The 144,179-nt window shown below is 40.2% G+C and overlaps 2 protein-coding genes across 3 annotated transcripts; one reads left to right on the plus strand and one right to left on the minus strand.

Annotated features, from left to right (window-relative positions):
- Positions 1-4,396: 4,396 nt before the first annotated feature.
- WRNIP1 (WRN helicase interacting protein 1) lies at positions 4,397-29,417 on the minus strand. The gene is made up of 7 exons (XM_056485734.1): positions 28,859-29,417; positions 19,904-20,095; positions 18,652-18,896; positions 11,774-12,003; positions 6,516-6,671; positions 5,627-5,706; positions 4,397-5,169 (listed from the first exon to the last, which is right to left on the minus strand). Exons 1-7 carry the CDS (start codon positions 29,360-29,362, stop codon positions 4,894-4,896), a joined length of 1,683 nt encoding a protein of 560 aa, XP_056341709.1. The 5' UTR covers positions 29,363-29,417; the 3' UTR covers positions 4,397-4,893.
- On the plus strand, positions 18,875-98,177 carry MYLK4 (myosin light chain kinase family member 4). 2 transcript variants are annotated; one of them, XM_056485733.1, is made up of 15 exons: positions 18,875-18,958; positions 32,692-32,950; positions 76,854-76,920; positions 77,364-77,838; positions 78,635-78,654; positions 81,405-81,510; positions 82,400-82,493; positions 83,515-83,624; positions 84,721-84,862; positions 87,179-87,249; positions 87,999-88,127; positions 88,648-88,800; positions 89,140-89,212; positions 90,737-90,812; positions 93,116-98,177. In XM_056485733.1, the coding sequence occupies exons 1-14, from the start codon at positions 18,903-18,905 to the stop codon at positions 90,782-90,784; spliced, it is 1,803 nt and encodes a 600-aa protein (XP_056341708.1). In that variant the 5' UTR covers positions 18,875-18,902; the 3' UTR covers positions 90,785-90,812; positions 93,116-98,177. The 2 variants fall into 2 exon arrangements, with proteins under 2 accessions (XP_056341708.1, XP_056341707.1); XM_056485732.1 differs by lacking the exons at positions 18,875-18,958; positions 32,692-32,950 and adding an exon at positions 65,514-66,185.
- Positions 98,178-144,179: the final 46,002 nt, after the last annotated feature.

Genomic DNA, 144,179 nt, shown 5'->3' on the forward strand with positions numbered 1-144,179 from the left:
CTGAGCTGCTCACCCCCACAGGGAACAGGGTGGGTCATGGTTTTATGAAAGGGCACAAGCACTCGGTCTGCAGCACCTGGTTGCAAAGGCTCTGCTAGGTTTGCAAAGGAGAGTGTGTATTGCAGCCTGCAGATGTGAATGCAATCCTCTCTGCACCCAGTGCTTTGAAAACCCAGTGCCTTGCAAACAAAAAGTACTAGCACAAAACCCGTGCAAAAATTTGGAACGCTTTGATGTTGTATTTGTTCTGAGTTTCCAGACCTTGTTTCAGCATTTTAGCAAAAAGAAACTGCTGCCACCGTAGACAGCATTTGCCAAAGCAAGGGTCAAAAACTCCATTTTAATTACCTTCTTATCTTTATTTGCACAAACCCAGTCAATGAGTGCAAGATAATGAAGGCTTTTAGGGCAGCAATTAACACGAAATCAGAAGAAAGATAAAACCTTGCATAACTGTACAAATCAGCGCAGCTTCAGGAGGCTGATGAGTGTCTGTATTTACTGTGTTGGTATCAGCATTCAGTACTGAACTGTAACTCAATTACATTGAGACAAGTTTGGTTTTCACAGACAGGGTGCACAAAACAAAGTATCAGCAATAAGAATCTCAATAAAATCAGCTTCATATTCAGCCATTTAAAAAAAACCCCAGCAACCCTACTGGCCAATATTCCCCTCCCATAATTTATGTCCCACAATAAGATGATTGTGTTTTTCCGTAATACTCCTTGCTTTTTTCCTGTGCTCTTGTCAGAACAAATGACTGACAAGGGCTGACTCCAACAGAGAAAAGTGGCATGCTATCCATATTCACATTTCTAAATAATAATATGCTGCTTCAACTACTTCTTGAGAAGGATTTTGTTTGTAGAACTACTGAATGAACACAGGCCTCACAAAGTTCAAAGCAGGGTAATTTTGTGTACAAGATGTTTTAACTGAGGAAAATGGTAGAAAATACAATTTAAATGAGTTAAAGAGATACGCGATGAGAGACTGAAACATCAGAAGTCTCAATATAAAATCGGGAGCTTAGCCTTAATCTTAGTAAAGTAGCAGTCATAAATCCACACCCACAGCATAAAAAATACTGCTTGCAAAATCTTTGGTTTATATTAACCCTTAGGAATGCAATGTTAAAAAGTCAGCCTGACTGCAGTTAAACTTTCTGTTCAAAACCAATTTGCACTGCTGGTTTGAGTAGACAACATGTGAGTTTCTTCCAGTGGAACAGAGGATTAGAGTAGCTGGATTTCTCCCTCCACTTTGGCCTCTTCTAAGCAGACCAACCTTATTATATAACAAGATAAAACTCAGAGAAATATTTGTTCACTGTGCTGTGATGAGTAATCCAGTCTGCTACTAATAGACTTCCTAGGAAAGCCCTTTGGTTTTGCAATTTAAACAGAAAAACCACCACCACCCACCACCAATTGCCTGCTTTTTATCTGATTCATGCAGTTGAAATTGCTCATCCTAGGAAGTACCTGCCATAGTGAGGATAAGGAAGACAGTTGTCTCTGCATTTTACGTCACCTTGTACTAGAGATAAATTTACTAGAGATAAATTTACACAGATGAGTTAACCCAGAGTATGTGTAGCTATATTTCTGCTGTTAAATGTTTGTATGTGTCTGCATATGATCAAAATCCTCGTAAAGTACGTAAACCTGATCAAGTTTTGGAGATGGATGTTTGTCTTGATTTACTATGGTGTATTACAGAAATAAGGCCAGTCCAATTTTCTTGCACCTACTGATATAAAAAGGCACAACTGAAATTAGAACCTTGCTTTGGTTTGGGTTTCCTTTTATATTTTTGTTAAGTTTACTTTTATACTTTTTTTGTTAAGTTTTTGTTGCTAGTGCTGTTTTTGGTGGTGTTGTTTTTTTTTAACTGTAGTGAACCATTAGTTCTGTCATATTATCTTGTGGTACCATCTAAATGCATGTTGTTAGCCAAATTCATTAAGAGGCCTACGCAATCCCAGACTACTTAGCAACAATAAAAGATAAAAACCACAGCCAAAATCCTGGAGAGTGCAGCCTGTCTGGAAACATGCTGAACGTGCAGGGTAGCTTCTGGCAATTCAGACAATGAGCTCATCACAGCAGCCAGAAAATGTATCTTCAGGATAGAGAGCAATTCAAACAATCAGCTCATATAAACATTCCCATTTTTAAGTGATACAATGGAAAATGGTATGCAGTAATTTTGGTCAAGCACTTTTCTCTCAACATGAGAGCTGATGTTCACAGAAGAGGGAAAAAAATGCAGTCCAGAGGTTAAGTAGCAGTCACAAACTCTTTGTGCATGGAAAACAGGACAAGAAAAATAAAATTCAAGTAATGATTTCACATAAATATTTAGTATAAAAGCCCAGACAACTCCTTGCCAGCTGTAGCATCCAAATTTTTGCTAAGAGTCAAACAAGCTAAATGATGGAAACAATATTCATTAGGTAATTTTCTAAAAAACATCCTGCAATGGAACTCATTTGGGGCATTATTTAATTGATACTTCTGTTGTGGCTATCCATATCTTTCATGGGTGTGTTACTAATGGAAGAAACAGCATCAGTACAATTTGTTTCTCAAAGTATTGAATTCCCCAACATGGAATGGCTATGGTATGGCCTTTCTCATGATCTGTATTATTTCTTAGAGGGACAACTTATGTAAGAGAAAAAGAGACCGTGGCGTGGTGGATTTTGATGGTGTTCCTTACAGCAGAAGCAATAGTTACCTGATGGGATCCAAATTTTCTAGTGACTGCAATATTTGGTATTTCCTTAAAGCTCTACACTCTGAAGAGTAAACAAACACACCACTATACCAGCATGCAATTCATAACCATTTTTGCTCTTCAGAGAGCTTCTCAGGGTCAATTCCCGGTGGTCAAAAGCCAGAAAACACAGAAATGTGCTCTGTGATTTTTTAATTTCACTCTTTCATCTTATGCTTTTGAAGCAGCTTCACTAGGGCATAGGCTTCTGCTTGTTGAAAGCAGCATTGCCAGTCCTGTATGGAGACTGCCTAAATTGCATTGAGAGGAAATGGATGGTTTTACCTCGGATCCGTTTGGAGGAATGGGGGGTGGTGTGGGGTGAAATGTTCACCTCTGAGTGCATCTGGTCCTGATGGACTTCATAATGGAGTAAGGAGCTCTTCAAACAGAGGAGATGACCCTCTCTCTGTAAGGGGATATAAAAGAGAGGCACATCAGCAGCAGGGAGAGAGCAGGAAGCAGCCACTCTCCAGTGCTGCTAATTACCACAGGGAGGAAGGGAAAAGGTAAATAATACTTGGCTTGGAGAGGAGCCATGAGCACGATGGCTTTGAAACATTCACTTCTTGTTACCAATATTCTGGTAGCCCATTAGACAGCAAGGTCTGATGGATCTGACCTGAGGGACACAATTTCTGCCTCCATCAGAGGCTGAGGAATGAAGCACCACCTCTGAACCCTTTGCCAACCTGTGCTGCCCTCTGAAGGTGAGCACATGCTGGTCAGATTTACTCCAGCACTGGAAAAGACCACACCTTGCTTTATTCCTCCAAAGGCATTTCAGAGGACCATCAAGATAAAAACACTAAACAAATTAATTACCCCCTTAATTCATGCAACAAGAAAATTCCAACCAACCAAAAACAAAAAAGTGAATTGTGTTAAAAACATGCAAATGTATGTAAACTAAGCTTGTTTAAATACTTGCTTGTCTTTAGAACAACACTTTGCTCAAAGCATTCAAAAACTACTTATTTAAGGTAGGAGAATACAGAAATGTTTAAAGAATATGATTCAAACCCTCTAACAGTACAGAGTCATGCAGGTTCAATTTGTGAAACATTTCAGTTACACCATGATCTTTGGCTTGAGCCCTACATCATGTATGAAAGGAGTCTCACAACAAAATTAATCTCCAATACAAATCACAGAACTCTGGAGGCTGTATATCCAAAACTTTTGATCAAGGCCAAGGGTCAGCAATCTGTCTTGTGAACTAAGAGCAATAAGCAGAATAAAGTTGACTTCTGCACTTGGCACTGCATCCTCAGCCCACACACCTCCTGGCTTGTGAAAGTTACTCTGAATGAACTCCAGATGCACAGCTGTGGCAACCTCTCTGATCTAAGCCCCACACAGCACCAAATAACTCTGCTGTCAAGAAATACCCACCTGCAACTGGTGTGTTCCAGACAGCTGACTCACAGGTGGCTGGGTCATACCACAGCTGGAGAGAGGTGCAAAGAGCTCGGTAGCACTCCAGTGGCCACTTTCATGACCATTCTACTTACAGAATGAATTAAACTTGCTCTGGAAAGTAGGGATCATAAAATTAAAGAGATATCAAAACAACACTGCTGTCATAGGAGTATTTAAACAAATGCATAGACACTATTTGTAACAGCTTTATTGGTTAAATGACTGTTATACAAAATTGGTCTCTGAAACATTGTAAGAGCAAAAATTACTCTGCAATTATATTTTGTACAGTATTTTAGCAGAGAGGGTACAATTTTCTATTTTTCTGGAACATAACGTTCTCAAAATCTGAAATAGACACTGATTTTAAAAAGCAGCACAGTAATATTTCTTGTCTCACAGCAAGAGCCAGAAATACAAGTCTCTTGGGTTTTTTTTTGTTTCATTTAAACCAGTGACAGCACTATATGGACGAAGCTCATTTTTGCATTTCTACACTGCCTAACAGAAATTCATTACAAAATACCTTCTGATCAACAGCAATAAAAGCAGAAGGATAAAAAAGAATAAAAGGGTTGGTGGCTTAATCCTTTCAACCATGGTAACAGGCAGCTGACACTGTAAGGGGAATTTTTATCCATACAAATGTACGAGTCATAAAATCAAAACCCATTCTGAGCACAGCAGTCACATTTCTCGTCCCTTGAAGAAATCTCTTCCTTTCAACTCTTCTGGTAGATAGTCCTGCTCCACAGGTTCCTTGTACATGGGGTTGTATTTGTAGCCTTTTCCATAGCCCAAGTTCTTCATGAGCCTTGTTGGGGCGTTTCTCAGGTGCAGAGGAACAGGGGGCAGGGGTCCCGTGTGTGTCCTCAGGCATTCCTTGACATTGCCATATGCCTTGTACACCTCTATAGACTTTGGGGCTCTGGCAAAGTACACTACACACTGTGCTAGAATCACCTGCAAACAAACAGAGGGAAAATGTTAAACGACTTCTTTTAAGCTCTTTGGGAAAAGGTCTGCTATTCTGGCTGTTTGTCCAGCACAGCAGGGATTGTTTTTAAACTAACCTCTGCCTGCTACTGTAATATGAATACTATTATTTAACAACACCATAGCTCCATGGTTTTATTACTAGAAAGTAATAACTACTTCATCTATCATAGAAAAAAAAAACAGACAGAGAAAAATTACATATGTTCATGTATCACATTTTAACAATAAATACGCAGTGACTTTTATTTTAAACTACAGCATCTATTTTAAGAGCTACAATGTTCTCTTGTCAAAGAAGGGGCATGCAGAATGAACAAGTTACTAAGTATGCCCTGTCTTTACAATCTGCTTCTTTTTATAGTTACAGATAGGTTTTACAAATTGCAGAACTTCCAAATCAGTGAATTAATGAAGCCTTTACCTCACATTCGGGCATTCCAATGAAGTGACAGCCTTGATAAGCAGCAACTGCTTGAGTTAAAGCCAGGGGATCTGCCAGTCCTACAGAAAGGGATCAGATAAAAGCAGGCTAATGTCTTTTTTTCTTTAACTTTACATCTTTTTTTTTTTTTAATTCTATTTTTTCCTCTCCTGTAAGGTATCCATGCACATTTCAGAGAAACCTTCCACAAGCTTTAGCTTTCCTCTGCCCCCCGAGGGGGGGGGGGGAGGAAATAAATTTTGCTGTGGGTATGATTTACAGACTATCTGCTGCCACACAGTGGCAGCCTGAGCAGTAGCTGACCATATATGATTCTCATACTTTCTAAAAGTAACAAAGAAATAGGGAAGTATTTCTATATAGACATAACTTCCCCAGATCTCCTAACTCGTCAGTCCTCACATATGTACTAAAAGAGTTGCTGGATCTGCAGCTTTGGGTAAGTAAATTAAGATGCCTTACAGCTAGGGAGCCAGCTATCAAACCTGAGGTTTGCAGGTCAAGATAGGCATTCATGTGCCAGACTCATTAGAAAATCAGACCTCCCCGAAATATACACTCTCTGTGACACAAGTTTACTGGTGTTCTACAACCAAGAGTTTAAAAGAATCCATATTAATACACAACAACCCTGACCTCAAAAACATTTGTCTTTCCTGAAATAGGTAATTATCACAATGACACCTCATGTGGGTCACTGCCTGCATATACAAACTTTTTGTTTGAACATGTGGAATACTTCAGTATTTTGTACTTATTTTGCATGTAACTGTTTTAGGGTTGTTTTTCAAAACCCAACTTTTAGAAACCAGAGAAGCAGATCTTCATTCAATGTGCTATTCCAATGTGAAATCCTTAAGATACTGACCTATATCTTCACTTGCAAACCTCACCAGCCTCCTTGCCACATAGAGTGGATCCTCACCGCCCTCAAGCATTCGAGCAAGCCAGTAAAGGGAGGCGTTTGCATCGGAGCCTCTCATAGACTTGTGCAGGGCAGAGATGCAGTTGTAATGTTCTTCTCCTGTTTAGGAAGGGGGACAAGCAGCACACAAAGCTGTTAGGAGGAAATAAACTGAAATGCATTTAAGGGAACAGATGCATTTTACTAGATTGCATCAGTAAACATAAGCTGCTTTTTCAAGTTCTCTTTCCGGGTATGTGGTTACAGCATTCACTGATGTTTTCAATGCCTTCACAGTTTCCCATGTGAATCACGCCCTAACTACATAAGCAAACAGAGCAACTGTTGATGAAAAGCAAATTGTTGTTTTTTTCAACACTGGTAGGCAAACAGTTTAGGTTTTGTAACCTAAAGGCCTTCCCTTCAAAAAAACAAAAAAAAAACCAACCCAAAAAAAAGAGAACCCCAGATATTTTAAGCAGTTAGGAAGAAAACTCTACATAAATAGCTTATAATTGCCAAAAAGTAAAGTACAAGCACATACAAACAAAAGACCATTGTTTCTGGACACACACAGAGCTCTGAGAAGGCAACAAAAGAATCAGAGAAATCCAGTGCTATATGGTAGTGATATTTTAGAAAAAAGACATTTCACATAATCTAAAACTCGAAAATAAAGCATGCAGTAAAACAAGAGTTTGATGTGCTATATAGGGGTGAGAACAAAGGAAATGCCATGGATATACAATGATGGAACATCAATGGATACAATTTGGAAAAAACAGAATTGCAGTGTACAACCCTAACAAACCCCTAAGAAATGCTGAATTCAACTGTGGACACCTGCACTACTGCAACAACATTTGAAATGCTAGACTCCTAAATAAAATGTGGGAAGACTGAAAGAATTACAAGGAACTTTTTTTTATATTAAAATTTAATATATTAACAGATTTGGACTCCAAGGAGAAACAAAGCTATTCCACAGATCTTCTAGGGCTACACTTAAAAATAGGGAGTCGGTATTACAAACACTGGATGAGACCCTTCCTACTTACAATTTTGCTCTGTGCAACTGGCTTTGATTCTTATGCATATCTTTTAATCAAACCCATGAAAGTATTTTGCTGCAAGTTGTTAAACTTTCCATGTTATCTGTCTTTTTAATTTTTTCAAGTGCCTGGCATTCCTTGGCTCACAGCTAAGCGTGTATTTTAAAGGCAACTGGCTGCATGCATAGCCATCTGTTAATATTCTTCTTCTTCCTAAGGCTAAAAGGATTTACAGCCTGAGGGCCACATCAGAACACACCAGTCACTTGTAGGCCCTGAAAAAGAAAAGGGCTGCCTGAGTGAGTTTGGGAACCAAAATCACCATGCTGCTGCAGTTGCTCCTTTTGCAGCCAGCAAGACCTCCACCTCCCAGGTCCATTCCCACCTCTGCTCCTGCTGGAGTGTCATTCTGTGGGGAATTCAACACTCTGCAGGCGAGTACAGGCAGTCAGACAGCTATTTTTGCTAGGACTCCACACAAAGAGCCCTGGCATGCAGCCCTCACTCGAGCCAACACAAACAGCACGTCCGTGCTCCACTGTAACACTTGAGTCAGGAGCAATAAACCCAAGCAGCTGAACTCGCATCATCCTCTTGCAAGAGGCGTCTCTTGGTCTCTTAAAAGTAAGGAAGATGGCCTTTAAATATCTCCAGAGGTTGCACTCACCCAGATTTTTCTGTTGGAGACTTTTGTATGCTGTTTGGGCTACTGTAAAGTGCCATATGTGGGGATACCTGCTGGAGAGGCAGAAGGAATCCTGCAGATAGGTTTGGTCTAGATATATATACCTGCAGGGAACTTCAGACTTCAGGATGAGAAGGGAATTAGTTTTCTCCTTTTACTTCCTTCCTTACAAAGTTAGTGCTGGTGACAGAGCTACAATGACAATACTTATACATCAGCATTGCATTATCAATTAAAGACAAAATATAGTGACATGCAGTGGAGAGAGGTCTTACATTTCTGTCTAAAAACACAGTTTATAGATAGCCTGAGATATCAAAAGCAGTTAAAACAAAATTAGAACTTTTAGTAGACTTTTATTTATTAGCCTCATGCTGGTTAGTTAACATACAAGTTTGGGCCTTATCAATTCAGTTGACAGACACACACATACCAATTTATCTGTCTCTGCTGTATCCTAGATGCCTCTTGAAACTGAAACTATGAAGAGTTTTTGGAATCAAAATACATTTTCTCTATTCAGTTCCCACAAAGGCAAATACTTTTCTGAAACAAGACACTACACAAGAGGCTTTCTGGAAGAGAGGGCTTTCTAGTGTCTAATATATACAGATGCATAAATCTTGTTGACACACACCCACAGATTGCTTTATGTACTTATGAGGAGTTTTCAGGCTACTTTAAGATGCCAATTTATCCATAGTCATATTTGTAGAAGATAGGGAAAAGGTCTTGTTCACCAACCACAGTTAATATTTGAGCTTCTTAAACAATTCCTACTCACAAGGTAGTGGGCAAAACTAAAATCAGTCCTCATCTTAAATTATTTTCTATCCTAGCCAAAGGTAAACATCAAACTGCTCATTGATAAAGGACAGAAGAAAGCCTTGGAAGTAAGACTAGAGCAAGAGCATGAATAAAAGGACTTCTAATTCTGATCCAGCAGAAGAAAACTGAGCTGGGAAAAAACATTATGGTGTGAGTGTGGTGGTTTAACACCAGTTGGGAATTCAACTCCAAATAAGCCACTCCCCTATTCCAGCAATGATGTGCATGGTATGGAATAGCAACTTAGCCCTGACCACAAGGCTCTCAACTCTGCCACGACAGCAAACCTGAGACAGTGAGACACCTTCTCTCTTCTCCTCCAGAGAAGGGAAAGGAAAAACTGTGTCCAGATTGCAGAATAAATTAACTTCAGCACAACATATTCCCAGTCTTTATCACAGATGAAATTATGTCACCACACAGACAGTAAAATTACTGACATTTATCTTATTAAATCAGTGGTAGCAGAGTGACACAATACGTAAAAGGAAGGGGCAACAATACAACTCTATTCAAGAAATCTAGTCACTGCAACATGCAGGAAAACTTTAATGAATTTGGTTGCTACATCATTTTCTAAAAGGATCAAAATTTTAACAACTGTAACTAAAAGCTGAAATACAACAGAATAATTTTTGTTTCCCCAACACTGCAAGGGCTTGAGGCAACTGCTGGCAGTGAAATTTGATTAAAGTTATTTCTTTGTCCTTCCAGCTAAAAAACGCATCAAATATCTGCACAAAGACCTTTTCTTTACATGTCTGCATATAGATCAGAACAACAGCCTAACAACTGCATTATGAATTATTTCTTTCCTAGATTACTTGAAAATGCAGAAGAGAATGCCCAACTACATGTATTAGGGAAATTTTTCAGAAGGTAACAAAAAATAATGCAAATAAAAAGTCCATATTTACAAAACTCTGAACACTAATCAATTATTTGGTGTTTTCTACATGAACATGCAACACTCAAATGTATGTTGCTGCTATCATGATTATACTCTCCACTTGAAAAGCCTGAAGCATTTCATTTTAGAGGATTGCAGATCCCACCACCATCTGTGATTCAAAATGTATTAGCTAAAATATACTACCAAAAAAATAGTATTTGTTTATGCAGTAGCAGCTATCTGGAAGTCCTTTGTATTTAAAAGGACAAACAGCTATTTCTACTATGGACAAAAGTGGTCAACCTGGAGTCAACAGTCAGTGGTGAACACAGACTATTCCACAGATGAGAGAAATTCTGTAAGGGCATGTACTCAAGCAACCTGCTACTGTGACAATATTTGTGTGAGGCTTTTTGGCATTTATACAGTCCAGAAAAAGAGAGTTTTCACTGCCCTCACCACTGAAAATCTCTGGCCAAAAAGCCCCACAATAAATGACAACAAAGATTTCTGCAGCACAGAAGAGCCTGACACATTCTACCCAGATGAGATGCAAGCCTCAGGGAGAGGCATTCTGTGCCATCTCTACCAGACTAAGAAGGTGTAGGAGGGCTGGGAGCAATGGACACAGCCAAGAGTTCTGTGTGACAGTGGCCACAAGGCGACAGCAAACACACAAGGGACCTACACAGTGCAAGAGACTTGCACCAGTGAACTGCTCAGATTTTCTGCTTCCTTCATGACCTCTTCCTGCCAAAGACCCCATAAAATTTTTCTTTTCCCTCCCCCTGCCTACCCTCGACTTCTCAGCTGCCATTAGATCAGTATCTGCCCAGCTGCCTTTTTTCTGACAGTGAGTCATCATTACTGCTGTGTAGCAAGAAGGCTGCAAGAGGGCATATGTTACAACCACCCTCAAGAAACCTCTCATCAGAGGTTTTGAACAGTGGCAGTTAATGCAGCATATCAGAAACAGTGGACAAAAAAAAAGAAAAAAGAAAAGTAAAGAAATCAGTTCTTCAAATACTGCTTGGCATAATAATTTCATACTATTCTGCACAGTCATTCAAATGCTGCTGAAGAACTAGCAAATGCATTCAAGAGGATTCATCCAATCACTGAAACTCACTGATTTTTAACACTCTAACACAAATCGGTTTAGTGGCCAACTACTGTGATGCCTAAGATTGCCAAGTCACAAATTTAGCAAGAGTGGTTATCATACTAGGAAGCATTAAGTTCAATGAGATTTATGTGGCCTGCCCTAAGCAAGCTACAGAATTCATTACCTTAAAAAGCAACTCTAAAAATAAAGCGAACTGCTCAGGTTTTGACATAACATATTACCGTGAGTGTGGGCACTTCCAAGACTTTCAAAGGAGCAGAAGGGCAATGGAAGATATCCAACCCTTTAAGAAAAATGTCCTCATCAAATTCTTCTGCCTCTGTACACTGAAACTCTCACAGAAGACAATAAAACCTAAAACAACATATAACTTCACCATGTTTTAATGGTGAATTTAATTTCACCAAATATTCATGTTTTCAGGACAGCAAATAGGCTCTTCAGCTAATCTATACTTCCTGGTTGAGAAGGAATTTCCAGCTGAACTACATCGTACAGAAAAAGTAACTTTTAGGACAAACTTCAGTACAACCACTGTTTCAGTAGAGCAACTGGTAGGGAAAACGCAGAACAAAGAGAAATTAGAGAGGCTATCACATCTTGAGAACACTGTATTTTAGAAATGCATCAGTTACTCACCTGCTCGGTCATACAGGATGTGAGATCGCTGGAGTCCCTCCTTTACATGCTCTTCTGTTATCAGAATGCCATCTGAAGCACCACCTTTGGCAGTGTTCAAAGGAGTGGTGCTTCCTGCTGCTATTCTGGCTTGAACTGCCAACTGGAGTCCGTTCAGTCCAGTCCTGGCATCCCCATCGCAAAGATAGGCAAGTGTGTTCAGCGCTTTCTCCTCTATGTACACTGGGAATCTGCAACAGAATAACCACACACCCTTAGCCCCCACCACACTCCTCTCCTTGCCTGTTGTGCTGCAGATGACTTTTCTTTACAAAGCTTCTTGATACAAAGCTAGGTTTCAGATTTATCTTAACTCATCCTGCAGAGTCAGGGGCCGACCTCTCCTCCTGCTCCAATGCCTGCTAAATACAATTGCACATGAAAAATGTAGGGCAGGAGCTTTCATCTATTTAATCCCCTAATTTTTCCTCACCTCATTAAATTAAAAAAAAACTAGATTAAAGTTTTTGCCACAGCCCAATTCTGATACAACCAGCTGAACTTTACAAGCTCTTATTCCATCAGCATTTCACTGCTAGCACTTCAAATTTCTTGGTGGAAGAACACTGAAAAGGTAGGAAGCTATCCAAATGCAGGTGAGAGAATATAGTGAGTTACAAAGTAATTAGCATAAGGTTTTGAACTATTAACAACATCAAGAGGTACTATCACTTATTCTTCAAAAAACAACAACTGGAAAGATTGTTTACAATGTGAAACACATGCATCCTACTTTTACAACTTAGTCACTGGGGTACAAAAAAAAAAATCTTACTAGAAAGAAGCAGCATCCGAATACATGTTCATCACTCTTCTTGCCATCTACTGATCAAAGTGTGCCAGAACTATAAAAACACATGAAAAAGGCCAAATTCCGATAAAATCACAATCTAAGTGAATTGGTCACTGAGATTAGCTCAGTTTATTGGAGCATGGTGTTGATAGCATTAAGGGTTCGATCCCTGTATGGTCCATTCACTTAAGAGTTGGACTTGATACTCTTGTGAGTCCCCTCCAGCTCAGAATATTCAGTGATTCTAAGAAGATGGGAACAACTGGAGAAATGCAGCAGCAGGATCTCCTGAGATTTCCTAGTGAGTCCATGAAAAACCTATGAGAACAACAAAGTCCTCAAGTTTTGTCTTTAGGTTCTCATCTGCTGGGCCGCAGTCCTCACTGTTGGGGCACATCCAAACCAGCTCACCTCTGCATGTTTCACAGGCAACCTGTTGAGGATTTAACCCTCAAGCCTCAGTTATGTAGACAGGGTAACATCTAAGGAGTTGTCAGGCAGAGGGTGTAACTGATTTGGAGACAGCAGCTAATGGAGTTAAAACATGGCATGAATGGCCCTAACTGATCCACATCTAGTAGCTGGACTGTAAATCAAGAGTGACAGGTATCAGTAAGGATTAGCACATAGGGCTTGGTGTGAGAGGCCATTTCTTAGGAAGCTCTTGTGTGTCACATAATTAAGGATTCACAACAGCCCTGCACTTTATTTACCAAAAGATGTCTTACTATTACCACCAGTGATGCACAAAAAGGCAGCGTCAGGGTTCCCAGACAGATGTGTCCACTGATTTTCCTTACTTGCCTTCTCTTTCTCCTTGCAAACCTACTTTCCACTTGTCACATAAATGAAAAATAGGTTCCAGGAAAATTTTAGCAGTTAATATTTGAGCCATCTCATGGCCGCACATAAAAATGAAAAACTATTAGATCTTAATCAACCACTTCAAGTGAAAGCTGACAAATGTCCTCTAGGGGCAAAACCCATGCTGCAGAGAGTAGACAGTAGGAATCAGGCCCTGGCAAAAAGAGATACATCACATGCATCTAATCATGACTTTTTTTCCATGTCCTTATTTCTCAAGTATTTGATGAATCTAGAAAAAATAAATAAATTAACACACACACAGTGGCACTGTGACACAGGATTTTCAAACATCATCTTTGAAAAAGGAAGCAGAACAATACAACTGCACAGGGACTTATTCAGTCAATTATCTCAAGCATCAAATTCCTTGAAAATCAGGAAGCAATGTTTACCTCTCAGCACTACAGACAAGCACCAGATCTTTCATAAGCAATTAAAAAAGCCAGCAGAGAAAGCAAAAGCTCTTTTTAAAAAAACCAGCAGGTACTACACACAAACATCCTGCTGCTAATACCTCCTTCAACGGAAATGACCCCATATATACAACATGCCAAGCCAACACTTCTCACACATCAGCAGGGTGTATTTGAGAGGTTTCACTTCCAAGGACTAAGCTCTTTGCCTGCTGCTTGCAGAGAAGCACACCCTGTGCTTGAGGCCTCCTCACATTGATACCATAACTGCAGGCAGTGACTGCAAGTACAGGGGAAGCACTGAGACCACTAAAAGGCAGGTACTACCTTGGAAGAATCTAAGTACAGTCTTTCCCAAAAAAGGCTGAGGCCTCAGAGCATTTCTGCCATTCATCTGCTAATTTCAAGCTGAGTTGTATTCCTGCCTCTTGTTTCACTACAGGACTCTAATTGCCCTGCTGACTCAACATAAGTAATTTACATTACAGAAAGTGAAACAAATACGCACAAGAAAGTATAAAAAAATCTGCTTACAAGCAATGGCCTTGTCCATTTCCATGGTGAAATTTCGGTTGTAACATAAGGGTAGCAGCAATTCCAATCCAAATAATGTATTATGTATTGGCTGATCCAGTCCATGCCTACAATAGCATGACATGCAGGATGTGATAAAGAACAAGAATAAATGGAGAAAACTTCCACATACAAGCTGTTTGCACAGCACATTGATGAGAATTACTGATTGTAAATAACATGTTGCTTTCCTGTTGCATAATCTCAGCTCCGCTCAGTATTTCAAAATAATAAAATATTCTATTCAAAATAACTGAATTAAGATTTTTTTTCTGAGCAATCACAACCTCAGAAAATTCAATTTTCTGATGATTTTATTTCACTAGTCAGAAGTCTAATTTCAAAATCAGGATGGCAATTATTTCAATACCTTGACTTCAAAAACCACCTGCTATGTTTTACATTTTTAAGCCCATGCTGTCTTCAGAAGCTCAAGTGCCCTACTCCTGCCTACCTTACCCAACTTCTGCACTCATCAGAACCACAAGGCAGAATAACTCCCATGCTTCCTGACTTCTTTCCAAGCTCCCAATACTCTTGCAGATGGGCAACCCCATATTTTATTCAACTTCCAAAATTAACACCGAACATCCACTGGACGCCAATGGCCAATGTTGGTACCTTGTAACCAACGATACTTGGAGACAAAAACATAAACAAGTCAAAAGGGACGTGCTGGGATCCATTGCTCACTGGGCTGAAGGTGATACACTAGCTCAAGGAATGGAAAACTACCACTACAGGATAATAAATCCTTCTTCCAGTTCCTCTTTATCGCCATACCCTCGAAACAGGTTGTGCCAAGAACCAACATGAAATGCATGATGAACTACCCATTAAACCCACACAGCAGCACAGCATTTGAGCCAATGACAGGAGAGCATAAGTAGTATCAGGGAGCAAATATAAGGAAGCCCAAGCAAGGAGAACCTATATGATCAAAGATTAAAACAATTACTGAGCAAAATATGAGACAAAGCACCCACAGCTTCTTTGCCATATAAATCAGTACTTTGTTACTTTCTCAGTGCAACTAGTCTCACTATATTCACTCCTTGGCAGAAATTGCAACAGTTTTAGAGGCAAACACAGCTCTTCAACTGAACTACTGCAGTGTGATATGCATTGCTCACTGCCTTAGAGCATTGTCTTCTGGTGTTTCCTCTCACCTCAGCAACTCATTTCCTGCAAAGAAATTGAATGGGTATTCCAATTAAGGAATAATTTTCAAGAAAGTATTGAACACTGAAGATCCAAAGGAATTTCACCTTCAGTGTTGTGAGTTACGAACCAGTGAATTCAAAACACGCCAGAACTTGTAATACAGCCAGTAACACGCTGAACTGCATGATGTCTGGGCTTGCCAACAGGAAACTGGGGTTCCTTCCATTTCCCTCAGCTGTGTGCCTTCTGTGCTATCTAGCTTCAAATACATCAATCAACCATCCAGTTTACTGTCTGACTTCAGTTAGAGATACCATTCTGAGGGCAGCACTTGAATGATGAAAATAAAAGCCAAGAGAAGAATTTGCTTTCTTCCACCACTGACCCAGTAAAGGTAATTTATCAGTGCACACCTGGAACAGCTTGTGCCATTACTGACACAGCATAAACTGCAGAAAGCACGAGCAGTTGCAGCAATAAAAAACATCTTTAACATTGACTTGTTTTCTTCATCCATGTTTCTCTATCTTCCTGTTTCTCTATCTTTCAGCCTGATTTACTGAAGACTTTAGAGTTTGATGCCAGTAATGCTGATGAAAATATAACAAAAAGTACATATTATCCTAAAGAAACCCAGTAATTAACATAAAAGCTACGAAAGATCCTTTGTGAGCCATGATGACACAACAAACAGAAAGATATCCAAGAAGTAACACCTACTGCTAGTTGCTCCAGCTCTAGAGCAAGAAAAGGCCATGGTGGAGCGAAAGAGAACCCAAATGATCTAACTTTATCAGAAACCAGAAGCAGTGGTGGAAGCAAGATATGAAAAATCCACAAAGGAAACCTAAGGAAAGAGATTTGGGTAGAGCACACTTTCCTTGTGGAATGCAGATGACGAAATCCATTGAATCACTTGGGGATGGCTGCATTCTTGCTGAGCATGGAAGATGCCTGTGAAGATGCCTGTAAGGAAGATTCACCCTCACCTTATTCCTCAAGGAAATATGAGAGATCACAAACAATCATCCTCTCCTTCAAAATCTCTTTTAAGTAAACCATCCTGTCTGACAAGTGATGTGATATTGAAACCATCTGATTAACTGAGGCCAAGCAGCACATGCAGTCCCTCATATTACACTGCTGTAGCTGGCAAAGGTAGACATGGGAAATGAAACCCAAAATTCCACATACATTCTCTTGTGCCTTCTGGCCAGATCTCTGCAGCATTTTCAAAGCAGGTACACCCCACTGTTTGGGGATGTGCTGCCTTACAGATCCTTCTCTCACTCTGGAATAAAGGTGAGCACCATTAAAAACCAAATCAATTGTAATAGGTGATTTCAATTTATTCCTCAGGACAGCATGAACAGTTACCTGTCTGCATCTAATGACAGTCCTGTTCCATAGGGGCAAGGGGGTAAAAAGCTGAGACAGCTGATCTTGCAGAGCAGTGGAAAGGAAATAAAGAAGCAAAAATGGTATGGACACTGAAGCAAGAAGCAGAAATCAATGAGGAATCCAAACCATAACCACAGTAAGGGACAGGATGGCTTATAAAAATCTGAACAGAATGTAGGAGCTGTATCCCAGCACCAGATTTCATCATGAAAGATAAGAAAGACCTGACACACAACTGCAACAAACCCTCCTCAATTCAAAACCCTATCTTTATTTTTAAATGCTTGGCTCCCATGACTGCCTTTGGAGTGTGGCCCTCTCTCCCCATGGAGAGATTTCTGAAACTGGGTTAGTTAGTGCCTGCCAGACTTCTTTCAGTTTGATGAAGCACCTTGTGTTTAAATCATCCGTAGCTATCAGAAGGTTACATGCATGGAGAGTGCAGCGAAACCCAAACCCAAACAACTGCAGCTGAAACTATGCCTTGTACTTTAATCCTGTACAGAAAAGAAAGCCTCTGAACCCCAGTCAGGGTGTAGTCACAACCACAGCTGTGCCGTTACATTAATGCTGACATGCAGTACTGCCTTCTCTTCTAAAATTCACATTACTACAACACAGAAAAGCTACAAATGAGTAAACTGTGAGGCAGGGTAACCTAAAAATAAAAAAAAGGAATACCTTTTCTTACTTGTCCTGACCTCAGCATTCAGGTTGGCAATTCTCTGTGCTTATATTCTGTCATAAGGCTCAACTGGATTCCTGCTCATTTGTTTCATACAGTCTGTCAATCACCTCCATGTCAATGCACTGTAAATTACTAGGAGTGCAGCCAAGAACCAATAAGAAGGAAGTGTAATAGCTTGGATGTGAGTACCACAATACTTTGCATTACTCTTACTTGACAGCCTCCTGTTTCAGAAGGCAGATAACAACTTTTGTAGATAAATCTGGATGTTGATTTTTCCAAAACTTTTTAAAGTGTTTAATATGAGTTTATCTGTCTGGATATCAAAGTGCAGAGAAAAACAAAGTCTCTCTTAAAACAATCTATTAACATGTCACAGCAACAGCCTCCTCTTGTCACAGGATATCCTAAAACACAGCACAGTACTTATCCTGAAACTGAAGAACAGAAGCAGCAGCACCTTCCCTGATATTAAAACAAAAAATCTTGGAAAACAACAAACTTCTGGTAGGCCCTTCCAAATTAAGAGGAGATACCCCATCCAGCACTTAACGGTAACGTGATGCTTTTACAACCAGTAGCAAGAAGTAACACATATTAGGACATGACAAAGTCCCAGTTACAGGCTTCCACAGCAAATCCTCAGCAGCAGAACAGATTTAAATATCCTGAGAGGGTGAGTCAGGAGTTACAGATCCAAGTATAAAATTCTCTCCTAATCCAGACGGTGAGATTATGTTTTGGATGGAGAGAGCCAATGCTTTGAATTCTCTCTCTCCTGTCACCCCCGCCCCCGCCATATGCTGCCACTTCTTTTCTTTACTATCAGAAGTGGCTAGGGTTTCTCTTCCCACCCCCCAACTGCTTCATTCTCTCCCTGGCAGGCAGTCAGCTCCTCAGGCTGTGCACGTTAACAGCCTGCAGCCCATAAAGTACTCACTCCGAGCTCTTGCTGCTGCTGCCAGTCGCAGGGGTGCCGTGCTGGTCGCCCTGGCCCAAAACCTGGAGCCCTAAGAACCTGACGGCCCTCATCAGAATCGCCTCCATCGCTTGAACAGAGAGCTTCTCCAGGACAATCACCCGGCACCGGCTCAGCAGAGCGGCGTTGACTTGGAAGGAAGGGTTTTCCGTGGTCGCTCCTATCAGGGTCACCGTTCCGCACTCGACGTGAGGAAGGAAAGTGTCCTGAGCATGGGAGGGAAGCAGAAAAAGCTCATCTCCATCAATGACAACCTGAAACATCCCATGTGAGTAGGCTACATTTTTTTTGCTTCTTGTGAGACTTTGGGTTCACTGTTGATATGACAAATAACCACACCAACAAGGCAGTTCATCTGCAAAGATGTGGAAATAATTTAATTTCATGAACCCAACACCTTAATAACAAATGACTGCTCTGAGAATGACCCTACCAGCTGAAAAGAAATAGGGTAAAGAAATCTGCAAATTTTGGGTTTGTGTGATTTTGGTCTACTGCATGGCGACATAGGAAATAATGAAATTGCCTCATCAAGTATAACAAATAGTGAGGCTACTAAATATGCTTTGAGTCAACCTTTAGGGCTACCTACTAGGGCTGCCTAGTTCTGCAGTCAGAAAACTACAGGAAGATTACAGCATAGTTAAATTTAAGAACTGCAACCTGTGGTATAGAATTCAAGCTTTCCATGGAATAACTGAAAAAAACCTTATACTTAGGAAAGGATTAAGAATAAAAAGTCCCAAGTGACGGCTGCGATGTTATCCTGAAGTACCATGCCATGACTTGCTTCTTCTCACACAGAAGAGAGGACAACATTAAAATATTCACCTTTGGCACATTCACATTCCAGACTTTTGTAAAGGTAATACAGAATGCTACCCCCCAGATGGAGACTGAAATGAAGATGTGTGCAGCAAACACTGCTAATATGACTTTTCAAAAATAAAATTTCAGAACAATGTCATTTAAAGACTGGCACAAAAGTCATCTATAACTCAGCCTTTTATTTAAATCTTTGAATCACAATAATTAAATGTTGGTTGGAAATTAGCTAAGGAATTTAATTTTTATGTTTCTCCCAAATTAATCTACTAAAAGTATTAACATTGAAATCAAAAGCCCAGAGAAAGGCATCACCTTAAGGCAAAGTGGGAGATTTTAGAGAAGTGCTGACAAAGGGTCTTTTAAAAACAGCAGCGTAGTACAATACCTGCTGAGATTTATTGAAACGATGGATCTCATCAATAAAGAGGATAGTTTTTCTCTTGAAGAGTCTTTTTTCATTCTGGGCTTGGCTGATGACATCTCGAACATCATTTGTCTTGGCACTTGTGGCCGACAGTGTCACAAACCTCATGCCATTCTTTTTGCTGCTGTTGGCTATGATGTGTGCCAGTGTAGTCTGAAACAGCAATAGGAGAAAGCTTTGTAAAATCATTTCAGACACAGAAATTTAAAGGAAATATGTAAAGAACAGAACTATATATTTTGGACATAGGATCAGTGTTGACAGTTTACAGAGTAAAGGCATTTTAGCTCACATTATTCTAGGGCACAGAAGACTTAAAAACTTCCTCACAGAGGTAGCTGCCAATTCCTCTGCTGCATTTCTAATGCCTGCACTTTTATGTATCAGACCCAGTGAGCCTCAGTATGAAAAGGACAGCCCTAACAGCTGTCTCCTTTGTCACAGAAGAAGTGCTCTCTGCCAAATACATTTCTGTCATAGAAGACGGGCTGACTGCAATTCCCCGTGCAGTTATTTTGTGGAGTATGTTAATGGATAAAGAGCTGGACTATCCCAAGACACCTGCCGAAGAGTTTGCAGCACAACTGCATGTGAGAAATAAAAAGCTACAATGTTATTAACTAAACTCTTTTATGTTTCAAATACACATAAAAATGTAATTCATCAGACAGCAGTTTCTACAAAAGCATGAGAACATTAGTGTTAAAAAATTACATGCATACTTAAGAAAATGTAACTCTTAAATCTAAATAGTCAACAGTAATCAAATGCTGGCCCAGGGAAGCAAAAGGCAGCTTTTTTAGTAAGCAGCTATGTTATTTTTCTGTCCTTATGAACAGCCTCTTCAAACCCAAATGTATTCATAGATAACTTCACTTAGCCTACCAAAGCACAGAAGCAACCTCCACCAACCTCCTGGTAGATTTGCTATACTTGAACATATCACAGATATAATTTTGAGACTTTCCTTCACAACCCTTAGTAAACACAGATGTATGCCCCAAAGAGAGTGCATCTCTATTTGGAAGTACTGCTAGAGAGAACAGGTGATTCTTCCATCAAGCTCACTATTCTATCAGAGAGGGATCTAAAGGAGACTGAAGACAGGAGAGCCTCAGCAGATGAGGCGTGGGACAGGTGCCCACAAAACCACCTCAGAAGATATTCCAAGTGCTGAGGTTAAAGCAGCAGGTGGTGTCAACCTGATCCTCTTGCAGGGAGGCTGCAGAAACAAGTACCTACCACTTGGCTACCAATGGTGTTGCAGTACCCTGTTCAGTCCCTTTAATGGATCTCCTTGTCCCTAAAACTACAATCAGCCCAAGTTAGAAAACAGGAGGCTAAGGAGAAGAATGTATTGTTATTTATTCTTGCTTTAGTTTTAGTAAGGGCTTCCTGATTGCCTTCAGAAGTGGTGTCATTTCAGGTCCTGATACAAGACTCACATCCCATGTCAAATCCTTCCTCGCTTCTTGGAGCTCAATCCACCCATCCCCAAGTTGTATCACTGCACGGGACAAGACTGGAAAGACACTTGGACAGTGTTTTCAGCAAAGCTTATAGAGATTAGGAAGATTTGAGAAAATAAACAAATAAGCAAATTCTACCCCCGCCCCACCAAAACCAAAAGAAAACTATCTTTGATACTGAGCTACCAAATTAAAACCAATGTTCATTTTTCCTTACAAAAGGGCCTTGATTCAGAATGTAACTTCAGAGGATATACCCATGCCTTAAAAAATCTCTGAAAGCACAGAGATTATACATCAATACATCAAAGACACCCAATACATCAAATTTGAGGATGAAAAAGTGGCAGTAGTGAGAGGACAAAGGAAAAAAATAAAGTAACTATTCTTCCTGTAGCTCCACCTGGACTGGTAGCTCACCTTGTACCCTGGCTGTTACTCAGAGAGCTTTTTTATTTACAGAAAAACAGTAAGGACTTTGCTTTAAACACATGGACAGGAGTCCGTATTTCTAACTCTTAATTTAGGAAAAAAAAATCAAAGAGTTTTGTTTGAAAGCTACTGTTAGACCAATAATCTACTTGAAATCTGCTGCACAGATCTCAGCCAGCAGATACCTCTCCCTCTCTGCCAACTTATGGGTCACCAAAGGTTGCAATAAGAATAACATACATTGCCTTTCAAATGCAATGCTTGACAAGGACAGGCATGTTCACAGCCTCTTCCTTCTGTTCTGCACAATCAATCATTCAGCAAGTCAAACTGCCTATCACACAGATGTAAAACTTTCCCTGGTGCTCTGAAAGACTTCCTATTAGTTCAGGTTTTTTATGCTGCTTTTTGTCCTACCATCTCAAGCAAAAGTCAGTAAGAAGCTACAGTTTTCTCCCTCTTTGTTACTTCAGGTTACAACCTAAAGGGACACATAATCTAGTGGAGAATTCACATAAGCAAAGTAGTTTAAGTATGAAAGCGTTAGCACAGAACAACTGTACTTCATATGCTAGACTTCTAGTTTCCCTCAGGGGCAATGTATTTAAGGGACAAGAAGAAAACTAGAAATCTGATATTAAATAAGGCAGAAGAAAACATGCTGATTATCCTTCGTTATCTAAAATAAATTTCAAAGTTTGATTCTTACACTGGAAAATCTTTTAAAATAGTGACACTGATGCAATTTACTATGAGTGAGTACCCCTGAATCAGAATCTACATAACAGGCAACAAAAAGGAAATCCAAAGAAGTTGATAATGTGTTTCTTTTAAAATACAAGTGTTTCTTATTTAGCTCATGTTTTTTTTCCTTATGGGCAGGAACAGGAATATTGTTTCCCGTAAATTAAAAATCAGAGTGATCCAGTGATCCTGAGAACTAACCTTTTGTTAACTTCACTAAAAATTACACCTTACAAAGCTCACAGTGCTTTATATCCTTGCCCCTTCCAGAAACCATTCTTAGTTATCTTCTAATGTGACGCCAAACTATTCAAACTCATACCTGTTATCTCAACTTCTATGCTGAATAATGAGACCTTACTGACCACCTGTTAAGACAAGCTAAAGTAGTGACATCATAAAATGCTGTTTTGAAACAGAAACATATTCACCAAGAAACTTCTGAACCATTATTCACTAATGAATAACACTTAACTTCAGCCTGTGGTCACTTATTTGCAGACCCATTACACACAGAACAAACACTTAACTACTGAAACTCTCCTTCACCATACTGTACCTATTACTTTGTGTAAACTCAGCCCAAATGAGAATACCCCACAGCTCCCATTGTCAGAGCAGAAAAGTCAATCAGATTTGCTGTTTGGTAAGCTGGGTGTTTGTACTAGGAGACAAGAATTTTCTGTATACACAGAAGTTTCCTCGACTGGGCAACACTCTTTAGGTATGAACTATTTCCCTCCTCTCTGCACTGCCACTAGTCAATGCTACCTCATCCATGGTGGGAAGAAAACAGTCAAAAGATCATACAAGTTAAGCCAATCTTACTGATGCTAATGTTCAATGACTACATTACCTACTCGGAAGCAAGGTGGTCTTTCTGATTTTTGCAGCCCTGTACCAGGCTATTAAACTATGCTTATCACATTAGCTCACCAAAGCTCCTTACAGGAATGACGAGTGGTGCTGCCTAGCTCACTTCAGAAACTGGAATTGGAAAAAACTGAGGAGGGATTAGCACATAGGGTTATATCATATCAAGAATACTGTGGAACCTTCCAAGGTCGTTCCAATGTACATGGTTCCCCCAGAAAGTCTGGAAGCTGTAGGCTCTGCCAAGCCACATCTAGGTGACCAAAGCAGATCTGGCACAGACTGGCACAAGTGCAGCACAGCATGGATTACTCTTGAGGAGGGATAATCTAGCTGGCATGTAGGTTTCCCCAAAAAAAGATTCTGCTGGTTTGTTCCAGAGCAAACCACAGTGTGAACTATGCTTGTGGCAGGGATGAAAAGAGACTGCTAAGCCTAGTGCAAAACACAGCAGGCTAGTTACACCGACAAACTCGCAGGGTCTAAGCTATGTTATCAGAGTGCTGAACTAGCACCCTGATTTTCTTTGCTGCTGTTTGACCATGACTTTCTGTCTATTTTTTGCTCTTCATTTATTCTGGCCAGGATTTCCAAATCTCTGTTTACATGGTGTTGCCATCAATGGCCTCCCCTCACCCTCAACCCTCCCTTTGCTGGCAGCAGGGCCATACTGTGGCTGCCAAGCAATCAGGAAAGGCCGTGCTCTGTTTCACTGCCTGGAGGGAAACACCAACAGCATCCTTGGATGCCACATAGGGCAGCAGTTCTATGGGATGTAGCTCTGTGGATGTTCTCTGTACCACACTGCGTCACAGCAGATAAGCCAGGCTGTGTCTAAAGGAAATTGGCAGCAGAGCAGGTGAATATGCCCTGGGGACACTGTCTATACAGATAAACACAATCAAAAGTAGCAGCAGTTGGCATTTATGTAAGGGCAGATGCTATTCTTACCCATCTTGTTTGGTTCTTCAAACCCCAAATAGCCCACTGAGATACTACTGGAGGAGTAAGTGTCACTGAACAAGAGACACAGAATGTGCTTTACAGCACTTCCAGAATCCAAGCCCAACCAAGCATAAACAGATGCAAGGTCGTTGCATAATGTTTGTTGAAATGGAGCTGTATCTCCTATTTGCTGTGTCCTGATTTGTATACTTACATTCCAACTGTTTTATGAATACAATCGTATTTTCTCTTCCAGTGTTCTCTTCCTAGAGAGCTATTCCAGGTTATTCCTGATTTAGATTGGCATAACCAAAACCAAGCACACTGCATTACAACACTGCTCCCAGGCAACTGCAAAGACAAACTCATTTTTCAGAGCTGTCCTGAACTTTCAGGTTACAGTACTGTAAAAGACATGATGCATTTCCAGTTTAAAATTTCATGCTAATCGATTGGAAGAACTCATTACTTCTAATGGCTCAAATCAGTCCCCAAGTTGTACAACTAAGAGAAGATGAAATACACTATCAAACAGCCTGGTAACCAATTGTATTAGCAAAATAGAAAGTGTTGGAAGGAAGGGGTGATAAATATGTGGGTATCAAAATAGGTGCTGAACTTGCTGTCCTGTGTTTGAATGTGTCATTTATTGAATGCAAACAGAAAAGAAATACAAGGAAATTCTAGAAAGAAAATATAATGTCAAAGAAGATTTGACAGAAACTTCAAAGACCACTAACTGGGGTTTTTAATGTCTTGCACTCATACCAACATTGCACATTTTATCTTATTACTATAGGGTGCAGTAATGAACCTCAGAATATTATGCATGAATGCTCTTTGTGTTATCTTCTATAAGGAGTGGGTTCATGCCACTTGCTACCTATTTTTTTCATGTTAAGCAGCAGACATAAGAGGGAATGTTTACTGTATTTAAATACAGAATGTTCAGGTTTATAAGGCTTAAACTTCATCTGTGGCAGCAAAATTATTCGGTGCTCAAGTTACACTGTGTCCCCCCACTAACTCTTTACTAAAATTGGTGCCCCAATGGCAGACATGCAAAAATCTAAATCCCTGTATTAAGCTGCTATAAATCACAGTACATCTTACTCACATTACATTCGGATTCATACAGGCTTTTAAAAATTTGCATAGTCAGGATGAACAAGCTAACTGTTCCTAAGTTAATAACCACAACATCTCTTTGAGGCAGGGCTTCTTCTGGTCAGCTTCTTGGAAGAAGAAAATAGGCTCTTGTATTAAACACTTCAGACTGACAAAAGTGCAAACAAAAAGTCAAAGTCTCTTCACCTAGAGCACCTTGGTCTCCTAAGAAATTAAGATGACAGATCCAAGGTACAAAGATCATGTTCCCTTAAAGTAAGAGGACTCGGTACAGATGGAAACTCAAAAGAAAAGAGAAACACAACAGAAATACCCCAATTTTGTCTTTTCAATTTTGAGGGCGTTCCCTTGAATATTCAAACGCAGCTGAGGCCAAAATTGACTTGGGCAGAGCAGTTACATAACTTATACATTTTTACTCCAGTACCTAGCTTTATTGTTCTCATGATAAAAATTATCTAAAAATACTTTCGACCTGCAATATGAAATATTGCATTTACAGCACTTAAACAGGCAAGATTATTTTCTTCTTGCTTAGAAGAAGTCTTTGAACTACTATTTTTCGTAAAAGTCCAGACTGAAAAATAATACATAAATTGATTTGAAATTTGGCCCTGATAATCTATTCCATGTTCAGGTTTTTTTTTTTAACTTAGTCCTGCTCTTCCCTTTTCAAAAGTATCAGTTAGCATGGCATTTGGCTGTGGAAATGGAAGAAGGCATAGATGGGCTGCAATAACCAGATTCCATGGGTAGCAAGAGCCTGAAGAGGTTTAAGAAATGTATGACAGTCTTACACAGCACTTCCGAATTTAGACCAACATATCTAATTATGCTGCTATTTTAGATCTTTGATGGGCAGAGCTTAGCATATGGCCTTGTTACATATGAAACTACATAACATGCAGTTATTTCTTAGTATTTTGCCTGCTGAAAAGGACTGTATTTAATGGAAGAAGTTTTTGTTGATCAGCCAACCAGGTCCTGAGGCAGTGAGAATACTTACTTTTGCTCCACATGATCATTCAAGTTTTCAAGCACTAAGTTGCTTTCTCATGAAATGTTTCCTTAGACATATTATATACATACAACTCAAACAGTAAGTGAGGGGGATAGGCAATTAAGAACAGATCTTCTCTTCCTTCTTTAGGTGGACTACTTTGCTTGCATGTTAAATTTGTTAGGAGAGGAATTCTATAAGGATGTATCTAAGAAAACAATAGAACATTCAGATATTTAACTCAAACAGACAATATGATTTATGGGGAAGAAGGCCTGAGACAAAACTATACTCTAGCACCACCCTAGAAATGTTGACAAACGTGAGTGAAGGGGCAAAGTTCAACTTTTTGCAGAAGGAATTTCTGGTTCAGCTAATACTGGATGTTTCATCAGGACCCAGCTGAAAGCACATAGACTCAAAACACTACCCTTGAAAGCAGACAAGTTACCCAATAGTATAAACACTCAGTGAGTAAAAATATAACAGTCAAGTTGTGGAACTGTTCTTTGATGGGTCGAAAGGCACAGAAATTATGCAAGTCAGACAACTGAGGAGCAAGAGAATTTAAACTCTGTGAAAAGTAAGCTTACTAAATACAATTCTGCATAAAGCATATGGGTGAGGAGGATGGGTCATATGAAATGAGAATGAAAGCTGTGATATTACAGGCATAAAACAGATCACCCATTACTCAAAGACACTTCCAGTACCACAGAAGGTTCCTAAAGAAGACCTGGAACACAACTGTTAAGCTGTCACAAGCTCATGAAAAAGCATTGCCATGGTCAAAGCCAGGTGCTTTCATCGGATCACAACCACTGAAGCCAGTGCCAGTTTGCAGAGACTGTACTGCAGTCTTTGCTTTGCCACCACTGTACTTGTACAGCTTTTTTTGTTTTTTTTTCTGAGCAAAGAGAGCTTCAAGAAAGAACAAGCACATGCTGTTGCCAGAGACAACAAGAAACAAAAGGCAGGAGACCACACAAAAAAGCCACAGAAGCAAGCCTCAAATGTATTACTCTTTCAGCAAGGAGAATTTCTATTTATTAAAGAACTGACTTCCACTTCTCTCTGGCCATCTTACTTCAGTCAATCCACCTCCCCTTTAATCAGTTTTCAGAAACAGGCCTTCATTACCCCACCTATTCTGAGATCTTGCTTTCTGCTATTACTTTGCTGTTTTAAAGAAGTGGCAATTATTGAAGTTCACTAGTTGGTTCTTTTGAGGTGTATGTTATCTAGCCCAAAAAATCAGCTGGATCATTGCTAATGGTATTAATCTAATTCTAATAACTGGCTCCTTATTTATTGTGATTGACTAGCATTATTATTTAAACACCACACATAGCAAGTCTTTATTTTCAATTAAGTATGCTGACAAGACCAAACTGCTGCTGTATCCTTAATGTCTCTGCTAAGCATTAATTACTTTCCTTATTCCAGATTTCTCAAACATACTCTCATACGGCCAACACACCAAATTATATATATATATAATACATAAAACTAAATGCTGTGAACATAGACTGACAGAGAAAATTGTATTTTGTTTGCCCTGCCACCCCACAAATCTGACATATGCGGAACAATGGGACAAAATTAAGGCGAGATCTTAAAGACTGCTCAACCACACCTGAGGCATTCCTTTGGTCCTTCCCTCACTGCTGTGTTAGAGGGTCTCTTGGGATTCACGATGGCCTCTGGCATGTTAAAGGAGGCAGAACATGAAGATGCAGTGGTCAGACCCTGCAAAGAGCCACCAGGCTAAAAGTGGCTGAAGGTGAATGAGTGCCTAGCCATAAGGTTATCTATCTCCCATCCTCACCAGGGTTGCCTTCTCTCACAGGCAAGAATTCCTAGGCTAAAGCAAAGGCAGCACTAGCAAACTGTGCTGTATTAATCTGCTGGTATCTCACCTTGTTTCCTAAACATATTTAGAAATTCTGTGTTGTTGCTGTTTTTCAGCTTCTCAGGCAATAACTAAACCACGGCTTGTGTTTTAGGTACGGACTTCGGAGTTACAAAAGCTGAATTATCTGAAAGCAAGAGAGGCCTTGTGTAACCAAAGTGCAAATTGCATGGAGCGGGGCTGACGGGGGTAGACAAATTCTATTTTATTCATGAGGCAGGTTGTGTTTTTTGCAATCTTAAGTGAAAACTAGTGGACATCAGGCAACATAAGGAAACTGCGAAAGAAACCAAGAAGACAGAAGAGCGAAGAGGAGTCCGAAAATCAACAGGTTTTACCAACACCGGCCTCCAGAGCCACGCGTGGCAGCGCCGGCTGTGAGCAGGGGCTGGGCGCCCTCCGCCCGCACTCACCTTCCCGCAGCCCGGCGGCCCCCAGAGGATGAGCGAGGGGATTTCGTGGGACTCCAGCAGGGACCGCAGCAGGGTCTGCGCCCCCAGCACCGGCTCCTGCCCCACGTAGTCCCCGAGCGTGTCGGGCCGCAGCCGCTCGGCCAGGGGCTTGCCCTGCAGCTTGTGCGCCACGCTCTCCCCGCAGAGCGCGGCCGCGCATCCATGGCCCGGCTGCGCCGCGGCCTCGTCCCGCCCCGCGCCGCTCTGCCCGCCGCCGCGGCCCTTGTGGAAGAGGGAGAAGGCGGGGGAGCCGCCGGCCGGGCGGGCCTGCTCCGGCTGCCCCTCGGCCTGGCTGCCCGGCGGGGGGGCGGCGAGGCGCGGCCGCTTGCTGGGGGGCTCGGCCTGGGCGCCGCCGGCCTGCAAGCAGCGGTCCAGGTGCGCGTTGATGTCGGCGGCCGGCAGCTCCCGCAGGCACACGGGGCACTGCACCAGCCGCTCCTCCTCGGCGCCCTCCGTCGGCTCCATGGGCTCTCCGGGCGGCAGGAAGCGGGGCCGCCCGCAGCCCTTCGGGAGCTGTAGTCCGCCCGGGCCCGCTCCCCGCCCCGGCTCTGCAGCCCCGCTGGGCCGCGCTGAGCGGTATCGCCAAAATCTTTGGGGTTGGGGGTCCCCCTGGTCTTTCATTGAAATGCGTGAAAACTTCATTCTCTGTGGAAAAAACATCAGTAAACTACTATTTTTTTTTTTTTTTTAATTTTTTTTTTTTTAATTAACTGAATAAACTGAACTCTTGGATTATGCAGAATGCAGGGCAGGTTGTATTTCAAAGATGGGCACAGTAAGTGGTACCATTCGCGTCCTAATTTACGACCCGAACTTGACCCATTGGTAATTCTTTCCACATTACATCTTGTTTTCTTTCTTAAAGTATATGTTTAGGTTTAATTATACACCGTGACATAATAGTTCCCAGCTTGTAAAATTCAGGTCAGACTAATGTCAGCTGTGTTAGGAGGTAAACAAGTCTGGCTACTGGCTAACAGTACCCCCAAGGCTTAAAATTTGAAAATGGCTGGTTAGAAAGTGGCCAACAGGTCAGAAATAAAATTTTTATTTGAACTGATGATGGAGACCAAAGGACTGAGTTTGAAGCAAAGTGCTTTACAGCCCATCATGTAAACCTAGCTCTGACTGAAGGGATTACAATCTAAACCCAGATGTTGAAAATGAAATGGGGTGTTTGTGGGTTCTACTTTTTGCCTAATACCTATTTGCCTGCCCATTTCTATTCCTGATCAGTTTTAGAAACATTTACTATATTGTTTATATTTTTATAATGCAAATATACTGATTTGCTGCTATAGGGCAGAAAAAGAAGCAGGATCATAGGTACGCCCTGCCTGTGCTTACAGCTAAGCAGTGCTTTTATTACATGTGTGGTCTCCCAGTGTATAAGTGAAGATGTAGTTCATGAAGCAAGATACTTTGCTTGAAGTGAGCGATTGGCTTGCTGAAGATGACCTAGAAAGTAGAAGAAAGTGTCTCCCAGGCCAGAGCTGGGAAATGTAAATGATCGGAGGAAGGTTTTCATCCTCTTTTGGGGGAAATGGAGCTTCACTCTGTTTGAAGGTCATGGTTTCCCATTGCTCAGTGACACATGATGAAGGTGAGATTTCTTCTCTGGGGCTTTGGAGGAGGATCTTGAAAACAGATTTCACTTTCCATTGTTCGGCTTTTTGTTTCAGGGATGTATTAAGATAATAATGGTGAAGAGGGCAATCATGTTTGTACTCAATTCTAGTCTCTGCTTGGTAACAGATCTCAGTAAGACGTTCGAGCTTGCCATCCCATTAATATTTTCCCAGATCACTAACTCACTGGTCAGCTTGAAGAAACATATCCTCTAATTAGGACATGTCATTCTCATTAGATGGATGGCCACATTTGATGATCAAAGATAGAGGATGATGTGCTCTTTAAAGAGCTATGGAGAGCCTGAATCATCTTTCCTTGGTTGCAGTCCTGTCAGGCCACAAGGTCTTCACAGCCAGGTCACTCTAAATCACTGTGGGATTTGAGTAGCTGCAGACGTGAAGGTAGCAGGAAGGCATCTGGAAACATCTCCTGATTTTTTCTGACAGCTTTCAATTACGTCTTATCATCCCTTGTTGTGGAGGAGATGAAACAATCCACAGAATAATGGCTCAAAGGTCAGACTGAGCCGTTGGGTATTTCACCTGCAATTGTCAAAGCCTTTAAGAAAATCCATGGACCTGCTTTTGAGAAATGGGGGAAGAAAATCTCATAAAGTGTTCTTTCAGCTGATGGTGATGGAAAGGGAGGGGTGTCAGAGCTGTGAAAATTGGTGAGAGATGCTAGAAGCAGCAGACTGCAGAATTTTAAATACTGGATGCACGACTTCTTCAGATGGCAAATGCCTTACAGGCCCATGATGGTGTGCCTGTATCTCCCATTTAAACAGCACAGTCTACAACAACATGGTAGCAGGAATCTCTCTGGAAGGCTCATTTGAAAACTACAAGCTTATATGGTTCTTTGCTGTATGTCATCTTTAAATGTCACCACTATCCAATGTCACACAGGATAACATGTGGCATCTTTCACATCTGGGAAGCTTGGAGGGCTAACTGTGGGCAGAGCAGTTACTTGGTATAGGTACACATTTAATCTGCTGCACATGCACAGATGTGGGGTCAGGACACTGAGGAACATTTTCTGTTGAAAGGCATTTGGGTAAAAATAACTGATTTAATTGGGTCTTGGGTTGTACACTGAAAGCTGTTTCTCTGTGCTGCCAGTGACTGTAAGGTTGTATATTAGTTCTTAATTACACCATATAATTTATGATATTTATGCAAGTGAAATTGAAAACTATGAGCTGTGTAATGAGATTTAACAGATTCAGCTTTCTAGAGCTAAGGCATTAGCACTGTTCTTTAGTACCTGGGTTTCCAGTACAGTGAAGGAAGAGTTGCAATAACAGCAATAGAAATGTTTTGGTCCTCTGTTTCCTGAGTGTAGAAAGAGATGCTAAGTGAAATTTTAGAGTAGCTTCTCTTACTCTTTTAAAAAAAAAATTAGTTGTTCAGAAGGACATATATTCCAAGTGTAGCCAAGTGAGGTGGGAACCCACAACCTTGCTGTGGAATAAAAGCCTTCTACAGAGACTCAGTGGTAGCAGCTTGGCTTGCAGTGGCCTTCCAACTAATCCTACCATTGGACAAGCCTCGATGATCCTGCATCCTGTACATGCCAGGCACATCATAGGGGCCTGCAGTGCAGAGGAACCCAGCCCAGGACTGTGCTCTTCTGCAGTCTTCAACAGAGTGCCAGAAATTGCCACCATTTTGGCAACCACCTGTTTTTGTGGTACAGGATGGTGGGAAGAGAGAGTAAAGGATTGAGTACATGCCTGTACTACTTTGTTTAGTATCTAAAATCTTTTTGGACGTAATAAGCAGGGTCCTTGCATATCAATTTGATGGAACTGCAACAGAAAAGAGAACTTGTTGAGCAGCAGGGAACCACTGAGGTGTCTAAAAAGTGAGGAGTGCTCCATAAGCAAGATTTGCAGCAACAGCAGTAGGTATTCATTTCATTGAGCTAAATAGTTTCTATGAGCAAATTGTATTATATTAGTCTTTTAGCCTTCTTGAATTATCTGGTGTTCACTGTAGAACAGGTCTCTGTGAACAGGCAGTGCTGTATACTCTGTATATTGGTTCAGCAAGTATTAGGAGACAGAGTTGAAATATGAAGTGTTGCAACATGATTATTTTCTAAGCCAAAATGCATGAATAACACTAAGACCTCTTATTTGTCTTTCTTTTGTACAGCCAAGAAAGAGGAGAAATCAGAAGTTACGAGTGTTCACTGGTTTATGAATCTAAGGTGGAGAGGAGAACAGACAGTAAATTAACTGGACATAGTATGAAACTACTTAAGATTAACAGGCTGGAAGAAATAAATACACGATTCAGCACAAGCAGTCTAGAAAAAACAGCCTTTTTTCAGAGTGTGGAGAAAATGAAGATGACTAGAAGCTTTCAGGAAGAAAAATTCAGTGAATCAGGTCCTGGAACAGAAGATAAAAAGGTAATAACTAACTAATTGCATAATTAATTTTGTTTTCCCAAAAGCACTGACTCTTTTTTTCCCAGCTGGTTAAGGAGTTTACTTTGTGTTATTTCCCAGTAGACTTGAATTTTTCATTATCATCTGTGAAAATGTATTGCAGCTCTGAGAGACTGTTAAGATCTGATTGTGAGATGCCTCTGCCCAAATTAAGGTGTGAGTGAGACCATATGCCAAAGCCAATAGTATGGATTTTATTTAATAATGAATTTGAGGTAGAGAGATAGAAGTGGAAAAGAGGAGGAGGAGAGATCAAGAAGAAGCTAGTTACCACCTGTGAATCAAATGACATCTCATTGGTCCTTTTTCACCCATGGCTTCTCAGAGGTAGAGGTCCTGAGGTCATTCAGAACTATTATGTAATTTAGCAAAGAAAGGAATTAATGTTCATTGACTACACATTTCTCTTATTCTATTGGTTAAATGATTGCCTCATTTTTAATACTAATTATTGCACATATTCAGTCTTTTCTTTTGGGCTGGTGGATTTCTTGAGCTGTGAGTGGTTTCAATCTCCCTTTACTATAATTAATTTTTACCCACTCAGAGATGATTTCAGCACAGTTGCTGAGTTGGCTTTCCTTGTGGCCCATAAATTCCTCATTCTTTGTGTTCATTTTCAGTGATACATTCTTCTCCCCCAGCTTTGTTAACCTCCTCCTCAGTCTGACATAACACTCGGACAATAGTATCATCATTATCTTATTTCATGTTCTTGTCACAATAGCTTAACTATTTGGAGGGGGGGGGGGGGTTTGGTGGTGGAAGATGCCATTTGTCCCATAACTTGGAGTGATCTTTGACTGGTATATATATACAAATAGTTGCTTCTTTACACACTTTGCCACACTGGAAATTTTTGTCTGGATGAATTATGTGCTAACCAGATCTCACCTCCACCAGGTCTGGAGTTAGCACCACGCTCTTGCTCCATTCTTGGCTCTTTTCAGAGAGTATACTTCCAGTGTGAAAATAACAAGTTGCACAAGTGAGACAGCAAAAACTGCTGTTTCTGCCATGTAGCTCTTTCTGTGATCCTGAAGATCAGCTAAAGGACTGAACTGCTTTGCCTGTGTTAATGGATCTTAGCTTGATGGTGAATTGCAGATAGTAACTGAAGTGGTGGGATTTTTTGCCAGTTTATGCTGCAGAGTCTCTTAATTCTCTGTCTTGATGTTTGCTTCTTTAGTCTAATGGCTGGAACTAGCCCTTTCTTAAGAGTGCTGTAAGAAAGGGTAGGGAGGTTTTGGTGCAGTAGAGGAGAAAGAAAACATTTAGAAGATGAACAGCTGGTGGCTAGTTGCAAGCTGGAGAAATAGCTCTGTATTCCCATTTTAGCTCGTCAGTCTCCTGGGAGCAAGACTTCAAAGGTGAAAGACAATCTAACTGAACTCTGGTAATATACCTCACCACAGGGAGCCTTCCAGATACATAAACATTAGTTATATTTCTCCTAAGTTTTTAAAACTTAATTGTCACACAGCCTTTCGCTTTGTTTGTTTTGGGGATTTTTTTGTGGGTGTTTTTAGGAATTTCTCAATGGAATAAAAAATTGGGCCCTAACCATCTGTTAATATTGATAAAAGGAAAACCAAGACCTTCCCTTAAAAGGTCTTAGTGTGGTCTTCTGGCCTGATGAGCAGTTTTATTATATTAATCAGGAAAGGATGTAAAGAGGAGTGTGTAGGCAGGAAATATAGTAAACCTTGCCCAGGTGTATTCTGCTTGTGTATGTAACTTCTGTGGATGAAGGTGAAACCAATGACAAAACATCCATTCACTTAAATGGAAGTTTGTTGGAGCTCAAAAGACCAAATACTGGACAGTGGTCACGTCTGTGCTTGCTGGAGAAAATAATTCTTTCTGAAACGACCTAATTATAATTAAAGAAGAAAACGATCCACTTCCTCAATACAACTATTTCTCTAGATTTTTTTTTCTTTTAATAAAAGAAGCAAACACAATTTTTGTCTTCTGGTACAGTATATTTTTGTGAAAAAAACCAACCCAATCTCAAACACAATGTAGTAGTAATGGTAGTAATAATAATAATAATGGTAATAATAATAATAATAGTAATAATTTCATAGCTATTAGAAGACTTCCATGGAAAGCGAATCCCTCAACCATTGACCATCAATGATGAGTGGTTGGTGCTGCCAAGCAGTTGTGCTGTCGGTGCCCCCTAGATGGCACCCTTTGCCACTCCAGCTCTCCATCCACCACGTCCCTCCTGGACAGGATGGCAGAACAGCTCCTGACAAAACTGCTCCTTACGTGTTTTGTGTGTTCTTTGTTCAGAATGCCCTCTTGTCCCCCATTTGTACTGTTGGCAGCGCATGTCTTTGTATCTTGGCTAAGCTCTGTCTTCAATAAACACGACATTTTGCTTCGGGTTATATGTTAGCAAGTAAGAGATGTTTTGTTTTCGTGTGTGAGAACCAAATTAAAAGAAGACTAAAAATCCAGACCTGTCCTTCACCCATTGCACTGAATATACACACAGAGGTATCTGAAGGTGCAAGGGAGGGCGTGGTGCAGGGTAGGAACAAGCAGGTGTGAGAAGGTGAAGTAGTTCCTTTTGACAACACCACCAATTTATGCAAACGTAAATTGATTGTGAAACTGCCACACAATTGACCTAGCTGCATTAGATCTCAATGATCTCCATGTTTTACACCTGGACTGCTTTTGATGGCCCAGGCAAAGCTGTGCACTGTTGGTCATCACACCTGCTCTTACTTGGGTAGTATTTGGTGTCAGAATGCAATTCAAATTGTTTGATCTTGAATTGCTATGTGTTTATGAAAATATTATCCAGTGTGGGTGGGTTAAGAGGAGCCTGGGAGCTTCTACAGTTCTGAACATCAGTAATATGAAACAACCAAGTTGCACTTGTGAATTGTGGAGCTGAGGTTTAAACACAAGTCACTGACCCCGAAGAAGATAATTTTACAGCATTTTCTATGCAAAGCTATCCTTTTGTTGATACTCTGAAAACAGTTTAAGGAGTAATTTATAAATATTTAGTTTGGCTAGAGCTATTGGATACCCTTGGTATTTGGTGTTCAGTTAAGCTAGGCCTGGGGGTGGCTAATTGTCCTCTAATTCCCTTTATCCTTTGAGCCTTCTTTCACCTCCACCACAACCACCACCATTTATCCAGCAGTTACTTTCCTTGCAGGTTCTGTGCTGGAAATTACTGAGATGGTAACAATACTTTTAAAAGTTCCTTTTTCCAGGGAAGGCCAGAGTCATGGCAATATTTTGTACACGAAAAATGATCACTGTCACACAATTAACTCCAAATAACTCTCCTCTGGTCCCTAACACTGTTCAAGATATTAAGCTATATATTTTGACAAAATCCTATTTCTGGTTTTACGGTTTTAGTCAAGAATGGCTTTTTAGAAATACCCTGTAAGGGACTCAGTACATTTGAAGTAAAACTTCTTAACTAATGAAGAAGAGATCAAAACCCTCAAGGCTTTCTTTAGCCTTGAAATTGAAGCACCATGTCTAAAGCTTGCCTTGGTATGGTCAGGAAATTGGAGGTGGACTTCAGCCAAGTTTGGGTCCATTTTGTTTTACCAAGCGCCTTTTCAGCTTGCTTGGAATGCTGTCATGAGATACCGCGCTGCCAACCTCAGGCTGGCGCAGCTTTACAGAATATCCTTTTTGTGGTGCCCTCTTCACTTCCCAAGTTCATGGCCCTCTCTTGTCATGTGGCAATGTGTGTGTGTGATTCCATGACTTCAGGTAGCTTCATTTTACCTAATGCTCCTGGCTCCCTTGCTTGTGAGAATATTTTCCTATCTTTGTTGGGAAGTAATAAGAGAATATCAACATTTCCTGGCCGAAAAAACACCCATCACTACACTGAGCCTTCCCAACATAACATCTATGTGCAAACTCAAAGGTGCCTTGAGAGTTCTCTGGAGTCTCAAAAGTCAGAACCTGACTAAGAAAAGGACGATAGTAATTAAAATTTTTAATCTCATGACCTTTTTTTTTTTTTTTTTCCCAAACGATGTCATGATATTTGTAAGTGAATTTGTGAATTTTTATCACTTGAGATTTCTGACATTCATATTCTTTGCTTATTCACCTCTGATCAGGTAAACAACCAATCAGAGAAGAAAATACTGTTTCTTCTTACTTCTTCAGTGACTCTTAGTGCAGTGTAATTATGGGCAGCCATTGCATGAAAAATGTAAAATCCTTGTATATAAAAATTCCTTCCATAAAGAAAGGAATTCCTTCAACCTGAGACCTTATGTAATGGCTCTTCATAATCCTTACATCCTTATTTATTAGACAATAAATCACAACATGCTTTGTTCCTCAGATTTTCATTTTTTGATGTCTAGAAATAAATCTCCCTGGGCTTACAATGGAGCGGTAGCAGGATTTTTTTTTTTCTTTGTTGAAGTTACTTACCATTTCCTGTTTTAATACCTTGTTTTTAGTTGTTTAGAAATTTCCCAGGCTTTGTCTGCTCAAGCAAATATTTTCCATGCAGAATTTTCATCACATTGAAAATCCTTGGAAAAATTCAACTAAACCAGTCTATCTGCTTCTGGGAATTTTGAGGGAAAGAAGATACTTTTATGATAACATTGAGTGTTTCACATCTATGTCATTGAAATAATTTGGCACCTTCTATTCTTTGGCATCCTTCCATCCAAGGAATTGATGGTTGGCAGGTGAGTAGATGAAAGGGCAGACAGCTAGGACTCCCTTTCTGCACAGTGTTGGTTTGGATATGGGAGCAATGAGGATACGCTGCAAGCACAGGAACTGAAGGGTCTGAGGACACTAAAACTACGGCATTTCAAACTGACCTTTCTATTCACATGCGCTGTGATACTTGTTAGGTTATTGCCTTGAATTGATTTTTTCTATTTCTTGCCCATTTAAAGGGGAAAAAAAGCCTGAAATGTTAACTGCAAATGGATTGTGCTAACAGTTTGCTTTCATTGGAGAAGTTCTGGAATGCCAGAGTAATTGCCCTCAAGTGCGTGCAATACACATCCCTTGCAGATCCCTGCACCTGTTTCATGCTTGTCAGTGATCTATCACTTCTTTTCCTTATAGGTTCAGGGAATGCGTTGAAGTGTGAGATGGGATCCTGCAGAGTGTCTGAGCCTTGTCTAGCTAGGTGGTACTTACAGAGCAGGGGAGGGTTCTGAGGGTGCCTGCCAAATTGCATCTGCTAGACCAGGACAACCAAGTTAATCAGATGATTAAAATTAAAGGGATGGACCTAATCCTGCAAAGAAATGCTGCCTGGATTGTAGATAATTTCTGCCTTTTGGCTTCATATCTCTGGCACACCTTGTGGACTGTGTTAAGCTGTGGAAGAAAGAAAGGGATCCCTGCACCTGGAAATGCACAGGTAGTAGATATACTTTTAATAAATTAGATACATTTCACTGCTCAATCTCAGTATTGTCTAACTGGATGAATGCTTCTTGTGTTTGGGTGTAGCCAGTTAAACCTATTTGGTTTTTTCCTGGAGGAAAAAACATTGTTTTTTCCTTTATTTCTCTCTTTCATACTGGAAATATCAGGTCTGCCTGGCAGTCGATCCTAGGCAGATGATGTTCTGTTCAGGAAGGTGCATCTCTTCCCTTGCAGTCGGAAGGCTTTGTCTTGCCATTAAAACATCCTCTAGTGACCTCTACTGGGTGCAGTACAAGGGAGTGCCTCAAGGTTACCAGGTGGCCGTGGTGGGAGCAAGGTTGCCAGCCCTTCTTGTTCAGAGGCTCAGAGATCCCCAGTAAGCCCCTTATTTTCCTGTTAATGTCAAGGAAATGTAGTATTACCTCCCCAAAGAATTATCATCACTTGTTTTTACATCATGTTGCAAAGATAGTATGCATGTTTGCTGTGGTTTTCTAGAAAGTAATGCAGGGATGACCCATCATGTGGTAGCTCGAGAGTTTTTAGAAGAATTCCTAACAGGAAGCACTACTTAAATGGAAGAAATAGATGAGTTTAGAAAGGCAAAAAGGAAGACACTTTTCCCTAAAGTATTTCCAAGGCTATAGATTGCCAAAATGCTTGGGATTGTATTTAGTTTGCTACAAATGACATTTTTCTTTCCTTCTTTGAAGAGATCCACCTGCAGAATCTCAAAAGTGTTTTCATGTCAAAGGTTTGAGGTCTGAAAAATCTGCAACCTCACACATACATTCTTCTAGAGTTATCTGCCAAAATAGTCATGACCCATTGTGTGAATTTATAACAGAATTTTTCACACATAGTGTAAGGACCTCACAGGATAGTGATAAGGAGAATAACTGAAATATTGCTACATGTCAGCACTCAAGATTATTAAGATTCACAAAGGAATCACCTGTCAAATAATAAAAAAATCAAATCTGTTGTTGGTAGTTTGCATTTTGTCTGAAACTGTTCCTGCACTTGCACCTGAGCTTGAAAAGAATACGCTCTTTTCTTTATGCCTAGGTCATTAAGATTTTGCGTTTCCTCTTGAGACAATTGTAATTTGAAATTAAAAAGAAATTAATTTCATTCCAATCTCCTTCTTGTTAATTTCCTTCCATTTGTATTGCTACTTCTACTGTTTTGCTATGGTCAATTTATTTTCCAGGTTTTAAGACTTAAGCCAGCATAATACATGGGATTTGGTAGCAAGAGAATTGTAGCCATTGTTACTGTACATTGTACTGTACATTGCCACTGTAAAGAAAGCAGATTTTAAAATATCCTGTATTAAGACTACCAGAGATTATTTACTAATCCTTATCAGCACTAAAGTTTTTTTCCTGAATTTGGCATAAGTCAGAGCTCTATGCCAGTTTTTTTGCACGTCATGGACCCACTTTTGTAATTCAGAGTGGCAATATATGTCAGACTTCTTTCCCCTCTTTTTTTTTATTGCTCTGCATATTTTACATTTGTTCTTTTGGGTTAAAAGGTTCTTCATAAAGTACAAGTTTCCCAGGCTGTCTCCTAAGTCCTCATACATAGAAAGGTGGTATGAACTCACAAGTATTCCAAGGGCAGGGCAAGTGTCCTTTCCAGGAACTGGCAGTAGGGCTGTGCTCTTGCAGGGCTCCTGGATAATTGGAATCCTTAGCTTTGGGAGGAAATGAGCCAACAGCTGCCTGAAACCAAGATTGTTGTGTCATCTCAGGACCCCATGGCATGTCCATTCCAGACTCACCCTACTCTCTTCCTTTCTAGAGAATCATTGTTGTCAACTGCAAGAAAACAGTTCCTAGAGCTCCCTTGTCCCTGTGCATGCTGATATGTGTCCTGTGGCTCTCAGACCTGTGAAGGTTTGGACTGCTGTGATGAGAAAGGCTGGTGATCTTTACCAGCATTCATATTTGAGAATGGCTCTTCCTCCCAAAGTGAGGAAAAATGGGGATTGGATCAAAAGAGCTTTGTGGGTCTTGCTCATTTTTCTGTGGTTCTGGTGAAAATATGAGTTTGGCTTCCTAAGAGAGTATATAGGAACAGTGCTGCCCTTTGGTCATTATGCTCCTTCCCCAAAGAAGTGCTAACTGAGAAAGAAGGTTTAGAGTTATAAAAAGTAACTAGCAGTAAATCCGTTTTGTTTCTGTGTGTGGTACTAGAGCAGAATGCTACTGCCAGTGGGAAGTAACTGGACTGTTGGTGAACCTGTGTTTGTTCAGCAGGTGGTGAAGGGCCTTTGGTAATAATTACGTGTGTTATTATGAGCAAGCAGAGTCCCTAACTGGGACTGAGGCTCAGTACAGGTCGGATCCACTCCACAGAATTCATTGTCTGAGCAGTGGGATAAGGGAGAAGTGAAATGAGAAACAGGTACAGGCATGGATGAAAACTATGCTAAGGTCATGCTCTCAGTTAGTGACATCTGTGCAGAGACATCTGCAAGATGGAAATGAAATTGCTGAGTCTCTGTCTAGTGTCCTCTTTATGTGGCTATATGCTGAGATCTGAGGGGAAGCATGCCTCTGAAGCCTCAGCCTGCTGGATCCCAGCCATTTCATGGGTGCTGATTACTTTGCAAAGTTCCTGCACACCATTTGGTCCAGGATCTAAAATTTCAAAAATCTGTGGCATCTTCTAGATATCTTCTTTATTCTTCTGGTGATCCTTTACATACAATTCACTTCTTCCTCACCCTGTTATTTCTCCTTGGCTTTTATTTGGATCCTATGAATACCATGGTTAGAGGCTTATTGTAACCTTTGTGATATATGATTGTTAAAACATCTGAAAATCATATCAGTTTCAGTACAGCAAAGGCATATATATTTATTTCTGTGTAAAAGATGTTGCATCTTGTCTATCTTCCCTTAAAAATTTCCTTTTGACCCTGGGTGTGCAGCTTAGCAAAGACTTCTTTTGGCCATAATCATTCAGAAGTGTCTTGTTACAGATTACCTACCCAACCAATTTGTAATATACACGGAGGTCTGGGGAGAGGTTCAGATTGTCCCTGTGACCTTTCTCTTCTGGCAATGTCTTGTGGACACATTTAGCAGAAGTCACGGTGCAGCAAAAGTGACTTTCCAGCACTGACTGTAGCATGAGAATTCCAAACAAGGGCCCTTGCATGGGAGAGGTCACATTTCTGTTACCTTGAACAGAAACCTCACATGTAAGGAGCATTTTAAGGGGTTCAATATCTTCATTTTTCTCCTTATATGGACAACCTGATGTAATTCCTGGTGTTTAGTCCTTCTGGTTTGCTGAAAATAATTTTTTAACTCTCCCAGGTTAAAGAAATTGCTTAATTGCTTATATTGAAAACATAAGTTAGACATGCATTGTATAGTATGCAAGGAAGGATTTTTTGTTGAGAACTATCTAGGGAGGTACTTTTAAGCAGATATACAGGCAAATAGGTTTAATTTCAGTTATGACCCTACCTAGTTACGACTCTGTCTAGTTTACCTCACATCTTAAATACTCACTGTAGTTGAAGATGATAGAGAAAATCTCAGCCTTTAAACTTACCTATTTTGCAGGGGGACAACAAGGTGGGGGGTAATTTTCTCTTGACCTTTGATGCTGCCATAGCCCTTATTATCATCACTACATTTTAAAGAACGTGTTCACGAAATAAATTATTGCTTTTGTCAAATCAAACATGTTTTGTTGTCTTTCTGAAACTTGTAGTAGACTCATGTTTGGTAATTCCAAATCTGGAGCAATTGCCTAAATTGCCTCTTAGTCCTCCATGTTTTAGACCAAAATAGAGGCATCCTAAATTCTCCTATTTATACCTACCCTATATATTTATTCCAACTCATATCTTAACAGGGTTTCATAGTAGTTTGATAAGAAACCTATTCTATAAGAATAGAAATGTACAGTACAAAAATGTAATTTGGTGGTGAGAGCTTTTAATGAGCATGGGAGTCTAAACATAACTTCATATAGCCTTACTAAAATGGAAGAATGAACAAAACTCAGAAGATTAGGACAAATGAATAGGACAAATTGACGAAAATGATTAATTTATTTTTCTATTTTAGTTACTTCTAATCCTTTAAGCTGTCCTTTTTTCAAGATAATATTCTAAACCGCATCTTTCCAGCATTACATCCAAGATCTGTATCTTTAATCTCCCTTATGTGTGCACTTCATTTTTAGTTGTAGAATAATTCACTGTATGTTGAAATAGAGAAACATGGAAAGACTTGAATTTATCAAAAAAATTGGGCAGGTTTTTGAAAGCATTTTCTCTTTCTTTTACTGATTCCACATGCAACTACTACCTCTCCTGTCATTGTTAGTTATTTGGCTTGTTAAACACAGTATTTACATCCCTTTTCTCACTTAAGGAGAGCACCCTGTGCACTTAGTGCTGCATAAAAATTGCACTAGAACTTTTTCATCAGGCAGCTGCTGCAGAGAATAGGAAAAATCTTTATATAAGAACAGGAAAAAATCTTTATATAAAAATAGGAAAATCTTTAGCTTGGAATTCTCGTTGCCACTGATTGCCAACAGAATGATTCCAAATGTTTAGGGCCAGCATGGGACTTGTAAAGAAAACTTGTGCGATGCACTATTCCTGTCTCACACTGTGCTTTACAAGGTCCCCCTGCTTTGTTAGCAGTAATTTCATGGATTGTTAGCTATTTCAGGAGCCAGCTCAGGATGAGAATTTGCTCCTTATATTTCCCTGGAAAACACGAAGTTTAACTATATTAGAGATTATTTATGGACAGTGTGAGTGACAGTTATCACATCAGAGACACAACAGTCTAAGTAGACAGGCTGTTATGAAACTGAGTGGAGAGGCAGGGGCTTAGAAGGATGGAAATAAGCATCCAAGGTCACCCAACAGATCTGTTACAGAAGCAGAGCTGAAAGTCAGACTTTCTGACTTCAGACTGGGGGCTGAGTCATGCTGCTACTGCAGCAGGAGCCCATTGCAATGAAAGAAATGTCTTGGTTATCACACCTGTTTCTTATATGTGGAACTGTATTCTCTGAGACACATTGTATGAAATCCTTTGTGTTATCAGCTAGCATTTGCCAAGTATGTGGGAGATACTTTATTTTCCCCCAGGAATTCTTCAGTCATCTCCATTTCAGCATCATGTGATTGTGGTAGAGAATATTGGCTTCTAAGCTATCTCTGAGTTCCAAAATCAGTGGAATGCATAATTGAAGGAATATGGGTTGGCAATAATGATTTAAGCTCTATTTTCATGTCTGCCAATCCTCCTATAGTTCTCAGGATCATTCTGCATCTGGAATCATACTCTTAATGTATGTAGTGTCTGGAGCTATGAATTTGCCAAAATGTTCAGCAGACACCAAACAAAAAATCGGACTCTTAAGAATAACCTCCCCTCAGCATTATCTTTCAATAACATTTGACTTTAGAAACTGCATTTTGTCTTTTACCTTGGAAATCATAATAATTTATAAAGAGCCATCAATGCAAGGGAAGTCAAGAAGAAGAGAAAGCAATTCTGTAGTGATTTCTGCAAATGTTTTCTGCAGAAAAAGCCCCTACAAAAATCATTGCTTTGGAGCATCTGTTTATCCTTTTTTCAGTATCTATCCTAGTTTATTTTTTTCTCAACTTTTAAAAGCATGCTTTGTTTTTTCAAAATATTCCTCATAGCTCAAAAGATTCCTTCAATATCAGAAAGAACTAACTGAAATTAAAACATAGCCTTCTGAATTATGTAAGACATTTAATGTCCTGCTCTCTCTTTGTCAATTATAATTGCAAATAAGCAAGTACTGTTTGTTCCAGTGGAAAGATGGGATTTTCTACCTTCCAGTAAGCCAAAATGACATGCTAAAGGATATGGCCAGAGATGCTTCATCAAGTGGGTAGTCTCAGATTACACATTATTTACAGTGAGTCTCTTCACATACTTGAAGTTAAGCATGTGCTGAAATGCTTTGTTAAATCAGGGTTGTTTGACATCATGTATTCACTTACATTGAGGTTGTCTGTGCATATATCCAGTGGAAAGTTGCATTTTCAAGGAGCTCTTATTCTGTGTGCAAAGGTAAATGAAATGAGAATGACACAACAAAGCAGCAATGTTATTGTTCAGTGAACTTTTGTAGCTAGCCTGTGCTTGACAAGGGTGATGCTTTGATCACAGCAGAGGACTTTTTCAGTCTTCATTTTGCAGGGTTTGGTCTTTGTTAGGATTTTGCTGTATCATAGATTGTGTGATAAGTCTTCAGTTGCTGATTCCTTGAAATAGATTAAGGCATAAGAATGACGAGAAAAGTAAAAGATAAATCAGAGGAGTGAAAAAAAGCTGGTCCCTTTTCAATTTATTTTCAATTTTTCAGACACTTATATTACTTGTCTTTTACAGAAGTTCTTAATTTGAGTCGAACAAGGACAAACTCATTCAGTGTTATTCTGGTTGACACAAGCTAAGAATTGGTCTGCTGTGTTTCACTGACCAGAAAATGCAGAAACCTGCATTGGGATGATTCCCCTTCCATATCAAAAATTATAACTTGAGTGTATAAAATGGTGCATTTCAGATAAAACTTGCCCAGCTGTCACTGATTCATTGTCAAAATTGTGGTCAAGTGAGAGTTTCAGATGTGCACCAGAAATGTAAATTCTTTGGTTTATGAAGCTGCAAATTTTAAAATACATTAGCTGCACTCATTTATCTTTATTCTTTTCCAATGCTTTCATACTCATTTCCCCTAAAAGTGGCCCACCACCTCTGTTTTGTTGAGCTTTGGCTGTTCCTTCTGGTATTCATATTAGTAGGACAGTATGGGAGACAGGAACTCAGACCAACATTCCTCCAGTGTCTGAGCATCCGTTTAAAATCAGCAATGAATGCAGTATATATGCACTGCTATCTGATTGAATGTAGTAAGGTAGAAAATGTTTGAAAGATTGTTCCCACTAATGATTCTCTGAATGCAATGAAAGGAGAAAAGAAAATTACATTCAGGTGAGCTGTGATTTATGGATTACATAGGATGTAAACCTTCAAACCTAGAGGCTTTTGTTTTTATTAGGAACTGTTACCAAACCTTTGTCTTTTTTACCAGTTCCTGATCCTAATGCAGGTAATCCTGCCCTTGTTTCCTAAGAAAATCTGCGGTTTTCATGAGTTGCAGTAATAGGTGTCCCACTGTGTGCCCATCACCATAGCTGTGTTAGCTTACAGGTGTTCAGGGAGAGTGTCTGCAAGACCAGTAAGAGAAGCAAGCTGACCTGCAAAATGAGGCTCTCATGTGTAGGCAGGCACATCTAACCCCTCAGCAGTCTGCCAGTTGCTCTGCTTGGAATTAGTTGACACAAGACTAAGTTTTTCTCCAGCAGAGACAAGTCCTCAGCAGCTAGCTATGGGTGTTTTTCAAATACTCTACAAGTGATATTTAATTTCTGTCTCACCACAGGTCCTGCATCTTAGGTAACTTGCCTGCAATATTTTTTTCTTTTCTTTTGAGAGGCTGATGAAGAGCAACTACAGTTCACAGTGACCTCCAGTGGTGAAAACCCTCTTCTGGAAGAAGAACAGAGCTACTAGCCAATTCTGTCTGAAAGTCATTCATCAGAGGGTTTACATGAATGCAGCTTCACTTCTACACAGCATAATACATTCCAATTTATCATGTTTTGTGCTATGTTTCTATTGTTGCTTTTAAAACATAATCTTGGATTTTTCTTCTTTCTGCTCTTTCTTGTTGCAAAATCTTTTTACTTTTTGGGTTGACAATAGTTGATAATGGTCCCACTGGAGCCATACTATATATGAGCTATGAAGCATTGCTTGATTAGGTGTCTCCTGGTATAATGGCATGAAATCAGTTCTGTTCTTCTTTCCCTCAGAAATCTTGATTTTTTTTATAGTTGGCTTGATGCTCATAATTTCCTTAAAGCTTCTTCTACATCTTTCTTTCTGTCTTTTCAATATATTTACATATGTTGTTCATTGAGAACTTTTTCCATTTCCCTTAAGATGGTTTCTTCAGTGGTCTGTGTGGAGAGTTGATTCTGCAAAGGTTTAGCCATCTGGATAGCTTAGACCCCACAAATAGTGTGAAAGAGTGGATTTTTGGAATTGATAATGCTGGAATGTGCCATTGAGAGTGAAGGGAAAATGTTTCCATATTCTTCAAGGCAGAATATACCTTTTTGCTTTAGAGTCCTTCATAGCAATTTTAATAGAGGAATGTTTGTCTATGCCTGCACTGGCTTCTATACTACGGGCAGCATGAAATAACCTGCATTCTTTACTTCTACTTCTCAACATTACTGACCTTTCCCTGTAGAAAATAGACAGCTATCTTCAGGAGTGAAAATGGATCTGGATTCTACAAAGAGCAGTCAAGGTAATTTGTGGTTTTACAGGGGTGGGGAGGAAATTTTTGGGGGTTAATATGACACAGGAATCACTTGCCTTTCCCAGATGATTTCCATTCTTTTGTACTTCATATACCAAGTAAATGTGCTCTGTGCTAGACATGCAAGGGATCAGAAATCAGCAGGCCTGAGACACCTGCTGTGAATGTAAATCTACATGTGCATTACTTGAGTGGACATCTTCTGAGCTGCCAATATGGTTATACTGGGAGTTGCCTTTTCCTGGGAATATCTAGATAAACAGAATAAAACCCAAACATGAAGATCAGGTTTCAGAATTTGCACAGCCTTGTTTTCTGATTTTCTGAACTAGGTTTTGCTGATTATTATGGATCTTTCATTTTCATGGGCTTTCTTTGGACTTCTGAGATGGTATTTGAGAGGTTGTTGGAGTGCCTTGTCTTCCTCTGGATAGTCTACAATTTGGAAAACAAACTGAACATTTAAACAACACTGCAGAGCAGCTCACTGAAAAGATAAGAGTACAAAATGTTCTACTACTAACTGTGTTTGAGCTGACTCTTCTCTAAATTCTTCCCAAACAGATCAGCTGGGTGCTGTTGTATTTCTTTTACAGAGATTTGCTGTACCTTTGTCACAACCCCAGTGACTGATAGTGAAAGATCCTGTTGTCATTGTAAAAGAAAAGGGTGTGCTTACCACATTTCTGCAGTGCTTACTCTGTATATGGAAATATTCAAATCCTGTAGGGAGGGAGGCTGGGTGTCATGCTGGCAAGGTGCTTCCTAGCTTCCTGGCAATCTCCCTGTAGCCTGCTCCTAGTGAACCCTGTAAATGCCCAGAATTTGAATGCTTATTTCTCATAGCTGTGGAGTAAACATGTATAAAAATAGTCCATGCATCTCATTGTCCAGGCTGGCAAAAAAGCAAGGCTCAGATTGGAGTTGAGGTGAAGAATTGGTGATAGACATAACTATGGATAGTTCTGCTGTGGCAGGCATGTGCTGCTCTCCCTGTAAGGTTTCACTGGTAATCTCTGGACAGTGGAACACAGACATCAGGTTTCATGCCTTTCTGAGACCATGGACCACTGAAGAGATGCTGATGGTGTCAGAGCAGCTTGAAAAGTTAGAAGACTGTAGTTGTCAGCAGAACAGCAGGTGTTGTAGTGACAAAGGTTCAGACCTATGACATGAAATGTAGTGGTGCAATGGCTGTAGCTGGCTCTGCTCTTCTGGCTTATAAATCATTTACATCAAAGCTAACTGGGAACTGGAGCACCTGCAGATGATGATGAGTCCTGGAGGCTTATGAGACCTTCTAATAGTGATGTTTAGTGATATGAATACTAACTATAATGAGTCCACCTCTCCACAATTGTTTCTGTTCCTTAAATGGCTCCAGTCATATTTCTTTATCCCTGTTAATAATAGATGGGATTTACAGATGGCTCATATGCCAAGGACTTAATACCAAGCACTATCAAAAGGTGTCAGAGCTTCAAACCATAGTTTTGGATATTCTCCATGAACCTACTTGTGCCAGTACTTTCCAGAAGTGCTTCCTGAGGACAATGGTGTTTCCTTTTTTGGTTCAGCAGTGGTAGGCATCTTGACAATGAATTGCTTTCTGGGTGATTCTTGAGAATCACAAGATAATCTTTATGGACCAATGCAAACGAATTAGAATACATGGTTATAAGCTGCCCATCCTATCTTAAAATCTACAGATCTGTGGCTTTGTGTATTAGCTTAAGAAAAAAAGGTAAAGCTGCTTGCATGCACCAACATTACTTCCCAGCTCAAGATGAAGCAGGGCAGAAACAAGATTTGTGTTTTCAGATAAGGAATGAATGATATCACTATAAACAGAATTTCTGATGCATTCCTTAGAAACTTCAATCTATCCCACCTTGGATGAAGGAAAGCTGGGATACAAGCCACTGAAGCTCTTTGCAATGTAAAGGCATTTGCAGGGTTTCATGTTTCAAATGACAATTATATTTACCCTTAGTTTGGGAGGCAAGGTGGGGAGAGAGGAAAGAGGGAATAGATTTATTTTTATTTTTTTTTCTTTCTACCTGTCTTTCTTCATTGTATGTTGTTGCTTCAGATTCTTTTGTTAAGTATTAAAAAAAAAAAACAAAACAACAAACCCACTAAATTTTAAAACGATTGTACTCAAATAGTCTGTCGTGAACTTAGGCAGACTAACTTACCAGGATCTCCCTACTTAGCCTTCACATATTTAGTATTAGCACGTGGATTAAGTCAATGATTCTTTGAATGTTTCTTCTTACTTTGAGAGCCTAAGGGTTGCTGTGCATGGAGTTAGTGAGAGGCAGAGAGCATGCTCATGGTGGGTGTACTGTCATGTCCAAACACCTAAGTTACAAGATTCAACAGATTTGCACAAAATACTTCTGAACAGCAACATGAACACAGTGATAATGTGTTTGAGAGGTGCAGATGGCTGACTGGTCCTCAATATTTAAGTTAGAATCATGTATTAAGATTTCAAAGGATCACGTCTCTTTGTATGTTGCTCATGGCTTTGTGTCCACAGCAGTAGGCAATCATATGAGCTCTTCTTCAGAAAGTGGAAAGGTTAAAAGAGACTGCTTACTTTAACTATCATTAACTCAAAAGAGGCATAATTATTCTTTCTGTTGGTGTAATGCTTATCCACTCCACTCCAGCTCTGATAATGTCCATGACTGTTAAAGTTACTCCTGTGGAGAGCTTTCAGAGTAACAGTCTGTGCATTTTCATGGCTTGATGCTTCCTTCCAATCTCAAAGCTCTCAGCATGTTATGAATCCTCTGAAAGATGTGTCTGTAGTATTATCCCTGTTTGAAAAAAAAGGGAGAAAATTAATCAGAAAGGTATTACACAACTTTCTTAGGGGGATTCACAGCAAGTAATACTGACTTTAGTTCCCTGTTATTTTCCCATGATCTCAAAAATCTGAACCTGAAACAAGATACAAATAAGAGGAAATATTTAATTTTTTAAATATGAAAAAAAAAAATTCCTAGTTTATTTTTTCTCCCATTTTTCTTTTTTAATTCATGTTCTACTACAGTTTCATCTAAGTCTTACAGCACTGGGCATATTGATAGTATGAGCAAGAGTGCACTGACAAGTCCTTGAAATTTGGTCCAGGAAACTGGACCTTTTCAAGAAATCATGCTTCTTCAGCTCCCTTCAGGAGCCCTGCCATGCTAGTTTGGGATGTTTTCCAGTCATTACATGCATTCAGGGTGTATTCCTTAAGAAATCATACAAGTATTTATACACTGAGCAGGAAGCCCAAGGCATGACTACCAGTGTCTGAAAAGATTAGCTGCACACACAGAATTGCAGGTGCTGCCTGCCCAGAGACACACCTGCATGAACAAATCAATGTTTGGCCACTCCCAGTGGTGAAGCTGTGGAGACACAGCCTCCCCACTGAGGTTTGGGGTGGAATCTGCTCCCTGCTCTGCCACACGACTCTTCATTCCTGGCGGTAACAGTGCTGATCCCTGATACTTGATTCTGGATAGTGGCAATGCAGACATCTGAGCCTTCATGCTTGATCTCTGACACTGGGTCTCTATTAGGAAAATTACTGGTACTTGATCTGCCTGATTACAGCTACTTGATATATGGTGATGTTCTCCATTCTGGCATGTTTACCACTGAAAGTAAACTTGAAACAACTAGTACAGCAGAACCAACGAATTGAAGAATTTTGCTGTGCTCTGCAGATACTGTGGATGAATGAATGAGGATGTTGATGTTAAAAAATGCCATTTTTTAAGGAAAATAGCAGGAAGTTGTGATGCAGGGTTAAAAGGAGAAAATAAACAGGAAATATTTTTAAAAAGTGCAGATCCCAGCACTTCTACCTGTTGTCAAAGTTTCATGCTCTGCCTTAACTCTGTATGCTGTGTTCAACACAGACTAACATCTAAAACCAAAATTAGCTTCCTTCAGCTTTATGTAAAATTGTCTTTTTATGACAAACTTAGTTGAGTCTATTTCACAGTAAGTACATTTCAGTTCTGTCAGTGCATTTCCAGAAGATAGAAAAAGCCTTTGACTAAGCAAGCTAGCTGAAATTAGTTTGCGAAGAAATTTATAATCTGACTCATTTCATAAGGTTTTGAATTTCATTGTAGTAATTTCACACCCTTGAAGAGAGGGCTGAAAAAGAAAAACTGCACTGAAGTGGAAAATAGACATGCTTCATTCCAGTAGGGTTGCAAGTATTGCTCTGCCTTCTTCCCTAGTTTTACTTGGAAAAGCACATCATGTGTTGATCAGTCTTCTGTTTTCATGAGCCATCATTTTCCAGCACATTCCAGTGTTTTGTTTCAAAACTCTTTGGTTGACTCCAGTGACAACTATTTTTAATTCTCATGTTGGATCATATGAATTGGTCAGGGAATAGAGGCTTGTGCTCTGAATAATCACAGTTCATTTTCCATAGTGTCAGATGAAAAATTTAGGTTAAAAAAAATGCATCAGTCACGAAATTGAATCCCAGAGGCAGAAAGGTGAGTGAGGTCATGGCAAAGCTTCCAAATGTTTCCAGGTGCAAGCACTATGTTCTAGTGGCAGAAAGAAAGGCTTACAGGCTATAAAGCAGGGCTTTCCATGTGAGTATTTTTGATTTAGAGCTTGGCTGGCATCCCAGCTGCAGGTGACTAGTAGCATTATCTAAAACTGGGGTACATGAGATGGATTCTTACCCAGGGAGACCTTCTGAGCTTCAGTCAGAGATCAGACCATGGCCAGAAGTTATTCCATGCTATTGCCTCTAATGCAACTCTCCTAATTTTGTCCAATGCCTTTTTATCTGCCCTTATTCCACCACCCCATCAATTTCCTGTGTCAGTAAGTTCCTCCACTAGTAATTAGTGTGAGAATCTATTGTTTCTGATTTGAAACTGATGTGCAGTGCTTTGTTTTGATTGTCTGTATCCTCTTGCACTGGGAGAAATGGCAGTCATCTTGTCATAGCAATCATGGTTTTCTAGAGCTGTGGTACTTCTTACAGGTGTATATATGACTCTTCAGTAAGCATAAGGATTACTTAGAAACTGTAAATTTCTTTTTAAAAAAAGGGGAGGGAAAGAAATAGAACAGGGAGAGGAATTAACTATTTTATGAAACCATTAAACCAGCTAAGCAGACTAATAAAAAACTTAACAGCATAGCCTAATTGTGAAGTGAGATTGCTCTGTGAAATTGCCCCACCTTTCCAAAGACTGTGGATTTTTTCCAGGTTCTGAAAATTGCCTTTCCAAAGAGTGAAAAAGTATTTTGAGAAGAACAATCCCTTTTGATTATCTGTGTTGTATAGCAGAGTGATTAAACAATTTTTGGTTTCTGATCAGTTCTCATATATTTCCTACCCTTAGGACAAGATTTAATCCATGATTTCTGCCGATGACATTTTTCCAAGCAACATTCATGACTTACATGATAGAAGTAATGATGAAAATGCCATCTGCCACATCTTCTCACAAAATGAAACCCCCACTATTTGATGTTCTGAGATGAGAACTCAGAATGAAATGAAACTCTCCTGTTTCTTTGTGCTCTTTCATTAGAGCCTAACCCAACAGTGCAGTAGAAGGAAGGTTACAAGGCTGGCTCTTCCCCAGGATAGGGACAGACATAAGCAATACTGAAAGCCATGATTCAAGTTTTTGTGATGACAGACTTTTTTCTAAGCTTTGTTGTAGCGAGGGCAAAAGGTGAGATTAGTCTTCTCTGCCCCTAGTCCTTGAAACAAAGGACAAAAAGTCCTTCTTTAGTCAGGAAGGAGACCAATACCACTTAGGACACCGCTTTCCATTTGTCTACTATCATAATCTCATAATTTGGGGTTGAACTGTCCTGCAGGCATTGCTTTTTTTTTCTCCCTTGACTATACAGAATGACAGCCTTTGGCCAAACATCTGTAGATGACTCGAGTTATATTACGGGTTCTGTATCTTCATTTCCCCTGTGTTTATACTCTTCTTTAACTGGTGTAATAGCTGGCTATCCTACTGAGGAGAAGAGGAAAGCCAGACAGGGGTATCAGTAAGGCTTTATCTATCTCTGCTTTCCTTTCAAATAGGAGAGAGAAAGAGGATGCTACTTGTATCTGTGATCCCCAAAAATATTACAGAGTTTAAAAGGTAAAAAGGCCTATAACATAGGCTTTCATCAGTTGCATGAAATGAGAAGGGACCATTTTTATCTTTCAGTCTGCCCTTCCATGGTGTAGAGGCCATGGAAATTGGCCAGGGGAGTTTCTGTATAGAACCCAAAAACTTGTGATCAAATTAGAGTGTGTAACGTTAATGGAGTTCTGTAAATAGAAACAGGGAACAAATGAGGATAGGTCAGGAGAAGAGAGGAAAGTGACTTTGAGGTAAGAGGAGAGTTTGTTTCATAACATGACTGCTCTTCTCGTGTTTCCCTGTCCCTGAAGCGGTCACTAGACACTCAGGAATCCAGATCTGATCTTTCATTAACCTAAATACAACTAACCTATTCTAAGCAATGTTATGTTTCCTTTTTCCAATACAAAAAATACGTAACAATTTAGCCTGAAAGCACTTCAATAAATGCAAAAGGCCTGGCTTCTAGGAAATGTTAAATTTCTTGTATTGCATAGGTATAATGTTTGTCTTACTTCTGCTGTATTTTCAAGTCAGTTTCCTATTTGTGAAGTTTATTAAATATTATACTTTTCATAGCATAGGATGTTCACTATGGTCATTTGTGCAATGCAACAAGAGCCCTAACTTTTCTGGTTACTGTTTCTTTGTATTTTAACCATTCAAATTTAGAGAGCCTATAGCCCCTCTTATGCAGAAGTGGACAAGTTACAGGTGCAAGAAAACTATGCTGCCTAAATGTCATCACCCCCATCCAGATAGTGATTGGGCCAACTACATGGAGCAAGTGGGGAAAAGTAAGGGTACAAACTGCTCACCTCTCTTTCTTTTTGCTGGACAAATTCCTAGGAGAGCACTGCTCTGACCACCCGTTTCACTAGGAATCTAGGCCTGTTTACCAGTGCACGTTGCTGGTGTCCTGCATGAATTGTTCATTCAGAATGCTCTTTTCTTCAGCTTCTGAAGGGTTCCCACTCTTATCACACAGCAGCACAGTGTTGTTCTCACCTGAACACTCCAGAAGGCTTTGGAGTTCTGAAGTTCACACAGTAAGCATGAACAGCAGGCATGGCTTCTCCCCAAAGGCTTTTCAAAAAGCAGTCAGAAATGCTTCTGGATGCACCTGGTGACATCAGATGGCGAAACACTGAAACATGAATACTGTCAGCAAAAGTTACCTTGCACCTGTTCTGGCCACCTCTGTGGATGGACCCTCCTAAATGGTTCATACTTCAGTTCTGGTGTTAAAATCATCCTCATAAAACTAATACTGTATCCCACAGCAAGGACCAAGCAAAGGCTTAAAGCCTCCACTTTGGTGGCCTGCAGGTGTGCACTGTAGCAGAGCAGGTGACAACAGAAAAAGCACAATGTGTGCATTTTGGCAAAGGAGTGATACAACTGCTGAGCTTCAGTAGACAGACTGAGTTCATTGGTTTGGTTCTTCTGTACTCACTGAGAGAAAATATCTGGCCTTCAGCACTTGTGATCTAGCTTAAGCCGTTCTGTTAACACAAGGCTTTTTTTTGGACTCTAACTTAATAGTCCTGACTACTGAGTTCTTTAAAGTCCAATGTAAGACTGCATCAGACTTTATGGAAGAAATAAGAAAGACTAGACTTTGATAGTTGTATGAAATCAGGGATTTAAGAGGTAGGACTGCAAGGGTGGAAGTGATAAAATGTGGTGAGGCTTCTCAGCAGGCAGAGAACTAATAAAATATTTTTTCCTAAAAAGCATTTCCTCAGTATTTACAGGCTGAAACTCATTAATATTCAGGAATATTAATGAATGAGTAAGACCATCCTCTGTTTAATTAGCCAACTTCTGTAACGCTGGTGCATGTTATTATTTACTCAAACTCCCTTGCAGATTTATCCAGTGTTACATGTTGATAAAATTTCTACCAAAAAAACCTTCTGTCTGGGAAAAGCTACAGCTGGGCAAGGGAAGTGCGGTTTTTGCTTAGCTAGTTGGCACAAAGTTTAAATCTTTTATGATTTTAACCTGTGCATTAAGGTGGGGAAATAGTTGTTTCAGTTGTGGGCACTGTGATCCAACTCTGTGTACTTTGAGTCACTGTACACATGAGATACCCATACTGACCTTTGAAAGGAGATTTCCTGCAGATTACCAGAAAATAAAACCTTAGCTCTTCTTTCCTGAATGACACAGCTGTTATTTCATTGCTGGCCTGCCTTAAGGAACAGTGCTTCCCAAGAAAAGCACTTGAAGTTGAAAATTGGCAAAGGTGCAGCCTCAGAGTTTCTCCCCCAATTCTTATAGACTATCTTAACATCTGGATGCATAGTACTTTTTTGGGACCTTCCTGGATGGTAAACAGAAGCCTGTTTACAACAGCTTGACTTTCAGAACTTTTGTTTCTTCTTATTTAGTACATTCTTCCTTGTGATACTTTGCTCCATTTAAACAATTCTTGATTTACTCTAGCATGCCTAAAGGGTGTCATAGACAGAAGTGAAAGCATGGGAAGAAAAGATATCAAGGATCCATTTGCCAGGGCCACTGTGGGTTCTTGAAGGTGAAAGAAGCATCTGCAAGGTAAATCCTACTCAAACTCCCTGCGTCTGCCAGGAAAATCCTCATCCTCTAGCTAAGGCAAATACTTGGCAGCAAGAGTCCTCTCTTCAGATTTTGTGTAAATGATCATAAGAATATATTTAGTACACATCTACACATTTAGTAAACATCTTTAAAATTTTGGTTTTTCTTGAAAATAATTTAATTTGAAATTTCTCACAACAATAAGGCCAAGACTGATATCAGAAGTTTTCAAGCTGAACAAAACCTGACAAATTAAAACAAAAAAGCTTTATTATACAAGATATTTGGGGAATCTCATCTTGCTTTGTATATCAGTGTCCTGCCAGCTACCAGAGAACTTTTTAGAACTCACCATGTAATGCAAAATTGAAGAAGTGACATGCAGAGTCTCTGTAACAGCTGTTGATATTCCTAATTTGCTGAATGTCTTTGGTTGGGCACTAAATGTGGCTAATCTTTGCAGCCAGGTGGCTGGGCATCTGGAATAATCATTTAGTTTAAATATGTGGGGTTTAAAGGAGACAAAAATAGGTGATGATTTTGATGGCTTTCGAAGTTCTGCTGTAAGGCTGGGAACTTGCCATGTTTCATTTTTGAATGAAACACTTTAGGGGTGAAAACAGCTAAAAGAGAAGACATGTAGCTAAAAGGCATTTCTGTTGCTGAAAATATCCACTAGTGCAAAATGGTATTAGCATGTGCAGCCTGGGCAAGACAGGAAGACAAGGAAAAAGATTTCTGTAACCTTTATTTACCTCATGTCCATTTAGTCTGTCATGAAATTGAGCAGAGTGGGCAGCTTGTATTGATATAAAACAAATAGATCAAAGGGGAGACATACTTTAATGCTTAGATTCCTTATTTTAGGGCTTTTTAATATGGATCAGAAGCTAAATTTTAGGTAACACCCTTCCTTTGAATTCTTCATCCCTAAACCAGAAAGTAATGCTATGGAAACTTGCCAGGGTCAGGTTACAATCTGTTAAAATATCAACATTCACCAGAATTAGTCAACCCTGCAGATAAAATAAGCTCAAATTGCCCCTTTTCTGAAAACACTGGTTGCCACTATATGCATCTTATGGTGCTTTTTCTTTTTGCTTCTACACAGTCCTGGATTCTGACATCCATGCCTAATATGAATGTGCCATTTATTTCCCTTTTTCTGATGCTAGATTTTCAAGAGATGATTAGAGGCATTTTCTGTAAGTAGCTTTTTATGCTGATTTACTTAGTTGAAGTCTGTTTAATTCCAAATCTGGTTGCAGTCATACTGGTAAAAAAATGTTTGCTTCAGCAGAGTCTGCCTGGATAAATAACTAGTGAGCCCTGGCTTGCTTATAGAGGGAGAGAATTCCCTTTTTTTTTTTTGGTGCAGTAAGTGTATGGTACAGAATTGGGCTAGTAGTAGCTGTGGGTAGTGTTTACTGTTATTCTAAAGAAACAAACAAGCAAAAATCCATAAAATTTCCTTCCCACTTCTGCACTGCTATAGCTGGTCTCACAGTAGAAGGCAGCAGGGATGAAACCACCATGAGTGAAAACAAATCAGTAGTCATTCATGAGAACACTGCATTCCCCTCTTTGCCTCCCTGGCATCTTCACTAGCCTGGTAGTGTTATCTTTTGGGGTGTTCTTATAGCAGAGAATGTGGGTTGACTCTGAGGATATCAGAAGATGATTGCCTTTGCATTGTAAGTTTGTAAAGCCAGCTGATCACAGAGTGACAGCCGGAGGCACACATGGGTCTTGTTTGCTCTGCCTGATGAGTGGGCAGTCACCCCAGAGGATGCCCACTGTTTCTGACCAGGGCCCTGCTATTTTGTGCTGGACAGTAGGTAAGTTTTGCAGCTTGAAGAAAGCTGAGCTATCAATGTGTTTCTTCTGGAGAGGATAATACATACTTTTTTTAAACTTCTACCTCCCAACAGGAGAGGCAGCTCTGGGGCTCTTCTCCGCAGCTCTTTTAAAGATCTTTTAATCAGTACAGTTTCCCTGTCTCACTGAAATTGCATTTACTGTATTTTTAGTATGTTCTGGTAGAGCAAAAGGTGTAACTTACATCCAGTTTTCCATATAACCACTTCTGATGACTGTCCCTTTCAAGTCTTTTCAGCCTATCCATCCTGAATTAACTTTTTTGTAAGAAAAGGCCTTTTGTAGTTTATAAATTTTAATACAGGATGCTAGCTGCCAGAAAGTTTTGGATTGAAACCAAAGATTTTAACCAGCCTACCCACCAGATGAAATGAGGTATAGCTCCTGCTGCACCTGGAGACAGTACTTCTTTCATTGCTCTGTTTCAGAGTTATGACACCTCTGCTTTAGCCTCAGAAAGTCAGGAATTTTCCTTTAAACAGGCTTCCTGGAAATAGAGTTTTAGGCTATTAATGGGTAATTTATCACACAGTATTTTTCAGCCTCAAGAAACTCTGGGTTTTGAGGTTTGTTTTGTTTTTAGTGTAGTTAATTGGGGACAGCTAAGCAAAGGTGAGACTCTTGATGTGATATCTTGACAGCAGGAGATGATAGTGGAGACCAACCCTCAGTGAAAGAACACTGTGCACTTTGATGGCAAAGTGCTTTGAACTTTGGCTGTTAAGCAGAAAGATGCTGATTTTGGTGGCTTTTATGTGCTGTGCAGCTCTTATTCATCCAAAGAAACCCATTAACACTGGGATGCCATGTATGAGTTAGTTGTTCTTGACCTGGATACATGCTGCACCGTGCAACCTGCAGCTACACAATGTTTTCTGTGCAAGTGCTTTTCCATATGAAGGAGATCTGCAGAGTTCCAGACTACAAGAGATTTTCCCCCCAAAACATGGATAGTGCCTTCTGTTATCATTTTCATCTTCAAAGATATTTTCTACAGAAGGCTATACTGGTCAATTAACATTTATTTTTCTGTAAATGTTGGTCACATAAATGCTCACGGAGAGGCTTAAAATTTGAAGGTTGTAGGATATCTGAAAGACCAGTACTAGACATCTGCAGATTGATCACTGAAGTGTGTTGGGATCTCTCTGTAGTTTGTTTCAGGAGCTTTCTCTCATCATTATCCCTAGGATATTCCAGGGTACTTAGTTACCAGAGTTATTAGAGTAAAGGAAGTCAGAATTCATAATTAATTAACAGGTCGTAGAGTAGTTGTGTGCGGAGAGCCCTGTGGAGCAGTAAATTCCCTAGTCCTACCTCATGAAGTTCAGTGCCAGACTTTTCTTGCTGTGTGCTCCTGCACTGTATGAAGCTGTTTCCTTTTCTGACCCTAAGCAGAGCTGCAGACAAGTGTTTTGGGCAGACCCCAGAGAAGCCATAAAGGTGTATCACTTATGATACAGTATGTCACTTCATCTTCGGCATGCAGTTATTTCAGCCCCCATGGTGAAGCAGTCCAACATGACTGCTGATTGTAGAAATAGATCCTTTCAGATCAATTTCCTCATCTATCCTGATGGATCTTTTTTGATTGGGAAGGGTGGGAGGAATGGGGGCAGAGGGAAGAGAATGTTTTTTCTGTTCTACCATCAGGGACATCTGTGATCTTTCAGCAAACAGCATGACTTTCTGAATCTGGTTCATAGCTTTCATGCTTGCTTTCTAATCTGTTTCAGAGCTGGGCAGCTGTAAGCTTATACTGTTTCTTAGGGAGATGTTTTTGTGCACTAGAGAAAGAGCAGAAGTGCTTTAGCTCCCACATGCATTTCTGTGTACAGACATTCTCAGCTTTGTGACTAGCACATGGAAATCTTTGAGTATTTTGGATAGTGATTTAACTCTTTCCCAAACTCTCAAGATGTTCCTTCTATGAGGCATATGAAGATATGGATCTTACTGAGACTTCTACATAAATATTCTGTGCATGATATAAAGGTCTTCTTCAAAACACCTTATTTGCAAATTATTAAAGAAGACAGGCTTTTTTGCTATGGATGTCTACAGTTTATGACCACTATCACTATAGGGAAAAATACAAAGATATGATTTATCTCTAAAACACAATTGGTGATTCAGAAATAAAAGATACTATTGGAACTCCTCTGCTATGTGTGCTGTAGCCAGTCCAACCACAAAATATGCATTGCTGGAAAAAATCTGAGAACAAAGTCTGCATTTCTCTTGATCAGAATTTCAGAAAAAGGTGTGGTTTCTTGGTTGTTTGGTATTTCTTTTAATCTGTAGAAGATAGATAATTAGAATAATAAATTTGAACTAAAATTCATAAAAGTAGGGTAACAAATATTCCCTGACTTTTCTTAATTTATGAATGAGTTTTCATTAAGTGAATTCAGATCAACCATAGGATAAAAGCTGAAGATGAAACAGTAGTCAGGATGACGAGAGAGAATTAATTTTAAGGAAGGAAGAAGAATACGAAAGTTCCAGATATGTAGAGCAAGGATATATAAGGCATGAAGTAGACATTTAAAAGAATAAAAATAAATGGGAAGTCAGCAGAAAAATAAGGTAATTGTAGATAATCTTCCAAAGAAGGATTATCTACAAATTTTCTACAATTTTCTACAATTATTTTAACTCATTGAAATATAAAACAATGGGTAGTAATTTTGTTATGTGGGATCCTGAAAAGCATCCTGCTGTATGTTTATGAAGTTTTTCTTTTCTCTATCCAGAGGTTTTATTTTAAATATTTAAGCAAATTTTTTTTTAATAGAAAAGAAGATTCATATATTCTCAGGAAAGCAAAATCTTACATTGTTTTCTGGGAGATACAGTATAACATGTAAGCTTGTACCATTTTCACACATGAATTTATTAAAAATCCACAAACACAGAATATATTGTTTTCTTTTCATCTAGGAAGGCAGCTTCTTCAGAAAAATACTCAAGAAAAAAATCCCCCCATTTTTCTCAATGCTGATCATTTCTAGGAAATGATAAAATGTTTTTGTGTGCAATGTAGCTATATATTCGAGAGAACACTCAGAGGGAAATGCAATAATAAACTTCAAATACATTAAATGTATTTGCAAAAGAGAAGAGAACAGATTTTTCTAGTCATGTATAGATGATACAGGAAGAAATCAACTTCAATTGCACCAAGGGAAATTTAGATAGTATTTTTGGAAAACTCAGAAAGTCAATCAGAGCTAATTGTTCACATACCTGCAGCCCACTCCCCTTCATATATTCCCTATGTAAACCCAGTCTTTGCCAGGGCACAGGTACAGAAATGTCAGGAAAACACGAGTGAGGAATGGCTGGAATGTGGAGTGTGCATCTCACATGTGCTGCAAACTCATGCATGGCAGGTGGCCCCATGTTATTTCTGAGGGAAAAACACCCCAGTCCTCCATTGCAGTTAAATATTAAATTGGACTTGAGAGTTTTGGAGATACCTTGTTTAGAACAACTCAATATTGATGAATGTGTACCATATTCTCCAGATAAAGTTCAGTTGTAGCAGTTGTCCACAAAATATGGCATATCCTGATACATGGCTTACAGCCCCAAAAAGTTGGAATAAGATTCTACAAGTAAAACATTTCCACTGTGCTCTTGTTTATTATGTTTGATGCCAGCAGACCTAAATTTATGAGGTACTTTGTTTGGACCTTTAATTGTTAGGAAAAGTAAGGAACTGAGCTGAACTTAATTGAGAAGACTCAGTCTAAAAAAGCATGGAGGGAGAGAGTAACTCCTGACAATATGGGTCCAGTAGAACAAGATAAGGTAAGGCAGGGTAGATAACAGCTCAGCTGTATGATCAGAGGACCAAGAATTGATGAAAATTTAGTGAACAACTTTTTTAAGCAGAAAGCAGACATTCTTTGGACTGAAAAATTTTCATGTGAAATTAAAAGAACACAAATATTACATATTTTTACAACTTTTACTAATTAGAAACTGTTTGGATATTTTGGGCAATGATTTTTTTTTCTTTTTTTTTTTCTCTAATGTCTGTGAGACTGAGATCCAAACACTGTGGAACTGAGGTCTTCCTGCTTTTTACAGGCTTTGGGGCAGAATGTGCTAAAAGCTTGGTCAGGGCATCTCTGAGCTGGAGGATAACAGGCAGCTAATAGAGCTAGGGAGCAAATAGCTATGCTGGGATAATTTCCTAATGCTAGCCAGCTTTCCATATTTGTTGTGCAGAGAAAATAAGACTGGCTGAAATTGAGTTCTAGAGGGAAATCAGAAGGAAAACTTTACTTCTCCAGTCTGTCCAATCTTCACCAATAGCCAGTTTAACTATACCTATACATAAGGTACAAAGTTCTATGGCATCTCTTGCAGGCTCACTGTATCATATCTGCAGATATGTTAAAAATATGAAAGCCACAGTAGGAGCAATGTATCCATTGGTGCTTCATTGATATTTCTTCCAAATTTTCAGTGCCATGACACTTGGAAAATTGTATATGCTGCTTTAAGGCTTTTTCCAACTGATCTTGAAGAGAACGACAGGTTAATTTTTCTTTTATGTAAAAGCTGCTCAAAAGAATTCATCATCATTGTATAAAAGAAATTAAGCTGTGTGGCAGATTATCAAATACCATACATTTTCTCAGTTGATTAGCAGGTGTTTGTTACACCTGTGTGCAAAAATTCCCAGGATTCAATGGCAGCCTTTGAACTGACATTGCCATTCCCACGGTGCAGCAGCCTAGTGTTAATATTCTGAATTACAGTATTATGCAATATTGGGAACGTGGGGAATCATTAAAACTAGTGGAATTGCTTTCTTTCTAATGTATCTCAATCAGTTGTGTTTCTTTGTTTTCAATTCATGTAAGGTAATCATTCCTGCAGCTCACACCCTTAGTTTCCAAAAGACTTTTGAGCATCTTTGGTGCTGTGCTAATCCAGTGATCAGTCATCACTAAAATTTGTGAGATGAAAATAAGAATGCTGTTATATGAGCTGATTTTGTGCATTAATGATAGGTACAGGTGCCAAGAGATTATCTTAGTCACTAGAAAAACTGCATTCAGCTATTTGTTTGTTAGAAATGGCTTGAATTATTTACATATAGTATTATTGAATTTCATAATGTAGCAGTAATAACTCACAGCATTAAGAAGGAAATTTTCAAATACTTTAAATCACACTATTTTTTACAGAACAATTTCCCTTAAGTAATTAATTTTCACTGAACTCCTGAAAAGCATCTGGATATGTAAGGTTATTTCTGGTTTACAGACCAAGAGGCAGGGATCACAGATTCCCAGCTGTGAAGAAGTTACTGACAAGAGCTTTCTGAGCCTACAAAGCAAGCTGATGTTAGTTTTCTTTCATTTATTCGTATTTTTAAGACCCTACATAGCAATTCTCTCTTCCAGTTCATTTCAGCTTCAGACATACTTTAGCTGCTAACATACTGATGAGCTTTTAATGAAGCATTTATATAGTTTGCTTTCTACCCTTTCACTGTATGTCATGGTAAAATATTAAATCAGTAGGACTTTACAGATGATACTTGATAATAGGATCTTACCTCACAGAGTTTAAAATTTTTATTAGTGTTTATAGTACTGGTTTGAGGTATTTCACATAGTATTTCCCTGGGCAACTGTTAGGAGATTTAAATGTTTAACATATGTGGCTGTGCACAGTAATATAACTCAGGATTTTACCATTGCTATCTGTATGTCCTTTTCTTTATTTCTTTTAATAATTTCTTGATTTAGCAAATTGTTCCTTTTGAATAGGAACCTTGTACTTAACAGTCTTTGCCTATGAAACTCCCCACACCAGGAGTCCTAGCTGAATGGGTGGCAAGATCTAATAAACCTTTTACCTTTTTTCTGTGTGTGCAGGGAGGGCAGAGGAGAGGGGGAAGCTGACTGTGAACTCCTGCAGGGATGTTTCATCCAAGATAAATGGCTTTTCAAATCTGGCCAGTTAACTGACATGCAAATGCATCTTCTGGAAGTTTGTGTCCAGCAGGGGCTTCTACAGATATGAAACTGTCAGGAGAGTTTAATTCATATTTCTAGCATATAACAAAAAGGGCTTCAAACAAAACTACTTTGCTGGAACTGATGTGATATTCTTTGCTTTGTTATTACTTCCTCTTTTTTAACTGCTGTCCTGTATATTTTTCTTTTCATGAAATAGAGATCTTTAAATAGTTAGGTTTTTTTAATCCCGTTTCCTATTTTAAAAAAAATTAACCTTCTCAGTGAATATGCTGTGCATGGTAACACATGATTACCTCTTGGTAATGTCTGTTATTTAAAGAAGAGATTTCAATCCATATTTTAGGGTCATGCATGAACAAAGTTCACTTTCAGTTGCAGTAACATGCTGATCCCAGGAGGTGACAAATGTACTTATGAACCTGCAGTAACCGGAGAACACGCTCCTGAATTAGCTTATCCTTATCAACACTGACTACATGTTGAGTCACAAATGATTGTGGGAGAATGCCTTTGGAAGCTTTTGGAAACTTCAGCTGTGACTGACTCTAAAAGACATGTTTGGCACCTAAAATTGAAGAGAAGACCATGTAATTTTGAAAGACTATTTAGTGTGTTAGAAGTGTGTTTGAAAGACTGTTTAGTGTGTATTCAGAACTCATTCTGTCCCTTACCAAATTATCCCTCATGCTCCCTGTTTAAAGGATGGAGAAACTGAGGTTGGCAAGAGAAATGGTTCACAGGGATCCCAAAAGAAGCTCTTGATCCTTTGAGCAGGACAACAGTCTGGCTGTTTGTCAACCAGCTGGCCAACTTTATGTGTTTATTTCTATAAAACATGTGGCAACAGTGCAGACTGACCTATGTGTGGTCAATCTATGACAGTCATTTGCCAAGGTAGCTGTTTCTTTATGTTTCAGAGGCAGCCTGTGTCCATCAAACTGATCAGTACTGATTTATTTCTTCCTCCTATGGAGTATAGCTGACTTGAGATGAGAAATTCTCGTTTTATTCTTTCTTTATATTCTGTTTTCATTTTTATAACCAATACGAAAGGTGTTCAATGATTCAGACCTACCCTTAGGGGAAGCCTGTTACCAGTAATGAAATTTCTTTTTTGTCCAACGTTGTCTTTCTGAAAGAAACAGAAGTCTTTTGCAAAAGCAAAACTTAAATATAATGTCTGAGTTAGGAATATTAATCACTGATCATGAGATATTTACTCTCAGGCAAATAAAGAAAAGAGCTGAATCTCTATCAAATGTTCCATTTTGGTATTTGGATGACCAGATCATAGTAAAACATAAACTTCTTAATTTGTGGCAAATTAGAACAGCCTTAATAAATACAGAACTAAATGAAGATATAAGCTATGGAGCTAATTACTTGTGCATATAGAGCTGGCTACGTGGTAGCTGAGACACAGGAGAGATAAAAAGGCTTTGATATTTTTTTCCAAAATACTTGCATTCCAGCATCTCCTTCTTGTTTTATTTTCTTTAATGTATTTATTTTTTAACCACTCTGTTGACTTCCTGCCTGGCATAATAGGCTTTTTGAGGCATAGAAGTTTTCATTTGAAAAGTTTACCTTAAAACATAGCAATTTCAAGCAGCCACATTCAAGTTCCCTGTAAGGACCCTTATTCTCTTCAGAGAGGGGATTACATTACATACTAGGCTTTTGAAAAGCAACAGCACCATTGCCAAAGTCTATCTCCCCTTAATGACTTCTCATGTGTCGTGTAGCCTTTTTGCTGTCAAATGCCATTGGAGTGCAAATAGTTTGGTCCTTGCTAGGGCATGGACCTTGCTAGGGCAGTGACCTGCATGTCACTGAACCGAGTGCATTTAGGATATGCATCTCTATATTCACTTCATTTGGAAGTAGATAGATATATATTATATATATACGTAAAGAAAAGAATGGATGAAAGGCATTTTTTGTTAAATAATTTGCTCTTTTCTCTGTTTTAGTCAAATACATGAGAGTAGTTTATAAATTAGTTGTGCTGGAGTTGCCAAACTTGGCTGTATATCTGAGCAGCCTGGATGGAAAGCCCTTGCAACTGATATTGTCCTCAAGCAGCTGATCATCAGAGCATTTCCTTCCCATACCCAAACCAGCAAAATGACCACATCCAGCAGGCAGAGCTCTTCTACGACTATGGTCAACAACCTGGCCAAAATATTTGATCCAAACACTTTGCAAAACCAAGGGCCAGGTAATGGAATGGAACCTCCTCAAACTCTTCATGCTGAGAGAAGTGATGTCAGCACATCTGAAAGTGTCAACATCATGGATGTGAAGTTTGCCTCCCTTGAAGAGAAAATTGATAAATTGTTGACTCTGCAAGAGAATGTCCTTAAGAAGCTTAACAGTGTTTCCCAAGAAATCTGTTGCATCGAAAAAGACATGGAGATGGTAAAGGCAGAAACATCTGAACCTGGATCGAGGATGGAGAGAAACAAAAAAATGAAAAATAATGAAGTGAAGAGACTTTGCCTTAAAATGAAAAAATCTCTTTCTGATATAAACAAGAAGGCAGAGCAGCAGGTTAAAAGGCTAGATGGACTTGAACAAAGTGTTTCTGGACTACAGAAACTTGTAGGACCACTGGTAGAGAGGGTGAAAACATTAATAATTCATAATTCAACTGTAAAACATCATGTTAAAAAACGTAAAGCTTGCAAGGCAGGAGCTGGACATCCCTTTAGGATGCACGTTTTCTCGGAGACAACAGCTGGTGATCTGCTCAAGGAGAAGAATGAAAAGGTGAGCCCAGGTTTGTGTTTCATCTTGGCAGGAATCATTGCAAGCTACGGAAATGTTCTGCTACATGCTCAGCTTTTTCGTTTTGTTGACCTTTAAGAAAGAACAACCAATGTGCTCTAAAAGTGAAAAATATAAGAACCAGCTGAGCAAGTTTCAGTGGAAAAATTCTTCTTGTTATACAGACCTTCATTTTTCTCTAATTATTGCTTTGCAGCTGTAAAACATAACAACAAAGAACATAAAAAAGATTGACAAACATGAGTAGTCTTGGGTCCTGCCCATGAATTTTATGATGATCTTTTCTGGATTTATAATTATCTGGGGGAATCAAGTTGCAGCAGTCACATTATGCGCACCAAGGTCTAGAGATTAGTGGAACTGGTAAAAAGCCTCCTTGGGTCAGGGCATGTACATATGTTTGTCCTTTATTTCAGAGAACATCTTAAGTGTGCTGTTCCAATCTGGTATTTCTCTCTATTGGTGAGGACTAGGGGACTTCTAAACTGGGATCTGAGGTAGGGTTACTGTAACTGGAGCTGTGGCTTGTGTAAACTTCCCTGGGTAAAAAATGCCTCTGTTACCATAATGAGAGTTTCATCATGTTCTTTAAAGTTCAGATTAAAAGACACCAAAAATCTCTTGAAAGTATCTCTTGACTCTAATAAGTTCTTGCAAAGTAGTTTGAGTATTCTTTTTTGGTAAATAAAATTAAGGAATTTCTTCTGACAAAGTATATTGGTATTTAATTATCCCACTGTGAACCAAAAAGGTTGCTTTTCATATTTTGTTTCATTTTCTTAATTTTTTTTCTCCCAAAAAGTCACGGGCAGGCTTTACTCTTTAGTTCAATTAAAGAATAGTTCTTGAGTTTGTTTTTCTAAAGTTTTTGAGCAGGAAAATCATGTGAAGGTATTACTGGAAACAGCATTCCTTGAAGAAAAGAACACTGCACCCGATATTACTCAGAATGTCCTGGTCAGTAAACCCCATGCTTTTCAGCTTGGTTACCCTTAGGCAACCTTTCTTCTTAGATAGACAAGAAACATTTGAGCCTTCAAAGGAAACTATAAAAATATCAGTCAGTGCTGAGTAGCAGCAGAGGAGCATCTTGTAAAGCTCTGTCAGCTGAACTGACCGATCTGTCACTATGTAAGGATATAAATTGTACAGCCTTGTTTCCAGAGCATCATTAACTGAAGAGAAAAATAGCTTCCTTGCCAAAGAAGACTGACAACAAAAATTGTTATTACAGGCCCTTCTTGTACACCAGGCTGGACTGGTTAAAAAAAAAAAAAGAATTTTAATAGGAGAGAAGTTTTCTTGTTTTACACAATTACATTGATAAGAAAAGGTTATTTATTTTGAGCATCTGAGTTTAAGGTTTCTTTTACTTTTCAAAACATTAATGAAAACATCTGTTGTAAAAGCCCCATTGGAGCGAGACCCACAGATCATCTCTGTAATGCTGCCATCAGTGCAGTTTGTGGTAGAAACCTTCTTACCTTGGTGAAAGTACATAGTCATCTAAATTATTTATAAATGTAAACTGAATCAGGCCTGGCATGTTAATGAACTGGCACCTCCTGGAGACCAGAGTAGGTGCAAGGCTTGCTGCAATAAAAGCACAGGGTTGGAGAAAGGAGAAGACCTTGCTGGCTTTGCTAGTGAGTTTGTAGGAACCAATGGGTGTAGCAGAACAGGATGAGCTGTGCTGCTGACAGGTCAGAGGGGAGCCAGGGTGGCAGAGATGCAGGTGCCCCCCAAGGAGAGTTCAGGGCTTTAAAATACCTGGAAGTAGAGGAAAGGGACCTTGAACATGATGGAAACAGAGGCAGCCTACAGACAAAGATCCAATAAAGAGATGAGCAAGTGGAGTCTGTCTTTTCCCAACAGCAGCTATATTTGTAATTCCCTCACTGACTCATTTTTGTTTCTGCAGATTCTTGGCGATGTTGAGTGGACTCTGTAGGAACTTGTCTAGCATGTGGGCTTAGGGAAAGGCAGCATGAGCATGTCTGGAATCATGCTGATGATATTATTATGTTGTTTATATTTTGTTTGTTTTATGAGATAGCATACATATGTTAGCTTGTCATTACCTCCTCTCTGTGTCTTTGATTTATTAGAAAAGGGCCATCATAAAATTACCAAGCTATCCTGTGAACAACAGCTGGCTTTGGTAAACACTTAGTCATCTTATGTTTAAGTAAAAACAGACTTGAAGTCAGCCTTGCATTAGGAGTAACAGAACAAGGAATGATATCCTTCAGCAGAGACTGCTGAGCCTGGCTATCAGCTTAGTAGGAGATAGTGTGTACCAGCATTTAGGGCAAACAGACTCTCCTCTGGGTGAGAAGGAAAGGACAGGATCTCTGGGGAAGTTAGTCAAAGTACTAAAGTGGTCCATGAGACACTGCAAAGCTGATTGCTTGTGCCTCCATATTTGAATTACATCTACATATTTTTTCTATATGTTTTATATGGTTGTGATTAAAGTTAAAAGAAAAGGAATAGAAAAATAGGGTATTTCACCCTTGCAGAGTTTTACACCTGAAATGCACCGATAATATCTGGTGACATAGCAATGAACAAATTTACCCAAATGTGCAGATATCAATCCTTGCTTCTCTTAACAGAATCCTCGTTCCTGTCTCTGGTCCCACATGATAGTTTTGAACAGTGCTGACCCCACAGAAGTGCAACCTGCCAGGCAGCAAGAACATCCATTGTATCATAGGTGGACTTTTTGTGGCAGCACTGAGCGACCCTTCAATCCTGTTAGACATGTACAGTTCTATTCTGTTTCTGTACGGCCATGAACAAGGCAATCCAATCACTGCAGTTAGTTCAGGACAGTGCCCACTTCTGTGCACTACTGGAGATGATCAGATGTTTTGGATGATGTTCCTGTTTGTCATCCACTCTGCTGCAGCTATGAATAAATGCCATCTCTTGGTTATAATAGCTGAGCTGTCGGCAAAATGTTTGTCTGTCCCCAGCCTGCTTCTGCAAAATAATCCAACCATAATTTATGAATGAATTACTAGTAGGTGGTGCAGTAGGTGGCCATGGGTACAACTGGATAAGGCAATGAATAGTGTTGACATACTGCTCACCTGCCTTTCCATCCTTCCTCCTCTAGAGAGGTGCTGCTCTTTACTTAACGTAGTACTGTTTTTTAAATTTTTCCTAACTGTCTGTTTTTACAGAACTATATTATGTAGAGACCTGTGAAAGAGGCAGAACAGAGAGGGGAGAGGGGGTATGAGAGAGAGGTAAAGAAGGGGTATAAGCGTCAGGGGTGTGTAAACTTTCTCCCAGCATCAGCAGCAGCTGTAACAGTTTCCTAATCACAGGCTCCACAGGCACATTTTGTGCTCTTGCAAAACATAGAGATTGCTCTCTTCTGAAGCAAATTTCTGCTTTCCTGCCTTTTACTGCCATCCTGAAATACCTCCACTGCCTCATACAGGGGCTTAGTTTATTTCTGGCTTGGGTTGAAGTTGTAATATGGTGTAGCTTGGAGACACTTCATGCTTTGTTGATGCTGCCAAATGTGTCCCAGCCGTTTTCCACTGAGTGCAGCATGACCTTATCACCACATGTCTGAGAGAAGTAGTGTGTATTACTTGTCATTTAAGTTATTTTGTCACTATTGCCACTCAGGGAAATCAGCGGTTCTACAATAAATGTCTTTAAAAGCCTTGAGGTTTTCCTCAAATTCACCTTTTTAAGTAGTCTCTGATAATCCTGTTGCAAAATGTTCCTGTCTGTAACTCCATTTTCAGTCCTACTTCTTCCACTTAAAAAGAAAGAGGGTAAAATAATACTTCACTTATTTCCTCCAAATTAAAGAGTTTAGAGATTCTGTGCTATTAACCTGCAAATACTCATCTGGAGAGTCAGAAAGTCCATTTTGTTGCCGTTATAAAGTAGTGTTGAACTTCCTGCAGTTGCCTGCAGGTGTCTGTAACTTTGGTTTCCTGGCATTTCTACAGGCTTTGCTGTAGGAATAACAACTATTAGCAGTTTGGAGCTGTTTCCCACACTAAAGACACTCCAGCAGTTGGAGCTGTGTTTTCTGCTTGAGCCCTCTGTACCTCCTGTGCAGGTATCACACTGCAATTGCAGGTCACTGCTACTTTAGTAGGGAACCCACAATGAAACTGCTGTTTGGCACGTGTTTTAAGATCCATTCATCCTCAGCCTATAACTGTTCTGATTCCTTCATTTTGCCTACAAATGCTAACAGGTCCCTTATGTATTATTTAAATTCTCTCCGAAATGGCTGTGTTCTGTGTATTTTTCATCTTTCAGCCAAATAGGTGGGAAATGTTTTTTTTAAATTTTTTTTAACATCTATTTGCAGGAGTTTCTGCTGGGCTTGGTGGTTTCAAGAGCATAGATTTCTGCAGAATCTTAGCAGATGTGTTGTTTTTTTCTTGGGCAGTGCAGCTGGTCAGCACCCACAAGTGCCATTGTACTTCTTTCCCTTAGGACTGATGCCTTTTCTTAAATATATTCTTGAAAGAAGAATTTCAGCTTCTGAGTGAGTTGTAGTATATGAGAGTTAATACTCTCTCTCTATCTGCCAGTCATAAAGCTGGTATGTTTTCTTAGGACAATGTTTTCATCTTTGTTTCATCTTTGCCCTGTTCTCTGCCTTACTGACAGCCATAGGAGTTGTTCCATGCCTTTTCAATTCATAATGCTGTTTAACTTCATTTCCATTTAACCCCAGAACTTGCAATGTTCCCGGCATAGGATGTCTTCCTGAGCACTGTTGGGATTTTGCTGTTTCTACAACTCTGAAAATACGTGAAATCAAAGTAGACACAGCCAATTTCTAAATAACTACATGCCACATGAGATAGCTCTTGGGGCATGACATAAACGTTGATGTGTTAGAGCAACCATTGCAGGAATCTATTACAATTCATTTGCAAAACTAGGGAGACCTCATGATGAAGATAAAGAAATAACTGGTAAGTGCAGGAAGGCAAAGCAAGGCAGCTCATTAGAGAGCAGTCCTGGAAAATTGGAAAGTTACTCAAAGAGATGAGACACCAGTAGGGAGGATTTGTTCAAGGAGGAAGTCTTTGTCTGCTGCAACCATCTGAAATTCAACTTTTGTTATCAGATATCCTGACATCTAGGCAGTTTTTTGCTAATGACTCCCCCCAGTCCCTGTCAGAAAGTAGGGGCACCATGCCTGACTGTTTCCTCTGGTAGGAGAGTGCCGTTGCAATTAAATGTGAGGTCTCCAGCATACTGAATTTGGTGCCATCCTGGCAGCACCCTGGGTTTTGCATACACATGCAGCAGTGAGAAGGAGCAGAGATGGGTGGTTGGGCAGCAGCCCCAACAGAGCCTGGAATGAGCCCCACCACATTCCATTTGCTGGCTTCTGCATGGTGAGGTGCCACAGGACCACAGTCTGTCTATAAAGGGAAAATAAAAAAAACCCCAAACAGATCTTTTGCCTCAACCCAAATTCCCTTCTCGTTAAATGAAATGTTAGGAAACCTGCATTTCTGAAGTCCAATTCAAAGTGAGCCATCAAAGCTGTGGGAGATGATTTCTTAAGTTTATAACCTTTTGGATGGAAATCTCCTAGCTGTGTGATTTTGGAGAAAAGCTTAGGAAGGGCAGTTCATGAAGTCTGGAGATATTTGCCATCCGTACCATTGCCTGCTCATACTTTCTTTACAGTGAGGCTAATTAACTGATACTGTAATTAAAAAAAAAATTGTCTGAGTAGTTTGACAAGTGGGTAGTTTATCCCCCCAGCTTAAAAGATCTGCCAGTGATTTGGCTTTCAAGATGGATTTTTTTTCTCCTGTGTCACACTGTGACAATAGTGGAACTCACTTTGGAGTATGACCCATTTAACAGAAATGGCAAAAATGTGAAGAGCAGCACCTGGAAAATTTTGGGATTATGGAACAGGTGCATATGGAGGCACACACATACCCAGTCAGTCATCACACATGTAAGGAAATTGAGCAGTATAGAGAAGGGAGAGATGTGAAGCTGTCCATAATGTTGGTGAGCAGCTGAATTCTTCAGTGCTTGTGCTTGCCTGACATTGTCCCTGATATGTTCAGACGAAAAACTCAAAACCAACAGTGACTGGTTGATTTGATTTCCCAGATGCAGTGAAAGGATGCATCAAAGCCAGGTAATGCTGAGTGCTCTGGTCCTAATGGGTGTCTTGGTAGCCACAAATTTGTTGGTGATTATTACAGGACTCCATGTATTCCAGAGACATTAAAACTAAACCCGTCAATTGGAGCTAAACTGTCTGCCTCCAAAACCCTTATTAGGCCTGGTAATAACTCTGTTAAGTGACAGTGATTAAACCTAGAGACAAAAGTAAAGACGTTTAGATTCAAGCTGTCGCTGTTAGTGCAACCTGTTGCACCTTCAGCCAGGCCATGGGCTTTGTCAGGAGCCTGGTTGTGTGAAAGCCTTTTCTACTCCTCAGTGTGAGATTCCCTGTTTAGAGAAGAATGGCTAGGAGGAGGAAGCACCCATTTGCAACAGGACAGCCACAGCTTCTCCAGCACAGTGGGTGGGAAGTCAGCAAACTTTAGTGGAGAATGGACAAAACTTTCGTTTGTCTTCGCTGATTTTCATCTTCTGCCTTAGGGTGATGTTGCTCTAAGGGATTTTTTCATACAGAGGTTGTTATCTCATTACCTATGTATTTTCACATAGGTCACATAGAACTTCTCTTGTATTTCGTATTGGGGGAATCACGATTCTCATGGTTTAGAGCTTTTTGTGTGGGATTAGAGGTTTGTGGATTGAGTTTGGATTTTACAAAATAATGATTTCTTTATCTAGTTCGAGGAGTTCTATAAAAATCATACAAGAGTCAAAATCTTTGCCTGAAGGTGCCAGCAGTTGTTATAGTGTACCAAAAAAATAATGACTTGGAAGCAGATCCACCACCTGCCAATAATAGCAGAATTCCCATGTGTGTGGTTTTAGCATTTATAAGTTTGTATCAAAAATACTCTCACTGAATATTTTACACTGCTGGGTGGGAGAAGGGTATATATATTGAAGAGGAACATGAAAGGGCAGGTGGGGATGGATTCCAGCTTTGATGGATGGCACAGGAGGCATCACCATGCATGTGGTTGTCCCAAGGTCTCTGTTGTGTTCTGTACTCTCCTGGGAACTGGTGAGGAGATACTGGGAGCACCCTCAGTGGCAAAGCCCATGGCTGAATTCTGGCTGTTAGGGAAACTCATTAATTGCAAATATCAAGTAACTAATAATTTTGATAAATGAATGGTGATCAGATCTTACACAATACCAGGTTATCTTGCCATAATACAGCTCTGCAAAGAATATCAAGAATATGAGAAAGTGAAACAGAGTTAAAATTTAATTTAGGCACACGCAAAAGTTTTTGTCTTGATATTGGCAGATGAAAGCTGAGGATAATGTCTTGGTATCAAATGAGGTGTGATGGGGTGATAAAGGACCTCTAACTGAATGGCTGGGGTTCTTCATGAGGCCGTTCATTGCAAAAAAATTTTGCAGTAGGAAAAAAAGAATCAAAGAGATTTATTAGGTGAATAAAAAAATCTGAAAGTTAGCTAAAAAAACATTCCAAAGGTAGGACTGCTGCAGTATAAAGAAAGAATTTAACCATGTAGAGCTCGTTAAAAAGGAGTCAGATGTCTATAAAAGACACTCATTTCTTGCTGCATTTGAAATTTCAATTAGAATATATTATATTTATATATATTATTGCTTTTTCCTTGATTTCTACAGGTTTCTAAAGTAAATTTAAATAATTTCCAATTTATTTTTTTTCACCCCCTTGGTCTATACTGAAGTTTCAGCCTCTGGACTATCTCACATTATTCTGTATCATCACCTGGGCTTTTATTGTGTCTTTCTTACTTAGGGTCTGGCAATACTCTATGAAAGAATATGTTTAAGTCTAGAAAATGTGTTTTTGAAGACACAGTACAAAATTGTAGATACAGACACATTTTTGTTGTGGTATACTTTACAGGGTCACAACAGAAACTTTCATATTTAAGCTTTTGTGAAATGAAAATGTAAAATTCTTTTTAAGTTTTTGGCTTGTATGACTTGGAAATATTACTATAGTGCCATTTACCTGATTTTATATATTCAAGTCATTAAATAAAGAGGAAAAATGTTTTCTGCTAAGAAATATTTTTACTGTAATTAGAAAATACAGACTGGAGAAAGTCATGTTACATAAGTCTGGGAAGAATAATACATAAATAAATAAAATACTATTGGGGATTAAGTTATAAAGACCCTTAAGAAAGTTTTAACAGAGGGAAGAGGAGTGGTATGAAGAGTAATTAGGTGGGATAGATGTCTTTAACAAACCACCACACCTTTCAGATGAGATTTTCACAGAGTGTGATGGCTTTTGGGAATTGTGGGCTCTCAGAGCAGCTGCTCAGCTGCCTGGGGCTGAAGTCGTGCATGCCCCTGACAAACTACAAGGAGGTCTTTGTACTGCCTGTGGCTGGGATAGGAAGGATATATTGATTTCTGTGAGCTCCAGAGAACCTGGGGAGCCCCCAGCCTTTAGAGGGAAGAAATAATGGGCACAAGTTCTTGTTTTTATTGCCAGGTCAAGATTTGACAAGTTGAAGTCACATGTTGCTACAAACAGCAAAATGTGGAGAAAACTAGGTTGTTCATGTACAGGCTGCTCCTGTATTTACAAGTATTTAAATATCTAGTCCTTGTATTTCTTACTCTAGTGCATTCTTGCCCCTTTATTTATTGCAAATTGATTCTGAAGAATATCAGTAAATATTTCATTTGTATGATTTTTTTCCATTCAAATTATTACGAACTCCTCATCTGCTGGTGAAATGTCAGGGATCAGAAATGGTTCTTGAATAAACACACTAGTAATTCATGTAATGCCCTGGCAGTCTCAGGTATTCAGCACTGTCCAGTGTTCCTTCCACTAGACAGATTTTTAAAAGCTGGCTTCTGTATTTCACACCTGCAAGCTACAGCAATATTTAGTTGGAAGTGCCGTGTGTCTGCAATTAATTCTGAATGCAGAAGTGAAATTTGGCCTCATGCATCAAAGAGCTTGGAGGCCATTTCTCTGGTTATTTGCTCAGCTGACTGTATTTGATCAGAGCTGATGTCCTCAGTGGTACAGAGAGGCTGACATACTTACAGGAATGCGAGTGCATTACTGATTGCCAGCACAGTGCAGAATAAATAAGTCTGCGGCTTTTCCCTATTTTATTTTTTTCAGTGCTTTTTAGATCATTAGTTGGTTCCCTGTGTTCCATCTGGCAACATTACATTATATTTAAGTTCTGTAGGAACAAGACTGATTTATATTTCAAAGGTATTCACCTTGTTGTATTGTGACCTTTTCCTTTTTGTGGCCTGCATCTTCCTGGGACAAACTGCATCCAAAATAATTGTCAGTCTCAGGTCTTATGCTCGTATTACAGTTTCCTTGTCCCTTGTGGATCAAGATTTTCTGAACAAGTCCTGTTGAAATCCCTCCATGCAGTTACATCCAGTTTATTTCAACTCCTTTGGCTTCTCATGGAATTTCCTTTCCCTTGAACTCTGTTTATAGCGGATACATATTGCTTTGATTTCATGCCTATTTTCTGTATAGCCTGATGAAATTAAAATAAAAAAGCATAAAAAAATGTGGAGGGCTTACCAGAACAAATGTTTAGTAATAGGACTGACTGGTTGGTGCCCAGAGCCCTGGGACTGATCACATTGGCACTCAAAATTAAGTGCCTGAACCTCTGGAAAATATTTTGAGGTGAAAACTTTTTTCACACCATGTGTATCTAATAATAGTAATGACAGTGCCAGTTTCGTACGTTGTGAGAGGAAGAAGGTGAAAAAAAGGATCATGGAGCAACAGCAGATACCATGTTGTACTGTGGTCACCTACTGACAAGTCTAGGAGTGGCCAAGAAAAAACAGCCGAACACACAGTGCAGAAACATGAGTTAATATCCAAAAAGGTAACAGTAATCGCAGAGGTTTATGAGGAACCAGATTGGTACGAAGCACCTCTAGATGTCACTGCAACATTGTAAAATGTAGGTAAAAGAAGGGTATGAGCTGAAGCTACGGCTTGAACACTCAAATTCCTGGTTACCGTCTCACTTAGCCCTTAAAAAATCATTGCATCATCAAAGAAGTCATTGCCAAATGTTGATTAAACAGCGAGGAATTTTTTTGATAAGTGTCAGTAAGATTGTTAATGAACATCTTACTAGAATATTAAATACTCTGAGATTTGGTTAAACCTAGTTTTTTAACAGCAAAAGCTAGGGAAGGGAAGCAGCCGATTCCAGATTAAGCTGATTTGGCTTAGTCTCCGAGATTGAGTCCTGATCTTTTCTAGGCTGTTTTTATGCCAACACCGATGCTGATTACAATCAAGATAACTTCTCTTGCTTTGCACTGGTATCAATTCAATCGGCTTGTAGTTATTAAAGTAAGGACCATCATTTACAGGAAATGTGTGAGTTAGAACACAGAGTATTTGCAAAAAAAAAAAAAAAAAAGAAAAAAAAAAAGTGAGGCTTCAATTTCATGAAGACCGTACAACATGTGCACTGTATAAATTGACTAATCTGTCAATTTCCTTCTTCACAGGTCATCAAAGAAAAGTCACAGTTCAGTGAAGCAGAAACAAAAGAAAAGAAGCCACCAGATTCAGCAGGTTAGACTATTTTTTTCTCTGATCAACTTCTAGTTCCTAAGAAATGGCACAGAAATAGCCATGATTTTCCTGAGCAGCTCCAGTGAAGTTGCTAGTTAGATATGTGCTCATCAGGATGAGTGAGTGCAGGGTATGCAGCTGCTCAATAAGGTGCTTTGCATGAGGAGCTTATTAACTTTGACTTGGCTGACAATAACTTTGAGTGAGAAAAACATTTTCTAATGCTATGTCTCAAAGAAAGCATTTTTGACCCATGAAATCCCAATTTTAAATAAGTAGTCGGCTCTTGCTTAGGAGACACTTGTAATAACCTTGAAAGTGGGAGAGTAAAGCAAATACCTAGTTCAAAATTCAACAGAAGTTATGCTAAGTGTGCAGCCTACTTCAATACTGTTACTGACTATCAGAAAACCTCTAACAGATTACTTTGTAATCTTTTATAGATGGGGACATCCAGCAGAGTCAGTCCTGCTCTCAGAAAGAAGAAGTTGATAAACTCAACCAGGAAAATTCCAAGAGGGAAAGTTCTGTTCTGCTAGAAGTGGATCCTCCCACATTTCATACTGAAGAGTCAGAGAAGAAAGAAGAAAGTTTGTCTTTAGAAAGCCATTATGAATCTAGGAGAAACTCTTTTCAGGAATCCTTCAGTCCAGAAAAGAAGCAGGAAGAAGATGCTGTTGATGATGCTTGTCAAAAACTCACTGTGCAGGAGACAGAGAGTGAGTCCCCAGCAGATGAGGAGAAGAAGAAGGAACATCAGGTGCCTGAAGATGCACTTGAGGAACAACAAAAGGAGAAAGAGAACGAAGGGGAGGAAAATGCTGATAAGAGTGTAAAAAGTGCTGAGGAACCACCAGCTCCTTCCCAACAAGAAGATAAGGCAGAACAAAGTCATGATGAAGAGGTATCAGATGGAAGGTAAAGATTCTTGCTTCAGAAAAATGTGTAGTTCAAGCTTCAAGTCAAAGTGACTGATTAGTATAAGAATTGGTGAAAAATTAGCCCAGTACAAAAGTGAAAAATACGTTTGTTTCTGATCTAAGTGAAATTATATTCTTAAAAAAAGAAAGGCAAACAATCCACCACACATGGTATTAGTAACATGCTGTGGTTGTTTGCTTGGGAACTATGTTAGGAACACGGGAATTATGTTATGCTATTCTTTATCTCTGAGGAGAATTCTCCCATAGTTACGTTTATACATTGCAATGTCATACAACATCAGCAAAATAGATTAGGCCATCTGCCAAATGGGAATTAACTTACTGCAAATTTAGTAACTTAAAGGAAAACATAAAAATGGGAATATTTGCCCAGCAATTGACCTAATAAATTTGTTTACTGCAATTCTTTCTTGGCTGGGTTTAATATATAGCCTTTCAGGGATAAACAGGTTTAATCTGTCAGGAACCTGTATGAACAAAGGGGAATTCCAATGCTCTCCACTTGCTTTAAAGGCTAGATTCATAGCCTAATATCAAGTTTAGAAGAACTCAGGTGAGGTTTTCAGTAACTGAGAAACACTTTGCTGTCATAATTTATGGGCCATTTTTATTTCTCAACAGGAATATTAAACCAGTAAATTTTGCACCATGAAACAAAATAGCTTAATGTTATTTGAATGCAATATCTATGTAGGCACTTTTCACCTATGTTTCTAAAGTTGCTCTGCTTTAAGTGTACTCTGCACTAATACCATGTTTTATCCTTGCAGGTGTAAAAGCTGCGAAAAAGGTACAGGAAATTCTAGTTCAATCCCTGGGCAGACCTGCCAGTTTGAGCATAGTGGTAGCAGTGAGCATCGAGTGCATGATGAAGGTCTAGTCAAAGATGACAACAAAAAGAGCAGAGTAGTTGCAGCAAGTGCTGACGGCATATGTAAAACTATAGAAACTCCTAAAGGAAGTATCCTAAAGGGAAAGCATTTCATTCCCCTGGTATTACAGTGATGAACAGAGACAGAGATCTGTAGAAGGAAATGATTTCATGATTCTAACTAGTAGGGGGAAAAGATGTGCATGATAGCTGTGATGGGAAACAGCTTTTCATGGACTGCAGCTTAAGCTGATGAGAAGTAACACAATTCTGCTTGCTTTCATATTAAATGCTTCTGCTCTTTCAGAAATTATTCAAAATTAATTTGCTTCTGCCACAACTACTCCACTAACACTGCCCTCTCTCCCTCTTCTTTTAACAAAAGAGCTAAAATCCTTAAGTATAGAGTGGAGGGAGAAATTATATCAGGTGCAGCAAACTTGGTCGACCTGTGGAAATGTTGAGAATGTGTTAACAGGGAATCTGCAATGCTGTGGATGTAGCTGAAAAAATAGCTTGCTCATATTCATTCCATTGTAATCTGAAGTGAGAACAACTGCAGGCTACAAAGTAAAGAAATACAGAGTTTTGTGTGGAAGCCTGAGTGATGCTGTTGACCAGTCAGATAAATGTTGCAATGAAGCAATGCTCACCACAATGAGGTGGAAATTTCTAATATTATACCTCCTTCTTGAGAATTTCAGTGCCTATTCCTGTATATGAAATTATGGCATGTGAAGAGATGGCCTGAAAGACTTGGAGATATATGCGTCTGCATGTGCATACACAGGACTCAGGATGAATTTATCTGCTTTGGGAAAGGGGGGAGAGTGTGGGAGGGAAACATTTATTACAGGTTTTTGCTAGGTTTTTGTAGCAGAAAACAGGAGATAGCATGCTAAAACTTTAAAATCCATAAAGTCTTATGAGCTCTGGATTATTGCTATGGATGATGTTAAGATTATAATGTCTCTCTTGGAGCATCTTTGATCTGTAATAGGAAATTGTTCTTGAATAGAGAGAAATCCCCCTTGGTTTGCAAGAAAAGGAAAATAGAGGGTCTGTCATGGGGAACATCTTTAAGGCAAAAAACTTAAACATAGTTTTGAAAAGCAGTCTGGTGTCTTTAAAAGAATATTTCCTTGCCCAAAGTTTGGTAATGTTTTTACTGAGCTTTCAGAAAGACCTTTTCTTCTGTCACTTACATGCTGGTGCTGATGGAGTTTGTGTTGTTAGAGTCAAATTTTGCCTTAGGTTAGAGGTTTTCTTGGCATTTTGTGGGTCTCAGTAACATGCAAAGACCCATACTTACAGTCGTACAATTCAAACTCTGCAGAATCCCAAGTAGGTGGCAAACTTCCAGAAGCCCCAGCTTTTCATAATTCCTTGTCCATGAACTAACTTCCTGACCATGTAAGTTATTAACACTGACAAAAAAAAAATCTAGGTACGCAGCTGGTGTCCTGGAAAAATGGACATTGACTGTGAATAAGGACAATCTACTGCCACATTAATGACCAAACTGTTCCTGCCAGCTACATGCTGTCATGGGGTTTCTTGTTTGTGTTTTTGATCATTTTCACTGGTGAAATGAATGGTTTTAAAATTGCTCAACAAGCCTCACACAAAAAGGAGCTGGCATTCCAAACCAGAGAGCTCATATTGAAACACTGGGGCTGTAGCCCTCCCAAATGGTTGAAGAAGTATTTGTCACTTTGGTCAGCCAAAGGTCACTCTTGGGAGTATAAATCAAATGAAAAACAACGTGGATATGAAACTGAAGTCACAAAAACCTGCAAAAAGTCCAAATTAGGCATGGAGGGCTGGTTTCCAGCAGGGATTTTGACATCAGGATGGCAGAAAGGTCCAGCATGTGGAGGTCCAGAAAGTAACACCCAAGACCTGCCAAAACTCCATAGCTGCTGCAGTGCAATGTTGGAAACCACCCCTCCTCTGTGCCCCTCTTTACATTTTATCTGCCATCTTTTTTTAAGGACAGAAATTCTTCAGTGCAGCATATGACAGTTACCATGTGTCCTGAGCCATGCTGGAAATCCCAAGTGCTGTCTGCCAGGGTGAAACTCCCTCATGTGCACAAGCTCTAAATGTGATCTTTAAAGGTGATGACCACACTGTGGAAAAGGACAAATTTTGTCAATCAGTTGAGAAGGGCATTCTTCACTGTCAACAACAAAAGCTGGGAAATAGCCTTTCTTAGCTGGGCCTGCAGGAAAGTTGTTTCTCTACCTACCCCACTAAAGAGTTAGGGTACATACTCACCTATTAATAGTCCCTGAGGAGGAAAACATATTTTAAAAAATCAGAGATTAGGCTGAATTGCAGAGGCCCCTTGTGAATATGAAGCTATGTTGGTATAGTCTAGTAGTCTTCACTTTGCCTCTCCCAACTTTTGTATGAAAGATGATAACTTAAAAAAGGAGTCCTTGTCTTGGTAGCGTAGCTCCCCAACAACAACCTCTTTTTCTGAGCCAGAGCTTCTGAAATAAAACCGTTGTTCAATAGTAGAGAAAGACCTGTCTATAAAGCTTACAGTAAGTGTATTCAGTTCTTAAATGAACTTATCTGGGGAAAGGAGGAACTAAAATATGGGATAGACAAGCACTGCATGTGACCACTCATATGGTCTCTGTCTGTTTAATCTTTTTTAGATGATACTCCTACTCCACCAGCACCATTTGATCACCGGATTGTCTCAGCCAAAAGGGTGGGGATCAGCAATTACTATAATGTCAACGAGGATGAAATTCTGGGAGGGTAAGTCAGGTGTAGGAAATCAACTTGGAAAGCAAGGCACAGACTTACAGCCAAGTACCTTGGGAGGTGAATGCAGGCAGCATGCCCCACTAGAGCTGAAGTCATGAAAGTCTAAGCTCTTCCAGTGCTTTAAAGAGGGATGAAAAGAGGAGGCTGGTTTTATAGTGTGAGTGAATTTTGCCTTACTATTTGGCACCAGTAGACTTGGCCTGTGTTAGGAAATGTTCTAGGCCAGCCAGATGCCCTCAGGCTCTATGACAGGGCTCCTAAGATGCTGAAATGCTTTACCTCAAATTACAGCCAGCAGTATGTAGAGACATATCATAGTCTTCTTTCTCTCTATGAGTCTCACTCCTGAAAAGACATGCTTGTTTTCAGATAGATTGCAAGACATTACAAGATATTACAGATAGGTGATCTGACAGGCCGTGGAGTTACTTGCCTCTCATGTTGACATTATTTAGGAGAGTGGGATATTGTAATTTTCATGGCAGCATACTCTTGGGTAAGGCTTTGTTTCATCTAAAAAACACAACCCTCCCATGGAGGAGAATGATGTGATGGAGAGAGACATATGATGCACAGAAGAGAGCCATTATCCTTATTTATCCTTACAGTACAACCTTGACTTCCCTGGGATTAGTCATTGCATGCTGTGAGGTGAGTATACTGAATCATACAAGTGGGGTAGTACCAGATAGAACAACGTGTGATGTTGGTGTGCCTAAATGACTAGTAACAAGTACAATCTACACAATAAAATAGCAATAACAGAGACATTGAAATGGAAGCCAGTAGGGAGAGGATAACTGATGGTTGTTTATAGTGTAGTTTACATTCAGAGATGACACCTGTACCACTGGATGATTTTTTTTGCTCCTTTTTCTAGAGGGCGATTTGGGCAAGTGCACAAATGTGAAGAGAAAGCAACAGGTCTCAAGCTGGCAGCCAAAATTATAAAAGCACAAGGTCCAAAACAGAAGGTTGGTAGAGCATGGTACTAGTCTTTTGTTCCCCAATGGATCACACACTGTTCTTCAGCTACACAACAGGCCATGACCGAGTGTTTCACAAGCCGTTACATTCATAGGACCTGCTGGAATACCATTAATTCCAGTTCTATTTCACTTCTCCACTAAAACTTCTAGTAGCTCATCAAAGTACTATTTTGGGGTGTTTTCTGCTTCTTTTAAATATTATACTTATTTTTTTTTTCTTTCTGTTGCTAATTCTATTAGTGTTTAATGGTAAAAACATTTGTCAGGCCTGTGACAGAATGTATTCCCTCCCAAGCACGCTGTAGCCTTTGCTGAAATGACTTGATGTCAGTGGTGGGGATGCTGATAGCAGAAATGATCTGGGTACCTGAAATCAACACAAATACAGATGAGAGGGATTAATCTGGGCTGTTTTGCAAATCTCTTGGACATCTGGGATTGGCTTTCACTGGAAAAATATGCATGACATGGGTGTCATTAAAGGCATTCAAGAGTGGGGGTTGTCTCAGGTAACTGGGTTTTCTAAGTTATAGCTGTGGAAAAGCTGATTACCAAGAATCCCTTTATGGTGAATGGAGAGACACTGACACCATCAGAGAATGATTCAGCATGTCTAAAATAGTTGGGCTGAATGGAGGTACCAGTCTCTCCTCTCTGACTGTAAAGTTAGGTTTTGGGAACTGTCCTGGACTTAGCTTGATTTTGTACACCTATAGCTGTTTGTACAAAATCCTCCTCTGCTTCTCTTTTTCCTTTGCATCCCTGGGAGCCTTCCACTTGTCCATGTGGGCTCTGCTCTTCCTTTTCTGGTAAATATCTTATTACTGAAACATCCCACTCAAGCTCTGAGTTCAGTCTGTTAGTTCCTATAGCTTTGACATCTACCACTGCAGGAGCCCTGGGTTTGGTTGCCACAAGAGAAAACATGAAGATAATGTAGATTTACTTCAAATGTAGCTTTTTTAGCAAAAAAAGTAACTAAAGCAGTACTCATGGTTCTTTACAGGATGAAGTAAAAAATGAAATCAATGTCATGAACCAGCTGAATCATGTGAACCTTATCCAGCTGTATGATGCCTTTGAATCTAAAAATGACATTGTACTTGTCATGGAATAGTAAGTATGTTCTTTTCCTTTCTGTGTTTATTTGCTAGAATTGTCAATTGCCTTTTTGCTTTCTCGTGAAATTAGAGATGAAGCTTCATACAGGTGGAAAACACGTATGAAATATGCTCTCATGAGCAACAGACAAAAAAGGAATTCAGGAGAAAAGTTTTCCTATGCAGCCATTTATGCATTTTTCCAGTAGTGTGCCATATTCCTGGTACTGTAAAGCAACTGCTCAAATATAAGATAGAGCTGTGTTATATATCTTGTCTTTAATTTAACTCTAATTTGTGTCAGGCAGGAAATAAACCTCTCAGACTACCTCCTATTCTATGAGGCAAACAAGAAGACATCTAACACTGAAGAGGAGCCAGATGTGGGTGCTGTGGCTAATCCTTATACTGAGTGCCTGAAAGGATAAACCTGCTTTTTATGCTGGGTTATCAGGCTAATTAGGCGCAAAATACCTGCCTTAAGGTCAAGTTAAGCAGATGCTGTCTTAAGTAAGCCAAAAAGGCCAAAACTAAAACACTGAAATGTGAAGCAGAAGGTCCAAAGTTAGGTGAATTTGACTATTCTGTACATTCTCAGACAGTCCTCTGAATTTGGTCTATATGATTAACATACCACAAAAGAAAAGTATTTGTGTACCTATGAAAGATAAACTGGAGGCATACTGAAATGTAAATAGAAATTAAGTAATTTTTGTTGACTTTAGGTAGTTTGAGATTGACATTTTGGATCCTGTCCATCTTAAACTCAGAGGGAGTATGAAGAGACCACAGATTTAAATGCAGATTCTCTATCATGTTGTTTTGGTTTTCCATGGAACTTCATTAATTTCACTGGACTCAAGACCACATAATATCCAAATTTCAAGGTGTTCATGGTTTTCAATGGATGGGAGGCTGGACTCAGGCCTTGAGAGATTCAGACTAGTATGCATCAGAACTCAGATTTTAGAAAGTTCAGATCAGATTACAAGCTCATCTTACTGAATTTGACTGAAGGATAAAAATGGTCAAGAGCATATTTTCTGCATTAGTCTTACTGTATGGGACTGGATTTGAACTTGGTCACTCCTTTATTGTCTTTTTCTCCTCAGTGTGGAAGGAGGAGAGTTATTTGACCGAATTATTGATGAAAACTACACCTTGACAGAGATGGATACTATCTCATTCATCAAACAGATCTGCAAGGGAATTCAGTACATGCACCAAATGTACATTCTTCATTTGGATCTCAAGGTAGAGTTTTGAGATGTATGTTTTGTGCAATGACAGATGTGGAAATTCCATTCTTAATGGTAGGCCACAAAGCTTAGCAGATTCCTGTGGCAGAAACAACAAAGAGCCTCATTCTGCTCTCCTTATTTCAATGCATATTTATTTTAACCACATTGCGATCAGTTAAATTACTACAGCACTAAGTAAATTAGATGAAAATTGTGGTCATATGTCATCAAGCTTCATGGTGCTTAAATTTTCCACAGACTGATTTTACCTAAAGCCAGCAGCTGACTACAAATAAGTTGCTATTTTAAATTTCAATATTTCGATCTCAAGATATTGAACAAGTATTGTTTAATTTGAGTGCACAAGATACGTGTTTTATACAGCAGCCATAGGCTGGTAATTATCCCTGGTTTTTGCTATGCAGACAGGCATGAGTGAGTGGAACTAAATTCAAGGATCATTTAGGATCAGTGTAAGCCCACACAATTTTCTGAGGACTACATTGAACTGCTGCTGTCATAAAAAAGGCATCAATAGATAGCCAGATTGTACATTAAAGTACATTAAAAAGTACTTTCTAAAATGAAAGGAATAAAAATAATCAGTGGTTAATATAACTAATACAGCTAGTGTACCTGAAAGCCCAGAGAAAGGTGGCAGATTCTCTACCATGTGCTAACACATGTACCAGTACTCTACCATGTACTTGCACATTCTTACTCTGGTCAACTGCAAATGGCCAACTGCCACCCCTTAGAAAACACTTATTATTTTTCATTAAATTGTACACTTGCGCTGATTCTTTTTCCCCTAGCCCAATTTTTTTTATTAAATAATGGACTTGTTTCTTACCTCTATTTAGTGTAAGAAGAAAATGGGGTGATGACTTTAGTTTTATGACTGGCTAGAAAGCTTCCTAGTGATCCCTGAGCTTTGCAATACAATAAAAAGAAACAAGGAGTGCACAAGATGGTTTTCTCTTTGGTGAGATTTTTATAGCAGCTGCTGGTTTTGGCTTGTAATAACTGAGTTAATATAGTACATCTTTAATGTTGTTAGCATACATATTATTGCAGTGGTTAAGGAAATGAGCAGATGCTTGTTGGGACCTGCTTCAGTAGCCGATTGATGACCAGACTTAGTTTTCTCTTTCTCTATAAACATCCAGTTACCTAGAAACCTGTCAAACAGAAGTTCACACAGTCTTTGGGACACATTAATTATGATCTTGAGATGGCTCAGTTTTAATATGAGGTCAAACTGCTGACAAAAAGATACATATACAATCCAAGAAATTAATCCCAGAGACCTCTTTTTATGTGTTCGCCAGCTATGGCTTCTCCCTTCTGTTTTGCTTGTTCATAGATTGCTGTCAGTAACAAATGAGTTTGGGAAAGAAAGCTTGAAATTGAAAAAAAATCATCTTGACCATAATCATACAGGACCTCAGAAACTATGGACATATGGTGTTTAAAAGTCCTACATGTAAAATGAATTAGGAATGGTGACAAAGGTTAACTAATGTTTTAAGTGTTGAGGGCTGTTTTGTTTCAAAGAGGACTCACTGAGCAGTAAGACAGAGTGGCTGTAAAAGTGCTGGCAGTGAATATGGGACTGTGCTTTAGGTATTTACATTACAAAGACAATTGGCCAAATCCTTCTCTCAGTTCCTTCTGTAAGAATTTGGAGTAATTCTTGGAAGTTAATGGATTCCTGCCAGGAAAGTGAAGAGTAGCATTTGGCCCTATGAAAATCCAGTGGTATTTAACCTGTGAATCCTATCTTTTGCTAAAACACCTGAAAAAAACATAAAGTTGATGTGACTGGCTTAATATATTAATGTTCAATCTGACAGAACATTTGAGACCTCAGAAATGTAAAGCTGTAAGATAAATTTCAAAGCCTAATTTTATTTTATTTATTTATTTATTTATTTATTTTTTAAAATCAGTGTGAGCTTACTAAGGTCTGTAAAATCACAGTGAAAGCATGCTGCAACCCCTCCTTGGAAGTCTGCATTCCCTGTTGCCCTCCCCCTAATGAGTTCTTTATCTGAACTGCTGCCTTATGTCAAATTGAAAAGCCATGGAGAAGAAAAAGTAGTTGGAAGGCACAAAATGCAGGGTTCTGATTGTTGTGTCAGCAAGGGGGGTATCCATCCAGAGAGATCTGAAAAAGGAGGGTAGCAAAAGGTGCTCATGAGATATTTGCACTGTTATTAGTGTTATTCTCCCTCCAGTTTACTTAAAGCCCAGTTTTTCATACTTGTTTCTTATTCAAGTTTTTTTTTTGTTGTTGTTGTTTTTTTCTTTTTGTTTCTCTTGGCAGCCTGAGAATATCCTGTGCGTGAACCGAGAGGCAAATCAAATAAAAATTATTGATTTTGGATTGGCAAGAAGGTACATGCATGTGTTCTCACTAATCATAAATTAATTAGGAAACAATGAAAAAAGTATTGCATCCCTGCAATGATGTATTTGATACATAATGGTCTTCTACTGTTCTTAGGACAAATTAGTTTCTTTCAACCAGGGATATCTTTTAATATGGAATGTTTCAAGCTGAGTGAAAAAAATTTGTCCTGAAAGCTTATTTTCAGGTAGAAGGTTGAAAGAGGGCTGATTCTCACTAATAATACACATAAGTATCTTGGAAAAGCTAAAATGGACGAAGTCAGTGGTACATCTTGTCTAGTCTCTTGTCTAGCCTCTTGTCTCCAGTATTAAGAGATTCTTCAAAAAAGAGTGTAAGATACCATTGTGACTCTTAAAATATATCCCATGCCATATCCCTTTCTAGTTTAATTAGGTGCTATAACCTCAGTGGAGGATTTACTGGTTAAAAATTCCATGCCTATGATATGGAGAAGTCCCAAAAGGATGGTAAGAGCTGCTCTGAGAAGTCCTTGAATTATGAATTTCTTCCTTTTTGTAGAAATTTCATTTTGTCTTAGTATGATACAAAACTTGAAAATACTTTTCATTCTATATATAGGCATATTTCTTTTTAGTTTGTGCCTCTGTCTGTCCTTGTTTTCCTACTGAATTTTCTGTATACTTCTGGAATTCCTCTAAGTGCTAGACAATTGGTGATGCAACTTTAATAAGAACTGTAATTGATGTCCTTTGTTAATGTTTCCATTTCCTAGATATAAACCCAGGGAAAAACTTCGAGTTAACTTTGGGACTCCAGAATTTCTTGCTCCCGAAGTTGTGAATTATGAGTTTGTCTCTTTTCCTACAGACATGTGGAGTTTAGGAGTCATTGCTTATATGCTGTAAGTAGGATTCAGTGTCTGCTTTGTAAGCTGTTTCCAGGTTGAACTGTGTCAGTCATCCAAGTTTGCTATTATACTTGAAGAGTGAAAAACTGTGAACTCAAAATAGGAAATGTAAACTTCTTTCAAAGTTCTGTATTGAGAAACCTCTCCTCTTTTAAAATTGCCGTGAACTTTTCATCTTTGGTTTTTTGCACCTCTCTCAGGAGTGTTTGAGCATCACACTTCCAGAATAATGTAAGCTGCTTGCTAAATTCCCAGTGATTAGTACAAGAGTGGTCAGAGAGCTAGAAAATGTGACCTACCATGAAAGACAATAATGCTTGGTGTGTTAGAGAAGAGGGGTGATTATTTAAACATTTAAATAGATGAGAAAATTGGAATGGTCTGGAGATCTTCTTAGGGAGCAGTATTTTGTAAGATAGGCCAGAGTGACAGAACAATCTTAGTTGGCAGATTGGAGACCATGAACAGGAAGAGGGAAAGACAGGAGGACTAAACATATTCCTTTTTACTTCAGCCTCACTGGATTGTCTCCTTTTTTGGGTGATGATGACAATGAGACCCTCAACAATATCCTGGCCTGTAACTGGGATTTTGAAGATGAGGAATTTCGAGATGTTTCTGATGAGGCCAAAGATTTCATATCAAAGCTTCTCATCAAGGAAAAATGGTATATAATCCTGTATCTTTGAAATGTGTATTCCATCGTATCATGACACAATTGTGTCACTTGTGATGCTCCATTGCAGAACTAATATGACTTATAAGTTTTTTATGCCCATATACAGTATTATAATGACACTTCATTGATGTTGTTCATTGTATCCATCAAATGTTCTAAAATTACCTGAATATATTTTTGCTGAGAAACAAAAATTAATCTGCCATCTGTCACACTGTTGTGAAATGACAACATTGCATGATGCCAGAACACATGACCTGTAACAAATAACTGCTGCATTGTAAGATTCTGGGAAAAACTCTAAATAGCATTCTGGTTTTCCTCTAGCTGGAGATTAAGTGCAACTGCTGCCTTAAAACACCCATGGTTAACAGACCACAAGCTCCACTTCAGACTCCAGGTCTCTACATTTAAATATCCTTGTGCATCTGCTGTTGCCCTCTTGTGTTGCCACATCACTTTGCTTTGACATTTTTCTTCACTTTGAGTCTTTGTTGCTGATTCATTTCTTGCCACTGTGAGCCACTTGTGTCCCATTGCATTTTTTTAGCTGTTAGAATTTGCATGCTCCCACTTGCTCATCAGTTCTTGCATGTCTGGAAAGAAATTTAAGATCCTGCAATGCTGTGTGTTGCTGAGTGGATCAATTTCTTAGCAAAATGAAAGAATTTGCAAAATGAGCATTGAATTACCATGTGAAAAGGATTTTCCAGCTGGGGATGATTCTTATTCCCCCTTTGAAAGCCCTTTTAGGCTCTTCTGAGTGCTATTTCATCTTACCTCTTCCAAAGAGTTACCTTTCCCAACAGAGCTTGGAGCTTCACCTGGTGCATACCTTTGTACTTAAGCACCTTCTTGCCTTCAATGGTAGCCAGCTTAGTGGCCAACACAGAAGTTGTTTGCTCATGCAAACAATTCAGCTGGGCTTAGCTGGAGGAGCAACGAGATTTTAAATCACTTTGGTTATTCCTGTGTCAGTAATTTTTGGAGATTCACGCTATTGGTGACACCTCCATTGGCTGTTTCTAAGTGAGTCCATTCTGTGGTTCAGTGGTTCACAAGGGGATAATTTTAAGCAGGTTTCAGAATTTTTACAGCATTTGAAGTGCAATAGTCACTTCTTCCTTTGCAGGCAAAGTACATCTGTGTTAAATAAGATGACTACTGTATTGCCTAGGATGTATATGTCAAGGTGCATTTTCACAGCCATCACTGAGAATTAATAGATTATATTATTAATTAACAAAATAAGGTTATTAAAATAAGAGCAAATATTATGGTGATAATCAAGCAGAGGTGAGCCTTACTGATAAGGCAGTGGGATGGACTGAATAGTGGATTGACAGCTCTGTCCTTGCAAGATGTTCTTGTTACAGACTAAGGATAAACAGGATTACTGTAAAATAGGATATAAAAAAAAAAAAAAAAAAAAAAATTACTCGAATTTTCACTTAAATCTAGTTTTCCTTGTAATGTCCTAGAACAGCAATGTTCATAAGATTATTAGAGGATTTTTAAGTGTGTGTGCACAGTAAAAATAGGAGAGTTTGTCATGGTTAATACATCTTCAGAGGTTTTTGTAAGATTTAATTTGACTCCTTTAGTTGGGCTCCCGTGAAGCTCTGATTTCTGCAATCTGGGGAACAGACAGTCTTTTCCAAATGCTGCAAGAACACAAACTGCTGTCCTTCCTATCACCAGTTTTTATCTTAGGAAACCCTACCCTAATGCAAACCTTACAGCTCATGTTGTCTTTTGCATCTTTTCCCCCAATACTTTTTATTCATACTTGTGCTTTGCAAAACAGCTTCACTAAACATGCTGATGTTGTAGTGTTCTTCTGACATTACCTTAAGTTGAAGTAAGATATGATTGATCTTCAATAAGTGCTCCAATAATGGTATCTTTTTTTTTTTTCCTTTAGAAAAAGACAAAAGGTGTCTGTGTGTCTCAAGCACCCCTGGCTCAATAACCTCTCTGAAAGAGCTGCCAAACAGAAGGTTTGTTTCAGGTCCCAAATATTCCTTCAGATGTAAAAGCTTTAGCCCCTGTGGAAGGGATCAGGGGACAGCTGAAAACCTTGTGTAGTCCAAAGTGCACGGTCCAAACTGTATTCACCACCACCACCCCTGCTGCTGTCTGGAAAACATTCAAAATATAAACTGCCTCTATTACATATACCAAGTAACAGCAATGTGCAAAATAATTAATGGGTATGGAGCCATATGTGCTGCAAACCCTGGCCATTTTAGAGCGAATGGTTATGCTCCCACTGGCTCTCATGGGGCAGGATTTCACCCAATAATTTTTCAGTGTTGAAAGCTTTCGGGTTTTCATGCTGTGGTTAGAAGTAGGGTTTAAAAAGGGTAGAAATATGAAAAATAATAATTTTTAGGAGAGGCACGGGCCAGACCCTCAGGGCAGCTTGACTAACTGCAGCAAAATCAAAGCAAGGTGACCCCTAAAAGAAGCTGCTCCATATGTCCAAGGAACCAGTTCTGACAGGGCACTTACCTTCCCTTTAGCAACCCAAACAAGTTTGACAGAGGATCTCTCTGTCCTTTTTCCCTGGCTCCTTGTCTTTGCCCTGTCATTAACAAACAGTTCATTAGTGGTTCTCAGGCTGGCTTGGTTGCCTTCCCTGGGGATCAGGGAGATTTAAGCCTGCTCTCTTTTTCTGTCCCTGGTCCTGGACCAGTGTGTACTCACTGAGCCACTTTGAAATCACGCTGCCTCGGGCGGTGCAGTGTCTCCATAAACCAGTACTCCAATTCCCACAGTCACTTTCACCACCTACCACAAAAATTGGTCTGCTTGGGACCAGGGGAACTGTTCAAAGGTTCTGGAGGCCATCTCTGGGCAGCACTCAGTGGAGGGTCAAGATGTGAATTAGGCTGAGAACACACACATACACTGTAAAACCACTTCCTTTTAGTAGTGCGTCACCAGTAACAACAGGATGCCAAAATAAAAGTAGTCCACCTTTCACCACTTGCCAAAAGGCAAGTTTTTAATGGTGCCATCATCCATCATCTGCTTGGTAGGACAAGTGCTATATTAAGGGGTTTTTTTGCAACAAGTTTTTTCCAGGAACATGTGGAAAACAGAGTATTGTGGGAGGTTGAAATTTTTGTTCTGACTAAGTAAGATTAGAGCAGATTTTATACAGTGTAGTGTAGTAACACAGAAGGTAATGATCTTTATATGAGCTATTTCAGAGACATGAAGATGCCTTTCCATGATACAGTGGAAGCCAGTAGGGACTAAGGTACCATTATTCCATCCCACTTGCTTTCTGAAACCACGTAACTTCCTGATACAGGAATATCTGAGCATCAACTTCTGGAGTAGAAATCCAGTGGGAATTTATAGCTCTTTGTGATCCTCTGTATTCACCCTCACTTCACTGGTGCTGAGACAGATTCCATAAAGGTTTGGTCCACTCACACTGACCTGTGTGCTTCTGCACAGTAGTTTTCTAAACAGGTTTTCCAGCCCTGTTGCAAGATTAGTGTTTGTATCTGGATTTCCTGTTTCAAGCCACTAATTTGTGGCAACAAACACAACAATATAATGGTGAAAATTCTCCCTCTGTAACAGAGGAAGCACTGTATTACACAATTTTCTGTTACAAACAAAGTCAACTTTAAGATAAATTGACTGTCCAACAGCAGTCAAAATTATTTTTAAATAAACTTTTAATAGCTTTGTAACATAGTAACCTACCCATGATCTAACTTGCAGGAAAATCTGGTTTTGGCTTTTGCAGTGTTATTTCCTCTGTGTGTGTTTTTCTTTTTGGAGTTTATTTGAGTTTACTTAATGAGTGGATCTAGAGTCATAGCTGTGCTTTATTTTTAAAGAATCCCTTTAGCTATTTTTATCAGGCAAGTAGTATGGTTACCACATTTAACCCAAAATAATGCACTCAAGTGCCAGTTGATTTAGACCTGGCATTATAAATGCTTGCAGTGGTAACACAAATAAATGGAGAGGTTTGCAGCATGCCTTTGCATACTGTGATCTGTATGACAAGAGAGGTAAAATAGCAGAGTAGCTGCATTTAAAGAGACACCTCCAGGATCAATTCTCCACTTAACAAAGAGGCCTTGTCTTTTTAATATTGTATAAAACATTTCATAGAAAAGGTGGTTGTGAGAATCCTTTGTAAACAAGAAGCTACAGTGCTGCTTTCTTTTCTTTATGCACAAAGAAACCACTATGTGGTCATCCCAGAACACTTAACCAAATGAAAAAAATATACTGCTGAATTAACTGGATTCTTGTTTGGTTTATTGTGCAGAAAAGCTGCTGTGTGGTTACTGCTGCTAAGAGAGTTGAAAATATCAGCAGTCTCGGTGCTTTACCCCCCTGCCACGACTGAGACTTCTACTAAATGGACCAACAGCACTTCAGTTGCAGAACAAGTCCCAGCATTGTGGAGCTGCTTCTTCTCTATTCAGCTGTTAAAAGAAGGAAAGTATTTCTCCAGGTTGCAGGAATGCCTTTCTTCTGGAGCAGCATGTTCTCCATGCCTGCAAGTGCTACATTAGCTTGGTTTCATAATGAACTTTTCTTTATCTAGTCTTATATCCTCATTTACTTATCAAAGGCTCCTCAAAGTGTTTCTCATCTGAGCCCAGAAGGAAATCTGTCACTATGTTATATCTCTAGCCAAAGTTCATTTGACACTGGAGTAAAATAATTAAAAAAAAAAATTACAGCAAATTTAAAGCTGCCTTCTGTAGAAGGTTTGAAGTTTGTTTTTCCTGTCACACTAAAATAAGTTAAGGATTAGCTCAACCAGAGTTAAAGCCATGTTAATGTAACACCAGTGGAAGGGAGAAATGAGGCTTTCCTTGTGTATGGCTGAATTTGCTGCAACTGTGATATGGTACATTTCAGGATTTTTTAGCCTGATGAATTACTGCTCACTGTAAATACACTTGGATTAATTAAACAAGAAAGAGAACAAGGCACTGTTCACTTGTACCCATGCAGACCCTGTTCTCCAAAATGCAAGTATAATTAAGAGTTATTTTAACAGAGGGTGATTTTATACCAGCTAATCTGTTTAATGCTAATTTAACTGATTAGGACTGCTGGAAAAGAGGTGAACAAGCAAAAATCCTCAGTATTTGTGAAGATTTTTTGTCTTGCTCCCAAGCCTTTTGGATTCTTAACTAGGTAAAAAATTGGAGTCAGAACTGCTGAATTCATCACCTGAATTTTTTTGATTATGGCTTATCATTAACTGACTCTAAGTTGCCAAAGCTCTGAAGTTAAAATAATGAGACTTACTCACTGCTGTATATGGCTTTCTTACTGCTTGGTTTCAGAACTACATAAATGCAAATTGTAATGAGTATTTTATTTAGTCATGATGTTGTGGTGTCTTTACATGGTCTCTGCTTAATCCAGTTCTGATCAAACCACATATTAACATTAGATATCTCTATATATTTATCTATACATTTCATATGTTTATATATTTAAGTTCTGTCTTTTTTTTAAAAGGGATCAACATAAGGACAAAACAGTATTATTCATCACCATGCAATGAATTGCTTCTCACACCTTTGTCCTTTCTGGATAGCGTTCCTTTTGAAACAAAAAGGGGCCCATTAATGGGACATCATGGCCATCACACTCCCTACAGCCAGTTTGATCCAATGTTTTAAAATCATCATAGTACATCCCTTAAGACTGCTCCTGTAAATGAACTGGGCTTCTTAGAGCTGTGACCTCTTAGTAACACTGATGTGTTGCACCGGAAGTGACAAATACTACTATCATATACCATGTAACTTTTATACAATGTAGAGCACTACCACCTTGGAGTCCTCCTCTGTAGTCTTCACTAAAGTAAACTTTAACAAGCAGAAATGTAAGTTTCTTTGGGGAAAGACTGAGCAGTCTCAAAGCAAGAAAATGAGCATATGACTTTTAGGTAGAAGCTGGGCTGCTTGTTTTAAGACACCATTTACATTTGCCTGGTCAAAATTAATAGAAACGTTGCCTTTCTGTTAGGGCTGGAGTTCCCACTCCTGTTCTGACTGTCTTCAAGATACTGTAGATTTTTGTGCAGTAAACAACTCAATGATCAGGCTAAAATGCAGCAAACCACTTTGGCACTACAGGATCTCATTATGCTCTCTAGTGCCATTATTGTAGAATTGGATCAAGGTTTGGTTTTTCCCTTAGTAGATTTTACATGGATAAATTGCACATAATTTTGAATCTTATTAACTATACTAAAATAATAGTGTGACTACAGTCTTTTCTGCTTTGTTGCTCAGTTGAATTAAGAGGATTTATTACGTGTTGATATATACATCTGAGTAGTAATTAAGAGCTTCGTGCCATGAAGATCAGCCCAGTATTGGAGTGTGTTGTGCTGAGTCAACCACAAATCCTCCAGGAGCTGTAGGAAAATGTGACCTCTGCTGAGCACATCCACCAGCTTCATCTGTACAGTGCTCTGTCAGAAATAGAAATTCATGGGAGGATAGAAGAGCTGGACATATTTCCTCCACCTTGAGAATTTAGGCATGAGCTCAGGAGGGACCCCTCAGCAGCCTCTGGCTTGTGCATCCAGGCAGTGTGCTAACATAATCAAGGTGTTTAACTTCCAGTCTTAATAACATGGATAATGGTGGTCACATGCTAGAGTCTTGTCTGTAAATTGTCCCACTGTTTCATCCTTGGAACAGCTTCAGCAGTAGGGGCTGAATTTGAGGGAAGGACAATCAGAGGAGGTTGGACTGAGCAAGTCTCTGAAGGTGCCCAGAGTTAAACCCAAGTGGGCCTGCAGGTGTCCAGTGGAGGAGGAAGGAATCCCAAGAGCACTTCTGCTGTTTGCTCCACAGACACTGGATCTGCAGCACTGAGTCAAAAGGGAGGTACATTACCTAGGGCCTTATTGTCACCAAGGGTAAAAAATTATACTGCTGTGTAATCATCACTGCTGTGTATAGCAATGTGCCTGAGAAAAAGTCTCCAGAGATGTTCATTTGTGTCTTGCATCCACCTTAATATGAAGAGCTTCTTTCCATTGAGGGTGGCAGAGCACTGGAACAGGCTGCCCAGGGAGATCATGGAGTCTCTAAGGAGATCACTGGAGTCTGGAGACATTCCAAACCCCCTTGATGTGTTCCTGTGTCACCTGCTTTAGGTGACCCTGCCTTGGCAGTGGGGTTGGACTGGATAATCTCCAGATTATCAACCCTAAAAATTCTGTAATTCTCTGATTCTGGGATCTTTTCTGGCTGTTGTAATTTTAGTAAATAATAGCTTGAGACACATTCTTTTTAGTGGCTTCCTAATTGTGTCTCTTTGCACTTTGAGCAGTATGCTGTTTTGTGTGTGTGCCCATATATGCAAATTTGGTTTGGGTTTTGTTTTACTTTGCCCTGCCTCTGGAAACATTCTAGGGTGAGTTTGACAGGGCTGTAAGCAACCTGGTCAAGTGGGAGACCTCATTTCTCATTGCAGAAAGGTTGGATTAGATGACCTTTAAAGGTCCCATCCAACTCAAACTATTCTATGATTCTATGATTTTATGATTTAAATATGTTCTGTAATGAGTAATAGCTAAAGCCTGCTGTGCTAAATTATTGTTTTGGCACATCATCTATTTTCTACTAGGTCATAATAATACTAAGGCTACTAGGTTCTAATAAGTCACCCACATCTGTGTGAGTTTGCTTATATTTTTTGCTACATGTTGGCTTATGTGATTGCATTTGGAAAGTGTGAATGGCTGTGCTTGTGAACAGATTTGGGTGTGAAAGGCACTGTTCTAGCTGCTGCTATTCCATTTAGTTGTATACTCACAGGAATGACTGCAGGTACCTCAAGAGTGGTATAGAAACATCAAATGTGGTAGGAGGGATGAAGTGCCCAGATGCACTGCTTGTTTTCTGCATTCTTCCTGACATGCAAAAATTAAAAAATAAAATCCTGAGAACATGACAACTATCACCTGGCATTCATAAGAATCAGGACAATGCTATTTCCACTCCTGTAAATGCAGCAGGTATACTGGATGCCAGATAAACTAGAGCAGTCTAAGACTGACATCAAGGTTAGAAGCAAATTTATTTGGCACAAGATGGGACACTAGTGGTTTTTCCACTGATTTTATATGTTGTACATTCTGAAGATTATGAAATGGGTAAAAACCTCTTCTGCAGAAAGATCTCCATACTATCATGCCCATATTTGTGAATGTCTGCAGCCAGTTGCTCCTCTGGGTACCCTCACAGCATAAGCAGTTGGCAACCTGGATAATCCACTCTGGAGATTATAAAAGCAGCTGGTTTTTAATTTCATTTTTAATTCCTTCTAATGTCAAAAGCTGAATAAAGTCAAAGCCAAGCTAAATTCTTGATTCCAACCAGGAATAACAGGGTAGCTCACAGAAATAAATAAGGGAAGTGCTAGACCCACCTTTTGTGATGTGAGTAGTAGAAGGCCCCAGTTTAACCAGCCTGCCTTCCTGCCAAAAATATCTACTTTGCACCAGTTCTATCAGTAAAAATAAAAGAACCCAAATCTTCTTAACAGTGAAGGAATCTCAATGAAGATACAGTTTTTCTGAAGTGGTCAAATTGCTGCAGTAAAAGTCAAGTTACTTTAGCATTTTCAGTTTAATGCTGACTATAAATCACTGACAGCCTCTTTCAGCAAAATGACTCCCACCAGAGTCTGTGAGAAAAGAAAGTGTGTCAGCTCTTCTCCACTGATGGAGACCTGGAAATATTGGATTGTGTTCCACTGGATCCAGTGAGCAGGGCAATTCTTAGCTTTAGGACTTTTAATGTGTGGTAATGGATGCAGTTTTGCACCCAGAGTAGTGATGAATGGATGAATGAGCACTGATGCTCCACACCCCTTCCAGGAGGATGGTGCACCTTCACATACTATCTACTATCACTATTATCACCAATAAATACTTGTTCTTGTGTCTCCTGTGAATAAAACTAAACACTGCATGAATCCGTTTAGGAATGCTAGACTGTTTCACCTTCCATGAAGGCTTGCTAGCAGAACTACTATCTACCTGTTTCAAACCTAGATGAAGATGGTGGAGATAGTGCTTTGTAAATATGTTGTTTAGCTGTGGCTGTAGAGTTAGTGATCTCATTTTGGTGTGGCAGAACTAATGTTTGCATACCCCACAGCAACTTCCCTTGAATTTAGAGGACAGGCATGAAGCATGTGGATTTTCATGTACCTTATCACTTTGGTTTGCATATCTGGTTTTGTAGATTAACTCATGGTACGTGTTCTTTTGTGAAAACCATGAAGCAATCTTGTAAAAAGATGAATGAGGAATAAATGCTGATTTTGTTTACTCCAGGGTTTTTGTTTGCTGTATTTAATGTGCCTGTCATTCACATTAGTGACAGAAAGAAGCGTGGCATTTTTCCCAGCTGCTGTCTCTAGATACATGAAAAGTGATTTCTATTGAAACAAATGTACCTACATCAAAGGTTGACTCAGACTCACAGTTTGTACTCACTCCTTGTAAGAAAACCTCGGCTCTCTCTGCATGTAACTGGGACCTGAGGTGCTCCTGACTGCAGCCTTGCTGGAAGTCCTTAAGACCAGGTTACTAAGGAGGAAATTAGAAATTACTGAAATTTCAAGTGTTTGGTCACTCAAGAGACCTGGTGTACTTTTCTCCCTAATTTGTCACACTTGCACCACTGGCCTATTCAGTATTGCCATCTGGGGGCTGCACTTTAACCTTACACCATCTAGGAGTTCATCGACTACCAAAACAGTCTGGAACCAGAATTATTGTTTCCTGCAGAGCTAAATCAAACTTCACATGGGCTGGCTAGTGAAAAAATAAGGAGTGAGAGTAAAAATTGAGAAAAAGGTTACAGGGTAAGAAATCAGGAAGCAACCTCTGATGGACACTGGCCTGTATTTAGTAAGTAGAGCTTTTTCTGGCTGGTTTACCCACAGCTCTGGTTGCACCACTTGAGGCATGCACCATACTTGAGAAACAACTTTGGCTTCTTACACTGGAAGGTTCTCATTTCACACCAGCCTGAGGTTTGCACTGAGGTTTGCAGGTGTAGAATCTAAGTGTACACTCTCCTGATTAAGCTGCAAGTTAAATCAACCAGAGGGTTGCATTAATTCCCTGGAGAGCTCAGTGCTCCTGGCTGACATGGAACAAAGCCTTGCAATCTGGCTGGCACAGCTTGGGGGCTGAAGAAATCAACAGAAGAACAATTTTGCAGTGGCCAAGCACAGGACATGCAGCTTCTGCCCCTTTACAGCTGTCCACAGCAGCCAGCAGCCATCTCAACAGGAGCCCAGGCAAAACATCTGTGCCAGCATCTGTCCACAGAGGACCCTAGGGAGTTCAGCAGGTGTCTGAAAGTCTTTCAGGGTGACAGCCCAGAGTTCCTATGCATGACCAGAACTTACACTTTTTTTTTGCTCTTCATTTGTCTTTCTTGAAACCCGTTGCTGTGTTTTAATTCTCAGTGCCTTTGACCCTGGTGCAGGAGTTTTTGTCCAGAAAATATTAATTTCTGTGCCTTGTAACTGATGAGGAAGACTTTGCTGTAGTATCTTGGTCCTCTTAACAGCTCCTGCTAAATGCATGCTGCTGTCAAAAATAAAATAAATGGGGATAAAATAATGCTCAGCTCCCTGTATGTGTCTGTAAAGCAACTCCACACTTTTCAAATGTGTTCCCTAAGTTCATGTGGTTAAAAATATGTTGACTACAGGAAAAAAAATCCAACAAGGGACATTCATAATTCTTCATTAATTAATAGTCAACCCTTTTTCTCCCCCAATTATTTCAAACACCTGCTCACAGTAAATTTCCTTTGCAGTTTTTTAATGCTATTTTAATATTACCCAGAACTTGGAAGCACACACTAAGCTTCTCTTATTTTTAATTATTTTCAAATTAATTTTAATTTTCTGAATATTTTCAGTGCTGCCCATTCGTTCAATAAAACTGAATTTTAATTTTAATTTTTTTTTTCTTTAAGGGCCTCCTAAACTTTCCAGAGAAACTTTACGGGCTGTTTTAATGAAAGTTCTTGGAAAAGGGACTGGATATTTCAAAATTCCTCTCCTGAAGCCTCCTTATCCAAAAAGAAGTGGGCGGGGGGGAAATCACTTCATCTGGTGACTCACATCTCTTGCATGCAAGTAGGAATTCATCCAGGAGCTGAGCCATCTTGTATTTGGAGTGCAGGCCCTTCTGGGTGCAGCAGCAGGGCCACCACCCCCAGCAGTGCCTCTCCTGTGCTGGGTGGGCTGTGCCCACCCCAGGCTTCCAGCGTGTGCCCATCTTCAGTGGGTGCAGAGTGAACATCTGTGCTGCCACCACAGATGTGAGGCTGTCCCCGGGGCTCAGCATGCTGCTGGGAACACAGGCTTGTGACTGGGGCAGACATGAGGAAGGGAGGATGAGAATTATTCTTTTCCAGAGCTGTCCACTCCTCACCACCTAATCTACATGCACGTCCTCTCTTTGTTTTAGGTGCCCAGTCGCTGTTTCATGAACTCTCATCTTTGTCTATCTCCATAACTTACATACCTGTGATGTCTGACCACTGTAAACAGATCAGGGCAAACTTTCAGGATGACCTCAGTCCTCCAATAACATGAATACATTCATGGAGAGGGTGTCAAGACACCCCTGCTCTGAACTCTGAATGTGTTCACCCCACTTCAGTCTGTGTGGTCTCAGGGGTCAGGGAAAATTTAGAGATAGGTGGCAGGGTCTTGCCTTGTAAAAATGTGGTGGTCTCATTCCTGGTGCATCACTGTGTCACCTGCTATTTGTACCCCTCTGCTTTGTCAGGCAGTTCATAATGGGCTTCTAATCCCTGCCTGACAAAGCTCATGTCATGGGAAACACTGGGGAAGCCAAACCACCCGATTGCTGAAAGGAGATATTTAACTGGCACTGACATTTGTCTAAGTTTCTTCATTTTGCTTTTAGCTTTATTTTTTGTTATGGGTCACTTGTGCAGACTTAGGAAATATCCATTGCAAGGAGCTTTCATCTACTCTGCTCTTAATCTCTGCAGATGCCCATGTTCCATGGACTGGAAGAAGCTTTTCTAATAGTAGGGCTGGGGACACTGGGGACACCAAGCTGCGCGGGGCAGCGCGGCCACCAGAGGCCAGCATTGCTGTTCGGGAGTGCCACAGCCCCTGCCTCGGCTCCGGAGGGGATGGATGCTCGGGGAAGGCACATCCCACACCGCGCCGCCCGCCTCATGTAGCACAGCGGCGCTCCCAAACCCCACCTAGGGACCACCCGTGCCAGCCAGTGGAGGCGCATGACCTTTACAATACCTCTGACTAATAAAACAGTATTTATTTGCAGGGGAAAACTGCACTAAACACGGGTTTTAACCTTTCCCCATCCTTAGCCTGTCCTCTGCACACCAAGCAGAAGGATGCAGGGAAGTGCCTGAGGTATGATATCAGAACAAGGCTGGAGAGTTTGCACCGTGTGAGGATGCCCAGAGAGACTGTGGGCAAATGTGCAGTGCAGCTGTACTCCCTTCTTACTGCTATTTGACATCATTCTCCCTGTGGCAATAGCACTGCTTCAGGTCACCTGCAGAACACAAACAGAAATTTGATGTGATTCAGGATTTGCCTGTAAATCAGCCGACAGGAGTAGAAAAACATGAAGAAACTTGCACTCTTCTGCTATAAACAGAAATTTACATAGGATATGGTTTGAGATTCTGCAAGAAGCTGAACACATCAAGTGAGACAATGGGTACTTCTCTGCTGGCTTGAATGGGGTGTGAGAGAATTAGGCAACTACTAGGGTTAGTTCTTTGTGTACTAAAACACTAATTTTTCCTTCCCCTGTGCACAGAAATCCTCTTTCTATCTTGAAAAAGCAAGAATGGAGGTCCTAAATTCCATAATGTTATAATTTCTTTCCTCATATGGAAGTTGAATGGTTATTAATTAGAACCAGAAATTACATGAATGGTTATTAATTAGAACCAGAAATTACATGGTCAGAGATCTTTGTGATGGCTTCATCTGACCTTCAGTGACATAAGATCTCCCCCAATCAATTTCTTATTGCACTATGGTGCATTAAAAAAAAAAGCAAAAAAACCAACTTACTTCTTGTCTAATTTTGTTCATCTTCTAGCCATTGGTTCTTGCTTTACATTTGCCAAACTGAACAAATCCCTGCTAGCAAATGCCTCCTCACATATGTATTACCAGACTAACTGTCCAAGCCCCTACTCCACCTTCTCTTTACAAAATGTAGGATTGCCTTTTCCTGTCTTTCACCACAGAATATGAAATATGTTCTCATAAGTCTCTTTTTTTATGTATATGCTGGTTTTCCAAATCCATTTTTGTTCTGTAGGCACTGTAATGCAACATGACCAACCAGGAACTGTCACCTCAGTGTCAGCTGTAACAGGAGCATGGGATCCTTCCAATGAATTCCTCACTTGTCCCTCCTCATATCCTTGATCACCATTAGCCTCACTGGTTTTAGGGCACTAAATTTTGGCTATGACCTGCAGGTTACCAGTGCCTGGCTTTCCCTGCTAGCCAGGACAGAAGTTCCCAGCCAGAACCAGGCCCTGTGTTCCTCTGGTATCTGGTTAAAAACATTACTACACAGGTAGCAGTCACTGGGCTCCAGAAATAATGTCATTTTGCACTCACCTTCTCTCTATATAACAGCTGAAGACTCTGTGTGACAACAGTGTCTCAGGTCAGTCCAAAGGTTTTCACCTCAGTCCCCAAAAAGCTGGAGCTACATATTCTTTCAATAAAAGTTAAAATAAGAAAAAAACCCAAAAAAACCCAAGAAACAAACAAACAAAAAAAAAAAAAAAACAAAAAAAAAAACCAAACCAACAAAAATAAAAGCCCGAACTAAAAACGTTCAAAGACAAGATTTGTTATGGAAATATGTAATAAATCAGGCAAGGCCCTGTTTGTGAGGGTCCAGGGATGGTAGGCATCCACAGGCAGTATGGGAGCAAGATAGAAATAATTCAGCCTTAAGAAAAGTCAGCAATCTGACTTACTGGAAGCACATGATGCTGACAGGGGTATGAGCAAAGAACCCTATTTGGCCTGAGAATTTAGCTGAATTTTTAGAAGTAAGTTCATAAAGGAACTGAGCCCAAATTCATCTGCTGTCATTCATTCTGGTCTTCCAAGCCATAGCAAAGACAGAATCCTTTGCCTGTACAGTTTACAGTCCAAGTAGACAAACAAGCCAAAGGCAGCAGGAGAGCAGATGTGCAAAGTTGTTGACCTGAGTCCACTCCTCCTGCAGATTTGGTCACACATCTCCTCTCCAGTCCTGTCTCAACAAGCTACATTCCCTGATGCTGACCACAACACATCCATGCTGTCACAACCCCCTGCCACCCAGGGGTGCTGCTCCACCACCACTGTGAGCACTTCACAGCCTTTTCTGAGCAGAACTTGACCTTGGGCAGTAGGTCACTGCCAACCCAGCTCACTCTGACACAGACCAGCATAAATCTCTGGCATGAACAGGGAATGAGGCCAGCTCCCTCGAAAATGTGGATGTGAGCCCCACCAACCCAGTGGGTCAGGGATGGATCTGGTTGAAGATTAATGGGTAAAGGACAGCAAAAGGATGAAGAAAGTTAAAAATGTGCCAAACTAGATGCAGAAGGTGGAGGACACAGGTCATCCATCCACACTCTGCTTCCTGCCACAGTGATCACTACTGAAGTTACAGCAGCATTACCAGTGATTTGACTCAACAGGGTCAGGGCCTTTGGCTGCACTGGTTTGCAGGGAAGGATCTCGCCCAGGGACAGTGAAAGAACATCCATTGGCCTCACCCTCCTGTGAACCCCAACCCTGTGTTTAAATACTAAAACATCTCAATTTAAATACTAAAACCCTGTACAGCATGTGCTTGCACCAGCTCTCTTGTACAGGGTGGCAGGTCATGAGAGTCTGACTAGCAAAGTTGCCAAAGGCAGCAAAGGTGAGGCGGGCAGTGTCTTCTCTCCTTGCTGCCACTTGCATCAAGAGAATGAGGAATAACTTAAAAGAGCTGGTGTAGCATATGGAATGAGCCTTTACTCCTAATTTCCTGAGCAAATTTGTGCATGGTGGCACACTCAATATAAAGGCAGCATTGTCAATTTTGAGCATCAAAGCATCACGCCTTCCAAAATCCTGAGAGTGGTTTAAAGATCCTGAGACTTCTTAAAAACAACAAATGTCAATTTCCTTTTATTTTCCTTTGGGTTTTTGAGCCTTTTGGGGAGAGTTTTCTTCCTCTTTGTTGTAAAAGTAAGGTTTACCTTCTGCCCTGAATGAATGCAAAGGGCCTTATGGACTCCCTTGATTCCAGCTTCTGGGTCTTTAAGGGAAACACCAAAAGTCATTAAGATGTGCAATTAAATCACAACCGTGGCTAACACAGCAAATATAAATGCAAACCCTGCCCTAGAGAACAAAGACCCATTCATTCTTCTTAAATTGGTCTTGAGAGTTGCTTGCTGCTTCATTTTTTTTTTTTCCTTTTTCCCCCCGTCTGTATTTCTTCAGAAGGAGGGGGAGCTTTCTTGGCTTTTGCCACATCCTGGATCCTCAGAAAAGCCTGTGCTCAGCGGCCTGAGTCTGCCTTGCCTCCTGTCTGCCAACCCTCTAGAAAAGTGAGGTTACAGACAAGCGTCAGCAATGAGTGAGCAGCAATAAAGAACCTTGATAACTGAGGTAAAGTGGCCATTATGCAACCAGGAATGATAGGTAGGAAAATAGAAGCCGGAAATGTTGAAAGGCAGCTGAGGTTACATTCCTCATTGGAAGGAAAAGGTGAAGGAAGATCAGTTGGCAGCAAGCGCTCCTGCTCTGTACGTAGAGAGGGATTTGCCAGCAAAGGATATTAATGATCTGAGAGTGAATTGCAAGTCCACAAGGGAAATCTGAACTGAAAATGGAAAAGACAGAAAGCTAGGCAGGGGGATTTGTATCGGGTTAAAATGTCAACATTTGGAGATGGATGAATCACTGGAGCTCAGACTAGGAGGAACAAAATAACCCACCCTCTCAACAAAGAAACCAAAGAAAACAGCAAAACATAACGACAGTGTGTCCCTTTGTCCCAAAGTTAAAACTCTGCCTGCCTGACCTTTTTTTGGTTGGTCATATTTGTGCAAGAGAATTGGCTCAGAGGTGAAAAGTGGTGGTCTGCAGAAGAAGGCTGCCTATGCCAACTCTCAAAAACTGGGTTAGTCCCTTTTCCCCCCAGCCCTCTCTTTTTTAAATTGTCAAAAGGCACCTCTGTCTCCGTGGTATTCAGTGAACTCTACCTGCCCAAGTCTCTGTCACCAGATGAAGGGCGTTCAGAAGCTAATCCATCTAAAGGGAATTTTGGCCAGGAAAGAAGAAAGGCCCACACTGCAAGGTTTGGGGATTCGATTTTTTGGAGACCACAGTTTGTATTGGACTGCTCTGTTCTATAATCCTATCTCTGTTCCTGTCAAGAATATATTACAAGATGTGAAAAACATCTCCTATATTTTTTGCTCAGCTGAAGACCTCTTTTTAAACATGAGGACCACAAATCTGAAACTTTAAGTAATTTCTGTGCTAGTGCTGCAATTTACAGGGCGAGTTGGGGCTCTGAATGCATTTTTTCGTTCCTTTTTAGGAGTCAGTTGAGCTTCAGGCATTTCCAGGGCTATTTATGCCTGTTAATCCCTAGAAACTGGCTGAGAGCCTTGGATTTGTCTTCCTCTGTCTGAAATGAGGCATGGTCCACTCGGGGTTGTAGCTTTCTAACGCAAAAAGTGGCAGGGCAAGAGCCAGGTGAGGGGCTGGGGGGAGGACAGGGAGGTCTGTGCCCCCTTCCACTCTACCCTAGCCAGGGGCAGGTTCAGAAGAACCTCACCTGAACAGACAATTAAGTGTCAATCCAAAGAACAACATTAAATTGGCACAACATTCCTTTCTCTTTCAAACCACAGGATTTTTCAATCAAATATGAATTTCAGCAGTGAGATGTGATTTTTGGCTGCTCTTTGGGCTTAATTTATTAACAGTTTAATCAAAACTTTTGGGCAATTAACCAAACTTGTTGCTCTGTATGTCCAAACTAGATATTAGGCCTTGTTTCCTTGGAAAAAGAGATTCCTTGTAAGTTCCCCAGGATGTCTTGGTTTTAGATATCTGAGAAGCACAGATCCAGCAAAACATATTCACCCACGGTGGTTTCACTCTCTCTTCTTCCACTTCTAAATGTAAAATATGCTGGTGTGTGAAAAACATTTACATGTGTTTCCCACACTTTCCCAAAGCCCAGCCAGTATTCCAAGGGAATGTGTAAGCTAACTTTTCCCCAAAGCCATCTAGTCTCTACTAAATAATGTAAAAAAAGGAAGTAGTTTGGCTACTTCAGGGTCTACAATGCGGCATTATGATTGTAGATTTTCATATTAACTGGAAGCTGCTCAAAACTTCCTTCATATTGCCTTCTTGGTGACACCTTCCCTTAAATCCTGGTGGTCTCCCAGATAAATTGCCTCATGAGCTTTTTCTGCCATTTTTTCTCAAGTTGTGAATTACCTTATGGAGCTGGTCAAAAAATGTTCTACAGCATCAGGATTTGCAAGTGTTTAAAATAAAACTAAAATGTTGACACGAGGAGTAATAGCGCTCTGAAATCCTCCTATTCATTTTTGTTGTGTTTAAGCAAAAAGACTGATTAGATAAAGGACCTAAACCAGCTAGGATTGAACATGATCATTCCCTGGCTCTTATAAGAAAGGCTTAAGACATTAAGAAGTCAAATCTGTGATGAAGGTTCCCAACTTTCATCACTAAGCTACATGAGCTGTCAATTAGATCTCCATGCACTGAAGAGTCTGTGATTGTTGTCCTGATTGTTTCTATTTTATGGCATAAAGTTAGCAGCCACAAGTTTTCCAGGAGACCCAACAAGACTGGCTCATTCTGGAGCATTTCTTCCCCCAGGACATGAGAAAGAACAGAATATTTGTGAAGGGAGGTATTCAAGAACAGGAAAATATATTTATTAGCTGGCAACCACAGCAGAAAGCCAGAGGAGTGAGCAGGGAGAGGAGCTTGGCATACACTCTGAGGAAATTCACCTCTCCAGTATTGCTGTGGATAACTCTTACACAGTTCTTTTACTATTTTTTATATTTTGTTTTGTTGTTGTTGTTGGTTACTCTGACTTGTAAAGAAGAATTGGACTTTCACTGGTCTAGAAACTGCCATCCACTAATTAAAATGCATCCTGGGTCACCAGACAGTAAACCCCAGGTTCACACAGGCTTTGAGGCATCTCATTAGAAATGAGGTACCTGTGTATGCCTGCAGACCTGGCTTCCAGGCAGTGCAAGCCAGACATAGGAGCTGCTGCTTCTCACCCCAGGGACCAGAAATCTCCTGCCAAAAAGTGAAGCCACACAGACGAACTTCACAGTAAATGAGGAGCCACAGGGCACAGCCAGGTGGGTAAACACTGGAACACCAGCTCCTGAACAGAGTGAGAGTTATTGGAGCTCTTGCAAAGCACCTGACATGGAAGGGCCAGCAGAGCTACCACAAACAACTGGGGCAGGCTCCTGACTTTTGGTGACACTGGCTGAGTCACTGCTGGGAAATGGTGGCCCAGGGAAGTCACTGAGACTGCCTGGTGTGAGTAATCACTTGTCAGCTCAGACCTCCCAGCCTCTCTCTCCTGTGCTCTTGGCAATGGTGCTTGGAGTGAAAACAAATAAATAATCCAAAAAAACCTCCCTCAACCCCCCAGCAAGTTTTCCAACATGTTCACAGCCTTTAACAAAACATTTGGAACCTATTTTCCAAAAAGTTCCAAAGGTTTTCCAAAGCCCAGATTTGTCTAGACTCTCCCATCCTCGGTGCAGGGAAACAGGGTGAATGGATAGGGTGTGATACAGATTTTTTCGAAAGTTTGTTTGGATTTCAGGAAGTGAACAAGATAAGCCAAATGGCCCTTTCCTGCTTTTGCTCTTTTAATACTTATTTTCCCTCAGTAAGTCCTGAGAAGAAATGCTTGAACTAAAGGAAATCAGATGAGTTTGTTGAGTTCCCCCTGCCTCACCTCTCTGCTAAAAAGCCACCCACACCTGTGGCTGGGAGATGGCACCAAATCAATTTACAATACAAGCCCTTGGGCACGAGTGAGCGCTGCTCCCTTTGTCATTTCTGCAACATAGAAAAATGCTTTCCTTCTTTTCCCACCTTATTAAAAACTTGTAGGAGGCAGTAGAAAATAAACACCTGGGGACTTTGGGATTCACCAGAGGCACTGAGGGTCTGATCCATGAGGGAGGAGAAGAAATAATCCACATTGCATTCAGAGCTGCAGGTGCTGATGTGTGAAGGAACCCTTTGTTGTCACATCAATTTTGTCAATTTTGCCACCAGAAAAGCCTGAGCAGAGACAAGTTGGAGAAACTGGTCTGCAGCCCAGCCACCCCACGCCATAATGCACAGCCCTTAATGCCTTAAGGCAGACATATCTCTGAATTTTAGATGTAAGAAATCTGGATTTCATACTGATACACTTATATCCACAAAATGGTTTCTGTGGGCATAGCCCTCTAGAACAGCACATTTGTAAAAAATAGAAAATCATGTGTCCCAATAAAATCTTCCTAACCAGCCAACTCCAGCACTAACATGCCACTCTCCTTTCTTCCCAAGTCTCTGGCCTTGCTCCTGTACATTATCTTTAAAAAAAAAAAAAAAAAAAAAAAAAGGCTTTGTAGAGAGGAGAGTTTTAATATTTGATAAGAAAATCTTTGGAACTCTGAATATTATTGTAACTCTGAGCTGGGGAAATGAATTCTGTTCCTCTGCTGGAACATACTGACCTTCCTACCCGGTTGTTTATTTGTATGATCTGAACTAATTTTTTGTTTGAAATCTACACTACCTAAAAGCATTTAGTAGAAGTATTTTTTAAAGTAGTTTGCCAAACTGACTCTAGAATTTGCTTAGTGGTTGCTTGGTATTTGAGAATCATTTACTGTAGTAGAGACTTTCCCACCAGCAGATGTTATCACAGCATAGCAGGAGGATGGAGAATGACCACAATAGGCAGGAGAATAGTGCAGCTAAAGGAATGTAAAGGGTTAATGCACCAGCTGGATAATCTTTGAAAAGATGCACAATAAATGGCCAGAACATTTTGAAATCTGCAGCAGCCAAGTGAGCTACTTGTCACACAGCGTCTGTAATGGCAAGACATTGTTCTGATGCAGTTTCTCTTTGTGATATCAGAAAATCTGTGTTATTCCTGTAAGTTTCTGAAGTGCTAATTTTTTACTAAGTCATTTGCAGATAGTTGGTGGTCCTTTCTTTGAAGATACATCCCTGTTGTGAAAAATGTAAGTACTGAAAAAATCTTAAAACGCACATAGAATTAGAAGCATCTGTCCTTCCAAGAGGCTTCATCTCAGTTTTGGAGATCTTTAAAATGGAGGAGGGATAGTTTATTTTCCATTTGTCATAGGTCCTTCCCCTTTCTAATGAGGCTGTCAGCAGTGATTTATGACAGGTGTTATCTAGGCTCCAAAAGGACTCAGCTTTGTAGATGTCTGAGCACCTGACCACAGTTGCTGGTAAGGTGCCCAGACCCAACCCTTTTCTTCTAACCTGCCCTCAATTCACCAGGTTTACTGGCTCTGGATCTCTTAATCTGAAATAATTGCAGGTCTTCCAGGTAAAATGTGTGCTAGGCATGTTTTTCTCATAGTAACAGCTCCACTCCTCTGCAGACTCCAGCTGCATAGCTACAGACCCCTCTCAACACAGTGATTTCAATAAAAGGGTAAGAGTGTGTTTCACCACTCCTTCTGCTGCAGATGCTATTTTTACCTTTTCCATCATTTTGTTGCTTTCAACTATTCATTCATCTCCCTGTTGAGCAGAGAGATGAGATATTAACATACAAAAATTGTAAGTGGCCCCATTTTAAAGATATCTGGAACAATGACAGAGATGCTGTCATTTGGACAGACTGGGGCTGACTAAAGAAAGAGATTCCCAAGAGAATTTCCAACAAAGAGTCAAATGACTGCTGCTCCAACCAGCTTGTTAACATGCATTTTGGGCAGCCCAATTTCCAGTAGCCTAAGCTTGGGTCAAACCTGAGAAGATAAGTGCATAAATGGCACGCACAGGACACCACAAAAGCATATTCCTTATACATTTGCCTGTCTCATTCTAAGTGCTGGATTTGACCAGTACCCATTGCAAACAGGCCATTTCTTTCAAGTTTTAACTGCTTCTGCTGTACCTAAAGCATCTGATGCTCTTTTCAGTGTGGGTGGCTACACAAACCCAAACCCATCTGGCAGGAGCTGCTCTGCAAGTCACAATCTGTCTTGTCCAATTTCACCATTTATGGCAGCAATACATTACGCTTGGAGAGGGAGTATCAGCAGCATGCTGTGCATTAATCCAAAGCTGCATTCCTTAATAGATTGAATAGCCTTCATCTCTGATAAGTGATTGCATTTCTGGTGCATGAGTGGTCCTGTGAAGCACATAATGCTGTTAATAGCTGGGAAAGGGAGCAGCATGAGAAAGCCCCTTTCCAGACTCACTTCCTCAGGATGTCGTTTGGACTTAGAAATATCTGTGGGCTGCAAAGTGTCCACCCACGTTTCTAACTTCAGTCTTTCCTGGATGCTTGGGTTCCCTTAGGACCAACATATCATGACATACAAAAAAATATTATATATAGCTTTACCCTCTAGATCAGCAGTGCCCTCTGGAAGAACCCTTGGCTTTACTGGCAGCAGAAAATACATGTTTTCCAGAGTTGCAAGACCAGCAGAAATGAGGAGCTTTTCTCTTTGACAGCAGCTGTAGCTGTCTGGCCTAAAATACCTCAGATTAAAATGACAGTTCACCACAAAATATTCCCATCCTGCTGAAGGAGCTTGCCCAAAACATGCCCTTTCTCTCCTTACCTTCCTATTCTGGCAATGTGTGAAGGCTTATTTTCCAAGTCTATCACATAGGAAGCTCTTAAGAAATGTTCCTTTCTCAGTCATTTCTGCTAACTCTGTAGCAAAAAGTTAAAACGCAATGGGACAAATCTACAGAAAACTATTTATCAAGGGAATAGGGCAAATGTTGTTTCTATAACACAGAGGCAATAGAGAGCAGTCTATAACCAAAGGCTGAAGCCAAAGCTGCTTTTAGATCTGAGATAATCACCAAAATATTTAGCAGAACAGAATGCTATATTTTATGGCACGCTCTCTGCCTGAAAACTGTTACTTAATGCACTGGGGCGATAGTAAAAGAAAAGGAATGTTTCTAAGGATTTGGGCAGCACAATTATACTCTGAAAAGTAAGACAGGGCTTTGTACACTGAAAGCTGAAATAAATGTGGAACTAAGTGTATTGATGAACAAATAGGAAGTTAATTTGCTCTAGCTTAACCTTTAGATCTAAAAAAATCAAAGTAGGCTCTTGCTGGTTTCTCATAGTCAGAGACACTATAAATAGAACAGATTCTGAAAATCAAATTCTGCACTCTGTTTTCTATTACATCCTCCAATTCCAAAAATAACTGAAGGAGCAGTTTGATCTTTTTGACTGAACCTAGAAATCTGTTGGTGATGTAGGAACCAGAAGAGGTCCCATAGGTCAGGACCATAACTCATTCTTCTGAAGGTGCGTGAAGTCTCAGGAATATTATCAGGAATAGAAAGTAGTTAGTCATAAAATATTGAAGAGACATTAGATTAACTCTCCATGACCAAGAAGTTTAACACCTTGTTACTGCTCATCCATTATCTAATTTCCAGGACTCTGAACTGCCTCAGCAACACTGTATATTAGGGTGCTGTTTTACCTATATAATTGACATAGGCACTTTCTTCAAGGATTATCTGCTGGTATGAAGCCAGGAATGAGACCCAGCTCCTTTGCTTGCTCCCACATCTTGCTACACAGGAATATGCTTCCATCTGGAGAGGGCAAATGTAGTCAGTGATACAACTGTGACTTCTGACTTGATGCATTGTTCCTGGAGGTTGTTCTCCATGTTTGCTGGATCCTGTTTTTCTGCAGACTGCAGTCCCTGGGACCATGTTCCAAGGGGATTAGCCTAAGATTTGGTTCTTAGAGGGTGGCTAAGTAGATGAGGGCTAAAAAATGACTGCACTTGCTGCTGCAGTCTTCTTGCTCTGAAGGCATTGCAGCTAAATTAGAATAAAATTAAGGTTTCTGAGGTTGGAACTCACAGCTGCTCAGGGAAACCATGGACCTTTTCTGTTTGCTGAGAGCTACCTTGCTTACCAGGAGCAGCAAACACAAAAGGAGGAAAAATTTTTAGGAGAAAAACTCCAAATAAAATCCAAGCCTTTGGATTTCAGTTTGTTGAAGTTAACTCAGGTTGCCTTTTTTCACATGGGAATTTGTTATTTGCATTCATCCATAAAATTATGCACAAACAATTATGCACGCTTGAGCTATAGGGTTTTCCTCATAATCAAGAAGAATTATAGCTGTATTTATATTTGCCCTTCTTTGCTGGATGTTCCCACAAAATGAACCTTTGTGAGCATCTGTGCATAGGCATGCACAGAAGATTCAGACTGAGGTAACAGTCTCTGGGATCACACACACAGAATAGGAAAACTTTAAGAGGATCAGAAATGTGAATGGCTCCACCTTTTTGCTTCATCCTCCCTCTCCTATGAGAGGACCTTCAGAAATTGCTTTTCCTTTTGTGGTCTCTGCACACCCAAGGGTTCTTCAAAAATATTTCCCTGCCATAGTGTTCAGGACAGTAACATTTACATTTCATGCAGTCTAGAAAAGCAAGTTCCTCAGTTTGAGATTTGCAGGTCTGACCAGAGCTACCTAAGCCAGCATTTTCTTCCATCTGTAAGGGTGGCTGTACCTGCCTGCTCGTTGGCAGTCAATGGCTGGCAGCCCAGGGCATTTGCTACAGGGCTTCTATGCACAGCCTCGACAAAAGAAGCTGTGATGAGTGTCCCAGCCATGGTCTGGAGGTACAGATATCACCACTGAGGAGTACCCTGGGGTGTGTCAAATCTTAGGTTAATTCTTGCTTCTGTTTGAGGGGATCTGAATGTACCTCCCATGAAGGTGTATTTGAGTCACAAGCAGGCTGTACATGATATCCCAGGCCCAGCCTTTCCCACCAGTGAAGTTGTTTTGCTTTGTTGGTAATAACTCTTCACCAGACTGGAGAAGGTGAAGTCTAGAGGTCAAAGCATTTTTGTGGGAATACGGAGATCTGCATCACTCATCCCAAGGGGAGGCTTTGTGTGTGGCCTGTGACACTATCGCTCACTTTCCTTCTGGCACACTGGCTATTTATGCAGGTTCAAATTACTGCAGGCAGAGGAAAGATCTGAACCAGGGTCTCCCAGGTCTCCTCAGTGAGTGCTTTAACCTTTCAGCCCCTGGGGTGAGCTGGTGAAGGGGCATCACCTTCCCTGGCTGTGTTTTCTGTTGCACCAATCCAGTTGGATTGGCCAAGATCCAAATGGGCAAGGCTCTTAGTGCTTGGTGTGCATTTGGAGAAAGGCTGTCGTTCTGGCTATGATGCTCACCTTTACTGGAGTGAGGGAAGTTTCTGGCCATCCCTGCTGCAAGTGAAAGGAGAGGCTCCAGGTGATCCCGTACCATAATGAACCTAAATCCCTGGATTAGCTTCGTCTGACCCTGGTTTCATTAGAGCCATTGCATAAGGATGATAGCTACATAATATACAGGCCAGGCAAAGAGCTCATAAGGCAGCATAGCAGGGAGCAGAGCTAGAAACATTAAAGTATGTTTTTCCCTCCTGATGGAAAAAGAGAGGTGCATTGGCTGAGGTCTGTCAGAAACAAATGTTGGTATTGAGGCTCCTGCTCTCCCGCAGAGTTTGGTGCTGGCTAAGGCATCTCTACTGGAGTCTAAGGAGGGAAAGGGAGTGATTATTTAGCACTGGTGGGTCTGTGAGTCTCTGCAGCACAGGGTTAACATGTGGTATGCCGGCATAATGCTGACACTTTGGACTCAGTGAATTTTAGTTGCAGGAGTTACACAAACACAGCTATAATCAGAGCTCTGCTATGTATAGAGGACCAAATTTCTCAGGGAATCCCTGAGTGTCCCCAGTCATGGAAATGTTATTATTGAGTTAAAGGTCTTTGTGGGTTTTCCTCAGGCCTACAGCAGGATAGGTGAGCAGTCCCTCATCCCATTCATCCCACTGTGACTAAGGATCTCCACAAGTGACCACGAGCATGTACAAAGGTTATGAAAACGGGAATATAGCATCCACTCTGCTCTCATCTATGGAAATTCCCAGTGAAGGCAGTGGGAGGCTTTTGACAAAGATTGGACTAGTACCCAAGCATTTGGTTGTTACAGCCTGTTTCTTGCTTGCACTAATAGTCTTTTCCACAGTTGTGATACCTCAAAGAAGCTGGGACCAAATTTACTCTGCATATGGCTGATCTATAGTTTTCATTCACACACACACACACACACACTTGTTTGTTTGTTTGTTTGTTTAGATAAGCATAAGATTTCCTTCAGGGAAATAAAAAATAATTTTAAGGGCACTGAAATGTTCTCAAAACATCCAAATATTAGTCAGCTCACAAACCCAAAATTAAGATTGCGTTTGAAGAACAGAGGGCAAGATTCAAAGCAGGAATGCACAAGACAGCATGCATAAGAGCTAAATCCTGCAGGGATGTAAGTGTGTCCTGCCTGGAAATCTGTGGACAGCAGTCAAGCCCCATCCAGCCCCCAGCCACCACACTCTTCACTAAAGGCTCCCTGGGGAAAGTGGGAGGGGATGTGGGCAAAAGATTTAGACAGAGTTCCTGAATCCCTGAACCCCCTGTCATCAGGGGACAAGACTGGACACTGGGAACTGCTGCAGAACCAGATAATGCACTTAACTTCCTCTGCCTATTCCTGAAGGAATCCCTGAGACAGCAGGCAGCTCCTCTGACAAGGCTGACTGAGGTTGTGGTGTGTTTTGTAGCACAGCACAGCCAGAGGAGCGAGGCCCTGGAGGGTACAACCTTCTGGCAAGGTGGGAATGGCAGAGGAAAAGCTTGGGCACCAGAGGAGGAGGCCAGGGACAGGAGGCAGAAAGGCCAGCAGGAGCTAAGAGCGTGCAGGCTACACCAGGCAAAGCTGAAAGGCAGGGGAGAGGAGGCAGTGACGGGGGTGAGAAGTGGCAGATGAGAAGGGCTGGCTCTGCAGAGCCTCCCTGCAGTCCCTGCTCCAGGGCCCATCTGGATATTGTTAGGGCCCCTGCCCACCCACCCACCATGCCTGGAACGTGCAAGGACCTTATCTTGCGTTTCTTGTAATGCAGAACACCAACTTCTTTTTATGGTTCTTGGCACAGTTTATGACCTTTTTACAACTCCTTCCCTGTCAGGATATAGGCCATAAAGATATTTTAAATGGCTTCTCTCAGTGGTGATCTATTAGTTGGAATAATGGCTCCATATGCAAAATATGAAGCCATAACCACTGTAAGTTAGCTCTCTACCTTCACATCGTTCAAATCTTGCTTAGAAAGCCACTTGTGCTTTGAAGCTATGAGAAAACAGCCAGCAAATAATTAAGTAGAAGGATTGTTGAGCATAATTTATGTAACCTTTCACATTTTCAAACTGCAATTACCTGTGTAGGGACTGAATGAATAGTGGGTTTTCAGTTCAGTCGCTGAACAGAATTATCAGAGGAAAAACATTTGGTTAAAACCAAAGCAGAATTTTTCAGATTTTCTTGAAATGCAAGACAGGAATTATTTATTTTCTGTTTCAAATTACTTAATCCCTTTAAAATGCTTTAGAAGCTGTAGATTGCCTGTGAAGTGAAAAATGTAATTTCAGAGTGAAAAGTCACAGTGTCACTTCAGCCTTCAAAAAGAGAAGTTTGGCTTCTCAAACTTGTTGTTTTATAGCACTATCAGGGCAAACTCCTTCAAGAATTTAAAATCTTCCCATAAGCACATATTTTTTCCCCAGAAATGCATTTTTTTACCCAATCTACAGTTCAGAAGAAGAAAGAAAAGACCAAAAATAGAGCACTGTTTGCTGTCATCTATTACTCTTCCCCTCTGCTGTCATTCCATCCTTCACCATCCACCCATTTGCATCCTTTGGGGTTGTGCTGGTTATGTCAGCCCAGAGCACACTCATCACTCCATGGGTATTCCCACCACCAATGCCTGAGCAGACAACTGTACTTCCACCAGATACTGGCATACAGCACCATGAGTCAAGAGGTTACACCCATGTTCTGGAGAGGAAGAGTTGTCCTATGATATGTGGGGAGTGCATGGATAAATTAAACATGCAGCAAGGCTTTGTACATTCATCTGGATAACTTAATCAAGGTACAAGGAACATAAAACTTTATTTTATTTTATTTTATTTTATTTTATTTTATTTTATTTTATTTTATTTTATTTTATTTTATTTTAATTTTTGGGGTTTTTTTAAATGAATTCCCACAGGTTTCTGAACTGCCAGAAAAAGATAAGTGTCCAGTCCTGGAGCCCTTTGGACAGCCCAGCATACCAGTGGTATTCTTGATCTCTCTGGTTCATCACATTTCTTCACTGCTGCTCACATGCTTGATATGTTAAGCATTAAACTAACTGTCCAGTAAAAGAAAATTCAAGAATATGAAAGACAAAAAGCTATCAAAGGCCTATGGAACAGCCAGGGCTGTTTCTTCAGCCTTTTGTGGGTTGCCTCTGGAAATTAATTGCACTGCCATGTTTTGGAGTGAAAGGATTTCGGCTCCTAACTCTGCTTGTGCTATTCATTCAACTGCTGCACAAAATGCATTCAGGAAAACAGATGACTGCAAACTGGTGTGTGTGTCTGTGTGTGTATAAAAATGTGTATATATATTATATATACACACACATATATATGGGGTGTATGTGTTCATATGTGTGTGTATTTGTGTTTAAAAATCAAAACAAGAGGATTGCTCTGGGTTATCTGCCTCAAAGTTCAATAAGGTGTTAAGTGTCAGACACTGATAATACACGAGAAACACTTGACAAAATCTCTTCAGTGGCACTACTGAGAAAAGGAGTGACTTTATCATGGGGTCACATACCCTTATTGCAAACAGTGGTTTGTGTGAGAAGGTGTTTCAGGGGTATCACAACATGAACTGGGTTCACAGCAGTTAAAGGCACTTATCAGTACAGGAATTTTCACTCAATTTGCACCAGTTTTCACCCAGTGTATGTGTCTATAAGCATAGTTCCAAGGCAGTCATGACAGCAATTTCTTTGTGTATTGAGGAACATATCTTATCCATAAGGTGGGTTACATGCAGCACCTCAGCAGCAGAGCAGTCCCTGGCAGCTGAAGTACGGATGCAGGTGTCTGCCTGAGAGAACAGGCAGGCAGGTATGAGGGAATACCAGCAACACACAACACAAACAGCAACACAATACAGCACAGAGCAGCTCTGGAGTCCTGACATCCTTTTGCACACCAAGGTGGTGTACTCATGCAGCAGGACAGAGTGATGAATGCCCAGGCACAGCCTCTGCAGCAGACAATCCCAGGCAGTAATTATGGATCTCCCCTGTGAGCTCATGAAATGCCTTTTATTGCTTCATTTTCGAACTCACTCCCATTGCGGGAATCCTGCCAATGTTAATGGCAGTCACATGCCTTGGACTCCTCTGTGCCTTGGAAGTTTAGTTGGCAATTTGCTGGACTTCAACTGCCTACCTGGGAGATGAGGAGATGACCAGAGGGGCAGGAGTCTAAAATCAAAGCCAGTCTATTATGGCACATCAGGTCTCCATCACCTGCTCAACCTTCCCCTACGGTCTGTGGGACCCGTGGGGATCTTGTGCCGTTTCAGCCGGTGTCTCCCGGGAGCCACCTCCCTGCCCTCGGGGAAGCAGTGGGGAGGTTAAAATTTAGAAAGCGGCTCTCTGCAGCTAAAAACCGTGTGGTTTCACCCTAACCATAAAATATCTCAAATCATTGGGATTAGCCCTCTTCTGCTTTCCCGTGTGCCTTCAATTAGCCGCATGAAAGCGAACCCGCGGCTTTAGGGCCGAAAATAGCTGGAGCGAAGTGACGCAGGCTTCGCCTGAGATGAAAGAGCGGCTTCCAGAAGCCTAATTAAAAGCAACTGAGAAACCAGTACTTGATACAGCCTCGACTCACCTGAAAAAATAAACGCAGAGCTGCAGCCAGGCTTCGGCGCGGCGTTGTGGGAAAGCGGCTGGAGGGTTTCGCCTGGGTCACGGGAAGGCCCGGCTCTGCCGGAGCACAAAATCTTTCTGTTTCTGCCTGCCCCGAGTCAGGGGGAGGTCAGCCAGCCAGCCGAGGCCACCACGGCTCCACCAGGCCTGCTCTGTACCTCGGGACAAGTGACAGCCACATCTGCCACCGCGGCGTTTCCAGCGCCCCTCTCCTCACCGCCAGCTGCGCCTGCAGGTTCATGAAGCTTTTCCAAATTCAGGAAGGTTTTCCAAATTCTGCTGCAGGCCTGTGCTTGCAAGCAACCTTCTCAGTTCTATGAAATGACACTTGGATGTAGCTGTCATTTAGAAAATGGCCAGGCAAGCTGAGAGGTCACTAAAATCACTGTTTCACTTCCAAAATTCACTGTCGTTGGTGTCATCCCTGCTCTGTCCCTCTGAGATCCCAGGAGTTTTGTAATTTTGTTCTTCAATTCAAAATATATTTTCTTCCATCTAATATCCTTCTTTCAGCTCACATGCGCTGAAAACTACAGAGACAGGGGTAGTGCAAAAAAACTTGTAGGATGATTTAACCACAACTTAAAAGTACTTCTGTGCTCAAGTTCCATATCCTTGGTGTTTGGTCTGTTTCCTGATGTTGGTAAAGGATCTTGACTGGGAAAAAACCCCAAAACCCTCTATAGAATATGACTTTACAACACTGAGTTGGCACTCTCAAACTAAAACAGCTCAGTTTTTCCTCTGAAAATAAAATTATTTCAAGATACATTTTACTGAAATTATATTTCAATTGGCACAAGGCAATGCAGGAAATAAAATGCCTTGAATAAAATATTTGTTTAACAATAGATTTTTATCTTGATAGGGTGAAAAAATATATTTTCAGGATAAGGCGAAAATTATGAAAGAAGTATTGTGTTTTTACCAACAATCTGAAAAAACAAATAGCATTATAATTTCACGTTAATTAAGATTGCTATATCTGCACTAATATAGGTATGAATCAAAAAATTATACCTTAATGTAAAGAAGTAAGCATCTGCTTGTAATATGCATTTATCACCCTATGACACAGGCACAGGAATGGGACAGCATAGTTTGAATAGATTTTAAATTTCAGGAGGCAAAATTGTAAACAGCAAAAGAGAAAGACTAAAACATATTGTCACATATGCTGTCACATCTCTTTGCCATGGACTTTTCTCCTTCATAGATGAAGCATTGGTTTCGGTCAGAAATGTTCATATTTTTTGCTAGTTTTCATCTTAAGGGAAATGAGAGGCCAGCAGATCCCTACTGCAGGCTTTTGTGTGTTTCACAGGTAGCCTGAATTAGGAGCTGAGAAGCTGTCAGGAAACCCCACTTAGGAGCAGTACTATGCAGAGAATAAAAACAGGACTCATAACTTCTACCTGTTTTAAATCTGCTGAAGTTGACAGAAGTTACTCAGAAGTCGTAGCTGAGAGCCATAAGAAGAGCCCCCACTGCACTGAAAGGGATCATCATGCCCAGCACAGAGGTTTCTTAAATTATAGAGCAAGGTGATACTTAAACTCCTTTTATCTTGTTACTGACTAAATCAAATATTTGGGACAAAATCCAAGCAGGCAATCGGCAGATTCTGTGGTAGGGATTTTCTGTGGTGCTCCCTGTAAATGTTGCTTAAACTGCAAGTTAATGGGAAGGTACCTTTTTCATTGGTATATTCTTGTTCATACCCAGTGGGAACAGATGTGTGTGTGATCTGTGACTATGGTGCATGTTTTGCTACTCTGATGGAGCTGCAAATTCAAAGCTAAAAGAAACAGTAAATGTTTTTAAAAAACACAAACCCAGAAAGCCAAAAAATTCCTAAACTAAGCAAAAACCAGAAAAGAAGTATTGAGGGTTTCAAGAAACACTTTGGGAGAAGATTGTTTCAGCAAACACTGAAATATTAGTAATAGAATCATAGGTACATATGTGTCTAGGGTGGCTGAAGAGACTGAAAAATACAGATAATTAATCCAGACCAAAGGCAACACAGTCAAAACTCTTCAGAAAGCACTGCTGTATTTCCAGGGGCTCTGTGAGGAACACTTTTCCTTAGAAATCATTGGAGTAACATTTTCTCCCTTCTTGAGTTTGCTGAAGTGTGAAACATTATCCTGAAAGCTGTTTATTTATGAGCCCTCCGCAAGGCACATGGAATTCTCAAGGACATAATCTCTCCATTTCTTGTAAAAATATTTGAAAAGCATTTCAGAGGCCTCACTGCACCTCTCAACCCACCACTACTGATTCGAGAGCTGCACTTATGGGACAGAATCATTTTGGGGCTCCTTTGACGACTCACACCGGAGATGAAATTTTTGCCTGTTTTTTTCTGTGCAGCATGAAAAGGGATCAACCTACACAGTGAAGCCTGAAATTAGCAAAGAGCATTAGACTCATGATTTTAAAATGTAACTTTTGTGTTTATGGGTATCTTTTCTTGAAGCATGCCTAGAGAAAAAGTACTATTGGTCCTAAGTAGGACCAGAAAATGAAGAGAAGCAAAAATATGAAGGAACAGTCTTAAAGATTTTTCTTGAGGCAGTTACCTTTTATCTTAGTAAAAAAAAAAAAAAAAAAAAAAAAAAAATCAATTAGCTACTGAAATAATTCATTTTGAAGTATTCAACTTACAAAGAAATGTTCTCTAGAAAATATTAATAATTTCAGTTAGTACTTTGATGTGAAATAAAGTTAATATTTAAATGTGAACATATTCATTGCCTTTATTTCTAAAATATTAGAACATATAAATGATCAAATTTATTATATTCCTCAGCTGGAATTTTTAAATGCTTTTTACTCTTGACATCAAGAAAAACCTGCTTTGTCATTGCTCTGTTGTTCTTTAGATCAGTGCCTGAATTACAAGTGAGAATTTGCCAGTGAGAGGATGAGGTGTGAAAAGGAACTTCTGTGTATGACCAAGAGGGAGGAATAAATGGGTGTGTGATGAGTCACATATTTTAAAGGCAAAGTTTTTTAGGAAGACAAAATTTCTGGTAGTTCTGTAAGGCAAGCATTGAAAGTAGTCTTAATATTTTAAAAATATATGTAAAGATTCAGCTAAGGAAGCGTTATCTTCTAAATTGCATTTTAAAAAATTAGCATTGACCAACCTGCCATCATTGCTCCAATCTTCTATTTACAAACTTGGAGCATGTGTGTATTTCAGAGAACATTGTCTCTTGTGTGTTTACTAATCCTTTAATAGCAATGCTAATAGAACCACATCACTTAATTTCAGCTGTCAGGTGTTAGTTTTATTATTGTAATTGCCATTCTTTAAGTGATTTCAACAAATTGTTTGGCACTTTAATCTTTCACCAGCTTTTTCTAAAGCTGAATTGTCATTTGCTTATAAAGTATCACTCTATGTCTTGAAAAATAATTATTAATCTGGGAATAAAAGGCCATATGCAATGTTCCTAACATTCTTGTGAAACTAATTTCATATTGACTTCAGCTGCAGTCAACAGATTTTTCTGTGAAAAGCACAAGAAAGGGGAATCTAAATTAGATCCAGAAAAGTAACTTATAACAGGGTAAGTCCCCTTAAAACTCTCTATGGAGAAGCAGATGGCTCTGCTGCTCTCTTGGCTTGGTCCCCCAGACCTCTGCCTGCCTCACCGAGACCCTGATTTTCAGAAACATTAAAACCCATCCACCACAGCAGAGATTAACAAAAGATTTGGACACTTGGCAGCATCTTGAGACTGGAAACTTCCAGGACATTGAGAGAAGTGAAATTATTAACTTCAAACGACTACTGACCAGGTCTGTCTGGAGGAGCAGAATTTGTGCAAGGGTGCCCAGTTGCCACGGGATTTCTCTGCTCTGGTAGGGATACTGTTGGCTGTGGTGGGGAGGCTTGCTGGGAAGCTGGCAATTCTGAGAACACTGAAAGGGATGGGGGAGAGCTCTGCTGTAAGGAAGCAGGTGACAGGACCTAAAGAAGAAAGAGGAAAAGCTGAATAGCCCAAGGGAGCTAAGTAATGTTATTTTTCTGCATTTGGAGGCCATTGGTGTGACAGGCAGCAAGCAGATCTGCCCCTCCACTTGGAGCTTCATAGCCCCATCAGCTTCACAGGGGAAGCCAGGAAAGAGAGGAACATGCTGCCCATGCCTCAGTCTGCCTAATTTAACACTACAAGGGTTACTGTGTTTCCCAAACTGCTAAAAGATATCTTCACCACTTGTTTTATTTCTCACAGCTTTCTTTGGGCACTAGAAGCCTGGTAGTAGCAGGAAGAGCTTTCACTTGATTACATGCTAGGGCGTCAAGATTGCAATGTATTTTTCTTAGCCTACTCTTAATTCTATGAATTAGAGTCCAAAGATGAAAAGATTGATTTTTTCCACCTCTTACTTCCCTCCTCCCCAGTGCCTTCTCCACTAAGGAAAAACAGGAGAGTAATTTACTCCTCCCAGGAGGCAACTTATTCATTACAAGACTCAGCATGGGGGCAAAAACTGAAGTTAAAATTTAATTTTAATGTCACTAAATTAAGCCACTAAATTATCTTTTTTAAAATGAGTTTGGTAATCCAAGAGGCAAAATCTCCCTCTCTGGGCTTAATTGAGAAAACAATTCGATCTAGATAAAGACAGCTTTTGCCAGATGATACACTGAAAGAAACCTAATCCTCAAAAGCAGAAGCAAGAGAAGATTGTTATAAAAAGGTGTCTTTTCCAGGTTTCTGTGGTATTTCTGTGGAACCTCTTGCAGTGGCCATGTGGAGCTTCACGGAACATGGGTCAAATCCATGGTGCCAGTTCTGCAGGCTGGGAGCTCCTGAGCACAGCCCTGGGACAGAGGTGTCCTCTGTGGGCACTGTGCTCACCTGGCACTTCACTGGGGAAGGAGCTGGGCTGAGCAGGGAGGTATTCCTGTGGGGTAGTGTTTCCTAAAAATCAGTTTGAGACCCCTGCTTTTCTGCTGGGACCAGGACTGAGATTTGGTCCCTGGGTGCGCCTGTCTTTTGGGCTGTCTGAGAGCTGAAAGCATCAAGTGAGCACCACAGTGGAAAGTTAGTTGTGAGGCTATCTTTTTAAATTTTCGTTTTCTTTCTTTTATTTTTTTTTTTTTTTTCTAGAAGCCTTCATTTATTCACGTTTCCTGTAGGTTTGCCTGGCGTTACCAGTGGAGGAGCTCCCCAGGCCAGTCTGGGAGCAGGGAGTGTTGATCCAGCTGGGCCTGGCGGCTGAGCAGCCATTCCCTGCAACAAACCAGCAATTGTTTGGTGGCCCTGGTGGCCCCAGGGAGCTGCTGTGCCCCACAGGCAGGGGCTGGGTGGAGCAGGGCAGGGGGCTTCTGTAACCCCCCTTCTAAAGGCGGTGCCTTCAGTCACACCATGCCACTGGCCTGCCTGCACTCACTTCTGGTCATCCTTTTTTTTGTTTGTTTTGGTTTTTTTTTGTCTGACAAAATATTTCTTTTTTTTTTTTTAACTTTGCACTTTGAAATCTATTTAGTTTTAATACAGTAAAAGAGCTGCCTCCTTATCTGTTCACTTTCTACAGCTCTAGAGACATCAGCAGGCAGTGCAGCCCTGGTGGGAATTTATTTCCCTTCTTTCTCTTCAGCGACAGAGCAGAAGCACTGGCACCTTTTTGTGCAGACTTTACCTGATAAACTGGCAGCACAAAGCGTTTTGGTTGTTGTTATTACTTTCCATACACCTCATACCCTTTTGTGTGTGTCAGCATGATGAAGTCTTCCAGGAAACTGTGACTCCCCCAGTCCCCAAAGAAAGGACTACAACCAAGCAATGACATGGCAATCATCATTTTGTTAGTGGATATGTGTGTGCAAGTGGGTGCTGGTGAGACAGGCAGAGTTTGGAGGGGATGGGGAGAGGACTAAATACCATACATGCCTACAGCAACAAGAGAATCCTGTTTTAATGCACAGCTAAGATTTTTGGAGAGCATAAGTCACTTAAATTTCAACGAAATAGCAGAATTTTGTTTACTTGCAAAGCAGATCATAAGCAGTACATGCAAGACATCTTACTGTTTATCCTTTATGCACACCGGTTAGGAAATTCCTCTTTCTTCCCAAGCTGGAGGAAGTGGTCTGCAGGGAATAAAAGGCATCTCTTTCAAGCTATGCAAAATCTAGTGCATTTTGCAAAGAAAGGTAGTTGTTCCAAAAACCACTTCATACTTTCTCACTGCTGCCTGCTGGAATGACTATCACATAGGCCAACTGGCAACTATTCATCTGCATTCTTAATTCAGTGGGGAGTGAAACAAGGAAAACATTTTTATAAGACTGCTTAAAAATTATATGCGAGGGAAACAATTAAAAAAATGTGCAGCCATTTTCTTGATGGTGCAGAAATGCCATATCCAATGACCAATTTAAATGGGCCAGTTTTCTCCAACTGGATTTATTGTGCAAAACCTGCCAGGCAGACAGAAAGCTAAATGGTGAAGTGTTTCATTTTAATATAACTTTAATTTAACAATGGTGCCAGAAATACCCAGACAGGTTTATAGTGCACAAATTATACTATTCCACTACTCCTCTTCTGGCTGCCCCAAGATGACAGTCAGGTTTTTGTAGACTGGTTAGATGGAATCTGGTTGGAACTGGTTTGGATTTAAAATCTACCAAACTTTCTTAGCACCCAAGTTTTCAGCTTTAAACCCTCAGTTGCTTTGTCTCTGGGCATACTCAGGCCACTGACTTCAAGGGGCTCTTTATTGCTTTAAAGTATATAAGTCACAGACTATTTTCACTCTTGGTCTCTCTATGCTTAATTTCTGTGGCATTTTGACATTGCAAAAATCACAGTGTAAAGAGCTGAGTGCTATAGAAAAAGTATCAGCAAATGTTTTTTGTTTGAACTCCTGAATGGTAAGAAACTCTAACTCCATCTATAACTCTCTCCAGCCTGTGCTACACTCCACTCTGTGCACTCAGTGTAAGGACTTGTGAGAGCAACAGCCTATTCAATATGCTTAATTTCTTCTGGAGGTGAGGGAAGAGTGTCCAAGGTATAATTAAAAAAGTAATTGTTAAATTGTAATAATATCGCTGAGTCAGGTTGTCTTGTAACATGCATACAAGGTCAGGCTAAAATGGCAGCTGTGTTCCTGTCTGGGTTTAAATCTGGGATTCATAACTTTTCCTGTGCCCTGATTCACAAAGTGGAGATGGGGTTTTTGGACTGGGAGAAGCTGAATTCTCCATTCACCCTCTGCCTGGCAGATGGAGGAGCTGCTGAACACTTTACATGGTATTTTAAGGTAAACCCTCACCAATCCCACTTTGCCTTTCAGTCCCTCTCTAGAAACTGTTCCAAGGGAGAGGTTTGCTCATGCACAGATGAACCCAGCTGACACATAGGGTGACAAAAGCATTTTGAGATTATTTCCTTCTCAGCTGCAACAGGCATGCCAGCCCCACTGAATTAGAGTCCAAAGGCTGACCAGTGGAACCTTCAGGTGTAGCTTCCAGGGTAAATATGCAGGGGTTCCTTGATGGTTTCTCTGAATGATGCACATTCCCAAGTGCGGAAAAAATCTCTTTCCAATACCCAGGAGCTAACTCCAGGTAACCTGTGAGTCTTCAAAGAGAAAGCCTGGTTTTGATTGGTGCTTTCATGGAATACTTCAGCACAGCTATAATAGAGGGGATGCAAAGGACAGGGTAGGAAGAAAAATACACACATGCATATTTTTTAAGTCAAAGCAACAGCAAGAATGGATTAAAGCAGGGATCAGTGTTAGGAACTGGATAAAATTTGTGTATCTGCAGTGCATCTTTTCCATGCCTTTCACAAAGAACATAGGTGACGTTGGGATACTTCGGTTTCACTCTCACCTGTGCTTCTCAGGTTGATAAGGCTGCTCCCCTTTATGAGAAATGGTGATAAATAGCTCAGTATCTCACATAAACATTTCTGATTTAGTGTATTCATATCAATTGAATTCCTGAATAGTCTGAACAATTTTTTTCACAGAGCTCTCCAGCAAGGTTAGCTGTTTCTGAGCACAAAACTAGGGGACCAAGGTTGCTAATTGGCTGTGCATCTTATCCAAGTCAATGGCAAAAATCAAACATTTGTGAAGATCAGCTGGTTTGGAGGAAAAAGGGATCTATAGTAATAAAAATCTCTAGAAGTGATGGGATGATATTTTCTACCATAATCCATAAACAAAATATATACTTAATCACAGTCTATGATTATTTGTGGTCTAAGAAAATGAAATAGGAAATTAAATCAGCAGAAAGATCGTGGAATTCCTCAGACCATAAGATTGCACCAAAGAAACCAAACAAAATACATTCTAAAATCCATTTCCTTCTCCCTTTTCTTCTCTGTTCTACCTTAAAACTTGCTGACTTTTGAATAAATGGTTTTTGTAGTAGCAGTGTTGTCTAACTTAGAAATATTAAATTATTCATTGCCATTCATTTTTCTACAGAAAGAGATTTATGGTAAATAAACATTCATATTCTTTCTGGCTATCTAGTGTTGTACAAATAGGTAATTTTTTCCCAAAACTCACTTCTGATTTACTTCTCACCTTTTAAATATTATAAATCCCTTGAACACCAATCGTATTTCAAAAAGTAATTATGCTTGTGTTTGCCCCTAAAGATCTACTTTAAAAATGGGGAAAACTAAAATCTCTGTGGAGTTTTAAATTCTGTGGATTTCTGGGGGGGGGAAAGAAAGGAAATTTTCTAAGCACTTCCTGGAATTAAAATTAATCAAAAAAACTCTGTGTAATACTACTGACATATATTGATCCATGGAATAAAAATAGAATATATTTTTCACTCTTTCTGCAGTTAACATGTGTCCTGCCATTTCCATTATCTTTCTGATGTATTAAACCAGATATTTTTCTTTTCCTGTTTTTATTTTACTGAACAAAAAAAGTCTACAAAATAAAAAGTAATATATGGAAAATAATATATATATATTCAAAATTCACATAATTAAAACTTGTGTGATACATAAAGAGAAAAAAAGAGCATAATATTTTGTAGATTGAAAACCTAGAAAACAGAACTTTATTCCAACCTGTTTTGTTCAATTCTTTAATTTTTAAAATGTGTTTCTGCTGAAGTTTTTATATTCTTACTGATTATAGGTCCTATCTGTGGATGTGATCTATTTCAACCAGTATAAATGAGTTGACTTGGTGATTTTTCCTTAGTACTTTAAATATTTTGCTTTTATTGTTAGACTGTGGCTGTTGGAAAAATATTTGGTGGAAAGAAAGATGAGAAACGTAAAGAGGAAAAGCATGCACCACTGTAAAACAGCTTACTGAAAAAACAGAGAAGTACTGAGATTTTGGTTTTTAAATGAATTCTGCCTTCTTATATGTTAGCTGAGAAAACAGAGAGGAGCTAGGAAAATTTGTTCTGAACTGATGTGAGCATTAGAATGGGTTTTGAGAGAAGGCAGGTGACAAATTGTGGTTGGTGGAGTTGTGCCAGCTGCAGCACACAGGCTGGGTGAACCCCCCTGTTCATGTGCTGCCATGATTCCCCAGATCCCGCAGGTGCAGGGACACCCACTGGAGTGCAGGGCTTTTCCCTTTCCTTGTCTCCCCAGCCTGGTGACCAATGCTCTGCTCTTCAGCCAGGACACTTGTACCCATGACTTGGAAGGCAAAAAACCCCAAACTCTGTGACTTTTCCTTTGCTCTGCCTCTTTCCTAAGGATGACGTGGAGGGGCCAAGAAACACTGCCGAGGCTAATTTGATGGTGACCTTGTGGTGAGCTGGCTTTGCTACCCTGTGTGAACTTTGTCAGCTTAGAAAGGACTGTGCTGTGTGCACAAGGCTGGTGTGGGTGGAGGGGAGCATCCCCCCAGTAGAAATTAGGGCTGTTTTCTTTTTTGATTTTTCCCATTCTTTTCTGTGATTCGCAGCCTAGAGAAACACCACAAGAATGAGAAAAATTTCGGTAGGTCGGGTGCAAAGGCAAGGCAGGATGTCAGAAGTGGGTGAAAGATAAGGAGCTGCATTTGCTTGGAGTTTGGGAAAGTTGGACTGGAAGTTTAAGGAATAACTGGGAGGAGGTGTTCAGGGCAGCAAGCTTGGAGATCAGCAATCAGTTTTGTACTACCCAGTCACAAAGAATTCTGTCACTATTCTTGCCATCCTACAGATGGGAGTGAGGCCCATGCCTTATTCCCATCTGTAGGAAATTGCATTTAGGAGGCTGAGGATCCCACAAAGATGTCAGAGGCTCCATTTGCCAAAAGCTGCTGTAGGGAACCCCATAAATTCATGAAGAGAAGAGGTTCTTCAGGTGCACCAAAGCACCCGAGGGACCTAGAAGGGACTGAAGGAGACACCTGAATACTCCATGGCTTTCCATCTCCCTCGGCTCACTGGACAGTGTCACACTCAGAAATAGTTCCCAAAAATAATTGGTTTGGGTGGACAGAAAGACTTTGGCTCTAGGATTCAGCTCCTCTGATTTATGGCCAGTGTTCATGCCAGCATCCTTTGCTGGGAGGTGACTCCTGCAGTTGGGAACTGTGCAGGAATGCTCGCTCCACGGGAGCAGTCAGAATGGCAAGGTGTCATATCTTCACTATGTAGCACTTCAAAAGGGAATTCCTTTCAGACCCTGAGTATACAGATGGAGCATGCAAATAGGGTGTCTTTCTTGAGAGCCTCAGAGGGTACATGAAATAGTGTGTTAAATATTAGCTATTGAATATGGAATATTGGAGAAAATGGGTAGTCGTAGCTATTAGCATTTTCTTGACCTTTCATATCAGAAAGCAGACAGTTCTCTTGTGTTATAGGTTTAGGAGAGGGAACATTCAGCTTTTCTCTTTTTTTAACATGCTGACATATAAAACATTCTAAGGGAAATTCAGAAATTTTTTTCCTCAAGTAAGATACCCTTCTCTGCGAGAAAATATACAGATGTTTTATATTTTTGTGTCATTATCTTAGAAAATATGGAGAAATACTTATGAAAAATACCAACAGTATCATTCTTTTATTCCTTTTTTCAGACTTAAGTCAGGGAGCTGCTTTGATGCAATCTAAAGATATCTGTGTGAGGATTATTATTTTATACAAAGGTGCTCTTATGATTAATTTTGTAAAGGTAAGGCTATCTCATTTAGATGGCATGACAAATATGTGTCACAAATGTAATTTGCTAATCTTCATGGAAGTTGAAACTTCTTATAAAATGAGACATAAGAGATGCCACTGCAAGGAAAAATGATTGACAAAGTGAAGTACAACAAAAATGGTAAAATGGGACCTGAAAATTAGATAGTAGAACAAAAAAAAACTGCTCCATGCTTTGTCCTAAAGGTTCCTCAAGTGGAGCATAGACAATGACAAGGTGAAGAGTCACAGAGTGTGCTTTTATGGTGTTTTCTGCTCAGCAGGCTCACAGAGTGTTTTGCAGAGCATCTCAGGTGAACAGGAGACAACACTGGAATGCCACAAATTTATGGTAATGAAATGTGTTGCCAGAGTGTAGTTAATTTAAGATGTCACTGGTCTGTGTGAGGGGCCAGAAGCCTCTGAAATTTTTTCATCTAGGTTTACCAGAGCCTTTCCTACAAGCTACAAAAGAGGTGTGAAGACGTGATGAGACACTGCACTAGGAAAGGATGTCCAGAAGTGTGCAGTGTTTCAAACACATCCCAGGAGCTGATCACCCAAGTCCTGTCCTCTTGCTGGAAGGGACTGAATCAGGAGACATCCTGATTCAGTCAGGATGAAGAGGTATCCTGATTCAGAAGGACTCAGGATGCCCAGGTGCTGAAGCTGGAGAGGCAGCTGGGCTTTCACTGCCTAGAATTGGGCAAGCCTGGTATTGCTACCAGGAGAGCTGGAAAGCATGAAAAGGACACAAGTAGTCTGGTTCCCTCTGTACCTTAGACAGTGACTTCAAGTGCTTTTCTGGGGAGGGTGATGGAGCTGAAGAGCTCTCTGCAGCCAGGTCTCCTTGCCAGCCTGTACCATGGCTAGGCAGAAAGGCATGGAGAACCAGCAGCAGCCTCTCTGCAACTGATTTACAGGGACACAGCAGATATGTGACAGGCAGGGTTGAGAAGAGTTCACCTCCCCGCTTTCTTTCTCTTTTTTTTTTTTTCTTATTTTTTTCTTTTCACATCAGAACACATGCAGAGAAATATCTGATTGCACTAATAGCTTTATTACTTTTAGCATGTACTCACTTAGCCAAACAGGTGAAACTGATTTGTGCCAGGTTTTTACGAGCCCAAGGGCCAAGCAAGCAAAACGGGAGTTTTGTGTGACAGGGCCCAGCTTCTTCTGGTTCTCATCCCAGTCTGAAATTTGTGAGAAAATTCAATTTGAGCAAAGCACCCTTTTCAACTCTGAGACAAGCTCGCGGCCACCTGAATCAAAACCAGATGTACTTATCAGGCCTAAAGATAACAAATAGCGGCTTGAGATCCTGTCAGCAGAGGACCACCGCAGCAAGGGCTACGAAACTCGCTTGCCTCATGAAATTCTAGCACAATGCATATTAATGCTCACCAGATCTGGAGTCAGGTCTCCTCAGCTCCTTTCCCCCACCCTCCCCTTTAATAAATTCTGAAGAACATCGCTGCATTGTAAACTGGATATTTGAGACTGTTTAAGTAAAACCAAAAGCCCCCACATCCCTCTAATTCCTCCCCCTTCCCCCCCTCCCTCTCCCTCTTCCCCCTGGGCTGACAAAAGCAGGTCTTTTCAAGTATGCCCATAGCAGGAGATGGTTTGTTTTGGCAAGGGAGCAGGTGCCTTCCCCAGCTCGGAGATCTGGAGTGTCAGCAGTGACCCTGAGGTCTGGGTGGCCAGCTTCACGCTTACACTTCCCCATGTCAGCCGATACACCTACCACCCACACGCTGAGAGCTTCCAGCAAGCTCAGAAATGCTGAAAAAGGGAGCTGACCTTTCCCTCCTCTCTTCCCACCACTCCTCCTCCTCCTTTTCTTCCTCCTCCTCCTCTTCCTCCATCCTTTTCTCCTGCCCCCTTGGAGCAGTCCGGGAATGTTCTGAATGTCAGGCCCCCCTTCCCATAAACACCAAGGTAGGGGGATTGTTTGAATGCTGGGGTTGTGTAACCTTAGCTCCTTGCAGATGATTAAAATATGGCCATGTAAACAAATGATGCCTTAAATCCCTGGAATATTCTGCCCCACTCTTATCTAAAGAGAAAGAGAAGATGGGAGGATTATGTGGATATTTTTCAGGGTAATTTTATTTGGTGCTCCTAAGCCCAGGGTGTCTGTTTCAGCACTATGTGGACCAGTATTCTGTTACCTTTTAATTATTCTTTTCTATTTGCATCTTGCAAACAAAATCAGTTTCCCACATGGTGCTTTAATGAGCTTCAGTAGTCTGCACTAAAATGCACCACTGCAAAGAACTGTAAAGCATGACCTAAACCAGTCCTTGGGCTGCTCTATGCTGACAAATAAGCAGACCCTGGAAAAGCTCTAGCTGCTCATGCTGAAGGGTTTCCAGCCCATGCTAAGGTGAATGCTATTAATTGAATAGTACATTGACTGGAGCTGTTAATTTAACAGAAAAATCTCACTTTGGAGTTCCAGCATTTAATAATACAACCACAAAATATGTCAATTATGAAAATACCATTTCATAATTTTCTCCTGGCCTGTGGGACCCTGCACTGAAATGAATGTCAATAGCACTGCAAATTTTTTTTAAAAACACACACACACACACACACACACACACACACACAAACACATACACACAACCCCTTGCCCAGAAATGTCTCTCTAGATAAGATTCTCTAGTTCAGCATATTTAGTGATAGACTAATAGACAGAGTGATAACTACAGCACATCCCGGGACCACATTTTGCTCTCAAGCAGCCCTGCTGAAACCTTATCACTGTCCAAGCAGCCACCCAGGGGAAAGAGGCACATTTTGACCCAATAAGGAGCTGTAAAATGGCTTTTTTTTCAGGGAAAGCCACCAAGGGCATGAGGTATAAAATAAGTTGATGTTCCTTGTATGTCCTTTCAAGGCAGATTACACAAGCAGTATCAGACTAAGCTCAGTTCAGCAGTTTCCCTACTAGCTACTTAGCTTTCCAGTTAACACAACCAATGTGGTCACTGGAGCAGAGGCAACAAGGTTCCCATGATTATAATCAGGCCAAATAAGCCACTTCCTCTGCTAAGTGCTAATCAACATTTTCCTTTTGCCTTCCTAAGCAGTTGCAAGGGGAATATTGCCTCCATGCAGGCCAAAAGAATTAGGCAACCAAAACACAGCCTACTAAAATTGCACATCTCCCTTGCCCAGGCCATGGCAGGCTGGATGCAACACCCAGGGTAACTTTCTGAAAAGGACCAGCAACCCTCAGGCTCCCACCCAGCTTCTGCTTTCTTTCTCCTATCACTCACCCTAATCAAGTCATGCCCTCCTCCAAGTGCCTCTTGGTAGGGGGGTCACATTTCCAGAGGCTTTTGGGTCATCTGTCATGTCGAGGCTTTTCCTTTGTGTTTATGTTTCCCCATTGGTTTTTATTCACTGATGCTCCATGTGGGCTCAATTCAGTATTGCCTGCTTCTGTTTTTGCTGAAGATTTTGGAGCCCGATGTTCCCTCTCCCTCTCTCTCAAGCTCTTATTCTCATTACCTGCATCTCAATATCATTATTATCATTATTATTATTATTATTATTATTATTATTATTATTATTATTATTATTATTATTATCATGTCTACAGCTGCCTGAAAGAAGGTTGTAGCATGGAGGGGCTGGTCTCTTCTCCCAGCTAGTGACAGAGTGAGTGGACAGAGACTCAAGCTATACCAAGGGAGGTTCAGGCTGGACATTAGGAAAAGTTCCTTCTTAAGCATCAGAATGAACTTCCCAGGGAGGTGGTGGAGTCACCATCCTTGGAGGTGTCCAAGAAATGAGTGGGCTGGGCACTTAGTGCCATCTGGCTCACAGGGTGGTGATCTGCCATTGCACTCAATGTTCTTGGAGGTCTTTTCCAGCCCAAATTATTCTGAGTTTCTGTGGTTATTCAGTTTTTCAATAGTCTCCTGAATCTTAAATCCATCTGCACCTTGAAGTACAAGGTTAAAAAAAGGTGGCTGGATTTCCTTTTTCCATCTCAAGCCTGCTGTAAAGACCCGTGTTTCTTGTGCCAAGTGGCACCTTCCTTTCCTGGAAGCAGCAGCCTCGGGTTCCCAGGGGTTTCTCGTGCCTGCTGCTGACAGTGACTTGTGCAGGCAGGACTTGGCCACAGGATGGCAATGTGTGTTTGGAGTCAGGCAGACCTGCTGCTGTCCTGCTGGGAGGTTCAGGATGAGGGAGGAAGCAGACAAGCCAGGCCTGGGATGAGGGAGATACCATAATTTTCCTGGGCTCTACTGTGTTTTGTTGTTGTTGTTTAAGTCAAATACACTGCTGGCTGGAAAGTACCTCTCTCCAAGAAGAGACCCATATTTAGCTAATTATCCCAAACCAGGCCATGTGTAATTACAGCTTCTGATTTCAAAGGCATTTGCCAGCTTGGGCCTGTTGCCATCTTGTGAATAATTCTTTGTCACACGAGATTGCTGGCAGGCTGATGCAAGTGGCTGCTATGCATTAAATTTGGGCTATATGATTGGTCATGTACTTTATAATGGGACACAACTCTTCTCTCTGTTAATGACAGTAACTCTTAAAAAGAACCTGTTGGGGAGGAAGAAAGACATGGTGATTAACACCTCCATATGGACTACAGGAGACCCAGGGTTCAAGACTTTGGACTGCTGTAGCCTTCCTATGCAATCTTTGGCAAACCTTGCAATGATAGATCCAAAAGACTACCTAAGTGCCTGAAAGTCAGCTGTGAAAAGCTCAGATTTTGGCAGAAGTGAAGTCCAGAACAGTATATTAAGAACCAGTGCTCCCAATCCAGTATGTGGGAACAGCATGGCCCTTTCAAACCAAGTTCATTGCCCCTTCCTCCTGCCCCCTGGCAAGCAGGGCAATGCCTGTCCCTGGCTAGCAGGATCTGGGATGGAATGGGATCAGCCTTCAGCCCTGCTCCTTTCCCCTGGTTTCTGGAGGTGCCTTAACCTTCTTTGGCATTTCAGTTCAGAGCCTTCTCCTGAGGTAGGCACCATCAGCATTTCTTTCCAATTGAGATTGCTATTTCATGCTCTTATGTGGTGAAACTTGCCTCCACTGTCATGCCTCTGCATTTTGTGCTCAATCTCCCTGTGTTTCTCTGTGCTACTCAGCAATAGCAGGGGGGAGTATTCTGTGAATGTTTCTCTTTTTAAGTTTCATAAGGTTCAAGGCACTTTAGTAAGGTGGGATTGCATGAAGGCTTGGGTATGGACTGCTTTTGGAAATGCAGCTCAAACAAGTGCATAAGGCAGTGTAGAACTCTCTAAGTTATCTGCTGTGCTTAAACAACTTAGAGTGAGCTTTACACTATTAGGAGATTCAAAGTTGGATGCTCCAAGTGTGGGGGCAATAGTTATAGCTCCCAGAGGGAGCCCAGCTCCAGGAATCAAATAAAAATACACCCAGAAGTGTTATTTCTCAGCAACCTCCCTATTAGAGACACCACTTTACAAGGAATTATTCCCATTCCTCCCGCAGTAAGCCCTTGTTCTCAGCTGGCAGAGTCTGTTTTATTTTGGCTTTTTTCCTGACCTAACATAAGGGGTCTCAGGGACTCCTGCGGAACTGGAGCCCTTCAAACTGCAGCTGAAGGGAAGGGGGAGCTGAGCAGTGTCTGGGACAAGTGGGTTTGAGGGGCCTGGGGTTCCCCTGCCCAGCTCTGTGCCCAGCTTTGGCTGCTGGGGTCTTGGGAGAGAGGGATTCCTGGGATTCATGGAGAGAGGGATTTTCCTGGGGTAAATTCAACAGGGCACTGGGCAGCAGCAGCTGCTGTTGATCTGCTTGTAGCTCTGCTCCAGCTGAGTGAAGGTTAACTCAGCTTTAAATATTTGACACTCTGAGTGGTTTGTGTGGGCTCGTAATTGTTGCTTGTATATATGGCTGTCTCTGAAAAAAGTCTCAGTGTTTGGGGGTTTCCCCACCCTGGCTTCTCTTTAAGACATTCCATTTCCATCAGCCATCATCTTCCACTGTAGAAATAATGTCCTCCCACCTCCTTTTTTTTTTTTCCCCTGAAGCCATCATTCTCATATCACATGTCACTACAATTTCCACCTGTGTTACTTACTACATCCTAATTCTGTGATTCTGTGTGTCAGAGGCTCTGGTGAAGACCATGATCCCTGAAGGCCTTTCTGAGGATAGGCCCTGTTGGCCAGAAAATATCAAGTGAAAGAAGAGCAAAGGCTGCTGATAGGAATTAAAGGCTTCCCTGGCTTTATTTGGCTTTGGAAACAAAGGATAAATGTAACTTATTTTACTCCTTACATGTCCTGCAGGGTAAATAAAACTTACATTTGAATTCATTCAGAACCTGGATTCCTTCCTAAAAGGGAAGGACTGTGTGTGTGTGAGTGTGTGTTTGTGTGTGTAAGTGGACTAAAAGCTATTTCTCAGATGAAGAGAAAACACATCAATTCCCCTGAAACATCACTACAATAAATATGACTACTTTTCCATTGCTGTATTTTAAACCATAAAATCTAAATTGGAGCTCTTCTCTCTGTTCCTCACAGGATGAGGCTCCGACACATTTCTGTGGTCTTCCTAGGCACCAGGATGTAGACTCCTTCTATATAAATCTCACAACTGTTGTCTGCCATGCCATTTGATATGCCCTATATGATGATACTGTAGTGAAAAATTCTGGAAATTCCATCATGTTCAAATATTTGTTTATATTCTTGCTCTAAAGAACTTGCTAAGACTATCATCTTTAGTGGTGGTAGGAATACTTGCTGAGAATTACCAGAAATAATTGGTGTATTTCAGCCACCTTGTATTTCCAAAGTGCTGAAAATCACAGCTGTAGAATACACCAGTCCTACAAGATGCAAATTTGGCAGCTGTAATTCATAGTGTGGGGGTAATATGTGCATGTTCATCATACTTGTATATCATAATTTGAATGTAGTTGACAAGTTCCCCCTTAGATGATTTCCCTCAGTCTGAAGAGTTGAGTTCTGAAGTCCTGTTGGATAAATCTGCATTAGAGTCAAAAGGTTTTAAGCCTGCACATACTGAAAGGTTGAGTCCTATAGGAAAAAAAAAGCCCATTTCAGGAAAGAAAGGCCCCTTTATATTTATTCATCTCTTTCCCCCTTCAGCTTTCACTGGTGACCTTTCTCTTCAGGAAGGGCTGAGTTTGCAGTGTCTCTGCCCATCTTGTCCTAGGGATGGGTGTTTCATGTGTGTGTCTGTGGTTTTCCCTTCCATGTGGTTTTCCCTTCTTTTGAGCTAGTTCTTAATTTGTGACTCTCTCTGCTGCCACCCTGGTGATTCTGCCTTAGGGGAGATGCCAAACACGAATCTCAGGTCTGAGGAAGAAAAACCCTTTTGTGTAGGTCCTACAGCAGTAGATATGCAATACTGGCATGAATTATGTGTCAGACTATGTGTGGGTTGAAGTGAAGCCTCTGAGGTTTATGAATTCAGGTCAGGATGGGTCTGAGGCTTTGAAATAAGTGTCTCTGCCTCCAGCTGCCCTATGGAGATGACTGGGCTTTGCCACCAGCACAAAACAGCAGCTAAGTCTGCCAGCCTGATTCATGCAGAGAGAGTGAAAGGTGATGTCCTCTTAAAAACCATTTATTCCCATAAGCCACAAAATCAGGAAAAGAAAGGATTATGATGAAAATTCCCATTGCTTAAGGAGAGGAAAGGAATTAAATAAAAAAGCCATATACATTATAAAACAATAGATTTTCTCATATTTTTATGTCTTTTTTCTTTTATTTTTTTTTTTTATTTTATTCCTGTACCCTGCACTTGGATGCTATGATATAATTATAGCAATAGTTATAGCAAAATTTTTCTGCTTTTTAAATGAGCATTGCAGTGCCAATTTCTGGGATCTGGTTTTATATGTTGAGGAATGAGTTGGGTGGGAAAAAGGTTATATCACCTCAAAATCAGACTGTGCTGATATGTTATGAGGTTAAAATGCTGTAAGACTTCATCCTGATAACCAACTTGTGTGACTCAGGATTGAATAATGTTGATGTTAAAAGGTCTGATAGGTCTGTTCTTCCAAATGAGATCTGGCTAGTCAGGCAGTCATCAGTTCATTCCTAGTGTATAACACAGTGACACAAAGACAAATAACTTGGTGAAGGAGCCCTGAGAGTGGCTGTGGAATTACCTAATTGTGGATAAATAGGAGTAGAGGTCATCAGCATCCCAGCTTTTACTAAATTTAGGTTGACTTCTTAAGAAAGGAAATAGCTTTCAAGAAAATGTGGAATGCTCGCCAAGGAGTTAGGTGATGGAAAAAAGGATCATAAAGGGACTTTATATTCTACAGGATAACTTTCCTGATTGTGCAGCAGCAAACTGTAAGAGTCCATATTGTGCCATCAGAATAGAGAAATTTAGGGACCTAACAGAGACATTTCTTGAAAACACAAATGTGAAAAATGCATATGTGCTCTTCTATGTACATGCCCTGAGCAGAACAAGCCACATAAAGTGAACAAGCTGACTGGTTACAGCCCTAGACACTTTCTCCTTCCTTAGCATGCATTTACTCAAACAATTGGCTTTACATTTGCTTTAGCTGAGCAGATGGAAGCTCTAGGGGACAGGGCAAAGGAGTAAGATAAAAAGAAAGAAAGAAGAGAAAAGAAGCTGAAATAAAGGATTGGAGGAAAAGAAACTCAAAAAGGCATTAGCAAACAACTTGACATATTTTCTAGTAAGTCTGTTTTAGGAGACCTGCTCCTTTCTAGACACCCCAGTTTCAGTAGGATCTTCCTGTGCAAAAGAAGAATGAAGCTGGGCTGACAAGTACATGAACAACAATCCCTTTGCAGTGTAAAACAAATAAAAATCCACTTATTTACTCTGATCCTGTCACACAAAGTGAGCAAAATCCACTACCTCAACAATAAGCCCAGGTGAATTTAAAACTAAATAAACTATATTGAATGCCATTTGGTGTTAATTTATTTGTCACACTGGTTCAGTGTTACATCCAGCTTAATTTTTTTTTCCAAATTGCTAAATAGCTCTATGAGAATTGTGACTACTGTGTTGAATAAATTGAGAAGTACCAGCCCACCTCCTGCACCATAATTAGAGGGCAGTAATTTGTGACAGACAGGAGGGCTTCTTATGGCAATATGCATCTCTGGGTATCACTTCTTGCTTATTGAGAGACTTTGGGGTGGGTATGTTGTGTAATTTGAGTGGTTTGGAGAGGGCTCTTAATCGTCTCTCCCTTGTAAACAAGTGGCATAGAAAATAATGCCTAGGCCTACAGAAAATCACCAGTTTGGAGATATGTCAGTCACACCAAATTACAAACCCAGATGGGCATTTCAAGTTGTAAAACAGATTTGATTTGGGAGAGTCAGGTTCCTCAGTGACATGTACAGAGCTGAAAAGGGTGGATTAATCTGCAGAGGTTTGAAGACAGATGGAGGTGGCAAAGCTTGCACAAGATTAGCTTGAGAAGCTCAGCAAAGCTTCGATTCAAATCCTGTCGAGAGTGTCAGTGGGAATGAACCCATGGATATTAAAGAGCTTTGGGTCAAGCTCCAGGTGAGTACTGCAAATAAAGTTAGTTATTTAGTCCTAACTATGGGCCAATATGCCCAAAGAATAAGCCTATCTCCTGTGTGCTTAAGAATTGAAGGGTTTGGGTGTTGAGATCTGGGGTTTCTTGGGTTTCTTTGAGATGTGGGATTTGTTTTTTCTCTTTTGTTGTTGCTGTCTGGGATTTTTTACTTTCCAAACATTGCAGAAACAGAATTTTGATCTTCAGTAGTCAATACCAGTGTATATATTGTCAGTACCAGTATGTATTTGTGTATGTGTCTTTGAGGAAACCTGAGTCAGAGTAGAGAACAGAAAGAGACCAGTAAAAAAGAAAAAGGGAATTAAACTGCCAGTCAGACTTCAGTTGCTTTTTAGTCACTACCTTCTTGATGCTCAGTCAAATTAGCAATTTATTAAAATTTAAATTTGAAAGCAAGTATTTCACAGTCTGATTTTCAACCAGCTTTTAAAAAAATAATTTTTGAAACAGTGAGACACTGTTGATGTGATTATGGCAATCAATTATTGTGGGCTGAAACAAAAAAAGGGAAGATTTACATTACATTTTGAAAGCTGTGAAACTTACAGTAACTCTGTGGTTCCAATACCAGTAAATAGCTCTTATTGTATTACAGAATAGCCATTATTTGTCTGGAGAATGAAAGCAGAAATTGAAAAATATAGTTCATATGTGAAAACATTTTAAAAAAAATGTCTCGTAAGGTCATATTATGCAGTGAAACAGCTGAAACCAAAAAAAGTCCCACAAAACCCCTATTTCAGGGTGTGATGAGTGATATGACAGAGCAAGCTGGATCAATGTATATTGCACCAAAACCAATGATATATGAAGCAGGTGAATTCAAATCCTTTGCTCCATGTGGGCTACATCACTGCCACGACAGCAGGCCCTTGCTCATTGTAAAGCTTGGGATATGCAGAATGATCAATCCTGTAAGCTGTTACACACTGTTTTTTAGGTCTACTGAGACTTAGCAGTCATCTGTTTTCTTTTGGCATCATGATGCCACTTACCATGCAGCCCAGGGTCTGGTCTCTCACTTAAACACTTCTGTTGTGTAAATGATAGCAAGAATGCCCAAAGGGAATGGCATCTCAAAAAGACTCCTGAAATATCTTGTGTTGGATAGAGTGGTGATGAGTGCTTGGGAGGATCTAGCTCCACTATCACAGAGAGAACTGACTTTCCTCAGGTGTTGGGACCATGGGGAAAGAGGTGGCACCACGTTTACTGGGCACTGGGTCATTTTGGGGGCCTGCTCAGGCCCTTAGAGATTGCTCAGGAGCTTGCAGGAGGGAGGTGAGCCTGGCTTTAAACCAGACTGCCTGCAGGTAATCATCTTCACCCTGTAAGTAATGCTGCAGTGCTCCTCGAGGCTTGGATGTGACACTTGCCCAACAAGATCTTGGGTTTGATAAACCTCAGGCTTGGTGCCAGCCCTTTCCTGGAAAGGCATAGGAAGGATGTGCTGAGGACCTGGGCTGTGTGTCAGTCACTGCAGGGCACAACTAACGTGGTGCTTGGCTGTCACAGGATGGAAACTGCATATGGGATTCAGCTCCATGATAAAACACAGCCTCAGGTTTCTGCATGTGGCTGTGGAAATGTGAGCTAATCTCTAAAACCCTGTCACAGTTAGTGGAAAGATCATCAATGCAGTCAGTGGAGTGTGGTAAAAGAGCTGGCTTGTCTGAGATAGGCACCCACCTCCTATATGAAGTGCTCATGTGGCTCTGTTTTTTTATTCTTCATGCTGAAAAGCCTTCATCAAGCTGTTAGCCCACTCTTGTGCATTAGTACAACCTTCATTTGAATTGCCTTGAATTCTGGAGTGGTACATCACTTCATTAAAAAAAAATCAGTAGAGTCACTTTACCTGTTCCTCAGCTGAAGGAACTCATGTAGTGGGACTAAAAACGTGTGAAAATGTGGTTACACTGCTGAGGTTCCAGATCACAGCCATTGGAAAAAGACCTGTGCAAACCTACACATCTGTGGTGCAGTCTGCTGAAAGAAGCTCTGTGCTGACTCTATTAGAGGAAACATCTTGTGGTGAACTGCATGATTCGTGCTTGACTGGAAGGAGCTGGATTTATGTCCTTAGAAAATAACTTTTTTTTTTTGTCTTGACAGAATGATGTGGCAGGTGTGTTTGCAAATCTCTGAGAATGTTTCTACTGTCATGGAAAATAAGTGGAGACTGAAGCATTCACTTCTGAAATGCCCATTGCTCCTAGTACCATGTTCCTTTAGTGGATTTGTGTATTCTCTGGAGCTGTATTACAGAAAGGATGCCTTTCGTGAACAGTCATCTCTCTTTGTCTTGATGAGTCCCTTGAAAATGTTGCAAATAGCTGAATGTTTTGTGTCTACAAAGGATCTGCACAAAGAGAGACTGATTCATCTTTCTAATTGCCATTAAGTATAGCATAGTTTGAAAATTGACAAGGTGTTTTTTAAGCACTAGCAAAGGGTACTCTCTTTCAGGAGCTTTCTCTGCTAGTTTGGATAAGAAATATGGTTTTTAACAAGGGGGAGGGTTGGCAAAATTGAGTCTATAGCACATTACTGACTCTGTGGAGTCAGGATTTTCATAGTACTTACTTCTAAGTCCTTTTAGAAGCAGTCTGAGAATTTTCTTTCAGATTTTCCCTAGATAGGGAAATAATGAAATTTGCAGCTATCAAAGATGGTGTCCCAAAGGCTCCAGCAAACAGAGAGGAATAAAAGAGTGTCACCTTTTCAATTACATTCATCTTCAAAAATGCAGGAAGAAAAAGCATAATATAGATTGTGAGCAGTGGACAGGAGAATGAAGGAAAAAATATTGAATTGAATGAAGGATAAAATATTGAATGAAGGAAAAATTTAAGGCAATAAGATTCAGTAAGATCCCTATGAATTGTTTCTGTCTTATGTGTGAGTGCAAATGTAAGGATGTCTCCTGTGTTAAAAAGACCTGAGAGGGCAAGGAATAGCCCAGAGTGAAATAAGTAACATAATGATAAGTCCTTTCCTCAGTAGATAAAAGAGAATAACTCAGTTGAATATAATGTTATTTCTTTTCTATTTAAGTCAAATCTATTTATTTATTTTTGCTATTCATTTGTTTTCCAATAGTGGTTCATCTTTTAATTAGTAGTGTAAAGTACTATGCATAGAATTGTCTCTCTGCTTAATATGTTATCTTGGTAAATTGCAAGTATCTTGGTACATTTGCCTATTTTAGTAATTTAATATTTTCATAATTTCAATTTTCATCATTTCATTCTTCTTTAGTTTTCTTTTCTAACCCTTTAGGGGTGAAATTTTGGCTCTGCCAAGGTAAATATCAAAGCTTGTGTTGACTAAAGTGGGATTCAAATTTCCAAGAAAATTCCACCCCTTAAGGTAAGGAGGTAGGATTAAGAGGAAGAGATGTATTTCCAATGAAACACTTACAGGGACGATTTTTTTTTTCCTCTGTGTGTGGGTAATTTTAGGGCAGTTCAGATGTATAAAACAAGAAGTTTTACTTAAGTATCTCTGAATAGTTTTGAAAGAGACAGGTTGCATAATACTCATCACCTAATAATGTTTAAAGTAATGGCACTTAATAATGACAGCCAGCCACGTAAATGTAAGAAAACAAATTATTTACTGAATCAAGGCTATAATGTCTTTTGCATTAAACACATTTGGGTTTGACCAGATCAGCCTCTGGCAAATGCTTAAAATACTATGTTGGCAGGTCTTTCACTTGATTTTAAACCTGAATGTTAAAATTTGGTCTTCATTTCCAATATACACTCTTGAGGGGTGGACAGTGGAACATGGAAGAAGGAAAAAGTTTTCAATGAGAAACGTAGTACAGCTGAGGTACCAACATTCTAAAAGAGGTGCAGAAGGGCAGTACTTTTTGTCCATGGTGGCTTTTATAAGTCACATTATTCATCCATGATATTGTAGCAAGGACATGACCAGAAAATGCTTCAGTTTCAGGATGGCTGGGAGCAAATTCTGTAAAGAATTAGTATTACATGGTGTTTTACAGCAACAAAGTATCTGGACCATTTTGTAACTGCTGACATTTTTAATCACTTTACCGAAAACTAAGGAATATTAGCAACATATTTGGCAACTCCCAAGGACAATCAAGTGAAGAGTTTGACAGGTCTAGAAAAAGAAGAAATCTCAACAGCTATTATTCACCTAGTATTATCAGCTGGAAAAAGCCTGAATGACAAGATGTATGATTGGCCAGATTATTTTGAGAAGTTTAATGCAAAATAACAAGAAATAACAGCGACCATTACTTAAATGTCATGGTGGAATGGCATTATGGCACTGCTAAGTAAAATCATCACTCACCAAGGTTTGCACTGAGGCAGGAAGTGTATTACCATTGTTAAATAATTAAAGTATGTAGAAGTGTGAGGGAAAAACCAAAGTCCCTCACTGAAAGCGTATAGTGCTAGTTTCAACCAGATTAATCTGAAAATATGGATTTGATAGCACACCTAAATTGAAATTGCTGCAAATATTTGGGGTTTTCTTCTACTTGTTTTAAAATACTGTTATTTCATATAAATTATTTATTTAAAGTCAGCTCAATTCTTGAGGTGCTGCAGGACATGAAGGCTCCGTGATGATGTTTTTCTCATTTAAATACAAAAATAACAACCCTCTGTCCTATTCTTTGCAGTCATAGTCATCACAGTAATAAAAACAGAGAGAAACCACCTGTTGGGCCAAAAACAGCTCAGCTGCTGAATAAGAATTAATAAGGTTCAAATATTTTTAAGGGTTTGCTATTGTTTGGTACCTTTTAATCTCCCTTGGAGAAACTTTAAAATTATTCTCCATCTCTACATGGCTTTAAAGAATAGATTCTTTCAGCCCTCAAGGAGAATAGATGTCCTTGTTTCCTTTAGTGATTTTAAATCTAGAGCCCAAACATTTTTGTGTCCCCAGAGTATAGCACACCATAGCTTTCTGTGCTATAACTCCAGTCCAATGGACTTGAAGGGAGACACTTTGTCTTTTTTTTTTTTTTCAGCTTTCTGTAACTGCTGAGATTCTTCTTAATGGACCCCAAAGGACTTTATATGTTTCTATAGGGAATTCATCAACCTGTGCAGTCAACCAGTGCAGTTATTTGCAACACTAATCAATGTTATCTCAAAAATCTTCTTTTGAGGGAAAGGATCTTTTGGTTGTGGGCAAGTGTTAGTTTGGTTTTGAAGAAGCATAGATAAGTCTTGACTAACATTCTTGTGTTTAGGGGCTGTCTTGCTGTTCTGCATTCAATGGGTCCTATTTCTGTTCTCCATCATTTTACTATCCATGTCATCAAGGGGAAAAGCTTTCC

This window comes from Oenanthe melanoleuca, chromosome 2, assembly GCF_029582105.1.
Source record: "Oenanthe melanoleuca isolate GR-GAL-2019-014 chromosome 2, OMel1.0, whole genome shotgun sequence".
NCBI classification, from domain to species: domain Eukaryota; kingdom Metazoa; phylum Chordata; class Aves; order Passeriformes; family Muscicapidae; genus Oenanthe; species Oenanthe melanoleuca.

Coding starts and splice junctions, on each gene's coding strand:
- WRNIP1 (XM_056485734.1), bottom strand. CDS start 29,362: ATGGAGCCGACGGAGGGCGCCGAGGAGGAGCGGCTGGTGCAGTGCCCC. Junction 20,096..28,858: donor GGCCGCCGGGCTGCGGGAAG/GTGAGTGCGGGC, acceptor TTGCTGTTTCAG/ACTACACTGGCACACATCAT. Junction 6,672..11,773: donor CATCCTGTATGACCGAGCAG/GTGAGTAACTGA, acceptor CTTCCTAAACAG/GAGAAGAACATTACAACTGC.
- MYLK4 (XM_056485732.1), top strand. CDS start 65,541: ATGACCACATCCAGCAGGCAGAGCTCTTCTACGACTATGGTCAACAAC. Junction 77,839..78,634: donor GAAGAGGTATCAGATGGAAG/GTAAAGATTCTT, acceptor TTATCCTTGCAG/GTGTAAAAGCTGCGAAAAAG. Junction 81,511..82,399: donor GAGGATGAAATTCTGGGAGG/GTAAGTCAGGTG, acceptor TCCTTTTTCTAG/AGGGCGATTTGGGCAAGTGC.